At 45.9% G+C, this 144,179-nt stretch overlaps 1 protein-coding gene across 4 annotated transcripts; it reads right to left on the bottom strand.

Annotated features, from left to right (window-relative positions):
* Positions 1–37,397: 37,397 nt before the first annotated feature.
* On the bottom strand, positions 37,398–134,609 carry TP53INP2 (tumor protein p53 inducible nuclear protein 2). Of its 4 annotated transcripts, none has more exons than XM_085619101.1 (4): positions 134,376–134,609; positions 80,532–80,862; positions 59,622–59,769; positions 37,398–48,899 (listed from the first exon to the last, which is right to left on the bottom strand). In XM_085619101.1, exons 2-4 carry the CDS (start codon positions 80,650–80,652, stop codon positions 48,650–48,652), a joined length of 519 nt encoding a protein of 172 aa, XP_085475227.1. In that variant the 5' UTR covers positions 80,653–80,862; positions 134,376–134,609; the 3' UTR covers positions 37,398–48,649. The 4 variants fall into 4 exon arrangements, with proteins under 4 accessions (XP_085475227.1, XP_085475225.1, XP_085475228.1 ...); XM_085619099.1 differs by having other exon boundaries at positions 59,622–59,979; positions 134,376–134,600; XM_085619102.1 differs by having other exon boundaries at positions 59,622–59,766; positions 134,376–134,600.
* Between the last annotated feature and the right edge of the window lie 9,570 nt (positions 134,610–144,179).

The following is a 144,179-nucleotide window of genomic DNA, read 5'->3' as shown; positions in this document are numbered from 1 at the left end:
GTCTTTAATTTCTCGGTGAAAACCCGCTGGATCTTTGTCATGACTGGGTACCACTTTCTTCATTTCTAACAATTCTATTTTTGATATGGGCGTACATACAAATACGCGCTTAAACTCGTTGTCCTCGCCCTTTATTGGGTGCACCTCTCGCAAGGGATTCTGTCTATCCATGTAATACGTGGTTCTTTCCTTGATGGGCAATGAGACACGGTCTGAACATACAAAAAGAATATACTGCTTTCTTGATTCTAGAATTTCTTTAATTAATTTAGTACCTGAACCTCTCCATCTATTCATGAGTAATTCAGTCAATATATCAGGTAAGGGACCAGGGTCCGAATGCTGACTCTGATATAGTGTAATGAGTTGTTGAATCATATAAATCCCAGCTAACCGCTGTTCATCCGGGGTGAGATTCAAAAATGCGCGTGCTACTGTATCATCACTATATTTTCCGGGACTGTCAACCCAATGGACAGCTGACCTGGCTAATTCTTGTTCATCCATAGAATCGAGGAAATGATAACCCCTTCGTTCTCGGAGTAATTTGTCAGCTGTTTGGAACGAATGCTCGTTAGACCTTATATGGACTATGGCTGTTTGAAATTTTCTGTTATTTTCTAGACACATCGGACGTATCGGGTCAGTAAGACATCTAGTACTATTACAAGATCTTCTTCTACCTACATAGGCTATAGTTTCTGACTGTCCTGTGGGCAGTCCTGATCCTTCTTCCTCGCTTTGATCGAACTGGTCTACCGCTAATCTTTCTTCGTGTAGGCGTTCTATTTCTTTTCGGATCTTTTGGCACATGGCTATTATACAATTCTGCTTATCATGTCTTCCTTCTGATATATTCTGACTCCATCTGGTAAGAATTTGCATTGCTTCCGGGTCTACCCCTGGTCGGTCTTGATTTCTGATCACACAATTTATGAGGAAACGTAACAGTTCCCCCTGTATTTCCACTTTCTGGTATTCCATAGCTCTGTTAATACATTCAGAATCTCGTCCGGTTTGGACAAAATGATATATATTATCTAGATGTGCAGTCATTCCTGGTAATTTCCCTAAATACACTGCGGCTCGTCTGATACGTAATGATGCTAGGGTCATTTCGTCCTCTTTGCCGGGCACAGGGTCATATCTACAATCTATAAGGAGTTCCTTAAGCGTACGGGCATTTATGAGTTTGGGGGTACGTGAGTGTGCTGACTCTTGAAAGGTAAGTTTATTTATTCTGGGTGGCGTAGAGAAAATGTTACTAGCACCTCCCGTAGCCCCATCTGGGGTGTCGGGTGTGAAAGGATTCGTTGAACGTGACACAGCAACTATAGGTGTGGACACAGCTATAGAAGCAGCTGTAGGAACAGATGTAGAAACAGATGTGCTTGTCGGAACTTGTGACACGATCTGTTGCTGTAGGGATACGGGTACTGGGTCTTGGTGTTGAACCTCCCTGATAGGCGGTCTATGTGGGGCGGAATTAGCATACTCGGGAGCGGCGTCATCTAAATATGAGGAAAGAAAAACATCTTCTGCGGTTCTAGGATGCCCCTTAGGATGTACCTTTATTGGAAATAATGGGGTTGGCAAGTCTTTTGGTATTTCTGGAGTAGCCTTAGGTAATCCTTCAGCCAGAAGGGGATACATACCATTCATAAGGGCATTTCTTTGTCTGTCTACTTGTTCTGATTTCACTCGTGCACCTTCTTCAATTAATAGATTTTCTCGGACTTCATTTGTTTTTTCTTTACTCTTCTCTTCCTGTCTACGTGCTTTTTCTGTTCGTCTATGTGATTCTTTACGCCATAATTCAATGGCGTCTTTCTGTGATTGTCTAGCTTTCTTTTTCCATAATTCTTCCTCTACTTTCACGATGCACTCTGCATCCCAGGTCCCCGCTGCGGGCCACCTCTGACTTTCTGGTAATTCCTTGGTGTAGTCTACCCATAGATCAAGAAATAATATGGCGTCTAGGCCATGTTTGTGATACATGAAGTACCCTGGAGTGTCCCTAGGAGGAATGGGAACAGCTTCTTCGAGTACCCCTTTTCTAGTTGTGATCTGTCTTAGTTTCGAAAAGAGTGGCATATTGAAAACTGATCTGATACTTGATTTTGAACAAACTTAATACCATAAACACAATAATGAACAGTCATTCATACCACAATATGCAGAACGTACTTAAAACATTTAACATTTAACATTTACCTGAACAATGAACAATGATGACGATCTAAGGAGAACTTAAATCACTAAACATAATACTCGACATTAACTGAATTATATACTTGATATACTGCTAAACAGTACAGATACACTGCTGAAACAGTGCAGACCGGATTTGTGTACCCAAACCCGTCTTGACCGGCACAAACTATGTGCACGTCAGAAAGCCTCCCCAGTAATGGTACTCACCGGGTAGCTCGGAAACGGAAGGCCTCGGAAACTCGACTGAACTTGAACCGGACTGGACTCGACTCGAACACTTCGGACACTGGACTCGACTTGGGACTTCGGAAACTGGTGGGCCTCTGTATACCTCGGATCTTGTTCTCTCAGCTAGGCTCTGGTCGGGATACTTCGCACTTCTCACCGCCTCGTCTGGGTGTTGATCGCAGCCTCAGTCGCCCCCGCTTGACCGGAGGGAGATACAGGAAATCCTGCTGGTACGCGTTATTGTCCGTCCAGCTGTGGTAGGAGACCGGGCCTGCAACTCACCGCCGGCGCGTGAGATGAGAAAGTGTCCCTGTTCGGGCGCCATTCTTGTGGTAAATAAATTTCATTACCTGGACTTAATTTGATACGGAAACATAATAAAACAGCTCAGTAAAATGAGAGGCAGAATCCGTGGTATCAGAGGTTCGGAATGGGCTTTATTCCAATGAACGATTATAATCGGTTGCTCCAAGTTCCATCACCACGGAGGTTCAGGAAGTGAAGTACATACTTTATTGACAGGAAATGACTTTTATAGTACATACATTACAATGAAGCGAATGCAGTAGGCGTAACAATTGATAAGGAAAATGACGATTCATATGCGTAACCGAAAATGGGTGTAATAAGGAGTAAAAAGGAACATAATTGGTTATGATGTCATATATAGGTGGATCTATAAGATAATACTTGGCATAGATGCGCGCGCAGCAACATGACGTGTGATTGACGTGCAACTAGGGGGTGAAGGGGACTTGACATTTAGCTCTACATGTGGCGACAGAAGTCTGGAGGGTCAAGTCAACCTAATCCCAAATCATATCTAACATCCTATGTTTAAAGAACTATGTTATCCACAAAAGAAGGACTCTCGGACAGAATCTATTCTATACTGACTGTGCGTGCGTGTACAAGCGTCTAAGTGTCTATACTAAATGCGAGGGGGTAGGAATATTCCATGGTAACAGGACTATGAATTACTTGCATAAAGACAGAGAAGCCGGGCCTTTTGCTCGGTAGCTGGAAGAATGTTTACTTGAACTACTAGACAGGAATGCATCGGCTAAGGGGTGAAGCAGATAACTCGAAGGTGAAATACAGTTCTTGGCAGAGAATAGGCTGATGTCAGGCTTCGTGAGCCGCGCAGAGAATGAGACAAAGTTCATGGTCACAGATGCAGGCTCAGACTGGAGTTTTCAGAGGCAAAAGGCAAGAAGAGTTCGATGACAGAATCAGGGCCTACTTGCCTGGACTGTAAAATAGCATAAGTGAACCATATAAAGGCGGTGGCCTTTCGTACTTAGGAAGGGAATATCCGGCCTATTCATGGCGGATCTGACAGAGGACATGTTGACGGTGGACGCACATGTGTTTGCGTCTTCATAACTGGAACTGGAGGGAACATACATGTACTTGTAACATGCACATAGAACCGTTGGGGTCCAAGATAGGGGACATAACTGACCATAAAAATCCATATTTCCACAGTTCCCTGTGCGTCTCAATTGCTTGCCCCATGCAGTGGTCCAGTACTACCACCTTGAACGCTTCCCACTCCACTTCAACAGAGGAAGTTGCGTGGGCATTGATGGGGAAGTACGTTTCAGTAAGCGTGTGCAGCGAAGCTCTAAAAGGAGCATCCTCCAGTGCCCACGGGTTTAGTTTCAATGAAGAAATCAGGGGGTTGCCTCCCTGGGAGTTGATGTGTCATTAGCAGCGGGCTATGGTCTGACATTGTACGCCCAATGTATTCAGTTGCGTGATAGAGCTGTTAAAGGCCGGTGTGCACAGGAAGGTGTCGAGTCTAGTGTGTACCTGGTGGACAGGCGAGAAGAAGGAGTACTCCCTGTCACAATTATGTTGCAACCTCCAGGTGTCCTCGAGTCCAAAGAGGGATATCCAGTTATGAAACCCCGCTGCCATGTGATGCGGTTGCGCTCCCGACAGCGGAGGGTGTGAGCGGTCATTCGCGATATCCGCGACATAGTTAAAATCTCCCCGTAGGATTATATGACCATTTAGGTAGGTAGCCATTGTGGCAGATAGATATTACCCACTGTCACTTCCTGTCCCACCAATCTCCCTGTGATCAGGGCATACTGACCCTCTGTATCGAATAACGTATGTACAGGAACAAAGGGGACCCCAGGTTTGATCCTAATCAACACCCCCATAGCAAAGGACGAGGAGGTGGTCGTAAATACCTCCCCCCTCCACCATCAACTCAGTCTTTCTCCAAGAGACTCACTTGAACAAGGAGGAAGCAGGGAAACTATGTGTATATCTCTACACCTCAGGTATGAGTAAACGTTGTGACGCTTAGCCATGAAACCCATTCCTCGTATGTTCCACATTAGGAACAGTAGGGTGTTGTGTGTCTATGAAATTTCTGTAGAGCATCACCAAGCAGCCACACTGAAGGACCCCGCTTCCCCATTCCCTCATTAATGTACAACCACCCTCTTCTGCAAAATTTAAAACATAATCCAACAAATGGACCCCCATGTTGGTCAACTCCCCAACCCCAGGGCTGTCCGACAACAGTCGGCTGCCCAAACACTATGAATGAATGAATGAATATAAGTTTTGTAGAGCGCGAACTTAGCCCAGGGGCATCAAGGCGCTGCAGAAAGAGACCAGAGTAAGAGATGTCTATAGAGTTCAGAGCTTCAAGGTTAGGACAGGGAAAAGATTAGGACAAGTGAAAAGCCAGGTCTTCAAGGACTTACGAAATGAGGAATGGGTTTCTAGAGTGGAAATTGGGGAAGGAAGGGAATTCCACAGATTAGCCCCTATCAATGAGAAAGCCCTCCCCCCACCTGGCTTTCCTAACCCTGGGAACTATTACCCGGTTCTTGCTTGCAGATCTCAAGTCCTTGCCGGGAAGATATCTTTGAAACATTTTGTTGATGCCTTCTGACCCCCTATTGTGGACGGCCTTGTGAACCAGACATAAGGCGTTGAACACAATTCTCCTCCCCAACGGGAGCCAGTGCAGCCTTCTGACGTTAGCTGAAACTGAGTGGAATTTAGGGAGACCCATCACCAGCCTAGCGGAGGCATTCTGCACCAATTGAAGTCGATGAAGAAGTCCTTGTTTATCCCTAAGTAAAGGGCATTGCAGTAGTCTAATCTAGACACCACAAGGGCCACCACTGCCTGTTTCTGTGATGGAAGGGAGAGAAAACGGAAGATCTTCCTGAGAGTCCGTATCATCCCAAAGCAGGTAGAGACAGTTCTATTTATTTGTGAGCCCAGGGAAAGAGAGGAGTCCACAATAATGCCTAAATTCTTGGCACTAAGACAGGGGCTGGGGCAAGTTCCAAGAGAGTCAGGCCACCAAGCCTCTGACCAGATATCTATCTTGTCTCCGAAAATTAGGACCTCCATTTTATCCCCATTGAGTCTTAAGTAGTTCTCAACCATCCATGCAGTCACCACCCGAATGCAGTTTTTAAAATTTCCTGCTGAGGCTGAGACACTCTTAGTGATGGAAATCAAAATCTGAGTGTCATCAGCATAGGAAAGCACTTCTAGGCCAAAAGACCTTACCACGGTGGCGAGCGGGGCTACATAGATATTAAAGAGGGTAGGACTCAATGAGGATCCCTGGGGGACTCCACAAAACAATTGTTTAGGGGCAGTAAGAAATTGGCCCATCTTAACTCTTTGTGAGCGATTCAAGAGGAACGATGAAAGCAGATTGAGTGCAGAGTCCTCTATCCCAATTTCCCGAAGCCTGCCAGCCAGTCTACAAGGAGAGATTGTATCGAAGGCTGCCGTCAGGTCCAGGAGGATCAGTAGGGTGGTATGGCCAGCATCAACCTGTTGTCGGATGTTTTTAGGGACAACGGTTAATGCCGTCTCCGTACTGTGTTCTCTCCTGAAACCATGCTGCGAGCCATCGAGCAGTTGGTGTTTTTCCAAGTAAGAACTGAGATGGCAGTTAAGATGTTTTTCCAAGATCTTAGCCGGAACGGGCAGTAGGGAAATAGGCCAATAGTTTTTTAATTCTGTCGGGTCAAGAGAGGCCTTCTTTATCAGAGGTTTTACCACCGCCGTTTTCCATGTGGTGGGAAATTGGCTTGAGGAAATAACGGTATTGAGGATAGTGGTCAAAGGAGGTGCAATGGCCTCGCTTCCCCACTATGTGGAACATTACGTACTAGATGAGGCCCAAACCTAGCAAGGCTCTCAGCGGGGTGTGGCATGATAATGGCGTAGTTCAGTGCGCACAAACCGTACTGGGTGCTCCGGCCCCATGCTACGTAGGCCAACTCAGGACCTGCATCATCCGCTAGTAGTTCCTCATCACTTCTGAGTCCCGCAATCACTGCAGAACTCCCTCTATTTCAGATGATCTCGTCGGGCGTCTTCGGGATCACCACCTGCAATTTTACACTGTCACTGCGAGAAGTGTCCGAGTCATTCTCCTCAGTTTCCCTCGATGAGCGGGCTTCAGTCTATGGGGGGGATCTCTTGCCCAGCATTAGTGCCGCCACAGCCTGTAGCACCTCTGCTCTCTCCTTTTCTGTTTGCGATGAGGTCGGCTTCTTTGTGATTCCCCATCTGGATCGCCTTTTAGAGCGTTTCCCAAGGTCCAACTTTTTTCTTGTTTCAGTCTTCGATTGCGTTGGCTGTGGAGCCCCGGCCTTGTAGGCTTCTATCCACTATAATCATAAACACAAAACCTGCTCTAAACCGGGACAAACATCATGAGCATACCCCAAACCACATTTTGGTTCTAATCCTTAAGTACCAGCTATTCAATGCTGTACGCACTGGGTGCTCCTATCCCTAATTTAAAAAGATTTCTCAAGTGTGTCTGCCCCCGTACATAGATGGACTTTATACGTTTCTCACACTCAGAGATTTTGCACACCATATGCAACAAAAAATATATGAAGGTAGTGGAGGCACCTCACGGAAACATGGGAGCTACTGATAGGTTCTCATCAATGTGCTCCGATTATCATCATTGGCAGCCTCCACAACCAAAAATGAAAATGTGAAAAAATGTGCACGAATGAATTGAAGTGTGAAAAAGGTAAAACACGCACCACAAATGATATTCGTGTGCCAACCAATCCTGACCCCCTACTGTCAAAGCAAAAAAACATTTTTTTTTGCTTTCACAAACTAAAAACGAGCTAAACAATCACTGGCACAACCATCAATTTTAATCACTGCTGTGTGTTTGCTCAATTTAAAAACAAGACCTACTGTCGCACTCCATCAGTTTTCATGGCAAGCCAACATGTTTAATTGTCTTTTTAACGAATTTCCGGCAATTTCGTCAGGGCTAGGCGTCAGTCCTCACCACACTGTAAGTTCAATAATGTACCTGGGAATAATAGACACAAACAACACATAACACAAAGTTAGGCACAGCGCACCATTAAAATCACTCCATGCAACGCGTGTGTTTGTTTGACTCATTGCTCACATGTACGAAATATTGACCTGGTGGTTGCCCACACCTTGCATACCAGCAGCCACCTTTCCTGGGGATGTGTACGTGTCCACAACACCCACATGTAATTATTACGGTTGCTCTCTGTCAACCTGAAGGAAGATATAGACCTTAGTCACTGGTGAAAAACCCACGGGTGTTTTATATACAATGTAGTCCATGATTCACTCCGCCAGACATAATTAGGATAGGTATCTACATACATGTGCCTACTATGATGCGGACCTCATGTAAAACACCCACTTTCCTGAGACAATTGCTGGCATTAACGTCCCAGCTCCCTTGAACCCACCTCGCTCGTACTCAAACCGCAAGTCTGCTCCTCCCCGCTTACCGGTCTCTGGTTAGAGCCTGGCTTCTAAACACCGCACTCGCTAGTTCTGTTCACTCGGGGTCCGGATAAGCGCTTCATAACGGACGCACGTCAACACCCGCCCTCTTTCGGTTTCAAGCGGTCACATGGTCACTTGTATGGGCGCCATCTTTGATTGGTGCACACGTACTTAAATGTGATTATAAAAGAAAAGTGATTTCAAAAGAAAAAATATTATAACAAGGGGAGAGTACAGGGATGAGATTTAAAAAAGCTGGATTTGTATATATACAATAGTAGAAAGGACCACTAGTATTCTCCTGGCACCGCCGGCTCTGGTCCATCATTGGCATATTGGACTTACTAGTATGCCGATTCTACTCGCATACTACAATGGCATTCCAAGTTGACTCTACCATTGTGCCCCCTCGAGAATAGTGCTCCAGTGTGCATTAATCACTCTCACTCATATTGTACAAAAAAACTACTGGTAGCCACTGACTTGATGCACCTAAGTGTAAGTCCCCACTTTGTTCCATTCAATTACATCATTCAGGCCCTGTTGGTCCACCCGCTCCTGTAAATCCAACAGGCCTCTTTGGTGGCAAGTCTATTCTCAATGTTGTATGTGTCTCACAACACTCTCTCTAGTACAACCCACTTAATATCTTTGTAGTGGTGTTTCTGTTCTTGGAAGTGACCCACCAGGCGTGTAGTCAGTTTGCACGCCTTAAGGGTACTTAGATGTTCTTGGATTCAGATCTTAAACTTCTCTGATGTCAATCCGATGTAGTGCAACCCACATGGGCATGTCAATCTGTAAATAACATTTGATGTGTTACAATTGGTAAATTTGTTCAAATACCACGTTCTACCATTTACCAGTTGAACACTTTTAATTGCTCCTGTGAGTTCACATACAGAACACCCACCACATGGGTAATGTCCCGATGGGAGCCCCGAGGTTTTTAGCTCCTGGGTTGGGCGGGTATGCACCAACTGGTCACGCAGGTTTCTTGACCTTTTAAAAGCAAACCTTGGAGGTGGCATTGCAAAACCATTTGTGCTCAACAAAGGCCAATGTTTCCTAATGATCTGCCGTATTTTGGTAGATAGGGGATCGAATGTGGTAACTACCGATAGGCAGTCCTTTTTCTCCTTGACATTCCTCTCCAATAGGGCCGCTCTAGGTGTATTGAGTGCCCTCTTGCTAGCTCTGTTGACTATTTTCTTTGGCTATGCCCGATTTTCAAGTTTAACCGCCAATTCAGCTGCCTGTTCAGTAGAACTGCAGTTCCTGCGATAACGCAGGAACTGCCCCACGGGTAAATTATCCTGGAGAGCTCAGGGATGAAACTATCTATAGTGCAAGAGAGAGTTTTAATCTGTGGGTTTCTGATGCACATTGGTGCAAAGTTGATTTTCTACTGCACAGATATCCAAATCAAGGTAAGTAGCTGTATTTCTACTGATGTTCCATGTGAACTTAAGGCATTCATCAAGCCCCGTGAGCCAATCCATAAACTCCATGAGGCTCGACTCGGTACCTGAACAAATGCACAACACATCATCTATAAATCTTTTCCAGAGACAGATGTTATTCTGGAAGGGATTAGATGAGTGATTGATGTAGTTTCAAACTGGCCCACATAAATGCAGGCCAGACTGGGGGCAAAAGTTGTCCCCATCGAAGAACCGGACACTTGGAGGTACAGTTGTTCTTTATACGTAAAATAAATTCTCGTCAGGGCTATCTCAATGCATTGAAGTACAAAGGATTGAGGAGTGTCGTAAAACCACTCGCATGCCCCCAGTTCCCGCGCTGCTGCCACCAGCTTGGCCTCCTGGGGTATGCTTGTGTACAACGACTCAATGTCATTTGTGATCAGGAATTGTTTATCAGGGTCATATTTGATTGTCTCCAAGATATTCAAAACATCCGTAGTATCTTGAAGATACGACGGTTGGGTAACAACACATTCCCTCAGAAAGAAATCTGAGAATTGCGACAGCGGCTCCAACACGGACCGAATTCCTGAAACAATTGTGCGTCCCGGCGGGGGCTCCTGCGCTTTGTGTATCTTCGGCAGTAGATAAAATGCCGGTATCCTGGGTCTCAGATTTATTAAAAAATCTGCTTCTCTAAAGTAATCCATTTCTTTTCTTTGGCCTCTGTCACCAATTTGATTATTAGTTCCTGGAGTTCCCCCGTGGGGTCACGTGCAAGAGGTCTGTAATTTTGACATACTCCAAGTAACCTTAGTATTTCTGCCTCATAGTCGCTGGTCTTCATCACAACCACCGCCCCGCCTTTATCAGCCAGTTTGATGGTCAGTGACGCATTGTTTTTTAAGGACTTCACTGCTCTCCATTCAGCCCTACTCATATTATTGAACACTTGTTGATTCTCAGCATGTTCTAAATTACCGATATCCTGCAATACTTTCTGTTCAAAAACATGAACTTCAGGACCCATTGAGCTATTAGAAGGACAAAATTGGGAAGAACGGCGAAAATTAGTGGAAAACAACGAAGGGGGGTCGCGTTCCTTATCTGCAAAATACATTCTCAATTTGATCTTTCTCATAAGCTCAAAAAATTCACTCCTGCATTTAAAACTATCATGCATGGTTGTGGGTACAAACCCTAGTGCCTTATTGAGGACTCGCAGCTCATCATTCGCTAATACATAGTCAGATAAATGTACCACTATGTCATTTTCTTGGACATTTATTTCTAAATTTACAGGGGTGTCCTGCCTCGGCTGCGTGTAATTCTCGGGGAGTAGGTCTGCCATGTTTGATTCAGATTCTGGCGGGCCCTGCCCCGCCCCCTCGGGCCTCCCCCTCCTCCTCTCTGGCCTGCCTGGTGCTGTCCTAAAAAAGACCAAACAGTGCACCCAGATCCTCGTTTGATCTCTCCTGGGGGATAAACCTCACTCGGCCCTGGTTAGAAGTGGAGGGTTGGGCACTAATCTCGTCCTCTTAGCTACTGGTATTGTCAAACGTCCAGTTCTGGGGTGTCCTCCTCCCCTGACGAAGGCCACCCCTCTGGCCTTGAGGTTGGTCTACCTGTTCTGTGTTGGACTGGTAATATTTGTCCTCAGTGTAAGGGAATGCCCACTTGTGCGTATATCGTTCCAAATTTCGTTTTCGGGACATTACCCATGTGGTGGGTGTTCTGTATGTGAACTCACAGGGGCGATTAAAAGTGTTCAACTGGTAAATGGTAGAACGTGGTATTTGAACAAATTTACCAATTGTAACACATCAAATGTTATTTACAGATTGACATGCCCATGTGGGTTGCACTACATCGGATTGACATCAGAGAAAATTAAGATCAGAATCCAAGAACATCTAAGTACCCGTAAGGTGGGCAAACTGACTACACGCCTGGTGGGTCACTTACAAGAACAGAAACAACACTACAAAGTTATTAAGTGGGTTGTACTAGATAGAGTGTTGGGAGACACATACAACATTGAGAATAGACTTGCCACCAAAGAGGCCCATTGGATTTACCAGGAGCGGGTGGACCAACAGGGCCTGAACAATGTAATTGAATGGAACAAGGTGGGGACTTACACTTAGGTGCATCACGTCAGTGGCTATCAGTAGTTTTTATGTACAATAAGAGTGTGAGGGATTAATGCACACTGGAGCACTATTCTTGAGGGGGCACAATGGTAGAGTCAACCTTGAAATGCCACTGTAGTATGCGAGTAGAATCGGCATACTAGTAAGTCCAATAAACCGCCAATGAAGGACCAGAGCCGGCGGTGCCAGGAGAATAATAGTGGTCCTTTCTACAATTGTATATATACAAATCCAGCTTTTTTTAATCTCATCCCTGTACTCTCCCCTTGTTATAATATTTTTTCTTTTGAAATCCCTTTTCTTTTATAATCACATTTAAGTATGTGTGTACCGTTCAAAGATGGCGCCCATACAAGTGGCCATGTGACCGCTTCAAACCGGAAGAGGGCGGGCGTTGACGTGCGTCTGTTATGAAGCGTTTATACAGACCCCGAGTGAACAGAACTAGCGAGCGCGGAGTTTAGAAGCCAGACACTAACCAAAGACCGGTAAGCGGGGAGGAGCACACTTGCGGTGTGAGTACGAGCGAGGTGGGTCCAAGGGAGCTGGGACTTTAATGCCGCAATTGTCTCAGGAAAGTGGGTGTTTTACATGAGGTCCGCATCTTAGTAGGGACATGTATGTAGATACCTATCCTAATTTTGTCTGGCGTATAAGGGGGGTTTTTCACCAGTGACTAAGGTCTATATCTTCCTTCAGGTTGACAGAGGGCAACTGTAATAATTACGTGTGGGTGTTGTGGACGCGTACACATCCCCAGGAAAGGTGGCTGCTGGTATGCAAGGTGTGGGTAACCACCGGGTAAATATTTCGTACATGTGAGCAATGAGTCAAACAAACACACGCGTTGCATGGAGTGATTTTAATGGTGCGCTGTGCCTAACTTTGTGTTATGTGTTGTTTGTGTCTATTATTCCCAGGTACATTATTGAACTTACAGTGTGGTGAGGACTGACGCCTAGCCCTGACGAAATTGCCGGAAATTCGTTAAAAAGACAATTAAACATGTTGGCTTGCCATGAAAACTGATGGAGTGCGACAGTAGATCTTGTTTTTAAATTGAGCAAACACACAGCAGTGATTAAAATTGATGGTTGTGCCAGTGATTGTTTAGCTCGTTTTTGTTTGTGAAAGCAAAAATAAAAACTTTTTTGCTTTGACAGTAGGGGGCCGGGATTGGTTGGCACACAAATATCATTTGTGGTGCCTGTTTTACCTTTTTCACACTTCATTTGTGCACATTTTTCACATTTTCATTTTTAGTTGTGGAGGATGTCAATGATGATAATCGGAGCACACCGATGAGAACCTATCAGTAGCTCCCATGGTGGTGTTTCCGTGAGGTGCCTCCACTACCTTCACACATTTTTTGTTGGATATGGTGTGCAAAATCTCTGAGTGTGAGAAACGTATCAAGTCCATCTATGTATGGGGGGCAGACACACTTGAGAAATCTATTTAAATTAGGGATGCGTATTAGGGATGCGTATAGCATTGAATAGCTGGTAGTTAAGGATTAGAACCAAAATGTGGTTTGGGGTATGCTCATGATGTTTTCTCGGTTTAGAGCAGGTTCTGTGTTGATGATTATAGAGTCTGAGTGGAGGGCGACCTGCGTTATATCCCTCTGTAGCTCCTTTTGTGAAGGCTTCCATCCACTCCCAAGCTTCTTTTGGGTTGTCGTAGTAGTGTGTGTTTCCATCAAGGATAATACGCAAAAGGGGGGGAAACATCAGAGAGTACTGGAGGCCCTCATTTCTCAATGCCCTCTTGACTTCCAAAAACGAGTCCCGTTTGGTCTGTACCTCCAGCGTGTAGTCAGGGAAGATGGAGATTTTGCTGTTCTACATAGTGTAAGGGCTGCCAGCACGTGCTTTTTACAATAGAACATCCCTGTCGCAGAAGTGAAGAAGCCGGGTCAACCCGACTGCGGAGGCCTTCCAGGGACCAGCGGTCTGGCCGGCACTCAGTGAGCTCTCTCGAGGGTATAGAAAGTTGACAGGCCCTCAGCCACCACCACAGTTCTAAACCACTGTTCCAAGAAGGACACCATGTCATTGCCCTCCGCCCCTTCTGGCAGGCCCAAGACTCTGATGTTATTCCTCCTATTGCGCCCTTCTGGATCTTCAGCTCTCCGCTCCAGCACACACACTCTGTCTGCTAGGGCCCCCATGTGCGATTCCAGGGACTTCTGTGCTGGTACAATTTCTGTGATATTGGTCTCAGTTTCTTTCACCCTGTCAGTTTCTTGTGCTCCTCCCGTAGTAGGCCCAGCCCCACCGCTACGGTGCTGATGTCTTGATGCAGGGTGGCTTTTGTGTCAGCAGTGGTCTCTAGTATCTTAATTAAGCTGCTGCTGCACCAGGTCCTCAGGGGCCAGCTGCGACTGTTCCTGTGCACTATTGTCCTGGTCATGTAGGCCCCCGCCTGTCGTCCTCTGGGTCTGCCCATTATGCCGCGGAGTCCGCAGGTCCGATGAAGCACCCAGGGGTGGTTCCTCCGCTGTGGTGCCGCTCCCCAGCACTGCAAAGTGCCCCAGGTTCCGCACCCAATCCAGGGACACCAGGACCCAGCCGCGATCCCCCAAGCTCCAGCGAGCGGCCCTCACGTCAGGTATGGGATCGCCTTTCCCTACTCAGGTGTTCGGCCCAAGCACCCGGTCTGCGATTGAATCAACCGACTAGCGCCCCAACCACTTCATACTTTAGGCCTGTTCTGGTTCTAGGCCTCCCTTGTGGCCACCGCTGGAGTAGTCGTGCAAGCCTCCTGCACTACTCTCCACAAGGGGCTGCCCTTGATCTTTCTCACCCCTAGGGACTACGGAGCTTCACCTATTGCCTTTGTTGTCACTCCACTTGGGTTGTAAACAAGCACTAGGCATCCACCTATACCAATCCCCTGCCAGGCCCAACGTAGTGTCTCGGCAGTATCAATTTCTGAATGGCATCACTTATAGGGTTGATAGACTGCCGTATTCAATGGGAGGGGTGCGACCCTGTCAATTTCTATTGCTACATGAGGTTGATATGGGGTTGGGTGTTGCCAAAAGTGCAAAAACTGCGCCTGCGCGGAGTATGCATATAGCTCAAAATCTGGAGCACCTAAACCCCCCTGCAGGAATGGTAATGTTAATAATTTCCATGAACCCCTAGGTTGCTTTCCAGCCCAAACTAAATCCAATATGTAGGTGCGAAGTCTCTTGAAAAACTGGGCAGTAAGTGGCAATGGAATGTTTACAAACAAGTAGAGCAATTTAGGTAAGATAACCATTTTTGTTATTGCTATATGGCCGATCAGGGACAGCGGTAGGGTTTTCCACCTCCGTATCTTGCTTTCTAACTAATCAACTACTCTCCTGTCGTTATCTTGCAACAATTCCTGCATGTCCCTGCTAATACATATCCCCAGATACCTCATTCCGCCCCCGACCCATTGTATGGGAAATTCTGTTTCGAATCTTTCTGTGTTATCCGTTAGTGATAACACTATAGATTTGGCCCAATTGATCTGGATGCCTGTTAGACCCCCATATCGGATTATTTCTCGCATCACTATGGCAAAATTGTCTTTGGGATTCACTAAGTAGATTGTCATGTCGTCTGCGTACATTGATATTAATAAACCCCTACAGGTGAACCCTATACTTCTTTGTGTATGGTGTTGGCACAGCCTGGTGGCCAGTGGTTCAGTGGCAATCGCAAATAATAATGGCGAAAGGGGGCAGCCTTGTCTCGTTCCCCCCGTAATCGCGAATGGTTCTGAGATTTGGCCATTTACTCTAACTCTCGCTGTCGGGTTTGTGTATAATAGTTGGATTTGTTTTATAAAAATAAGACTCAGCCCCATACGCGCCAGTAAGGTAAAGAGAAATTTCCATTCTAACGAATCAAATGCTTTTGTGGCATCCAATAGGGCGCCCACTGCTTGCACATGTGGGGCCAGGTAATGTAATACACCAAAGATCATTCTCAGGTTATGTGCCGTCGATCGACCCGGTATAAAACCAGACTGGTCCGGAAGGGCTATCATCGGGAGCATCGGTTGGAGCCTATTCGCAATCAATTTAGCATAGATCTTAGCGTCAAGGTTTATCAAGGACAGTGGGCGATACGATTCCGGTTGCGCCGGGTCTTTATCTGCTTTCAGTAGAGCTATTATAGTGGCCTCACGCAGTGTCGGACGGAGACTACCCGTTTCCTGAGCCTCCAGATAGCCTGTAGGAGCCGGGGGGCTAGTATATCTGCATATTCTTTGTAAAACGCTGCTGTTAAGCCGTCAGCTCCCGGGGCCTTATCTGCCGGCATGCTATTTATTACTTGCCTGATGTCATCTGCTGTGAATGGCAGCTCCATATACTCCTGGGCCCTCCTATTGAACCATGCTAACGCCAGAGTATCTAGATACTCAGTAATGTTGGTCTGAGTCGGGTTTGTCTGTGTGGTGTATAGTCGTCGATAAAATTGTGTAATTGTGTGTAGTATGTCCGCGGGCGTCCTGGCAGTCTCTCCTTCTCCCGTTTGGAGTTCTGTAATGTATGCCGACCCCCTTGGTGTTCGGAGCAACCCCGCCAGCGTTTTCCCTGGACGTTCCCCTTACCCATATCATCTCGCCTGTGTATATTTATGCATATAGCGTTTTTCCCTTTCCACTTCCTCCTGAAATGCCGTAATTTTGGTTCTAATTAGAGCTGTTGTTTCGGGGGATGGGTTAGTGAAATGTAATTGTTCTAGACCCCCGCCTTAAGTGCAATGCAATTGCCCCTTGTGACCACTTTAAATGCGTCTCAGAGTGTTCCCGGGGAGTCTACCATGCCCTCATTAAAGGTAAAGTATTACTCGATTTTCACCCGCAATTCTTCACAGAATGCCTGGCCCAGTAATGCATTTGTGGGGAATCTCCATGTAAATGGCTGGATGTACGGTTTGGGGATGCTTATTTTCAATAGTACAGGTGCGTGATTCGAGAGGGTACTTGGGTGGTGTGTCGCTTCAGTTACCCAGTCATGTAAGTCCCTGGAGGTTAACCAATAATCTAATCTCGACCACGCATTCCGGTGGTGTGTTACACAGGTTCCCTCCCCGACATTGGGGTGCAGCACTCGCCAGGAGTCTACTAATTGGAGATCCTCTATTATGTCAGTCAATAGCGCTGCTGCTTTCTGGTGATGTACCCGGGGCGCTCCCTGTCTATCTTCCAAAGAATAAAGTACCATGTTAAAGTCCCCGCCCCATAGAATTGCCATGGTGCTCATAGTTTGTGCCATTTGCCATATTTGTTGAAAAAATGTTGGGCAATCTGAGTTTGGGCAGTAGGTGTTTATTATTACTAGCGGAGTGTTGTAAAGTTCTCCCTGAACCAAAATATATCTTCCTTCCTTGTCCCTGATCGTGTGATGTGTCTTCCAGTGAAGGCCCTTGGGGATCAATATCACCACTCCTCTAGAGTAACTTGAGTAGCCAGATTCAAACAACTCCCACCATCTAATGGTCTTGAGTGCTCCTGTCGAGGCATGTGTCAGATGCGTTTCTTGTATCAGATATATGTCTACCGCATGTCTGGAGAGGTAAGAATGTATGAGTCTTGTCTTTCTATGATCATTAAGTCCCCTGACGTTCCAGGTAAGGCAGTTAAGTGTGTTTATGGCTTTACTTTGTGACATTATCGGTTACATTGAGTGATCCACTACGGCTTTGTTGTATGGAATATATACTCAACAAGGTGGTGACATTTTGAATAATACGAGAACCATCGGTGGTCGTGTATATGTGTACAGCAGTATACATGTCATTTCCTCTAGGGTGCGATGCAGGTGTGTATGTGATGGTGGCGGTCTCAAACAAAACATTCCCCCGTTCCCCCCCCCTCCCACACCAACCCCCCAATCAGGTTGTGTTTTTTTTAATTTTATGTTTTTATTTGAAAACATACTTTATTGATTGTCATGCATAACATCCTGACATGTCGAAAAATATGCAGTTTTAGGGTGCATGCCATTGATCCAGGCTGGAATAACCAACTACGATATCTTGTATATACAGCAGTTGCATTAGGTGTAACAGCAATGTAGACCGTGGTTACAGGTATAGGTATCACAATAACAGTACTTACAGAATGGTTATATTTACAGTCTGCGTGACAAAAATAACATTCCCACCCCTACTCCGTAGTCCTTCCAGCTCTACTCCCCCCCGCCTCAATTCACTTGGAGTTTTGTTTAATTTTGCATCGAGCTTTGGGAATAAACATATAGGAGTCATGTTAGAAATATAGAGATGAATGTGTCTACCTATTTTTACCTATTGAGCTGCTGTTTCTTCTTTTTTTAAAGTAAATTTCTGTATTTCTTAGGTTTTCTCCAACTCGGCAGCTCACCTCCAAACCAACAAATGTACATTTCGTCCACCTCAGCCGAGGTGAGGAACCTCACAGTAAGAATACCTGTTAACGACAATGTCTGAGTTCGCAACCGTGGAAAGTCCATTAACTTCAACATTATCTTCTGGTTTGTCGTTTTATATGCATAATCAAACCCAACTGTAGGAAACTCCCCCCCCCGCCTCCCATCCCCTCCCCCCATCCCAACATCCCCCCTTCGTACCCTCCCCCCCTCTGCCGGGTCTATGTAACTCGAGGTCCATGTATCGAAGTAATCATGCGGGGCCACCCTCTGTCTCCCTCCCCTGTCCTGGGGCCCCCCCCTCTACGAAGGACGTCTCAACTGCGCTGGCTATGGTGACTTGGGAGGCCTGTCCTGCTATCTCCTGCATCATCACTCCCCATGCCATTAACACCTCGGGCAGTTTGGCATCCCTCCTGGTGCTTAGTATGTGCCCCTCCTCTGCTAGGGTCCACTCCCGTAAATCTGTCCTCCATTTTGCCAATAGCGGTCCTTGCTGAGTTAACCAGTGGATCGCAATACGCCTTTTGGCTATAACTAGCCCCAGGATCAGGAACCGCCTGCTTATCTTGCGTTTTGGGTCCCGAGGAATCAAGCCCAGTAGACACGCACGGGGATCCAATGCTATAGTCCATCCCGTTATCCGGGTCAGATCTCCAAGAACCGCCCCCCAGTATGTCTGGATCGTTGGGCACGTCCGAACCATATGCAGAAAATCTGTCTGATCATAGCGACATCTGGGGCAGTGGGGGTCTCTGGAGCCATCAATGGCGTGCAGCCTCCTAGGTGAGAGGTACGTCATATGTATTATGTTGTACTGGATTTGCTTAAATCGATTGCTCACTGACACCTTCCGCACACTCTCGTGTATCTTTTCCCAATCTCGCGACGTAACCTCCTGTGGACACACCTGCTGCCATTTGTCTTCTATTTTTAGGGGGCTGTTCTTTTTATTGTCCCTCAACGCCCTATAGAGGTGAGTAACACACTTTCGCCCTCCTGCCATGGCAATCATAGTGACCAGGGTTTGGGTGAGCCCCGGGGCCTCCGGAAATGTAGGCCATAATTGCCATGCCGTTGCCGCTATTTTTGCATATTGCAAAAACTTCCATGCCCCTAACTCAAAGGCAGTCACTGCCTCCTGATAAATGATAAATTTACCGTCCGGGTAGAGGCAACATCAGGCAGCCCCCCACCTTCCATGCCTCTGTTGACATCACCTGCTCAATCTGAGCAAAGGGCAGCAGCTGCCAGAGGTCCGCCTCCGGGGCGAAAGGTCTGTCCTGAATGATTCTACGGACCACTCGATTCCGAATTGCAGCCCCAAGCCGCACCAAAGGTGGACCATGCACCGTGAGCCCCCCGGGCCCACCACAACAATGCCCCGAGCTGTCGGTCCCCGTACATACCTGCCAGCAGGGACCTCTCCCAGGAGGGATCTGCATCCAACCAGGCTATGGCATGTTGCAATTGCGATGCAAAGTAATAAAGTTCCAAGTCTGGGATCTCCAAATCCTCTTTACCCCAACTACGTTTCATGACTTCTAAACTAACCCAACATCGCTTTCCATTCCATAATAGTTGGACCAGCAGTGTATCGAGTTCTCGGAATACCCGGTGCGGAATTTCACAGAAGGAGCCTTGCATGATATAGAGACATCGGGGCAGGACTACCATCTTTATTAGTGCAATCTTTCTCATCAGGGAGAGCTTAAGAGTGTTCCAAAAGGTAATACTACCCTGCAGTCCCCGGATTATCCTCCCCATGTTGCGCTGATAAAACACTGCCTCTAACCTATCGACCCATATCCCTAGGTATCGGACCGTGTCCTCTGCCCATGGAAGTTCCAGCACCGGTCGTTGGTCCTCCCCCCAATCGATCTCCGTGCCAATCGTGTAAAGCTGTGACTTTGTTCTGTTAATGTAAAGCCTGGAGGCATCAGCAAATTGGGCCAGCGCTGTGATCAATGTCGGCAGTGACTGGGTCAGTCGGCTCAGGTATATTAACGTGTCGTCTGCGTACATTGACACCACATGCTCCGAATTCCCCACACGTATGCCCTGTCCTACAAGTATCTTGCGCAGATGACACGCCAATGGCTCCATTGCCAGGGCAAATAGCAATGGGGAAAGCGTGCAGCCCTGCCGCGTCCCCCTTGCTATAGAAAATACGTCTGACACGTAGCGGCCTGTACGGACCCTTGCCACCGGCCGAGCATATAGTAACTTAATCCAGTTAACAAACCCCTTCCCCAAGCCCATTTTAAGCAGAACCTGCCATAGGTAATCCCATCTGATCGAATTGAACGCCTGTTCGATATCAAGGAACACCAAGGTGTTCTGTTTGGCCCGTCCTTCCACAGATTGCATAATGTTCGCTATGCGGCGGATATTCCGCAACGTATTTCTGCCCGGTATAAAGCCGGAGTGGTCATCACGAACCAGCCGCCGAAGATAGGGGAGAAGCCTAGACGCCAACATCTGGCTGATAATTTTAAGATCAACATTCAGCATAGAGATTGGCCTATAGGAGCCGGGGAGGAGGGGGTCCTTCCCAGGTTTGGGGATCATCACGATCAGTGCTTCCCGCATGGAGTCTGGGAGCGCACCGCGTTCCTCGGCCTCCACTGTGATCTCTGGTAGTTTGGGGACCAGCACTCCGCCGCATTCTTTATAGAGCTCAGCGGCTATACCATCCATTCCCGGGGACTTCGCTGTCTTTAGGTGGGCGATAGCCGCCCTTAGGTCTTCCCCTACTAAAGGGACCCCCCAGGGCTTCCTGACTGTCCGTGTCTATACAGGGCAATTCCACCCCTGCCAGATAGGCCTCCACAGCCTCAAGGGCCGTGGGAGACTGTGTCTTGGAGTATATTTCACGTAAGTGGGCCACAAATACGTTATTTATTTCATGTTGAGCATACATCATCTGTCCAAGGTCGTTTTTAAGTGCCAGGATTGGGTGAGGCTGAGTCTCCGCCCTAATCAGGTGCGCCAGCTGCCGCCCTGACTTATCCCCTTCCGTTTACCAACGACGCCTACTTGTAGTTCTAGCAAATTTGCCTAGCGAGTCCCAAATGTCCCCTGTCTGCCACCTCACGTCGTCCCCTTCAGCTGACCTCCCTCCATTCGTGGGGAGTTCCTTTTCCAATAACGCTAATCGTTCCTCCTGCCGCCGCAGATCACGCTCCAACACTTTTTTAACCCCCACCTCCATGGACATACATATTCCCCGAACCACCACTTTCATTGCATCCCACTCGGTCACCCTAGTGCTAGCGGAGCCCCAGTTGATCTCCATATAATCATTCAGCCCATTCGATATGGGGTCTTTATAAATCGGGTCGCCTAAGGCTTCAATATTGAGCCTCCAGAGCTGTACCTTAGATCTCGGTCGGGCCAGCGAGTAAGCAATTAGGAGCGGGGAATGATGTGACAGATAGCGGGCTAGGTATTGCATCTCTGCTACCCAATAGATCGCCGTCTTTTGAATGAAGAAGTAGTCCAATCTACTAAAGGTATTTGCAGCAGGTGTGTGACATAAGTACACTCTACGACTAGGGTTACGGTGGCGCCACACGTCCAGTAAGCCATAATTATGAAGCATTTGGCCCATCGCTTCTCTGACACGAGGATTGACATCATTACACCATCCATCAGGATCCTGTGTAACATGCAGAGCCTTAAAGGGGACTCCGGGTGCCACCCATATAAGCGCCCCCCGAGCAAACCCCGAGTAGGATGTAGCAAAAAACTGACCCCTCCACCTGCATTGGACGAATTTAAGACAGTCTCCCCATAGGTGGGTTTCCTGGAGTAGAGCTATACTGACCCCATAGCGCCTAAGGTATGATGCAACCTGGATCCATTTCACCCTGTTATTGAGCCCCCGAACGTTCCAAGTAATCAGTTTGTAATTCTGGTTATCTCCTGTCATGAGTGAACAGTTGCCGGGATCACAGTCCCCCGCCTGTGGTGTGGAGACCCCCCAGCAGTGTCATAGCTTGCCCCCGCATGCGGAGTAAGTCTTCGATCCCCTGTGTGCCAACATAGACCAGACCCGGCAGCAACCCCAACAAACCCCCAACTGGAAACCCCAACTCCCCCCACCCACAGGCGGTAGCCCTTCATTCTCACAACCAGTCCTGGTTTGAGGACTCTGAACCCTGCCCCAAAGCTCCACCCACCCCCTAGAATACCCCTCTCAACTTAAAAGAACAATTACAGCCATGCTTACCCACCCAGGTCCGTTTAAACTTCCCTTCCTCCTTAGACTCTGTGAATCAGCCTACTGACTGGCACCGCACAGCCCTGCCCAACCGAGGTCTAGCCAGGTTGCCTCGGCACTCCACAGCCGGCGAACCTAACCAGCATATAGGCGAAATAGTGTACCCTCCTTCAACATTTATCAAACCCGCCCACCCCTCAAATCCATTGGGCTCAATGCCCGTTCACATGAGTCTCACAGTAAAGTCAAGTGCCCGGTGGGCCAAACCCGGTACTCACAGTGTCTATGGCTGATCATCTCTCAATCTCAACGTCAGGTCCCTCGCTCACTTGTTTCCAGAGCCCTCTACATCCAGGCCAGTGGCGCCATCCAGGTCCGAGTGTTTCCTGCACCAGACAGAGTGGAGAGAACTGGTTCTGCATTGGGATCGCCTCTCGCTCCGTAAGGAGAGTGCCATCTGGTCCCACCACGATGCGTCCCCCGTCTGCCCGATATCGTTCCCGCCACTGTCGTCCTTCTTCACGACGTTGCTGGTTCCTCTGTCGATTGCTCCGGCGTCTCTGCTCCTGCCATCCCTGGTTTTGGTCGGGCCGGCCAGGCCCAGCGAATCCATCCAATCAGTAGCCTCCGACGGGGTACCAAAGAAGTGGACTTTGTCTGCGTACTGCACTCGGAGCCTAGCCGGGAACATCAGGCTATATTTAATATTGTGGCTACGCATCCGGCGCTTAACACTCAGGAAGTCGTTCCGCAGGTCTTGCACTTTTTTAGTATAGTCGGGGTATATGTGAATGTCCTGGTCTTCAAATCTAGGCGGGCCTTTGGCACGGATGTGCTGTAAGATCATGTCCCGCTCCCTGAAATTGAACATCCGGGCAATCAAGGCTCTAGGCGGGGATCCTGGTTTCGGTGGCGGCCCCAGCAATCTATGTGCCCTTTCCACCGCAAACATTTTGGATAGCCTAAGGTGGGGGAACGCTCTGCCAATCCAGTCCTCCAAAAATAGGTCTGCTGCCGGCCCCTCCGCCTTTTCAGGAAATCCCAAAAAGTGGAGATTGTTCCGCCTAGAGCGTCCTTCCGTGTCTTCTGCCCTGTCCTCCAGTCGGGCCGTATGGTCCTGGAGTGCCGTCACCGCCTCCCGCAGCTGTCTGACCTCCGTCTGCAGAGCATTCAGGTCTCCTTCCGTAATGGTTACCCTATCTGCCACCTTCCTGAGATCCAGGCGCAGGTGTTTAATGTCAATGGCCATATCATCCATTTTTGTTTCTAATGCCACCCTGGAGTATCGAATCGCTGCCAATATGTCTGCTTTATCCCGAGCGGCCGCATCCTGGTGGGCCCCCTGCTCCATGTCCACACAAAGGCGGTCCGTCGCCGTCGGCCCCGGGGCCGTGTATTGCACGATTTTATTCATTTGGGCACCTCTCAAGGGCCGGTCCTTCCCCATTATCCGCGAGGCCGTCCTAGGGAATGTCGCAGTGGCCCCTCCGTCCAGAGACTAGTATTATCGCAAACGATCCAGGGAAGGGGTTCCCTCCAACAGTTCACCTCCCCACCAGGGCTTCAACGTTGTCTACGCCAAGCAGGCCTCCCGTCTGATACTCGGAGCAGTTACCTTGCCTTCCGTCACTGTTCTCCAGCCACGCCGGACTGGTCTGGTGAGGTACCCTCGTGAGCCCGAATCTCGTAAACGAACTCCTCCGGCCCACTGCCATACTCCAGGGGGAACGCTAATCGAAAGGGGGACCCCTCACCTCACCACCTGGGGTACAACCCCCGGTCTCCGGCACTGTGCACCACTGTCTAGCCCCCAAAGAGTCGCCAAGTCTCGCTTCTGACTCCCCAGTTGAGGTGCAAGTAGGCCTCACCTCGCCCCTTCCACCTCTGTTAAGGCCTATCTTCGGCCTCCCGCTTCGGTAGTGCCATGCTACATGGGGGGGCAAATCCTTCACTGGGCGCGTGGGGCAGCGCACCACCGCAACCGGGCTCTAGATGCAGCCCTCAGGCACCCTAGGCCCGCGACCAGGCCCCTAGGCGGTCTCTGCGTGGTCTTCAAGCACGGCCCGCCAAATGACATGCAGGACGCACCGCCGCGGCCTCGCGTAGATCTCTTCGCCGGCCCGCGAGGTCCCGTCAACCGCCTCCTCCCTCTCGTGGACTATTCTCCCTCTCCGGGGGCCGTACTGTTGGCGCAGTCGCGCAGCCAGACTCACCGAGGGCACGGGGGCTCCTCCGCTATCCTCCGATGCCCGCCTCCCAGCGTCACAAGGCAGTCTCCAACACAGGGCTCAGGAGTCTGTCAAGGCTGTTGCGGCCCTCGGCACGGAGGTAGGCCTCAGCGCAGCGGCCTCTCATAACCCTTTCCCCCAGTCCGTGGAGACCCGCCTGCCAGTCTGACTTCGGTCGTCATCTTCCCGCGGGTTGTCCCCTTTCCTGCTGGGATCTGAGCTCAGTGTCCGCCTCGCGTCGGGACTCCCTGGGGTCGTGGGCCTTCACCACTGCTCTCCGATTTCCCCCGGTCAGAGTCCGATGACGGCCGCCATTACAGGGATCAGGATTCCCCCGAGTTCGCAGCGGCCCGTATCACCGGTCCCCTACTGCAGGCTGCTGCCACCGGGAACCACTGAGTCAGGGGAGGTTTCCGCTGCTAGCATGCGTTATGAGGGTCACCATAACGCCACGATTCTGTAGGGTAAACGCTATTCAGGGCAGGAGCACCACTGAGACACGTCTAGCCCGCCATGTTACCAGGCCACCCAATCAGGTTGTGTTACACCCTCCCTTGAACCCCTTAATAACAACAAAGTTCCCTTTTTTACAGAACTTGAGGGAATCATCTCCTGGGGGTACGTGGGGTCACTGGCATACACCCCTGCGTTTGTAGCAGGGTGGCCGAGCACACACCAAACTTCCCCAGACCCCAGAACCAATCAGTTCGCTGTCACCACTGTCTTGAGCATAATAACTGCTAGTGTCCGCATGCACAGCGCTCTTTTTATCAAACTGGATGCAATGTTCTGTGCATCTTTATATACCCTCCCTGAGTATTACACTGCTACAGCAGATACTTATCTGCGAGTCCAGCGTGATGGTTTTCCCCCATTCAGTCGTTGTCGCTTAGGGTCTTCTCAGCCTGTTCGACTGTTGTCAACTTGCGTTGTTTATGTTCTTTTGCCATTTGTTTCGCATATGACAGTGCTGCTTTTGCATCTGTGAAGAACGTGGGCTTCCCGTGACCTTGAACTTTAAGCTTGGCAGGATAGATGAGTGTATCTGGTTCCTAGTTGTTGAAATATTTTTTGGGCCGGTAGGAATTCCCTGTGGGCAGCTGGTACTTGCGTTGTAAAGTCTGGGTAAAGTGCAATGGTGTTTCCCTGGTAGTTTAATGTTCCCTTCTCCCTAGCCAGTCTGAGAATGGTGTCTCGGTCTCTATAATTCAGTTCTCTAGCCAAGATTGGTCTCAATGGTGTGCCTGGTTGCAGCCTAGGGCCTAAGGAACGATGTGCCCTTACGATGAGAAACATTTTTGAGAGGTCAGGACCAAACAGTTCGTTCATCATGGTTTCAACATACCTCTCCATATTTTGAATGTCTGTCGATTCCGTAATTCCCGTAATTCTTACGTTGTTTCTCCGCGATCTGGCTTCCAAATCCTCATTCTTCTGTTGTATGACTTTCAATATCCCATCCATTTCGCGCATTGTCTTGCCCAGGTCCGACTGGCTATCCTCCGTCTCTGATACCCTCATTTCCAGAGTGTCTAAGCGGCCATCTTGTTTCTCCACCCGATGTGTTAACCTGTCCATGCGGTCTACAAGCGTGTTCATCTTCGTGTCTATCCCTTGAAGACTCGTTTTCAATTCTTTAAACATAGCCCGAATGTCGTCCTCCGGTATTTGGCTTGTTGCGGCCTCATCTACGTGCTCCTGCTGACCCGTTTCCCCCTCTGCGGCCTTAGTAGCCTTTTGTCAAAGTTTAACTGGGGCTGTCTCGAATCCAGCTTCCCCATGGTCGCTGCAGGTGCCCGGACGCTGATCGTTCTCCCCCGAGTGTATTTACACCGTTCTGACTGCGGGGCTATGTGCAAACGCAACTACGGGGTTCACAGTGTCCTGTACCTAAGGCCAACACTTGCGCGTTGTACCTCTGTCTTCCGCGCCAGCCTTTACCAACTTATGCCTTCCTACGTTGCTGACCTCCACTACGTGTCTGTGACCAGTTTTGTATCACTAGTGGAGCACTGAGCGCCGCAAGTGTGCATATGAATTTTACTTCTCTGCACCTGTGCAACCAACAATGTGCCCTTCTTGTGGATGGTGGGGTAGTCGCGTAGTATACACTTGGTGTTGCACCCCTCCAGGCCCGCTCTGCCGATGTACGAGGCCGCGCTATTCCCATTTACAAAATGGCGGCTCCGCAACTAGTCTTCTCCACCCCTACTTATCGATATTGGGCCACAGCTCCGCTTTCTGCAGCTTGCTGCTCTGTGTATACACGCGGCCTCACCTCTTCTCGTGCTCCAGTTTGATTTGGCGGCACCCCGCGAGCGGTCCCAAGCTCCGATGGCGCTATCTTCTTCCCGCTGGTGTCTCGGGTGTCGCTGGTCCACGGTTGTCCACAATGTCAGGCGCCGTGTCCAGGCGATGAAAGAATGTGGTAACGTAGAAGCGTGCCTGCGCGGTCTGCGCCGATTGTCCTGGTAAGCGCCGCTCCGCTCGGGTGACACCGATGGTACCTCCCGGCCGCCCTCAATCCCAGTGCCGGGTGGGCTCTCCAGCAAGGTCCCGGCTTTGCGGACGTAGCTTCGTGACTAGGCCCACACGAGCGCGGAATCTCCAACAGTCAGGTGGACCGTCTCCATTTCAATCTGCGCCTTCGTGCTTCAGCGGCAGTGACTCAGCCATAAGTGCCATTGATTCCTCCGTAAGTAGACCCTGGGTCTGAATTTAATGTGCGGATTTTGTCAGATTTTACATGCCCAGCCGGCGGAGCCGCTTTAGTGCGTGGCCATCTCTCTGCTCGGCGAAGCCACGCCGTTATTTATCATTAGTTGATGCAGATTTAAAATACATTGGAAATGGATTCTATTTGTATTTTCTGCGTTGGGGCCATATTTATTTTTCAAATCCTGCAGCGCAGCAAGCCACCTTGCTGTGTTGCGTGATTGTGAAAGGAAAGGAATGCGCCGTATTTACCATTATGCAGCGCTTTCCTGTCATTGCTTAGCGCTGGCACACAATGTGCTGCCTAGTGCCAATGCAGGCACCCGTGCACCTTGGTGCAAGGGTGCCTGCGTTGTACGCAGGATGGGCTTTGTGGAGGAAGGGACACCTTTCTGAACAAAAACAATCCTGAGAGGCTTTTTCCTCTTTCTGTGTGCTACAGAATGCAGCACACATGGAAAGAGGAAAAGATTATGAGAAATAAAGATATTTCTAATTGTTACGCCCCCCCTGGAGATGGGTAGCATTTTGACGCATTTCCAGGTCTACAAGTAATGGTATGGTAAATCTGGGAATGCGCCAAAATCCATGGGTGGATGCATGGGAACACCCAAGCTCCACCCATCGAATGCCTCCCTGGGGTGGAGTCACGCAATCTGGCATTTTGCCTTGCTTTACTCTAGATTTATCAAGTCACGCACGGCCATGTAAGGTGTCCTTGTGTGGCTTGATAATTCTAATTTAAGAGTTGTGTCGCTCTTGCACCCCGTTGAGTGGCACAAGGGCTACAGAACTGTTTAATAAATAAATGTATATTGAAAACTAGGAAAAATACCAGCCATGCAGCAACCCTTGCAGAGGGGGGAAGGAGAACAAATATGAATATTTTAGGCAGAAATCAGATTATATCTACAGCAGGCAAAAGGATTGTGGCTACTTGGCAAGGAACCACATCAGGAGGAGCAGGTGAATTCAAAGGGGAGTGGGGCTACTTCACCATAGCCGAGGAGCCATGGCTGAAGTAATTTCCCTCAGTGCTATATACCACATTCACTACACAGCGGGTCATCATACCGTTTTGTTTTTTGCTTGGAAGGAGGGGTGGTACACCTCGCAGGTTTCACTGCTGCCAAACAAGCTACTAAGGAAGAGTGCCCTAAGTGCTGTATAGCACATGCACCACACCCGCACCATGGGACCCCTGACTGTTCTCTTTTAGCTTGGGACAAACTACAGCTCGCAGGATTCATTGCTACAGAGAAAGGGGCAGGGTCGGAATGCCTTCAGTGCCATTGAGCACAATTACAACAATCGCAGCACGGGATGCGTGAGGGCTTTCCCTGGTTGAAGAGTTGCTATTTATGCATCTTTCATGTTGCTACACTTGCAACATGACTGCCGATCCTTTAATGTATTAGGCCCTAAGCAGTAAAATGCCCTGGTTCCCAAATTTTATTTATTTTATTTATTACACTTATAGAGCGCACTATCACCTTGCAGGCATCCTGGCGCTAAACAACACAAGGCACATAATGTGGGCAAGACCGTCAAAAGCAGCCAACATCTAAGAACTGGGAAATAGCCAGGTTTTTAGTCTCTTCCTAAACAGGAAGAGATCCCTGACTTGTCTTAGATCCAGCGGGAGCGCATTCCAGAGTCTAGCAGCTAGCACACTGAAGGCTCTACCGCCCGATCTGACTTTATTAATTCTAGGTACTCTCACCATTCTGGCAGATGCAGAACGCAGGCATCTCCCTGGAGTGTACCATACAAACTTTCTCTGCATGGAGACAGGCCCGATCTTGTGCAGGGCCTTGAACACCAAGCAGAGAGATTTGAACTGGATTCTAAGTCTAATACTCCGACAACGCCAGTGAGGATGATGCATCTCTAGGCCAGCCTAATACTAGCTTGGCCGCTGTAGACTGAATCCGCTGCAGTCTATCTAAAAGATAGTTCGGAGACCCAAGTAGCAGCGCGTTACAATAATGCAATCTGCTCAGTATAATGCCTTGTACCACTAGTGCTCGTGCCTGAGAAAGCATTAACGGGAGGATCTTTCGCAAAGTTCGTATCATAGCGAAACAGCTTCCTACTAATTGAATAACATGAGCTTCCAGCGTTAACTTGTTATTAAGCATAACACCCAGGTTCCCGAACCTTCTCCACTGGTCGTAGAACATTGGGAAGGTCTAAAGGCCAAAAGTTCACAGGCAGCACCGAAGGGACCTTCCCGACTGAAAAATAAAGGACCTCGGTTTTTCCAGCATTAAATTGCAAGGAGTTTCCTCTCAACCAGTGAGCTATAGCCCGCAAGCAGCTATGAAACGCCTCCAGAGAGGTCGACTAATCTCCCTCTAAAGAGAAAATCAGTTGCGTGTCGTCAGCATAATTTACGGTCTTAATATTATGCGCCCTAATGACAGCAATCAACGGGAGCATGTAAATATTAAAAAGGGTCGGGCTAATTGCAGAGCCCTGGGGCACCCAATGCGTAATCTTGGTAAAGGGAGATTGATACGGAGGCAGGGCAACTGCTTGGCTTCTCCCTGAAAGAAAGGATTGAAACCAGCTCAGAGCAAGGCTAGTCACCCCCACCTCCCCCAGCCTCCTCAACAGGATCGCATGGTTGACCGTATCGAATGCGGCAAACAGGTCAAGCAGAATAAGAGCTACTGCCTGACCTTTGTCTGCCAGCATCCGAAGCTCGTCCATCACGGTCACCAAAGCCGTTTCAGTGCCATGCGCAGGCTGAAAGCCAAATTGTACCTCCTCTAAGATTTTATTATTCTCAAGATGTTTTGAGAGATGGTTCCCAACCACTCTTTCTACAATTTTGGCCGGAAAAGGCAAGAGAGAGATAGGTCTATAATTATTAGGGCTAGCAGGGTCCAAAGTGGACTTCTTCAACAGAGGAGTCACCAGTGCCTGTTTCCACTGAGGCGGAACCACACCCCTAAGAAGGGACTGGTTACAAATCAGCCGAAGTGTGGGAAACAGCTCAAATTCCTTCCAAAATCTCTGTGGCAGAGGGTCCAAGGGTGAGCCCGACACAATCCCTAACGCCACCTTGCCGAATTCTTCTACTGAGAGGGTCACAAACTCAGTTAACTTAACAAAGGGCTGGCTCTCAGGGCCTGTAGGTGTGATTACACCCCCCCCCCACAGAGCAGCAGCCAGCACTGTTATCCTCTAGACTCACTACCTCCGGATGCCGAGAATCCTCACCCAGATCCGCAATAATCGTTTTAATTTTATAATAAAAGAAACTTGCCAAGCTATCGCATAGCTCTTGAGAGGGGGGTATCTGATTCTTACTACAGTCGGGACTAGTTAAGGTATTCAATATTTTTAAAATGCACCTCGGCCTATTATGAGCCTTCAATATAGTGCTAGAATAATAGTCTTTTTTAGCCAAATTTCTTTCTTTCTTGTAGCACCCAATCAAACGTTTTCAACTAATTTTCTCCTTATCATCATAACCCCTTCTCCACTTTCTCTCCGCCTGTTAACACTCAAGTTTCAGTTTTTTTAATTTGTCATTAAACCAGGGGGCCGAAAGTCTTCCTACTCTCTTATGATCTCTAAATGAGGCAAATCGGAGCTGAACCAAACAACCTCAGATACAGTAAACTTGTTAAGACTGAGTTCCCCAAGAAATCATTTGCCCGAGTCATGTTTGGGTTTGAATGTGGGTCGATGGTCTTGATCTTATCCCACTGTAACATTGGCCTGCTTATCATACATCGGAATCTGTACAATAGCTTTCAAATGGTATTGTAAGATGGCAAAAAAGGTGCTACAACATTAATACAGAAAGCTTGTGTGGTATCTTGCTTGTGATGGAGCAGGTAAAACAAATTTGTATACCTCCTCTATTTTGCATGAAATTAATTACTTAATCATTCTAAAAATTAACTCGTACTAATTAGTTTGAAGTGAGACATTACTAACCAACATTTACACCTTGATAAACACAAGATACACGTGGGACTAAATGCAAATTGCATGGCAGAACACTAAAGTAAATAACTATGGTACACAAACTAACTTTAGATTGTGGTGAAATAGAAAATTGCATGATTTATGTTGCTTTTGTGCTGGTTTGTGCTTTCAGTACTGCAGAATGGTGAGTATTATTGCTTAAATGTTGCTACAGGTTAGGAAAATACTAATATACATTGGGATTAGAGTGGGATTAAACATTAGAATCTTCATTTCTATATTTTAATTACTGTTATGTCTGTTTTTGCTTAAGTTGGCATTCGGGCCTACTAGGCCGCTGTACTTAAAATGGAGGTCCTATGAAGCCGCCGTCATGTGAGCGCAATGACTTCTGCGCAGAATCGGATGGCTCTGGAAATCTCCAAGTGAGCCCAGATCTGCGACATCATGTTCCCTGTCAAGGATAGGAGCATGGAGGGTTGCCAAGTGATGGACTGTGTGAACCACCAAGGAGACAATGGAGAACCTGTACAAGGATGCTTGCTTGTTATTCAAACGTTACTTTCGGAACTTTCGCCTGTGAACCAAATGGATAATATACATTTTGCGCTTTGCTATGCCAATTCTCATGGAAAACCAGTTGGTCCTAGGAAACTTTGAGAAATTACAAGTTGACCCCGGATTGTCCAATCAGAACATTTCCCTAGCCCAAAATTGTTGCATGTTGAGCCGAAGTAAGAGGGAAAAGGGTATAAAATACCCTCATCCGCCAAAGGGGGTTGGTTCATTTGGGCTGATCTTCCATGTTGTTGGGTCTACGTTGAGCTGATGAAGATTTCCATGGTCTACCTTGGGTTTCTTTGATTTTCGGGAAGTTATTTCAGGGGTCGAACAGTTTATCCCGGAGATTATAGCAGAGAATTAGGATAATTCTTTGTGTGATCGGAGGGTCGCCAACGTTTGACTATTGAATGCATTTTCTAAATCCATGCTTATTTACCAAAGGTTTGATATTCCTTGAAAGAAACCGAATTTATGTTATGATATGTAGTGCCTAAATGCTAATGTAGAGGGAATTATTATTAGATAAACAAATTTGGATTAATAAGAAAGGAGTTTCTGATTCTTTAATTGAGTACAGAAATGTTTCCTAAGCTTTAATTGTGTTTTAGCTGGTTCTATTTCACCAGCAACCAGTCCAACTAATTGGTCCGTCGACCAAGTGGTGGAGTGCCTTGATGTTAAGGTCAGGATTCTATAGGTGCAAATGTATATAATGTAAAGAAATGTAATCCTGATAGGTAATAAGGTACCCACATGTCCAGCGCTTTTCACCTGTGTCCAGGATTCGAATGAGACGAGTGCGTGTTGGTGTTATGGGCCCCACCAATGAATGATTGTATGGATGAGTTGTTGTGATAACGAGTCTGTGACATAGGGAGAATATGTGAATTTGCCCTTTACGCTGGAGCACTTGTATTGCTATGGATTTCCTCCTTTGTATTCTTTGCCTTTCTGCTCAGCCAGAGTGTGTGTGATGTCATAGAATGTTTATGTGTGCCTGGTTGAGTGAATGTCAGAGTGTGAGCGCTGAGCAGCTGGGATGCTGCTCCTGGTGGGGCTGCTACCATATAACTTACAATTCCTGTAACCTATGACTTTGAGGAATAAACCTTCATTTTTTTTCATCTACGCTGGCTACCCTCATTCTTACACTGGCGAAGAGGATGGGATATGTCCATTTGTATGCATCCCAAACAAATATTTATTTGTACTTGTGATGGGGCAAGTACCCTATTTTCCAAACCTTATTTGCTAGGTGTGCTTATGGTGTTAGGACATGTTTTTGAGCTCAAACCATTTTGAGGGGCATGTTGCTGCCCCAAACTTTACCTGCATTTTCTGGTGATGGGCATGTTGTTACGCCCAAACCATTTTACATTTACATTATAGGTGAGGTTGCATATTAGTTGCGACTTTTACTGGTAATGGGCATTTGTCTTAGGCTCAAACATTTACATTTACATGTAATGGGGAATATTAGTTTTGACTCCACACAGTACTCACGTTTTACTGGTGATGGGCATCTGCATTAAGCTCAGACCTTTCTAGCATTTAAAGTTTACTTCTGCATTACATGTGATGAGTTATATTGGAAATAACCTCAAGTACTAATGGGTGTACTCGCTCTGATCCAACTAGGGCAGACACATTCAAAAGAGGGGTATGTACCAGCACTATTGACTATGTTTTGGTTAATGGCCACTAATGTATGATATGAAAGTGGTGGCGCGCTTGGATTGTGATCATAATCCCCTTGAAGTAACTTTGATTGGTGACTCCTGAAATCAAGACATACATGTTCCTGCCCCTGTGGTAACTAACAATCGCCGCTTTGTCTCATGGTCGAATGTTATGTCTATCAGAATTTGTTTTTAAAAATTTACAGACTTAATGTCACGTTTTTTTAAGCATATGTAGGACTGAGTGAGGATGCAATTCCTATTTTAGACATACATGTTGGCCTGTTTAATGCCCTATGGGATATCTTCTACCTAAATTGTACTATTAAGACTTCTAATTCCTTGAAGGTGGAGAAATGGTTTAATGCGGTTTGTAAGTTAGCTAAGTAAGCTCTGAGGAAGGCTATAATAGTGGGGAACAGTATCAATGTCAAAGCAGCAAGATTTCATTATAAATCTACTTTGACTAAAGCCAAGAGGAATTGGGAAAATAATTTATGGCAGGATATTTTGGAACATGGCAAAAATAACAACATTAGACTGTTCTGGCACCTTGTTACCCAAACTAGGTCAGAAAACCCGAATCTATATCACTATAATATTTCCCTGGACAGATGGGTGTCACATGTTTCTACTCTGTATGCTTCTGGTGAATCTCAGGCCCCTAACAGCACTAGCACTTTAAACGTACGGCCTATGCTAGATTCCACTCCTCCCATCATCTTTAGCGTAGACAAAACTACTAGAGCAATTGATTCGCAGAAATCTGCCAAAGCCCCTGGCCCAGATAAAATACCTAGGGATTTATATAAATCTGAGCCTTTGATATGGTCCTCCTATCTTAATATGTTATCCAATGCTATTGCAGCTGGGGGAAGCTACCAGACTCTTGGCTTGGGGCTGAAATGATAGCTATACACAAAAAAGGTGACCTAGGGGAGCCGTCTAATAATAGGCCTATCAGCCTTATCGATAATGCTCAAAAAATCATTCAAAACAAATTCTGATGAGACTTCTTGACTAGGTGGATACCCAAGGGATTTTATCTCCCCTCCAGGCAGGTTTTAGATCAAGAATTAGTACAACAGATCGGATTTTTAGATTCGTCGTTTTATATTGGAAATATGTTTTAATTCAGAAACAACTTTACGTGGCATGTATTGACCTCAGAGCGGCGTTTGACCTTATACCACAACCCGCCCTCTGGCAAGTCCTGATAAGCATGGGGGCCCCAACTAACTTAGTGCATCCAATAAACAGACTACATGTGAATAACTTTGCACAAGTTTGCTGGGGCCCAAATGGCGAACTGACGGATTGTATTCCCATAGAGAGAGGAGTTCGCCAGGGCTGCGTGTTAGCGCCTACCCTATTTTCATTGTATATTAATGATGTTGTGGACACCTTAGAACATTGTAGAAATGACTCTTCAATTTTGAACAACAAAAAGGTACCTATTGTACTTTTTGCTGATGATTCACTTCTCATATCTAAATCTCCAATGGGCCTCCAAATTTTAATTGACACGTTTGAAACTTTTTTTAACTCAAGAGGCCTAGAACTAAATATAAACACAACTAAGTTTATGGCCTTTGGAATGAGGAAAACGGGAAGTGGCAGTATTCATGCAGGGGGTGAAGCCCTTGGTAGAGTACATAGGTTTGACTATTTGGAGGTCAGACTCAAGGACAATCTAAGGTGGACAAACCAATTAGAGAAATCCAAATTAATTATTGAACATAGATCCAATGCTATTTTAAGGTTTTATAATCAAACCAAGTCGCGAGCAATTTCCCCAGCTGTGGAAGTTTACCGAGCAACAGCCCAGGGAGCTGCTCTTTATGGGGCGGAGATATGGGATTATGGTAATTTACACTGTTAACTATTGTTGAGAACAGTTTTTTAGAAGGTTATTAGGTTTACCATCCAGTTCTCCAATAATTCCCATGTACCTCGATGTCGGGATAAAAAGTTGCTAACCTGGCTATCCTAAAAACTTTAGTCTATTGGATCTACCTTTGGTCTACACCTGAACTTGTAGTTTTTAAAAACTCACTGGTAGAGGTAGTGAATCTTCAAGGAGCCAGGGAAATGCCTTGGGTTAAATTCGTCTCTGGATGGTTTTCTAAACTCGGAATGCAGAACCTGTGGGATGAGCCCAACACTATTTCAAAATCTGATAATAAATTGCTAAAGATCCGGTATTGGGCTTATACAACTGACCAATATGCTATGAATACCCACAATGGCTCTGTAACGATTACGTTTCTGGCCCATAAGCATACTCCATTATTTGAAGAATTCCTAAATTTAATTTTTCCATCCCCAACTAGGAACCTGTGCATAATATTTTGTTATGGAATTCTACCACTGAGGACCGTTACAAGTAATAGTCCGCAAATCAAGAAAGTAAAATCTGCCCCTTTTGTGATCTGGCTATTGAAGATGAGAAGCATGTATTGTTTTTCTGTAAGGAGTATTATTATATACGTCGCAAATAGCTAGTTCCTATCTCTCGTAGCATGGCCACAAGCAGTCTCCTAGAAGCCTTTAGGATCCCAAAAAGTGATACATCACGAAAAATAGTATTTGCTGTAAGTAGATTTCTAGAAGCAATGTGGCACAAGAGATTCGAAGTGTTAAAGGCTTTGCAATGATGTGCCTCACTGGTTGACTTTTCCAATTATGTACTGTAGTTTAATTTTATATTGCATTATGCACTATGCACGGACACTTTCTTGCACTTTTTGCACAGCCCTCACATTATAGGTGAGGACAGAATCTGCTTATGTATAGGAAGCAAATTGCTATTGTTTTTTTTATAAATAATCAAAAAAGTGAACCTTGAGGCCCTAGTTATTTGATATCTGAAGCAATACATATTTGAGCTTGTTTTGTATTCTTTTTATGAGATGCTTTAACTGTGTTTTTCTGTGTATTTTAACTGCCTGGAGGGAGATGATGGAATTATGAATATTTATTGATATTATGAATGTTTTAATGAATTGACTGAAACATTTTATGGCAATTGTGATGATGCTGTATTGGGTATATACAGGTCCCCAGTCTCTTTTTCTCTCCTGTGAATTGATTGTTGTGCTTTTGCTTTTATTTGTTGTGTGTACTTTGATGGTTATTCAACTAAATAAAGTTATAATACTACTACCTCAAGTACTACTTACATTTACTTGTCTTGGGTATTTGTGCCCAAACCGTGATACAGTTACATTTTACGGGGTGCATGTCTTGCACCCTCATTCTCCCTATACGATTCCTGGTGATGGGGCATTTACTTTGCACCACCCATTCATCAGGCATATTTGTTGCACCCGTTGGGACACATGTATTCTGCCTGCTTGTTGAAGGGTAGAGTGTGTGTGATTTCTCTCTGTATTTCCTCTTTCTTTATATGTCTGTTCTTATGATGAATGTCTCCATCTTATTTGAAGTGTTTGTCATTGTCTCCTTAAAGCTGGGAGGTGTGTGGTATTCTGCTCTTATTGCTATGTATTTCCTCCTTTGTATTCTTTGCCCTGCTGCTCAGCCAGAGTGTGTGTTTGATGTCATAGAATGTTTATCTGTGCATGGTTGAGTGAATGTGAGAGTGTGTTCGCTGAGCAGCAGGGATGCTGCTCCAGGTGGGGCTGCTACCTTATAACTTACAGTTCCTGTAACCTATGATTCCTACTTGAAACTGAGGAATAAACCTTCATTTTGTTTCATCATCTATGCTGGCTACCCTCATTCTTACAATTCTACAGCTTGCTTGTGAAAAGAAGGTAGGAGTTCTTGAAAATCAATATACAACACAAATGTATGCTTTAAATATATTTTTTTATTTCTTGTGTTTTTCCATTATATTATATACTTTTTTTTTCAGTCAAGGACAACATTACAGTCTAACAATCGAAAAGAATCTCATGTTACATACACACAGGCACACTACATAACATTTTTTCGAGGCATTTTGTGTCTGTCACTCCAATCTATCAATTGCAAATTTAACTGTGTCTCACTAGTAGTGTTTCTCCCATTCCAGCAGACATTGCTTTAACACTCTACAACACTCAAGAACATTTTAGACATCTCTTTGTTTTAAGTCAAGGTAAAAAAAACATAACACCACTGAGCAGATTTTCAGTTCTACAGTGTTTAAGTGAAGTCGAAATTATTTCTGTCGGCTTCCGAACCCTTAGCATTCCTGTTACAAGATGTATGGCCACCGAAGGCCTAGTTTCAAAGGCCCCAAAGTCACCACTCAGTGAAGATAATAAATAAATACTGAACTTGGTTTTGCTTTATTGTTCTGAATATTTTACACCATACTTCAAATAGTGATATCGTACACGCTCACACACTTACAAGTAGCATATTTCCTTTCTCTCCTAAGCAGTTGGTAGCACTCACTCAAATAGGATGGGGACATTTGATGACATTGTAAGCAAAAGGAATCTAGTAAGGGATAGGCGCTGGCCTCAGAGACAGCCTCGATGGAGAACAGTAGAGTACCTCTGAAAGACCTGTAGCACTAGGGCACAGACTGACTTTGCCCCATTCTTATCAGCCTGTCAGAGTAAAATAGCCAGATTCTCCAGCTGAGCTCTTTGTGAGGTATGAAGCTGCAGTTCCATACAAAAAGGTATCCATGTCCAAAGTGTGCCATTTGCACTGTCTGTGCAGAGGCTTTTGTCCTGTATTAGTTAAGGTTTGGAATTAATCTTCCCTATGTTTATGAAACCTTTTTCCATGTATCAAGGTGAGGGTATTTAATAAGGAAAAGGGCCAATTAGGTTAATTATTGCCCAGCCGGATCTGGGTGATACCGCTATTAGCACCCATCTATGCTAATGTCACATCATGCAAGAGAACACACACACTGACTTTCCCAGTTTGCTCCAGACTTGCACTGGTTCTTTCCTAGTATCTGGTTGGAAACTCTTCAGCCTTGAAAGCCATTGACAAGAGGGTGTACTACAATATGGAAACCATGATCCCTACATGTCCAGAAATGGTTTTCTCCTCAGACTGAAACTATAGAAATCAGATGGACACTGCCTTTTGTTTTTTCCTCCCTAAGCCCCTACTTAAATGAGCACACTGCTTTCACGTCTCTAGCACGAACAGGACGACTAAGTCTAGCAAATATGCTCATTCATCAAGGTGCCAATTTGCTTTATTTATGGGTATGGGCAACACAACGGAACACATCTGCCAAATAAACCAGTTTTGTTTCTATACCATCATGGTGAAATGAAGTCATATGGTTGATTAGTCTTGTGTGACCATACATAAGAATGCATTGTGATTGGTTTCCCTTTTTGTTGTTAAAATTACTTTTATTTTATAAGTCAATTTGTACGTGTTGAAATACCCTCTAGGATGTGCGGTACAGTATTTTGCTGACCAACTCAGGTACTTCAGGTCTTGGGGCACATCTCAGATCCTTTACCATGCTCCCTGGCATACACCAATGCTTAAAAGCCAGCAAGAGATGAATTGCCTCATCCCAACACCCGATTTCTACCTCGGTCAACTAAATGAAAATTGTGGTGAAAACCCAAAGTAGGCATAGCAAATGTGGGCTAAAGGGAAGTTGCTGAGAGTAAAAGCACCATACCAGAGTTCAACCGCATGTGACTAATCTGACAAATAATTCCTCCCTTCCTCACATTATCTGGAAACACACAAAGTGACTAATAACATAATATTGCTTCATTATTACCTGGGGTAACCTCCAAATAAAAAATGTGTATTTAAATTTCTGATGAACAGCAGAATGCCACCAAGAAATGGAATCCACCCTTTAGGGAACTGCAGCTTCAGAGTCTAACTCACAAGTGGGGGCAAAGGTTTGTGCCCCATTTCCATGCATGCCTTGCACAGACAGATGTCTTAACGCAGGTTTTGGCAAAGTGCTGGTGTTATTCCAGTGGTCTTCATTCATAAACTGGCAGTAGTTCATGTTGCAGATTTTCAAATGGAACAGAAATTTACCCCATTCCATCCCTTCCCTAAAACGCTCAGTCAGATTTTGCATAGGACTTCCCCAAGTGTTTCTTAACATATTCAAGTTCCTCAGATGTTACAAGATTCACAAAGCAAGCAGTGAAAGGCACATACACAGTGAATAAAGTATGAAAAGGTATATTGTATGTAGCTGGGACTAGCTAGCAAGAAGTTTAGATTAGGGTTGGGACAGTCGACCCACAGAATAGGAATAGTAGCCGAGTTTTCCGGATATTTGCAATGAATATGTATAATATGTTGTTAATGGCATCCCTATAGGGCACTTCTTCCATTTATGTAGTACTTTAGGAGTCTGTGTCTTTCATGGAATCTGGGGTTACCTCCTCATATCGCTTCCTCATTGTAATGCATACCAAATGAGGCCCTGCCTCCACCCACTCTTAAACTTGACACAGAAAATGTACTTGATCGCCCCACGAGTTGAGTCTACTTTACTGATGATGCCACGCATAGGACCGTCTCCCTTGCTATGCATGTCCTGCAACACACCAGCTTTATCTTGGGGGCAAACTTGCAAAGGAATGGAGGGCAAAGGCATGAGACCAGGAATCTCAGATTTTGAGTAATGAAGATTAACAGAAAGTAATCCTACCATCCCTGTTGACGACAGTCAAAATTATCTGTTATTGATGAGTTTGTATCGCAAGGTATACTTTTGTATATAATACATTTCACTGGCCATTCTTAAAACTGGCTCAATTTTTCTATGCTTCTGGGTCGACGTGCCCAGCCCTAGCTTTGATTTCAATCCTTCTTAGTTTCTAAAGAAATAAATTGCTTTCACTCTAATGCTACAACCTTGCGCTGAGGCATCAGTTAGGGTTTGGTTGTGATGGTGCGAGGCATTAGAAATTTGAACCCAAAGGAAGCAAAACCTCAAATTGAAAGAAATAACTCAATTTCTGTGTTTTGACTACTCAGGTATGGATAAAGGCAGCACTGCAGTGCTCCATTTGAAAAGAATGCCAGCAAGTACAGCTCCCTCAGGCATCAATCTAAAACAGGATTTACTCTCGCTCTTCAAGAATACTAACTGTTGGTTTTGCAAGGAAGGCCTAAGACAATGGAGCTCTTGAAGTGGAGTACTGTTCAAAGTAGCAGGACGGTAGTAGACACTCTCTGCAGGGTGCCATGCTGCGTCAACTGTGTGTACATCTGATCATTGCCCCTTTTCAGTTAGTTTCAGATAATGTTTTTAGCTAAAAAATGTTCTTTACATTCGGTCACGCAGTTCCCTTGTGCCAATGCAGGTATCTGTCAGATCTCCTACCTAGGGGTTGTCCAACATTGACTACTAAGCGTCGAGGCCAGCATGGTAAGCAACTGCTGATTTGTCTTGACTGTGTCCTACATGACTCAATGGCTGGAGACAAATCTCATAGACTGAGGTGATTACAATAGTAGTTGCTAGGAAGGAGTGGGATTTCCGCTCTCCCCGTCCTCAGTAAACATGCCACAGGGGTGCAGGGAGTTGGAGAAGACATCAGTCGTCCCTATTGGCAGACAAAAACCTTCTGGCAAGTGGAGTGTAGGCCTATCACAGAGTTCCAGAAACTCTGTGAAAGAACTGCATCTTTGATCTGGTATTTGATGGATACAGGTCCTGTACAATATTTAGTAGGACGAAGAGTCAACAGAATAACTCTACGGTCAAGGTCAAGCATTCGGCCAAAACTGAGAGAAGCTTGAAAGACTGGGCGCCAAGGGATTTGGGCAAGTGGAGTAAGAACCCCCTTTGAGATGTGCATCTTCTCAACTAAGATGTGTCTGTGGCCTTTTACACAGACCTAAAAATGATTGAATATCATTTTAAATATCACGCTCTGCACATGCACAAACTGTGGTCACCGGGAAAGAATTCAACAAAAATGCCAGAAGTATACTAATATGTGACATGAATAATCCTGTCACTTCCCAGACAGTACAGAGAGCCTCCCCCAGTTCAGAGCAACTCATAGAACCTAACCAAGCTCAGTCTCAAACCGAGTAACGCACTGATACCCAGTGCTGACCACACTGGTGTTGCGGGACAACCTAGATATCTTACATTTTGGACATGCAATCTGTTTTTCACTGTTTCTGAAGCTTCAATATACCGAGGCACCCCGAATAATTGCTATTCGAAACATAACAGTCTTTTCTCAAGAGCCAACTTCTCACCCGTTTCAGTGTACTCTGAGGACCGGATGTAGTGAACACAAGATGAGACAATCCTAGCGCTATTAACGATTTCACAGGAAAACTATGACTTCTCTGAAAGCAGGAGTGGACTGGAATTAAAATATTATCATTCAAGCTGCACACCTTCATCACCCATTTAACAATACCATAATATCATCTGACATGACTTCATGTCTGTTTCATCACGTCCCATATCACATGCTAAGAACATTTTGACATGACTTCCTGTGTTTCCCATTTTCTCTTGTGGAGCAAGGAAGTCTCACAGTTATGTTTCCTTGAAAGGCAGTAGTAACATGTAAACAGTGGCAAGCTATTTCTGGTCATGCTATAAAAAATATTGAGCACACAAAATGTTTACAAGGTCACACTTGTAATTTAGGATATGCACTCTAGTATCCTAAGCGTCATACAGAGTCTCAGAATCCAAGGCAATCCTGATATGTGCACCCTATCCTACAATACAGAAACACTCTACGTCCCTGAGTCCATGCGGTTGTTCCTCCTATCAGGTGGGGTCGTGAGATAATCCCAAACTAATAACTATAGCATAAGATGCCATCAAAATATTCCTAAAGACTTTGTCTTTCAGTTTTTTGACACTGTTCGTCGCAAATACATCACACACCAAATTACATGTTTAAAAAACATAATGCAAACTTACATCCACTCTTAAAATATTTACACATTTTTGTTGTTTGAGCACCTTTGCTTGGGTGTGATTTTTTGAGTTCTTAGGGTCAGGTGCAACTCGGGTTGTGGTTGTACTGTTCTGGCGACAATTGTGCTAGGACGTCTGCTGCTGTTATCTGCTCTTTTATGTCTGACAGGATGCGCTGTCTCTCCTTAGCAGCATACTGTTTGATTTTAATTTTTCTTGAACTTAGGGTTGTTAACATTAATCAGAGCCCAGGACAATATAGGGTACTCGGAGAGCAGTAGAAAATTCGTCTATTCCCCATATTTTGAACACTAACAAAAAGTATACAGCGTAAATGTATCAGTTGAACTAACCAATAACAACTTTTAACTACAAGCGCCAGCTTACACTCTTTCTATTTCAGTCTGTTTCTGGGTCGGATACAGAGAAATCTATTCATATCCAATTTCCTGTTGAAAGTACCTCTGACCAACCAGTCCTTCGCCCCCCACTGCCCTCCCAAAATGGTTGCAGAGAGATGCATCCAAAGGTTGCTGTCTCAGTCAGTACAGCAAACAATCTAGCTTCTGGTTGGCTCATCGTCGGAGACCGGTGCAACCTAAAGCACCTTTAGATTGCACCACAGGGGGCAGAAAAATGCTTCAGATCGTCTCATAACTTCCACATGCAAAACGGGTTTAGTTAAGGCGGTCGAGTAACCATACTCCACAGGTTTTCACCAGGAGTACTGCGACACAGAATTTCAATGTAATGCAAACTATAATCAAGGCTGAGACAATTGATGGTAACTCATGCTAAAGTCTCTGAAACCCATTAGTTGCCTTGTCCTGCATGGACCTAATGGCAAGGAAAGGACTCCTAAGCTGGTAACACCCAGTAAAATCACATTTTTGTATTTTTGAATCGTGCCTAAGGTTCATAATGGCAAACATTTCTTTTGCTGCAATTTGTTGGGCCCTGCAATTCTTAGGACGTTTAAGAATCCCCTTTGTCAATTCTTCTGGGCACCTGGTCATTACTTGACCATAAAATGCCCTAACCCGCTAGGCATTATTGCTAAAAACATTACGCATCTCAGGACAAATACCAACCACACATGAAGAGGGCCGGCTGGAACAATGAGATTTCCGAAGAAAGTCCTACCTCCTCATTCATGTGTGTAGTGTTGCAAAGGCCTGTGTCATCAGGACACCTCTAGCCAACAAGAAATCATGTTGTTGGGTTAAAGTTTGTCAAACAGTACAGTAATCTGATCAGCTTCGCGCTATAGTTGTGAAAGCAAAATTAAAAAGAGGACACTCAGACAAGTACTGGATCTTCAGGTCTTTGGTGGAGCCTCACCTCAGTTTGAAGGGAGGAAACTATCCTTTTGGGGGGCACAGAGATGGGTGATTACCCATATAATAACCACTCTTAACATACACACCCATTTCTAGCTTCACTTTCTGCAGTGACAGCAGTGCTTGGTGCCAGGCTCCAAGGTTGCTATCTCTACCTCAACAGGACAGACAGAGGTGGTGCTACGCTTGGTATCTACAGAACTATTACCGGAAACAGGCCTGGCTATCTTTGAAATTTACAGAAATGTGTGATAACAGTTAATGGCCTACTAACCCTCAATACCGAATCCCTGCCACCAAGGGCAACACAATCAGAATACCACAAGTGGATGTACATATTTTGCCCAGTTACATGGGCGGGTGGGGCGTTAATGAAAGTCAATGACAATCAGGGCTGATCCACCCAGAGTACTACAAAATGACAAACCAATTTTTTACAGCCATATTTTGGAACTTAGTAATGTGTACTCATAAGCATGGCTGTGTTTGGGAAACATTCCGCTTTACCCATGTATACAAATTCAGAAGAGGCTGGTTGTTTTTTGATAAATCCATGATACCCAGTAACCAAAAGACAACCTTTAAAGATGGCAGAACTGTCTCACCTATCACAATAAGGCACCCTAAAGAACAACCAAATCATTTGAAAGTTTATTGAGTTTGCAATTTTTTGCCTTGAGAAAAAGACATATAGGAATTCTGTCTCAGAGGGACTATCGGCTGAGGGAGCCATGATCGTCCGCTGTGTTCATAATTTGATGGTTCTTGATGGTCGCTAGGCTCATTGCGACAGAAACCCGTCCTTTCTGTAACTCCTCAAACCCTGCATGGCCTCCCCTTACTTCTCAAAAGGTATTGCTTGCATGCCTCTGCTTTTCAGGTTTGGTCTAAATTCCATGTGATGCTCCGTGGCCATACCTCTGAGTGCTGCAAGTCCAACAAGAGCATTGTCCACTCCGAAAATATCAAAGACCGTTTAGTCATCCACAAAACACACAAAATATGGGACCTGTCATGGGTTGTTAGCTCTATATGAAAGATCCCTAACTATGTTTTTGAATATTTTGTTTCAAGAAGGATGTCTTTGGAGATGGGCAATAGGCTACAAAGAGTGTGAACAATTACCGCTTGCTTCTAATGCAGGCCAGAGCTTCTCAGCTTAAGTGCAAGTGCCGCGCAATTTCCTGTCTGTAACACCACCTTGTGCACATTGTGTTTTGAATTCTCTTCCTTTTCAGCCATCTCTGGTTCCCACCTTTCCTCCAACATCGTTCCACCTTATACACGTTCGTCACCCACCATCTACTACATACATATGCCTTCTGCTGTATCAGCACTTCTCCTTCAAAGCACGTTGGGACGTTTAAATGGTCCCCTAACACTGCACTTAATTCAAAAGCTGAGGAAAATCACTTCCCGGGACAATTAAAGCTCAGGAATATCAAGCTAAAAATACTGCCCAATTAAACAACACAGATGGATTGGGTTGCAACAGTGAAAACTATGGCGTTGATGAGGAGACGGAGTTCAGTCTTCAAGTGGGTTGGATGCAGCAGAAGAAATGGAGGAAAGAAACAAAGACTGCCATGAAGAGTCTGAAGAGACACCATCCTCAGCCTGAAGGACCCCGTGAGAACCGAGTGTGAAAAACGACCCCAGAGCAGCTATAGCTACCCATTCCCAATGATTGTAATTGAATGGTGTCCGTCTGGGGCCGTAGGTCAAGATAATGATATCATATCTGGCAAAGGGCCAACACGTAACTCGAGCCTACGGGCCACCGGTAGGATAGGACAGGTAATTTAATTTAGACCAACTAGGCACCGTGTGCTCTTTCAGTCAATTACGGCAACGCCAGACTGATGATACACACTCCCAGCATGCACTCTGCAGGTAGTCACCCCCGCTACTGAATGAGCGCATTGGTCAGTATTACTGAATATTGATTTTGGGTAGCTTTGAAATGCTAGGCAAGAGCTTGTTACTTCTCGGTCAGCCAGCCTCCACTCACAACCCTTTGTCTCACACTACTGCTTTTCGACAATTAACCCGTACGTCACGTAAATTATTTTTGGCAATAAATAAACTTTATTACATATAAATAAATAAAAACAGCTGAGGTTGATTAATCTCTAGTAAATAAATTAAATGAACCAAGCTGATAATGTTGGTGTGGAAGGTCACAACAAAGGCAAGAGTGGGTATGTGCACCTGTGCGGGGTGGCGGTGGTAGGGTTTTAGCTTGACTGTCAAGCGACAGGTGCTCTTTGTTACTTAGCGGAGACGACCTCCCTGGGATTTCTTCAACTCGGAAATTAACGTGGTACTCTCACTGTACGAGTGGATAGTGAATGTGCGGGTTTATGCCCTCTGTAGGACTTCTGAAAAGAATTACGTCATTGGCCTGTTCTTGCTGCAGCAGTACTACCCACATCTGAAAGGAGCACCCCTCCCAACCAAATGTGAAACTGGCACCCCATTGATTTTTCTATAGGTACTTCTTTAACTCTAGATGTGAAGCAAGTATGCATCTAAAAGCCCCTACTTAGACTGCCCACTGACTGCTGGATACTACGCAGGGCTTAGCTTTCTCCTTTCGTAGGAAGGGTGACAGCTATTTGTAGACTCCTAAGGGCTGGCCTTGTCAGAGGACATAACTAGTCAGGTGTATGACTGAAGACTGCTTGCAGTTATTACTTGAACCACATCAAACAAGCATTTGCAATGCAATAGGTCTCGCATTTGTGAGAGTTTGAGCTATTGGCATTGTAAATGACAATGCCTTTTATTTATGTATTGTTTTTAAAACAGATAAATAAAAGGCATCGTCATTTACAATGCCAATAGCTTAAACTCTCTCAAATGCAAGACCTATTGCATTGCAAATGCGTGCTATAAAAATAAAAAAAGTGTTATGCGAGAGCGTGTCCTCCCTACAACAATAGGCAGGACAAAGCAACTTGAGAAAATAGTGCTCGGAGGCTGTAATTAAAGCCCACCAAGCAGCAACACACGGAACAGGGGGTGTCGCTATGAGAGGTTACAAAATTAGACAAGGCGGTACTAAGGAGGGACTACTAAGCCTTTTGACCAATGAACAGCCACAGTTTACAGTGGACAATGACACAAGCCAATGTAAAATGTGGGCGGAGCTTCAAGTCCCTACCTCAATACAGAATGCCTCACAGAGCAGCGCATGTGCTGCCCAGGCTCGACCTCAAAAGGAACAACTGATTCAGGCTCTGAAGCCAAGAAAGCCAGGGGGGATGGGGGATACCAGACACTAAAAATAGGAAACGTCGGTTAGAGGTATCACGGGGTGCTACATCTGGTGTAAACAGTTCATCTAGTCCTGGATTCTGGTAATTGTAGTTCAGCATTTATAGTGTGGGTAAGAAATATTCTAACTATAAAAATACAAAATAACATCTGGATGGACAGCTCATACTGGGAATCACTGTGCCCTTTCAACAGTTCCAGGGAGTACTGCTGCTTCCCTGGAAGCTTCCCTATCTGCAGCCAGATGTTTCCAACTTCCAACTGTGTATGGATGGATATCTACTGCTCATACTATATACACCAAGCTAAACCTCCCACCACTACGTAACTGATGATTTATATAAAGCAAGTGATCTGGCTATGCTAGAAGTCACTCTCAAATTCTGTCAAAACACCAGTTTAGGGCATAAACTGGGCAACATGAACTAGCCACCTCATTCTACAATTCTTTCAACAGGACCGGCGGTGGCTATCCATATGCTTGAAAGAAACTATGCATAAGCAAAGACCCACACCTTGTTTGTCTGACTGTAGAATGGCCAGACGGAACATCCTATTTTGAATTCAGTGTTGGACAGTACTTATGGTTCTACCAGTTGGATAGCTTAATGGGTTAATGGACCTGTTAGAAAACTCTGTGTGTGACCTATTGACCAAAGGTCAGAATCTCATTAGGCCTGACTCAATATTTCATCCTTCTGAGGTTGATAAAATGAGAACTGGTAGTGAATAATAATTTGGTTATAAACTTTGTATATCAATCAGACATCTTGGAAGGGATTGTTCATAATAAGATTCACCACTATTTTTAGTATTTAGAGTCACTCCGGTAGGATCTCTGATCTAAATAAGTGTTTCTTCACCAGAGACTGAACCTCTCAGCAGTGTTACTGTGCATCACAGATGTACTTCTCATGATGTTCCATAATGCAGTTCTGAGTAGCAAACTGCTCTAACTTTCGATGTTAGCTTATAAGGAAGATGACCAATGAGGTGTTGTTTTACGAACAGAGCTTGCCATAGAGTCCGCCCTCTCTCCATACTGCCCAGCATGCCACACTACAGGCCACGTCTGGTGATCAAATCCACCCCGAATGTATCATGGGGCTTGAAATTAGAACAACAATTAACAGAATGGACGGGAAGGTGGATTTTAAGAACCAGTAGTGGACTGAGATGGTGAATACACTACATTCAGCACTGCAGCTGGGGCATAACCTGTTCTGGAGTTCCGAACAAAGCACATCATACAGCAGGTTGCGGGTTCAGTTTCTACATTTACCAATGAACTCCGACTGCAAACCTGAGCAAGGGTGTTACAAACAAGAGTGAAAAGTTAGAAAGAGTTAAAACAGGGAGGCATAGTGTTGATGGGCCGCCATCTGAGACCAGAAAAGCACCATTTTCTGCGGCCCAGCACAGCTGTTTTTACAAATATATCAGAACAAAAAAGGGGTGTTTTCAGAAAGGGAAATGACTAGTGGGAGGGGGAAAGACTAAAGAACCACTACCCCAAAGAGGGGCGGGCAGTGGTGCTCCAAATGCGGTTAATGCCCCTTTTGTAAACTCCCTGAAGCAGGGCTAGTAGTTGTAGACGCGCTGGCTGGGTTGGTAGACAAAGTTGCTGAAGTGCTTGGCCCGCCGCGGATGCACTTCCCTGGTGAGATTCTGTCGCTGCATGGCCTTGCGCGACAGCTTGTGTCGTTCCACTCGTTCCTTTGCCCTCTGGATCCGACAGACCTGGCTCACCTTCTCGAGGATGGCAGCTTTGGTGGCAATAGATGTGGGGTGGTGGGTAGCACGGCGCTCCACCCTGCTCCTGGAGGCAGGCCTGGAAAAATCACAAAGCAAAACAAGTTAGTTAGGGCTAGAATATAAGGAGGCTAAGAGAATAAGACTTGGACTGTGACTTCAGGGAGAATGGAGGGGAAACATGTCCTATGAGTGCAGAGTGGTCAGGCTGTGCAGCGGTAAGCAGATGAGGAGGGCAATACTTCAATTGTGCAGGTGGGCACTACTGGCACTTATTTCAGGGGATAGGGATTAGAATATTGTGGTCCCTCCAAGAGCAGGCAGCCTTATTTAAAATTCTGAAGACTGCCTGTCTCTCTGAGCCTAGGCATTCATGACACTCATCACTCCTTCGTGCTGCTCCAACTAGATCCGTAGGCCAGCCGACTGTGCTATCTGCTGCACTCATAGCAGTGTCAAACTTTTTGTTGTGGGGTTAACTATCTGCCAACGAGGCACCAGGGAGTCTTCATGCAAACAAGCATTGGCAAAGCCAATAGGTCTCGCCTGTGTGATCTATTGGCGTTGTCATAGGTTTTTTTTTAGCCACGATGCCCAGTATCCGCAATGCTGTGTAGCCATTAAAGTTTACAAGAAAAAGGAAAAACACACACAAAAAACCTTTGCTGCTGCACCTGTGTTATTTTGTAGGCGTGCACACCACACATGCATGTGCCTGCACAATGACACGTGTGTTCCCCCTCCCCCTTTTAGTTGCCGATCCAAGTTGGATTGGTATTAAAAAAGAAAATAAACTGTGGAAACGTGTTTTTTTGTAAAAGACAGCTTGGAGAGGGGAAACAACACAGGGGTGATGGGGGACTCAGCAAAGCAACATGGAGGAGGGTGAAAGTGAACAGCAAAGCAACACGGGGAGGACAGGGGGAGTGGAATAAACACTGGAAGGGTGGGAGCCCAACAGCAAAACAACTGGTAGGGGGGCTGGAAGGGACGTGAAAGCAACAAGGGAATTTGGGGAAAAAACACTGAAGGCATGAGTGGCAGGTAGCACTGGGGAGAAGCACATGGGTGAGTGCAAGATGGAAGACCGCAGGGAGAAGTAGTCTGGCAAGTGAGAGCAACATGGAATGCAGGGAGAGAGATGTGCACAAGGGAGATGGCACAAAAACACATGCGCTGTAGTGGGGTGCTTCACACACAAAAAATAGTGCTTGCTAAAGTAAGTAGTGGAAGCAGCGATGAAAGTCAATCTCAGAGACTGTAAAGAGGAGATGTACCATAGGAAGGACAAACACAAGATTGACAAGCTGGGACATGAATAAGAAGTAGGCAAGTAAGAGTTACAAGGCAATCCAACCAATGGTAAGCAATGGGTGGGCTCCAAGCCCCGCTATGTTCTTGGTAAGACACAATAAGCCTTGCAACAGACAGTGCAGGTGCATGTCTAGCAGGCTCGACCTAAAAAGGTCTCTTCACCACCTTCCTTTGAATACCTGCTTGACGTGGACTATGGCTGCCTGCCCCCAAATGCGGCGCATCTCTGTATTATATCAGTTTATTTAAAATACAGCACAAAAACATCCAGTCACCCTCAGATCAGTGGTAGCCAGGAAGAGAAGCGCCAAAGAAGACGAAGTGGCCTCTACCGTTGTAGGGGGAGGCTGTGACAAGGCATGCTGTGTACAGTGTACAGACAGGCCCCCCAGTCTGCCTGGTCCAGCTGCATCTGTTAACGTGCAGTCTGGAGTCAGGGAATAGCGACCCCCGGCTGCGGCATCCCTTCCTATGCTTTGTTTTCAATGCTCATCCGACTTCATGAAATCGCTCTGGGCTGGTACAAAGTGTTAGCCAGAGGTGCTACGAGGCAGCTATTTTACTGTACTGTTGAGAGAGTAATATAACAGCAGTCTGAGACCGAAATCGGTGTCAGACCAGAGGAATATTTTAATTATGTTCCTTCCCCTCTTCAAATTCCAGTTACTTTTGCACCTCTCACAGAGCCCGGCTTCATTCCCTTGCCCTCCTGTTCTGCTATCACTCCTAGTTCTTCCCATCTCAAGGTTTTGCGGTTATCTTACTTTGTCATTCTCACATGAGCTCCATGAAATACTTATTAGATACATAATTGAAATAAGCACTGTATTAAACTGGTGCACACTATTTTACGTCACGCAGACAGTTGAAAAAGAAACACCTAGCGGTAGAGACCAAAAACAGCTGTAATAATGAGGGAGAAAGGATAGGCAAGCTCAGAACAGGCAGAGAGGGATAGGCCAGGTTAAGCTGGAGGACAAGTGGGTCAAAAAATAGGGCACTGCAAAGTAGTGTGCGCGTGATCAAGGCTTAATTGGGCCGGGTCCCACCGGTGCTGAGCACTGGCAGTTTTTAAAAGGGGGCCTCGAAACGGGTATCTATCGGGCTCTGTTTTGTTCCCTGGCACAGGCATTCCATTTTTTCCCGGACTGCAGTGACAGCAGGCACATCATGTGCGTGTGCTCACACTGCTCACTTCTCACTAGTTAAGGTTACGTCATGACGTCATGCCAGTGGAGCGTTGTAGGGGAACGGAAATGCTTTAAAGTGAGTCATTTCTTTTTCTCTGGATTTCCCTTCTCTTTTTGAAACTCAGGAGCAGCAACATTGTCACGGTGTCACCAGGGCTTAAGTGGAAGCATTTTCAATATTATAAACAAGCCATAGTTGCTGCTTATTTATCTTAAGCAACTAACAACCATTGACAAAGCAAATAGTCCTAACTTGTTGTATGTATGATGTTACTTGTTCTATCATAAATCTGGATGCAATGACAGAAACAGCAAAATACAAGTCGGGTGGCACACTATCCCAAGCACAGATTTTCTAGCTGACGTGTTTTAACCCTTTCGATGCTTGTGACGGAGCGGTTCCGTCATGCGTGTCGGTCGCGCTGTGCGCATGACGGAACCGCTCCGTCACGGCCCCGCCCGCGCAATAACCCTTCAGCACAGCGTGGTAATCCGCGCCGCGCTGAAGGGGTTAAAGACACACCCTTAATGGCAATGGCCACGCCCCTTTGAGAGCCCCCACAGTTTTTTCATCCCACTTAAAGCCCTGCGGGTGACAACTGGTATTTGGACAAAAGGAGAGAATATGAGAAACTGGCAAAATGTGTACTTCACACTACTCTGTGTGCATTGCCCAATACACGCTGCTCCACGATCATCTTGCAGTTCACACTGCTTGGTGTGCCTCGTGCCCAGCTCAGTGTTCAGTACAATTCACTTGCATACTGCTGATTGTTCAGTGCAAGCTGCTCGCTGGTCAGCGTGCCCTTTGCATGACTCGCTGCATTCGACACAATGCAGAACACTCGATACTCTGTAGAGGTGGGTCAGCCACTGAAGGCTCGATCTACAGGCCTGGCTCTGGCTCAGCTCAAGGTCCTCTCGGAACCTCGAGTCCTAAACGAGCCGAACTTTCGTGCGGCTTCTGCCTGCCAACACACTTCCACCTTATGCTCAAAGAAAAAAAAACATAAAACATAAACCATTGATGTTAAAAAGGGGAGCAAACGATAGCCATCTAGTGGCTGAATTGCATAACATGAAACCAGAAAACCTGTATCCTAGAACCAAAAAACATGTAAGCCTGGCTTCTCCACTTGATTAAATTGTATGGTCACAGGCAGATGCTTTATTTCACTGAGCCGCCTTTTTATTTGTTATCACACGGCAAGCAGCTTCAAAAAAAGGAGCTGATGATGTGCAATGTACAAAAACCACATGGTTGGCTTAATAAAATATAATGCTACTCCATGTGTACAGATGACAACTGACTTACCTCCTAGTTCACTAATGGCATTGCAATATGGACGGTGGTCGGGGGCTAGATTGGGTCCACGTTCATGTTTAAAAAATAATCACTTTTAATAATAACCTCTCAGTGCAATGATATAATCTGATGTACTAAAGCCTCTGCATGTTAAACAAATATGTTTTTTTTTCCATTTTCAAGAGATTTTTTTCAAATTAGTTAGTTGCATGAATTCCATGGCAACTATTTTCAGGGTTTGGCTCATGCACTGGCTCTTCGAGACCCTTGGCTCACCTCTGGCTCTCCCGGTGCATTTGTTGGGTTGCCCACTTGGAAGCTCTGAAGTCTGCTCAGTAGTCACTGCAAATTGCTCACGCGCCCAGTACACACTGCTTATTAGCCATTGTGCAACAGAATCTGCTTGGTGAGCCCCATGCATCACTCACTGATCAGTGTACATTACTTTGAGAGCACCTACTGGAGCAGCATGCTCAATGTACATTAAAACTCACTGATCACCTTGCACTGTTTACTGCATATTAATAACTTCTCACTTTGTACCCTAACCACTTTCTGAGTATTGTTCATTGGGGACTGTAAGGTGCTTATTGTACACCACTAATAACTGCACAACAATACAGAAGAACAGAACCAATTGCCACACCCCAAAGCACGTGAAAAGGGTTACTCTGCCAAGTGCTATATGTTAAGTGCTACTTATTTTATATTTATTTATTGTTATAGTTTTATAGAGCACGAACTAGACCAGTCAGGGTATCAGAGCACTTTACAGGATTAAGGGTGGTATACAAAGCGTTAGGAAGGGAGGGACCACTTGGGTAAAATAGGTGGATACATTATACAGGAAAAAAGCACGCAATCTAAGGTCCCGGCTACATAAAAACAGGTAGAAACATTATAAAAGAAGGCACGCAGTCTCAACTCTTGGGTGGGATGCCCAGGAGTGCAGGAATAGGTATCATCCGTAGAAGCCGTGGATAATGCCGAGGTGGAGGGTGGAACATGTCGCTGAGGTAATTGTAATGTAATCGTTAGACGAGGTATTTGCCCATTAAGAAGCTTTTGGTCTCCTTTTTAAAGTGTGCCAAGGACAAAGTCTTCTGATGGCGGGTGGGAGAGAGTTTCAAATTCTTGGAGCGGCCCCAGAGAAGGCCCGATTGTAGGTTTTTTTCTTCCGGAAGCGTGCTGGTTGCAGCAACAGGTCTATGGCAGATCGGGAGTTTCTGGCTTGTCCGAATATCACGAGTTTTTGGGCGAGAAATGCAGGGGAATTGGAGTAAAGAGCTTTGTGAGTAATGCAGGCCAGTTTAAGTTGGATTCTGGCCTCTAAGGGAAGCCAGTTCAGAGCTTTGAGGTGAGGAGAGATGTGGTTGAATTTCTTCGAGCCAGTTAGGCTGCGGCATTGAGGCAGGCTTTCAATGGGGCCAGAGAGTTCTTGGGTAGCCCTGCGAGAGTAGAGCATCCATATTCTAGCCTGGAAATGACTAGAGCCTGGATTGCCATTTTAAAAGGTCGGAAACATCGAGGAAGGGTTTTAGGTTTCTTAGGTAACTCAGGTGGAATCTGGCTATTTTGGCCATCGAGTTAATATGGCCATGCATGTTCAGGCTGCCGTCAAGGGTTATTCCAAGGGATTTCAAGGGAGTCAACAATGGTAGGAGGGCAGTTTAGTGCTGTGATGGTCTTGATCCATTCCTGGATGTCTGGATTGGTTTTGGGTGGGGAGATTAGAAGAAATTCAGTTTTATTTGCGTTACGTTTAAGCTGGTTGGCGGTGAGCCAATGGACTGTCAGCTTCATGGCCCCATTTAGGGAGAAAATGTCCTCAGGGGAAGAGATTTTGTGTAGATCTGTGTATCGTCGACGTACATAAGGTAGGAGATATTGGCGGCACGTAGCACCTCAGTGAGTGGTTCAAGGTAAAGATTGAAGAGGGGAGGGGAGAGGGTTGATCCTTGGGGGACTCCAACCGTAACTGGAGAGGGAGCGGATAGATTACCGTTGATGAGGACTCTCTGTGAGCGATTTTGGAGGCAGGATCTAAACTATTCAAGGACGGTACCATCCAAACCCATCCTGAGTTTGAGGCGTTCAAGGAGAATTTCGTGGTTAACTGTATCAAAGGCAGAAGATAGGTCTAAGAGGATTAGGAGACAGGTTTTGCCTTGGTCGAGGGCTTGGAGGGCGTCATCCACGATGTGGAGGAGGGTGGTTTCTGTGCTGTGTCCAGGTCTGAACCCGGATTGGAAGTCATCTAGAAGGTGGAAGTTGCTGATGTGTAGGCTCAGCTGCTGTTGCATACATTTTTCCAGCACTTTGGCTAGGAGTGGGATGTTGGATATGGGTCTATAGTTGTCAGCGGAAGCAGGGTCCAGCGTAGGTTTTTTTAGGATGGGGACAACTTGGCCAGCCTTGACAGAATCAGGAATTGAGCCTTGTAGGCGGCAGGCGTTGATTATTGAGGTCCAGGAAGGGATGATAGCCTGAGAGCCGGCAGTTAAAAGGGAGAGAATCATTGAAGTAATTGTTCGGGTTTAAGGAGGCAAGAATTCACTTATAAGGTCTGAGGGGGGCACAACCCTCAGAAATCTGCATCAGGTCTTTTGTACCCTCTGCAGGTCTCTAGGTACTAAGCGTACATTCTATCTTCTGCAGGAATAACCAGTTGCGCCATCACAGCAGCTGCCTACAAATCCCTGTACTCTTTGGCACTCTGGTAACCCTGAGCCACCGGGGGCACTACGCCTGCCTAGCAGACCATGCTGCATCTGCAAATACTGCTGTGTCGGTATGCCCCTATTGCCTGCACCAGCTGCTTTCCTGCACCTGAACCTCCGACCCAGCCATGGAAGTATTAATGTTGTCAGCAAAGAGTGTCTAGCCCAGGCGTGGCCTAGATCACACACTGTAGCTCTGCTCTACCCATACAAGGCATCTCTGTTCTGCCCACCTGACGTGTCTCTGCTCTGTCCCCAACCGATCTCTGTCCTATCTGTGTTCTACGTCTCAGACCGCACTGGCGTGACTCCCACTTTCTGCATTAACTGTCTTGTCCCCGCATCTGCCAATGTGAGTTGTTTGTTTGAGGGCGAGACACCATCTATCCTCTAGAGTCAGACTACCACTGCCGGCCCCAAAGGAGGAACATCATGAGGCGAAAGGGAAATCCTGGAGCTTACCGGGGCTGGCTTATTATACATGGTCAATCAATGTGCTCCCTTCTTTAACCACCTTCTGTCACAGAAGAGCGCAGTAAGTGCTGTCACAGCAGTGCAGAGTGAGTGACACCCCAGCAAAGTGGCTGCTGACACAACCTAGTTGTCAGAGTAAAAACGGTAGCTGCATATGATGATACACCACTTTTTTGTTAGTTTAAAATAAAACAAACAAGTGCTGGCTACCACAGTGTTGAAAGTAAGCCTCACCAGTGGTGACAGCAGGCGTCAACCTCCTAAAAAAAGTTTTGGGTACTGGCATTCTTTATTTATTTGCTTGTACTTGTTAAGCCCTGGTACAGGGACATTAGGGTTGTTGTGAATGAGCTTCTTTCCTTTAACATGAGTTCTGCTGCTTCGGAGCATCCATAGATTCATATGCTTGCATGTCCTGCCACCAAGTGGTCAGAAACTGAATTGTTACTATAAAGAAAATAGATAATATCCTGTGTATCTTATTCTGTGTACCATTCGCCCCTGATTGATAGACACAAACCCCGAAAACCCCTTTAGCTATCGCCGTTTAGTTACTACGATTCAGGAAATATTGTGGTACTTATGTAACAAAATGAAGGCTAGGTACATTGAAAACGTGTGATTTTCTATGAAACAAGTAGAGATCAAATGATACAATAACATCGTTTTTCTTGGTTTCAACTACCGTTTCTGTCCGACATTTTAAGATCTTCGGGTTTCCATGCACTGTTTTTGATATTTCCGAGTCTATTTTTCTTACGGTTTGTATGGGTGTAAGTTAACCTTCATAATATTGACCCATTTATATCGATTACCACTATATTATTCAGGTAAGTTTTTCTACCATTATATTATCCTTCATATCATCCATTTCTCTTAAATGGAGGTAGCTTTTATAACATAATCTTTCATCTTGTTTATTATATTTTTTATATTGCACCCTTAGCCTTATTTTTTTAGGTATCCCATTTTTATATATTTATAAAACGTATCCCTATAAGTATATATGCCCTCTACTTTTAATTATAGGAGATTTGTAATTATATATTTTACTTTCCAATTTGTTAAATACCTTTGCTCTCCTATTTCTGTATGAATATATTTTTTTGGCCCAGTTCCAGTACCATAAATACATATTAACCTACATTTAACTGACCCTCTCGTGCTAAGGCTACATAGAGGTACCCTATGTAGTGGGGAAGTTGACATAGTGCTGGCAATATTACTGCATATCGTATTAGTTATGCAATATAAGTCGGAAATACCCCTATGACTTCCAGAGTGCAATGTCCGTTATGGGCAGGGCGAGTGAGCAGCAAGTAGCATGTGGACATTGCTGCGGGCACTCCCCTGCTGCCCCGCTCACACAACCATTAGAATCAGCCACCGCCTCTACAGACTGCCTTATACAGGCTACAGGTGATTTTATAAAGGCCTCTAGAAGATTAATATGGCTTGCGATTTGAATACCTTCTAGTCGGTCTGATTTTCATAAAATCTTTAGACAGGTTGGCGCGGTTTATATTTAACCCTCATCCCTTGAAAATATCCTTCGTGATTTTTCCCAAAAATAGCAGGAATGTAGTCTCAGCTGTACAAAATCCTATTTCGGGATACTGGCACTCAAAGCTGCAAACGCCCCATCCTCAGGGAACCTTCGAGGAGAGGAAGTAAACATTGTTAAGTTTACGATACACAAGCTCCCGCCAAATCACACTTGAAAGTATTGGTAAAACAGGCTGCTTGATGTCCACTGTGTGCACACTGTCACTCGCATGAAGAGAGGAGGGTTGACACACTTCAAAAACTAACAAAGGTCAGGCAATAAATCATCAACAGTGATAAACATAGCTCAAACCCGATGGGAGGAAAGAAGTATTTAATCCACGGGAAGGCAAGAACACAGAGCAGTGGGCTGTATTACGAGTGTCGTGAATAGTATATTTTATTGTAGCATTTACATACTTCCTCATTTCATGCTTATTTCCTTGTGCTATGTATGCTACAAAAACCTCTCCTGTTGATAAAGCATGCACCTCTCTTCTATGCCCAAAAAATATAACACGGTATGCATGCTTTTGGCTCAAAACAAAGTGAAACACCAATAGGAGACGTCTGCTGGACAAAGCAACTTTGTTTTAATGCCCATGGTATTTAATGAAGTTGTGCTGGCTAGGTTTACAGACAAAGAATGGACTCTGTTCACTTCCCCACCGAGAAGGGAGCTGTCAGACCACATATTGATCAACTACATATGATGGGAAACCCCACATTAAAGACACTAAGAGCCATATCTATTATTATTACACGCAATGCAGCAAGACACCTTGCTTTGCTGCGTGAAAGGGAGAGGGCATGAATGAGCCATATTAATCAATACATGGCGCATTCCTGCTCTCTGCCTGCGCTGACGCACAAACTTCTGCCTAACGCCAACCCAGACACCCTTGCACCATGGTGCAAGAGTGCCTGTGTTGCAGACAGGATTTTCTTTGTGCAGGAAGGGACACTTTCCTTCACAAAAACAATTATGAGTTTTTTTGCTTTTTCTATGTGTGCTGCAGAAACTCAGCACACGTGCAGAAAGCACATATACAAAGAAAAAAAAAACGAGGAGAAATAATGATACGTCTCCTCGTTACGCCTCCCTAGGAAAGGTGCAGCATTTTGATGCGTTCCAAGGTTTACCAGTCTTGGTAAATCTGTGAACTCACTAACATTCATGGGTGGATGCGTGAGAATACCCACACTTCACCCATGGAACACCTCCTTGGGGCAAAGTAATGCAAGGCAGCGACACAGGCCCATGCAAAGTGGCCTTGCGCAGCTTGGTAAATATCATTCTAGGTTTTGCGTCGCCTTTGTGCTACCTTGCGCAGGGCAAAGGAGGCAAAACTTTGATAAATATGCCCCTAAATATATGAAGTTTACATTTTTATAGGATAATTACAGGTGTCCTTCATAGCAGAAGTATGGGTACTTCCTCACCCTGAAATGGATCACGATACCAAGAAACACAGGGCAGATTTACAAGAACTGGAGCAAGGATAGACAGATGCTTGACGCATCTTTTGGGGTACAGGCAGAGCATTGCTGGAGTCGTGTCGCAAGCACGACGCAACTCCAGCAATGGTTAGGAATGCCTATTTCGAACATGCTGCGTTACTCCATACGCCTGCTTCAAGCAGGCGTAAGGTTTTGACGAAGTGGCGTCGTGAAAGTGACTCCGTGAGATCTTGTAGATTTCACTGCGTCACTTTTACGAGGCTTTCTCACGTCGGAATGCCCACCCTGCATACATTATACCTGACGCAGGTATAATGTTACGCAGGGCTTTACAACGTGACGCATCTCCCTAGATGCGTCACGTTGTAAATATGTCGCAACGTGGCGCATTGATTACGACGCTGCTGCGTCACAGAACTGTTGCAACGGCGGCGTAAAGTTGTCGCAAGGGGCTTGTAAATCTGCCCCACAGAACATAGTATCTGGTGGAAGACACAGACTGCCGGGCTGTCCCCAATCTGCCCAGTCTCCATCAACTGTGGCGCTAGTACTGATCCGCGATTTCTGTCCAGGCCTTTTTTTTTTTTAAATCTCGATCAATTACATGGTGGTGGTGTGATGTGGAGTGTGCTCATTGCTAGTCGCCTTCTTGGGCTGACACCAAAGGCTGCTAAGCTCCACCCCTTCTGGTTTGTTACATCTGTACGTGGAAAGGCTAAGCTCTCTTCTTTTATAATGAATGCCAACACTGTGTTGAGAATTGCAAGCATGCGCACTAGAGAGCATCTTACCTCTCGTTGTCATGCTCCTCCGGGCTCTCGGGCTCCACTGCGCTTTCCACCACGAGGCTGTTGCTGGTGACGTAGACAGACATACTGGGGTGCTCGATCAGAAGGTCCTCCAGTGGGCTGCTCTCCACGTTCACTGGGCCGGGGCCTTCTGCAGTAAAACAGGGGGGAGGGGTAACAAACCAACTCTCGTCCATCGAGCAGGGGTCGGGCTGAGAGGGCATGGATTTAGCACCACAGTCACAGGGCGAGTGGGGCAAAGAAGCGGGAGGTGGAGGGGACTCGTGCGGAGGAAGTGACGTGCATGCGGACGCCCTCCTGCCCACCCTCTGTTCTTCCACTAACGTTGAAGCATAACTAACTGGAAGGGAATGTCATCATTCACAAGGTAAGAGAATCTCCACGAAAAACAACAGGTTTAAGCCATGCGGGGAGTGGAGAACAAACATTAGGCAGAGGAAAACACACACCCGCATACATACAGTAAACAATGTGGCAGGTACAGGATAGAGGGAAGGGGGGTAGATGGAGCAGGAAAAATAGGAAGAGGGAGGGGAAAAGGGGCATTATTAGTATAAGGACACCCCAAGTGGTATATTTTTAGCTTACTGAAGTCAAACAACAATAGCATGCAGAACTTCAGCAAGGTAACATTAAATAAATACCAGCAGGAACAATAGTACACCCAAGTATGACTAAAACCCAGGGCAAGCTTCACTAGGGTACCTGGAGCAAGCTTCAGTGAGATACTCTGGTATAACTGAAAAACCTGAGTTATGTTTGGTAAGATAGGAAAGTAACGCAGAAAGTCCAAGCAATGCTGAGTAGCTCACACAAATACTACTGAAACCCTCACCTATCCTTCAAAGTAATACAGAACTCTTTAAAGGAATATTAGGCTACTGAGAACCACAGGACCCTGAACAAAGTTTGAAGGGCTAGCTAAGTACCATACAAATCTTAAGTAACATGTATAAGGTTTAGGAAGTAACCCAGCACTTACAACTTTATTCTAGTGCATTGGGGTTGCTGCTACGATTTGTCCCAGTCTGCCTAGAGTGGTGTCCTTACAGAGTTGTTTCTCTCCCTCCTCCTGCACGGCTTATGAGGTTTATTGGGGGAAATCTTCATGCAACAGTTGGGATCCGCCGCATGCTACCTCAGGACAGAGTATGTTCATCTAGCTCCTGGTGGGACCAAGTCGTATGTACTTTAATCTGTGTGTTTTCTTACTTAATATGTCATTTAGTCAACCCGCCTGCCTCCTGCCACTTCCTCACATGACAATTACAGGGCTTTTTAACGAAAACATCGCAAATAGGGACTCACTCATACAGGAAGACATAGAAACTGGAGCATGGCGACCCAAACGCAAGGGAAAATAGACACTTTAGACAAGGGAACTGACAGACACTGTCATGGTGACCTCAGGCATTTAAGACAAACAACTCTACATTGCGGCACAAGGAGACACAGGCACTGTGGCAAAGGGCACTGGGTCAGAGAGACACAGGAATAGGGTGCTCCATCCCAGGGCTTTAAGTGGGACGGGTCTTGCTGGTGCTCAGCACCGACAGTTATACAAAGCAGGTGCTGAGACAGGTCCCTATCGGGAACTCCATTTTTGCCCTAAGCTCAGGGTGGGGAAAAAAACATCTTAACTCTGCAGCAGTACCACCCTTCACTGCCTTTGAGTTAACTGCAAAGAGACTCGGTATAGTTCTTTCACAGTCTCCTCATTTCAGAACTGAAGCATTTTCAATATTCTGTCCAACAGAGCCATAGTTGTTGCTTATTTATCTTATGCCACTAACAACCATTGGAAAAGACAACAGCCCAGACTTGCTGTAGGTGTAATGTTACTTGTATTATATATCTATATGCAATGACAGAAGCAGCAAAATACCAGTCGGGCAGCGCACTATGCTGAGCACAGATTTTTAGCTTGCGTATTTTTAAGCCACGCTTTTAATTACATCAGCCACGCCCCTTTGAGAGACTCTCTAGTTTTTTTATTCCACTTAAAGCCCGGCTCCCTCCTCATAAGTGGGTAGTAGTTTACTGCAAAACCTCCACTGTCTCTAACTTCCTAAATGCTCCCTAACTAGTTCTTTGCAGGAAGAAAACAACTGTAGAGGGCGACCAGACATAAGGCCAGGAAGATCCAGGCACTGGAATGGGGCGGTGAGAGGCATACATGGAAAACACGAAAGGGAAAAGCAAATATGGAAACTAGGCTATGGACAGACCTCTTTTGGTACTGGGATAAAGAGACATAGGCAGAAAGAGATGCAGGCACACGGATGTGTAGATTTATTAATTCTATCAAAGAACTTTATTTGCATTAGGCCCTGGACTGCGTCATCAATGCAAGGGCTTGGATCTGCTACAGCACTGTACATGCCTGCAGGACAAACATTTGTCACTGCGCCAAGCAACAGAGCTGTTTATAGCACTCCTGCGTCATGCGCGGAGTGAACTTGACATATCCATCAAAGATATTCCACTGAAAGCCACGACCAGTGTGTACTATCCAACATACTTTGAACTGGATAGAAGTCTTCCAACAAGTGGAAACAATTAGTGATGTGACACTGGCTGCTCGTCAGTGCGCCAGCTTGGACTCAAACACAAAGCAAATTTTCACAACCCAACGTCGTGCGTTTATTAGAGATTGGGCTCTAAATCTAAGGTAGTGAATTGTGCCTACCGCACGCAGCAAGTGGAATGTCTGCCCCTAGAGGACGGGGCTTCAAGGCAGCAAGCTCTAGGGAGTAGCATAAAACAAGGCAACACTTTATTTCATATATCAGTATAATTGCGTACATCTGTACTGGCTACTGGTAAGCACTGGAAAGGGTACAACTCATCGGGTGCCCCCAAACTTTCATGTTACAGTAGATCATCTTACATTATGCTCCGGAGAACCACTTGCTGAAGTGAATGTCCTAATTTCTCCAGGACTTTGCAGATTTTGCTGCTTCTAAGCAGCTCTAAATGCAGGGTGGCACTCCTGAAATAAATGTTGAAAATATAAAAGACATTTATTGTATGAAAACGCCTCACAATGCGTTTTGAGTACTTCAGAAAGCCATCATAAAATACTGGCATGCAGGGACGGTTCCTCTACTAGGGCGTTGGGGTGTTGACCCACTTACATTTTGGCTCCGTTGGCCCCCTAGGTTCATATTTTTTTGGGGGAGGATTGATCTCGTCTGTAGCCATCCTGGTTAATGTATTGAGGGCTGAGGCGAGACCTGAGGAGGGAGTGGAGCTTCACAGACTGACTGACACTGTCATTAGAGATAGCCAGCAGCGCAGCTGGTGCCCAAGTGCCCATGTCGGTTTGAACGGCTTCAGTGCTCTGGCCAACCCGACATGCACACTGGAGGCCTCTTAGACCCTCTCCAGCAGCTGATACTGGAGCCGGGGCTGACTATAGGCCGCAGCCCCCGGGCTCAGTATGGAGCGGTGCGGTCCCATGCCCCAGCCAATCCAGGCACTCCTGTAAAGGCAGGAGCAATGTCTGGATTGGCAGAGAGACGCAGTTGCCTCTGGCAGCATGTCACGTGACAACACAGCGCAGGGTTTGGAGAAGGCTACGTGTACCGAGGAGCAGGATTTCAACGTGGAGCCTGGAGGTAAGGACACTATGCTGTGCTCTTTACTCAGATCTGATTTTATATTGTTGCTTTCATGGTGGTGGTTGGGGCGAACGTTCGTGTACGGGCCCAGCTGCAGTGATATTGGTGTTTCACCTTTCGGAGGAAGCTCTGGTGTGAGTAGAGGGGTGGAGACTGAGAGCCCGTTATTTGGGAAGCAGGTCGGAGCATGGTGCAACTCGAGTGATGAGAGTCACGCCAGCAGATGCCTGAGCCTCTCCCTCATGCAGGGAGGTTACCGTAACCTGGCGAACAAAAAACACGTGCTCATCAGCAACCCGGAGGACCCCTCGAGCTTCAGCGTCCTCCGCGCTGCTGCTTGGAATGGCACATTAACTCATGGCTTGAACAGTGGGGGTTTTAATTTTCCTTGTTTCATAAAAAAACAAGCATTGGCATAGCCAATAGATCTCGCCTTTGGGACCTTATAAGTGTTTAGTCATGCAACAGTTGCATAACTAAATACTTATAAGGTCCCAAAAGCGAGACCTATTGGCTATGCCAAGCGTCCGTGCGGCCGTGAAAGTGATCGCGATCGCGATCAAGCATCAAAGCGGCCGTGTGGCGGCGAAAGTGAAAGTAATCTCGGTAAAGTCTGGTGCGCGCGCCCGCGCACATGCACTGTAGCTCTAGGCTGGCCTGGTAGCACTTTTTGGAGCCCCCTCAATAAGTCTCGCTAGACCAGCGCATGCGCTGGGTCAGGCGAGACCTAATGAAAAGCATTTCCAAACTGTACAGCCCCATTTGATAAAACAGCTTTTTATTCCTGTCGCAGCCCTTATCTCCTGAGCACCGATAAAAGCGTTTACATTGGGAAGGCGGGATAATCACATGCATTACTGGTCCTGGGGCACCAGCACCATTAAAGTATTTCAGGGGTCGGCACAACCTGTGTTCAACATTGAAAATCGTTTACAAGAGTTTTTTGTTTAAAATATGTGATGTTGGGCCTGCTCCAAAAATATTCGACTGACAGTACCGGACTGAGACTCCTGTTATCACTTTCTACATCTATTCTTCGCTGTCAGGTTAAACCAGGCCCTTCTCAGGATTCTAATAACTTGTGCGTATTATTTCACACTGCATAGCTTGTGTCCTGAAGTTACTGAACATGGAAATACGCCTGCAGTGTTCACTGCTGGCCTCTTGAACGCTGCTGATTACTGGTGCACTGGCACCAGTAAAACAAATATTGTTTGGACTTGTCAACGCAAACCACATATGGTTAAGTGTGTCATTTATTGCTGGGTCATGCTCTGTAACACTGCAAAGTGCAAACACAAGGCAGCAAAGGGCAAGACTGATATGTGAGCTTATTTCTCCCTAAAATGTGTCCTATTGCCCCAAAAATGCAAAATAGGGTATCATCTGTCTACATAACGCCACACCTGATTAACAGAGTTCTCGATTTTTCTACTGGCAGAAAGTGGTATGGGTGAAACAGACTGGTCCCATAGGGCCGGCCCTAAGGACAGGAGAGAGAAGTCGGTGTGATTGGCTGTGTGTGGTTTCTCGCTGAAGTCATAGTCAGGAGCCTTCCTGCAGAGTCCCAGGGGGATTGCACTTCAAAACCTCTGGGTGCCTATTCTTCAAAGCGTGACCGACGAGAATCATTCAAGCAGTCAGCTGTGGACAGTATTGTGTGATGCGTGTTGTGACATGTATTCTCCCAACAACCAACCGGGCGGAGGATGCTGTTTTTCTGTGTGATCTCCTGTGTATTACTGTTTTGAACTTTTACACCCTCACCACTTTCAAATCTCACCAGCCGTCACTGCTGGCACGCTGTGCTGTTCCTCCTGTCCTGCCATCTACATCTGCCTCCAGCCCCTGTCCGCATACTACTCATCTCTTGACACTTTTTTCCCGTGTGTGCCCCCTTTCTCATCCTCCTCTCGCTCGCTTTTTCTTCCTCTTTAAGCTTCTCCCGGCCTCTAAGGCCTTTTGGGCTCAGATTCCGGGTCGAGTACGGCAAGCACAAAGCAGAGGAATGGAAGCATAGGATAGGGGTAAAAAGGATTAAACTCCCTTATGCCATTCTTTAGTCGACACAAATGAAGGGGGTAACTGTGCAATAAGAGACAATTATTCCCCACCAAGTCAGAAGGCACATACTACTTCTTAGAATGCTCTGCGCCTCCCCCAAACCCTTTTTTTTAGTTCCATAATTTTACATCTGATCTCTGCCTGTATATTTCTTTCCGACGGTCTCTCGAATACCTTCATTGGCACTGGTGGAGCTGTGGGGTAGCGGTGAAATGGAAGAGTCTCCGTCTCCTTCATCCATTTTCTTATATGTCACTCTGTTCTTAAAGGCCAACCCTACCTGCAACCTTGTTTTGGAAGGAAAGCAAATTGTAAGCCACCACCGCAAGTTTATTTCATTACATCAACAGTCACTTCCCTTCGGCCTGCTGCTCTAGCTAATAATATTCAGATACCTACAGACGCCCATAGCAATGCCGCTCGGATGCTGCTATGTTTAGCACACGGTCTGGAACTGTTTGTGCCCTTGGAAATGTCGAGGGCGCCTGCATGTCAAAGCCAACATATGATTATCTGTTGTATGTTTAAAGAAATGCCCCATCCGATGAGGTGGGAGCAGAGGCACGAATTAACAGTATCACTTCCCAACTTTCAGGCCCTGGGCCTGTGACTTCCGGGCTTCGAGACATCTGTTTTGGCGCTGGTGCTCTCATTATGTTCCTTCTTAATATCCTAAACTTCCTCTAAAAACAAGCTTGGAGCACAGAGTCCTTCAAACAAGGTGGAAGTGAGCCATCGAGTCTCTTGTTCGGCTTGGGTCAGTTCCACAGCTGCTCATGTTGGCTGCTTAGCTGTCATGAGGGTGACTTTCAGCCGGTCAAGATTTTTCAGCCAATAAAGAGCCAGTCATGATTTTTCAGACAATAGAAGAGAGAATCAAAAGCAATATGTCTAAGGTACTGCTCTGTGGCCAACCAGCCAATCACCCAATACAGTCTGAGGTACCGGTGTTCACTCTGTTGAAGTTTCACGTCTCTCAGTGCCCTACAGAGCGCGGGTGCCATACAAAGCATTTCAGGCATGCGCAGGAACATGCAACTATTTTCCATGTCGCTGTTTCTCCAGAGAATTGCAAGGCTCCCGAAAATATACTTTCTCCAAATATTCGAAGACTGGAGTTTTTTTTGTTGTTTTTTTTTACTTTTCAAAAACCTTTCTTAACATAAAGGAACAATACAGGTACTATCGCCCTCCGGGCTCGCTTCAATGCGAGGGCACAGCTCCTCATGCGGGCAGTTGAGGTCACACGTACACGGCCATTTAGCCGACATCCCGAAGGACCGGCGGCGTTGCAACAAACAGTTACTTAGAGAAACCCAAGCATAATCGCGACCTCAGCTAGAGACTGTGCTTGCCCCCATTCCCTATGATAGCGTACTAGTGTAAAGTAGGAGTACCTCCGCGCCCGCTATAGCCTGCATCGAACACTGGAGTTAGAGTCGTAAATCCTCCTCTCCTGGAATATTTAAGGATATTTCTATGCCTCGCGTCTATTTTTATGGGAAGAATACAAGTACCAAAACTTACAGGCAGTACAGACAGATGGAGGAGCTTCAACAGTTGGAATTCTGGACCTGGGCTGCAGAAAGCAGCTCCGCCCTCCTGCGAGAGACAGGCTTCCTGCTGCAAGTCTTCAGAGGTCCCAGGCTTGTCTATAGGGTCCAGAACCAGCGCTTCACACCGCAGTCACTATGTGGCAAAGAAGGTGAGCTACTTCCGCTCTCCTGCATTGGAGATGCAACACATTAAAACACGAGGTCAACCAACGGCAGGCAGCGGTAGTACTAGTAAACTGCCATCAGGTGTAAACTAAGGGTAAGATCACCAAGAATTTATAACACCATGGTTAGGGCAGTGGAGTTTTGCTGCCATCTGAGGCAAAGAGAGCGACAGCAGACACACCTGCCAACAACAGTTCTCACATGGCAGAGATGTACGCAGAGACATCATTTTTATCAACTATCAGGGCAAGCTTTCGGTGGCCGAAAAGAGCTCATAAAGCAAGACTTCCGCAAGCAGGTAAGTGCCTGACCTAATGCAGCGCCGATCTTGTAGACTGAAACACTTCCCTCAATGTTACTGAAAGCCCCTACCTAGTGTCACACCCTTGTGACAAATCCATCCATTGCTCAACCCCTCTTAGCTAACCTATCGCTGTTGTCACTGGAGACCCTTAGTGACGCGCTCCTTTAGACAAACCTTGAAAGTGCAGCATCATCACAAACACAGGGTTCACAGATTCAAAACATAGCACTGTTCTCCCAGTCACTGTATCGATCACAGTTGAGTGGGAACAGCCTACTCGAAAATCTACCTCTGGTGAATGCTATCACGAACATACATTTCCCCCCCAATGACGAAGGGACGTGACCCCTGCACATTGGGCCTGAAAGTTTTCAACCTCAATGAAAGTGGTCTGTCGGTCCCAATAGCACCTATGGTTGCTATGTTCGATTGACTAACGCTTACAATGGCCCCTCTGCAGTTGCCGTCGTTCAACAAGCAGGACTGTGCCGGAGACTAAGCTTCCAGAAGACTGAGGCAGCAGTCACTGAAAGCGACAGGGGTATGGATGGAAGAAGACACTCCTGGCAGTGGACATGTGACCAGTACTTAAGGTGGCCATGGAGCTTCGTGACCCCAAAATATATATATATTCACTCCTTGGCTTTCCAATTACAAACCACTGCATTGTGTCACTTTTATTTTGTATGCAGCTTAATATAGCACGTACTCGGCCCGAAGGGTGCTTCACATGGGCACCAGTTAGGCTACACAAGGTCACATCCATTTTTGTAGACATGGGGAGATTAAGTTATGTTTCCAGAATGCAGAGCCGCCGCCACCGGGTTCCTTAAGTTCCAAAGTTGGCTGCTTTGGCCCTAACGCCATGTCCTCTCCCTTTAGCCTTAATCAATTAATAAGGCGTCAAACACTGAACCCCCCCCCCCCAGGAAAGGAAACATGACGTACCTTTCATATGGAGTCCTTTGGCCTCCCCATACGTATATTTGATGGCAGGTTGGTTACTCATAAAAATCGGTTAAAGGTGCAATACAGTGGGATGACCAATATGCAAAACGTCAATGGCTGCCAAGTAGCCCCAAGCCATACCCAACACCTTTGACGTCACCTTTCATGAAACAGAGTCCCTCGCCACACGCAATAACAATAATAAATACATTCGACAGCACCACAAAAGTGCTGTTGCTAAAAAGCCATGACTGGCTGAGGGGGTGTTACAAAGGAAGTCTCTTTGCAGCTATCTCCCCCCTCCCCAGACATCTACCTCTTCAAACAATAGATAAGTTGTGGTCTAGTAGCAAAACTGCCAAATGTAATGTGACTTGGTATTAATTAGTTGAAGCACAACAGCCGTTATTAGAGCCGTGTCGAGCTAACAACCGCTGACTGGAGAGTACGTTTTGTCTGGGTGTGGTGCAAGGAGGCCCAAATCCTTTTCATGGCCTCGCTGTCAAATCACTCGTATGCCCCGCCCCCTCTGTCTCCTTATCTGCCCAAATTGTGGGCACTCAAAATGGACGAAACGCCAGCATTGAGCGTTATTCAAATCTAAGCTGGACTGACTGATTAGAACGCGGCTTACCCCGGTGGAAGGAGGTCGTGGTTTTTATCGCAGCACCTGTCAGTTCATGAAACCCAATGGTATGAAGGAACGGAGGGGTCCACGGCGTGACTGGGTCCCCTTTCCCCGATGACTGCTGCTTGCTGCAGCCCGCCACCCCCGCCCCCCGTCAGACACTTGCTTTGTGACACACGGGCCTGCTCTGCCGGAAAACATCTTCGTGGCCCGCAGCTGCAAACGCAGGTAATGAGAAAGGTTTCCCTCATTTGCGGATCTAATGAGGAGATGCTTTCCTGGTCCCTGGGGAGGCTGCCAGCGCCATGTGTTTGTGGGGCGATCGGTTCCCATTCACAGCACAGGCCTCCCTCGCCTTTGTGTTTTTCTGGTGCTGATTTATCCCCCTCTCTCCCTTCCCCCAACCCTCAGCGGTTTCCAGATGGCCTCTGCTCCCGCCTGTCCAAGGCTTTCACTTCCCCGCTAGAGACGGGCTTTGGTCCCACTGGGAGCCGCGCTGCCTTATGGGTAAGTCTCTGTCTGCTCCACAATTCTCTCTGTGCATTTTCAGAAAGGATGTACTTGGTCAACCAGGAAAAGAATGGTTGAGAACTAGGGCCAGACATACACAAGCAATGCTAAGAATGATAATACCAATATAAACAATGATGTCAATAGTAACTCGTGTTCTGCAGTCAGAGCGCGAGCAAAACCGTTCGCTTTGTTGGTGCGGTTATCAAAATGCGGAGTTCGCACTGGGGGCAGGAACATCTCCCATCCTGACAGAAATAGGACTGAAGGTACAGCATGGCGGCAACCTATGTGCAAGACAATCTCCCATTTCTGCGAGCGGCTCTGAGGATTGAGCTTTATTTAGATCGGTTTTTCCATGGTTATAAAAAGCCCCCGCTTTAAATGCTGTCTGGAAACTGAGTGCACATCGGCCAGGGTCATTACCCCGGATTAAGGAGCTCCGATATTTAGCTTCACTCCCCGGATAAACCAGCAGGACACATGACGTTGCCTCACTGTAAACAGCACGCTTGGAGCAGGTCTCTTGTTTTATCTCATTATCTGGCACAAAGTATGTGGTTTGAGGGTCCAAGTTTGGGTCAAATCTATTTTCCTCTTATATCCGACAAAAAATTTCTGCACAACATCATGCAGCTGGCCGCAGAACCCTTATTGGCTGGTTCAGCACGCTCACATATACTGTGACTTGCAGGCCATGAGTTCCACTCATCCTTGCGAGATCGGTAAGTTGGGCTCCATTGAATTGACTAAGAGCATTTATTGACCTGTTATGTAATGCACTTAGAGACTGCAGAAGCGCTCAAATTGTTATTATATAGGCTCAAGCCTCGGCACTTGGCTGGGCAAGTGATAGTCTCAAGGCACTGTTGTGTAAAATGAAGACTGGAGCGGAAGGAGGAAAAAGAAGCTCTACTGAAATGCTTTGGAGAATTCACCACGACACATCGGAGCACATGTCTACAGGTCCACCTGCTTCGTGAAGCAATCATAGGAGATCATCTGCTCCTACTAGGCCTTTAATTCATCTGGCCTTACCCCCTTATTCATCAATGGGATCCACCATAACAAAATAGAAGACACTGATGTAACACTTTGGATCATGGGTCTAACCTTTGTGAATTTGTGTACATTTCTGGGCGTGAGGTCCTCGCATCTTCGCCTTCTATTGAGCAGGAACATATCAGCAGTGGCTCTGCCTCCGCATGTTCATTAGAGGACTCTGCAATCCCTCAGATGATCTCCAGGCTCACAAAAGGGGGGTGGTGGGTGAGGGCGATGCATCACCTACCTCTTAAGATTTTTGTATAGAGCTATCTAGGTTACACTGCTGCCCATTAGCCACGTAATTCTGTGCTCCCAGGGGCCATAGTAGGATTTATGATGCCTAGGATTTGTGCATTGTAGGATATTTCGTCGGGAAAAGACATAGGCTGGAGACTGGGGAAACGCAAATATATTTTCTGTGATTGAGTCGAGGAGGAGAGGGCCCAATTAGCTCTACTCCTTTTTAGGTCACGCCTAACCCAGCGCATGCGCCTGTCTGGCGAGACTTATTAGGTCTCGCCTGACCCAGCGCATGCGCTGGTCTGGCGAGACTTATTGAGAGGGCTCCAAAAAGTGCTACCAGGCCAGCCTAGAGCTACAGTGCATGTGCGCGGGCGCGCGCGCCGCGCTTTACCGTGATTACTTTCACTTTCGCGCCGCACGGCCGCTTTGATGTTTGATCGCGAATGCGATCACTTTCACTTTCACGGCCGCTTGGCATAGCCAATAGGTCTCGCTTTTGGGACCTTATAAGTATTTAGTTATGCAACTGTTGCATGGCTAAACACTTATAAGGTCCCAAAGGCGAGACCTATTGGCTATGCCAATACTTGTTCAGTATGCTCGCTGCTACTAAATGACAATAAGGCTCTTTTTTCATTTTGCTACGGAGACTGCCGCTGGCAGGATTGTGTCTATACAAATCTACCACTGCCGGCAGGATTGCGCCTGTACACTGGGCTTTAAGTGGGATAAAAAAATTGTGGGGTCTATCAAAGGGATGTGGCCAATGTAATTAGGGCGTGGCTTAAAACACGTACGTAAAAAATCTGTGTTTACCATAGTGTGCCACCCGACTAGTTCAATTGCTGCTTCTTTCATTGCATCCATATATAATACAACAAGTAACATTACACCTACAACAAGCCAGGAACATAGGCTTTGCCAGTGGTTGTTAGTTCCATAAAATAAATAAGCAACGACTATAGCTTCGTTGTACAGAATATTGAAAATGCTTCAGTTCTGAAATGATGAGATTGTGAAAGAACTTATGAGTCTCTTTGAAGTTACATCAAATGCAGCGAAGGGTTGTACTGCTGCCGAGTTAAGATCTTTTTTCATCCTGAGGGCAAAAATGAGGAGCCCACTAACGACCCGTCTCAGCACCTGCTTTTTAGAACTGCCAGTGCTGAGCACCGGCAGGACCCGGCCCACTTAAAGCCCGCCCTGTACAAATCTATCATGCAGTGAGACTTCCTGTCAAAGGTTTTGTACCTGGAAGAAGCAAGAGCCTCTGCTGTGGCTCACCTAAGACTTCCTCTTGCTCCTTTTACACCTTCTAGCCTTCTTTAATACTAAGGTCAAGGCCCATGCCCATTAACTGAGTGGCCAACTGACCGTCCTCGGGCTGCACAGTCTCTCCCACTTAATATTCAATGTTAAGCCTGTTCCTACAAATTCAGAATCTTGGCAGGTAAAGAAAGTAAGGCACATAAGATAGATTGATTTACCAAGTATCACACATCCTAAGCTACGCTACGAGAAGGGGCTCCCAAAGGAGTTCTCCGTCTTCCTTGAGGGAGTAACTTCTCTCCATCCCGCTGTGAGGGGTTGCATGGTTGGAGGAGGTGCTTTGTGGTTTCTTGGGCTAGTCCTTGTGGTTTCTCGAGGTAGTCCTTATGCCCCTCGTGGGATTACTCGGTTGACCCCCGCACATAAAATCCAGAGCACACCAGTTAAATGGAATCTCTTTCCTTAATCTACAGTGTACAGGTGGTTGGGGAAATAACTGTGCCCTTTAGAATAGCCGGCTATAACTTTAGCACCACGTCCTACAGAATCCTGTCTTGTAGGCTGCTCATGCTTGGCTGGGGTATGGAAAGCCACTTAGCTTCCCCCCCAGCCAACCTGGTCACAGATGTGTAGGGCAAGACACAAAACACGGCAGAGGGAGGAACTCATAATTTCATGTTGTTTAGTTTATATCTGTCTTGGAACTCAAATGCATGTCATGATTTTGCCCATATCAGTTCTTCCGTCACCGTCCAACCAAAGGAAAAACCGCGCAAATCAGCGCTCTCGTATGACAAGCTGATGGCCCAGATGAAAAAAAAAAACTTTCATGACTGGAGTTGGACCTCTGTCCATCTCTCTGTCTGCCTAACAAAAGTACAGGCACCTCAGACAGAAAAAGCAGACTTCCATGGGATCCGCACAACCCACCAAGATAGTATCGCTCTTCCGATGACCACCTTTGCGACTCATGGAGGAGATCTACAGAATCAATGTGCACATGAACAAGATCGAAGAGTGACCCTGGTGCCTTTAGATTCCGACCGCGACAAAGGGGCCATAAGAACCATTTGTGACTTTGTTTTATCCGAGTGCAGAGTATGATTCGTTCTTGGGGGAATAGATGCCCCCTAAGGCTCATCAGCATTATGCTCCTCAAAACCCCATTTAAAACTGTGGAGCATCATCTACATATCCTAAGTTACTGTCTCATGAGATTTAGGAACCACCTATCGTAACAGAGGATAGAACGGCCAAAAAGCAGGCAAGCAGTTTCAAAACGTTACAGCCATTTTCATCCTAGAGTCACTCTGACCCTCAAGGAGGGCTCCTTGCATCTCAGGCATGGGGATTTTTTACAGCGGACAGTAGCTCAGGAAAGACTGGTACCACAGAAATGGTGGTGTTCTCTGGCCACAAGTGCGGGGTTTAAATCTTTAATTTATTTTAACAAATGAAATGCAGAGAACAGATGCCTAAAACCTGCTTGGACCATAAAAACCCCCTAACTGTGTAATTTGAATACATCTCCCTGTGGCAGTAAGCTGCCGTTCCCCCGGAGTAACTCTGTACACTCGCATGTAAAACTCTTTAGCACCAATAACAGTTCTAAAGCTAATCCCGGTTCCTTATTGTATCTGACGTAACCTTCATACTGCCTGCCATGAGATAGGTCTTGCAGGCTTGACCGAGTTACCCAGGAGGCTTTGGAGTTCCAACTTTCTGCCTCAGACTAAGTGCCCAGCACACTCCTGAACAGGGAGCATGAGCAATTTCATCTTTAACACTGCAAGGCAATCACCACAACTTTGGGATTTGACACAAAGTCTGTTACACAACCCCCAAAATAAGCAGTCTTAAAAGGAGACCTGTTCCCTCCTTCAAAATCACAACTGATCAGCAACCCATCTTCAGACTAAAGGTTATAGTCAGCTGTATCTTCTTATTGGTAGGGCTCGTCAGTGTCGCTTGTGCCCTTCATAGCTGAAGTTGGCCCAATTGTGTATGTCTGAGGACTAGGTTTGGTGGTGGTGTCTTTCACAGGGAACGAACATGGCAGTCGCAACAGTGGCGAAGTCCAGCCAGAAGCTTCCAACAGTGCCCTTACGTTAGAGCTTGACAGTTGCAGTCGATGACTTAAGATGGGGGTCTGGGTAAACCCAATGCAAATGACCCTGTTTATTAGGATGAGCTTTCTAGTGATCTCAGAATGAAGTTCCTCGGTATCATCTCTAGCTGGGCTTGCAGGGCCAAAGGAGGGAGGCGGAGTCCTGGATAAGAAAGATTTACCCAGGCAGAGAATTTTGCTGCAGTGCTCACACTGCCTTGCCCATGATTTAACGTACACCCTCTATCTGGGAAGGTTACATTGGTGGCATTTTATTAATATTAGGGCGGATACAAAAAAATTGTAATGGTGAGCAAACTTTTTTTTTTATCATAAAATGAAAACAGGAAGTAGACGTATAAATCACTGACAGGCAATTTATAACAGTCTAAACTACTCTTATAGCTAGACCTATGCAATTTGATGTAATACTTCCATGGCAAACATGAATAAGGAGAATTTGCACTACATTTTAAGTACATGGGCGTTACAGTATCTCAAAGCATGGCCAAAATGGCTGGTGCCTTTCTATATACATATGCCACTCTACTTTTCTCCCTTTGTGTGCATTTATTTCTCAGCATACCTACGAATTCTGCAACATACAAAAAGCTAAATTAGAAAACAACCCGAGGGAAAGTTTCCATACCAATATTTACCAATGTTCTGACTAGGTGTATCACATTTTTACTAAACACCCATAATCGGGCTAAGGCACAAAATTTGCCATTAGAGTTTTTGATTCGGCCCAGGTATCTTGTTGGCTGATGCAAGAAGCTTCTCTGAACATCCAGCCATGAGCGTGGAACCCAGTGACAGCTGTCCAATCAGCTTTGTGATTCTCCTCTGCTACTGGATATCCCACTTTGGGACTTCTGGCATCAAGGAACAGGATGAACTATCCAGGAATAGGTTAAGCTCCTGGCTACACAGTGGGGTGCATTCACAGTTGAGGGGCAGTGGAATATTTACATGACCCTTATGAAGCAACTACTTTGGGTGGTTATAGTTTGCCATGTTTACATTTCACACAAGCAATGATATCTTACAAAAATATTTGAAGTTGTTAAGTACAACAAACTGGTTTTGGCAAAAACGTCATAAAAATAACAGGTAATCATAGGCTTCTTAGTCTCTGGTAATCAGTGGCCTTTGAAGCTGGTTTTTAGGTCTCGCCTGACCCAGCGCATGCGCTGGTCTGGCGAGACTTATTGAGAGGGCTCCAAAAAGTGCTACCAGGCCAGCCTAGGGCTACAGTGCATGTGCGCGGGCGCGCGCGCCGCGCTTTACCGCTATTACTTTCACTTTCGAGGCCGCACGGCCGCTTTGATGTTTGATCGTGATCGCGATCACTTACACTTTTGCGGCCGCATGGCATAGCCAATAGGTCTCGCTTTTGGGAACTTATAAGTATTTAGTTATGCAACTATTGCATGGCTAAACACTTATAAGGTCCCAAAGGCGAGACCTATTGGCTATGCCAATGCTTGTTCTGTATGGTGCTGATCCACCAATGGAAAACACAAGGGTGTTTACAAGAGGTGAGAGGACAATTTCATTTGCCTCATTAGTGACAAACGCAAAGGCATTTTGCTGCTTTCTGCATCGTCTCTGGATCCCAAAGACAACAGGGAGGCAATGGCACGCCTGGAGAGGTTCTCGTGGATCACTTGGGGTTGGAAGGTTGGCACAAGATACGTTGTGATGCCTGACAATAATTTCTGTTTGGAATTGGATGTAGCAACTCCAGACTCAAATTATGACAGTAAATAGGAGATAGGTTATTCAGAACGGGAGGGGGGAAATCGAGAAATGATCAGAGGGGATCTGTGGTGGCGTGGCAGTAAGTGTTGTGGTGATGGAAGATATTGTATTGTTGTATATTGTTTTCTTTTCTTAATCCAGGACTGCCTGCAATACTTTAATGGACAAGTCATTGAGGGCCGGTGAGGGTGACCTGGCACAGGAGGACCCAAACACACCCCAACCATATGCCAGTTTGGAACTTCTGGGCACGTCCGGTTCTCCGCAGGACCTTTACCCGTCCAACACAACGGCTAGCCTAGTGGTATGCCTGAGTCCCATGGTTACAGATGTATTCAATCTTTCGCTGACTACTGGTAAAGTGCCAGGGGAATTGGAAGGGTGCTTCTGTGTCTCCGCGGATAAAAAAGTCAACTGCTGATCCAACCATGGACCTATTTCGCTTTGACTTGTACTTGCGAAAACCTTAGAAAGGTTTCTTAATAAATAACTTTATGCCTTTTTTTCAGCTAACTGCATCCTGGATATCTTGCAATCGGATTTTAGGGAGCTTCACAGCACTGAGACCTCGCTATTGGCTGTGTCAGATAATATCAGGCTCTTCCTCGACGTGGGAACTCAGGTCAGGTTGGTACTGTTGGATTTTTCAGCAGCCTTTGGTCCGGCCTCCCACTCTATTCTTGCGTGCAGGCTCCATGAGGCAGGGCTCTATGGCAGGGCGCTACATTGGCTCATGAACTTCCTTGCCGATTGAACACAACAAGTCCACTTGGATTCTTTCAAGTCGCAACGGATGCATATGGACAAGGGGGTTCCCCAGCGATCGTGCCTGAGCCCCACTTTGTTTAACATCTATATGGCGCCATTGGCTTGAATCTTTAGAGCCTGTGGTGTAGAAATCATGTCATAGGTAGATGACACGCAACTACTGTTTTCCTTTGGTCCTGATTCTGACAAGGTGAAGAGTAAATTCACAAACTGCATGATGGAAGTTGCTGCATGATGAGTAACAACTGACTCCATTTAAAGAGAGACAAGAGAGAGATTATGCTTTTTAGTAAGGCCACTGAGATATGGTCAGCCTACGCATACACCTAGGCAGGTAGTAAAAAATCTTGGCATGAGGTTGGATCAATCACTCTCCCTGAAAGATCAAGTCAGCTTCACCTGCTGCACATGTTTTGCTACCTTGAGGCTTTTAAAAAAAAGCCCTGCCATGGCTCCCTGATACCGCTAGGAAAACGTATCACCAGTCACCTGGGCTATGGGAACGCCTTGCTGACCTCCGTAAAGGATACCCTGCTGTTAAAACTGCAGGTGGTCCAGAATACTGCTGCGCGACTAATCTGTAAACTTCTTTCATGCTCGCCTTCTTCTCTGATCCTTAGAGAGCTTCATTGGTTGCCTATAAGAAGCGTGTCATCTTTAAACTTTGCTGTTTGAAACACAAAGCTCTCTTTAAATCGCAGCCAGCTTATATGTCGGTCCTGCTAAATCCTTATCTTCCTTCTAGATGCATGAGATTGTCGGCAAGGCTTTTTTGGTGATTCCTCACATCCGCACCTCAAGATATGGGGGCAAATAGTTTTTTTACATGGCCAACCTACCATTAGAACAAACTTCCTTTTGGACTTCGCTCTTGCCTGGACTTCCCTTCTTTCAAGAAAGGGCTTAAGACTTAGCTATTTTATATTTTCTCCTTCTCTCGTGCAGCGCAGTGCCGAGATACTGCTTCGGGAGAGATTTGCGTGCGATACCATGTGACTAAATAAAATAAATAAATAAAATCTTATGGATAGGTAGAGCTTTCAAAGCTCTGGATATTCGCCTCCCAGTTCCACCCAAACAGATAGAAATCCATGAGTCTCACATTCTATATGTCACACTCAGAGCCACTCAATGCATTATAGCTCCGTTAAAGAAGTTTAGCTTGCTCCAATGCTATGCTGTTTCTAAATGTGGGAGTACAAGTACATTTTCATTATCTGCTGAGAGGTCATTGCCACACCTGTGTGTCTGCTCCCTCCCCAGCAGAGCTGCAAAAAAACGTACCTCCATTCTAGCTAGGGTCAACACATGGTTTGGGTCTTGGAGCCCTCTTCATGGCCATAGAGAATAGTTTTTCAGTTTAAAAAGGAGGTAGCAGTTCCTGCAAGTCTAGATTGGTAGAAGGCCATCAATGGGCAACTCAGCACGTTTTTTCAGAGTACCAACGTGCTTGATCCCACTCAGTATGGCTTTCGTGCAGGACACAGCACGGAGCTAGCTCTTATCAAAGCCACTGAGGAGGTTAGAGAAGCGGTCGATCAGGGAGGTGTGGTGATCCTGATTCTGCTGGACCGGTCAGCGACCTTCGATACGGTCCATCACAATGTTTTGATGGACCGATTATCGTTGGCAGGGGTTCAGGGTAGGGCCTGGAGCCTCCTGAAATCTTTTCTGGCCGACAGAACACAAACAGTGGATTTGGGGCGGGATAGATCTAAGCCTTTCTCCCTCCTGTGCGGGGTGCCTCAGGGGTCCTCCCTTAGTCCCACGCTTTTCAATATATATGTTAGTCCGCTGGCAGCATTGATAAGATCCTTCGGGCTTCAACAAACATCTTATGCGGATGACACACAAATTGTGTTGTCCGTGCAACGAGGGAAAGAAGCGGAATTGCCTCAAGATGTCATGACTGCCTGAAAGACATCTCTGGCTGGATGGCCTCCAATTGCCTGAAACTTAATGCAGGCAAAACCGAGGTCATCATATTTGGGAACAATCCCAATCTCTGGACACCGGACCTGTGGCCCGAAGAAATGGGCAAGCCTCCAGCCCCCACGGTTAAAGCTAAGAACCTGGGAGTGATCATGGATAACAAACTCGACTTTGGAGATCAGGTCAGCGGAGTTGTCTCGACGAGCTTTTCCTCCTTAGAATCCTGAGGAAAATAAACATTTTCCTACCAGAGGATAGCTTTAGGACAGCAGACTCATTTTGTCACGGCTGGATTATTGCAACAGTCTGTACCTGAATATTTAATAAAAACATCTGTACAGACTCCAGCTAGTGCAAAATGCGGCGGCTAGGCTGCTAACGGGCATACCAAGGTTTGTCTCAGTCAGAGATGGACTTTGGCAATTGCACTGGCTCCCAGTAACAAAACGAGCACAATTCAAAGCATTGTGTACTGTTTTTAAGTCGTTGATGGGTAGTGGCCCTGAATTTCTGAGCAGACACTTCAAATGGTATGTCCCTGGTAGAGCGCTGCGCTCCTTGAAAGGAAAACTAGTAATTGTCCCCCGAGTAGAAAAAGCCAACTGGGACGGCAGCAGCTTTTCCTTTTGTGCCGCGAAAGCCTGGAACAGCCTGACAGTGCATCTTAGGAATGCCACTGAGCTCCTTCCTTTTAGGAAGGGGCTGAAGACATGGCTATTCTCTGTATGAGACATTTTACCTAAGGAATCAGTGGGACAGTGCTCAGCGCCAGGACACCTTTGGGTATAAGTGCGCTTTAAAAGCTCCGATAACATAACATAACAGTTGGATGACCAACCCAGAGCCCTTTATGTGAAGCCTAATTGAGTCTATCTCGGTTTTATTGCCTATGCATGAGAAATTTGTAATTTTGTGTCGCTAGACTGTAGGGTACATGGTTCAAAATCAGGAGAGGGGGGCTCTCCCAGCATAGCCTTTTTGAACAGTACGTGGTCAATCAATTTATTTTATCTCCTTGTTAGCAAGTGAGAACACACAATATTAAACGTCACTCACTTTTATACAACAGCCCTCACTCCTTAATAGAAATGTCATATAGAAAAGCCGAAATGGACAGCAAATCAGAACCGCAAACGTTAAGCCTACCATTTTTCTGTATACGCCTTATGATACAAGGACTTTTCGGGTTTGCATTGTTGCACTTGTCTCCTCCCATCAAAGCCCTCATTTGATTGATCCAGGTTTTCTTAAGAAGCTGTCCCACATTCTCGTTATCTTTTCCATAGGTGAACATTTCTAACATGACTCATGAGGTTTGTCCACCTCTCTTCAGTTTGACAGATTAAGATCTAGGTGTAGGAGAACCCTTCCCCTGAAAAATAAACTCTCTCAGAGGGTATGTCTCCATCATAAATTACATACCATTTAAACCGGTCACCATTTCAGAGTTCGGCGTCTGGGCTCTTCTAACCTGGCTTTGTCATTCTAGAGACGAAGAATGCAGAACTCTACGCAATATTCCAAGTGTGGCCTTTAGATGTGGGTGCAATACCCCAAATGTAGCCTTCACAACTAGAGACAATAAAAACTATTTTTCAGGACTACAGATGTTGTGGCTTCCAGAACTGGACAGTACCACTGATGTGGCTTTGGGAATATGAGACAATATTCCAGACCTCGACTTCAGAAGTAAAGGTAATGTTCCAGAGGATGCCTCATCAGTAATACATTCAGTGGGAAGTCTAACCCTCCCCAGTTTACTACTGGTTCTAACTCTCCCTGAGCAGTAGGACATTTCACTCTTCTCCATCACCCACCCGCCTTCAAGCATTTAGAATCCAAACATGGCTCTTCGACCCAGGACGAGAGAACTCAGCGCCTGGCGATTGCCCGGGGTGATTTGTTGCGCTCTACAAGAACCTCATAATTGATTGATTGAATTACACTGGAACATGTCAGCTCACCTGGAAGGTCGATGATCAGCCAGCCGTCATCCTCCTCCTCTTGTACGAAGGCCTTGGGCTCCTCCTCCAGTCCATCGGAGGAGCTCTCGCTGAAGAAGAGGCTAGTTATTGCCTGAAACATGGCAGGAGTGGTCTCAAGCGAACCTGGTACAAAAACACAGGAAATGGACTGAGGCCGGCCTCAGGACTGCACAGACGTGGTTCGTATGAGCAGGACTTTATCCACCCTGTCCAATGCAGTTCAGAATGGTCTCAGCAAAGACAGTGTCCGTTTAGTGCAATCATGAAGGTGGTTCTCCCGGGTTTCTCTTGCTGGCTTCAGTGCAAAGGCCTACAAATTGAAAAATAAACCCAGTCAGCACTGTAAAGGATTATATTTATTCGGATGTTTCTGCATAATGCAACAGTCTATTTATTGTGCTTTAATGGTTTCTATATGAAATTAAAATAAATTTCGATTTGAAAAAGTAGTTTAAAAATTAAAAAGAACTGTTGGGAATAAAAAAAAAAGCTAGAAATATATCTAATATAATTCAATTTCCATAGTTTTGGATTAAACAATCTCAAAAAAAATCTTCAAGATAAAAACGTAATCAGACTAATTTCAAATAAATGAAAGCTAGCCCATCAATTCCAGTAGCAATAGGCAAATATGTTGCCAAAAGACTTTAAAGAGCTCTTTTTTGATTATAAATCAAGTAAATCAGTAAGTGCATATTGTCCACCAATGGTGGAGTGATGCTCTGAAATCTTTCGACATGCAGAGCAATAGACCTCAAGCCTACATGTTCAGTAGTCCGACAGTGATTTACACACTGTCGACCCCGCGTTGTTCTGCAGGGAGTTGATACACATGAAACAGCAATACAAACTTATCAATTTAAGACCCCTTGCTTATTTGCAGTATGAAAGTAATGCTGCTTAGCTGTCAAAGGTTATCAGATGATGCCTCAGGGAGCGGGTACAGCACATCTTCATCGCATGATATATACCATTTGTCAGAGCTTACTTAGATGCGTCTCAGTCCCTGACGAGTTAATTTTTGGCTAATCTTTGCCAAACGTGGAAAGGAGACTGCTTGTGTTGTGCATACAGATTCCAGGTATAGATGAATCACTGCCTGCAGAACTCGTGCATTTGCTGGGATTAGTGCAAACTCTAATCTAAGCTCTTGTATCCGATTGGCTATTCTGATACCAATGAACTCCTTTTAAGCTATGACCTTCTGTTGCATCTATCCAATTGAATATGTTCTGAGCCCAGACTGCTGCCCTCTGAGATACAAAATGGATTATTTAAGCATTCTATGCCAGAACCATAGATTGTAAAGCCAAATTTCCAATCTTGGCATTAAATTTCATTACCCCTCGCCTTCTCCGCATCACTCATTATACTAAGGACATTCTAGCCATTTAGAAGGGTTTCAAGTGAATCAATCATCGATGATTTATTTTAGAAAACTGTATTTAGTAGTGCAGCATAAAACCGTATTCACCACTCGTAGGGATCACTCGGAGTCCCCAGTTTAGGGGTGACTGGAGAAGCCCGCAGAACTCACCGTGCAGGTCTGGCCTGTCGGAATATGTTACTCCCAGGCAAGTCTTCCTGACAGCAGGGGGCAGTCTCAATCACAAAGGCTGCTGTCTCTGAAAGGTGGTCAGGATGGGCGCTTGAAGAGGTACCCTGCCCAGCCCTACTGCCAATTCAGAAACACCACCCTACCAAGAAGCCTCTGTATTTCTGCACACATTTTCCACCTGCCCGTAGCAGTCGGGCTTCCGGGTTTGTACGTGGGAAATCAGCGACTGGAGTTCTGTTTTCTTCATTTGGTCAGAGTTGGACAAAATACACGTGCAAATGGCATGTTGCACGAAATGAAAGGCTTAAGAACTTCATGAGGGAAGCTCAAATAATCCTGCGAAACTGATCTCCTGTGTCGTCAGGCTTTCTGACAAACAAACACGTTGCCAGGGTGCTCCCGACATCAGCCGACACATGATGTAACGCCCACGAAACAGACAGCATTAGGGCCAAGGACACAAACGCAATCTTGCTGCAAAAAAGAACGTGCCAAAATCAAACCCACGAGATGTGTACTTAGTGCAAATAAACAAACAATCCAATCCCAACTGTTCAGAGGCAGCCCTGCAGCAACAGCACATGGATACAAAAGACGCCTCCCACCCAATACCATCAGATGCCAGACATCTTTTGCCACACATCATCAGGTGATGTCACAGACGTATCCCTGGCCACACGCCATTGAACAACGAAAAAGAGTACCCATGGACTTACCATGGAGTGATGCCACAGAGACATCCCATCCCCGGCACACACTGGGACATGATGTAAGAGATCATTGTGTGACATGCCAGGGCCGGATATCACGGGCACACTCCTGGCACAAACTGTGGAAGATACCACTGAGCCCCCTCTGGCACACATCACAACGCAAAGTCAGAGGTCACTGTATTACATGCCAGGAACGGTTGTCAAAAAGATCCCTGGCACACTTTATCAAGTGAAGTTACAGAACCCCCCCTGACTTCCCTCGCACACATCAGAACACTATGTCAGAGATTTCCCTATGGCACACCATGTCCTAATGCCACAGTCCCAGAGTAGCTACAGGGTCTCAAGGGATTTGTGCAGCGGAGACCATTAAATAAAGCAATGGTTTGTCACAGGATAAGAGAGCTGGCATTCAGGCAACTGCTCACGAAGGCCTACACCAGCAAGCACCATGGTAACCAAATGTCTCGCAGACCGGTGGCATTAGCACTCTTCTCATCCCTCGTGTTTACATCTGCACTGTTCCGATCTACCTCGACCATACAGCTATACTTCATAATGTCATACAAGGTCCAGATTCCATGAAGTCAGAAAAGGTTCCCCTTCTCTGTAACTTTTACATGTACTCCCTAATCTTCATTCAAATCACATGGAGTCATGACCGCTCCGTGAATTGTGCAGGGAATGTGCCACTGGCTCAAGCTTCAAGGTCAAATACACATAAAAGGTCGAGCCTCACCAATAAATATGATCCCATCATACCTCAATCCCTTAGCAGCTACTGACCAGCCAAGACTAGGTTTGTTCTGATTGTGTCACACAAAAGGGCAAACAAGCATTTGCAATCCAATAGGTCTCAAATTTGGGAGTGTTTAAGTAATTGGCATTGTAAATTACAATGCCTTTTATTTATCTGTTTTGAAAACTAACACATAAATAAAAGGCATTGTCATTTACAATGCCAATAGCTCAAACTCTTGCATTTCAAAGAAGCGGCCGCCATTTTCCTGTGCTGCTTGGAAAGTGAAAGAGCGCATGGCACGCTGAATGTAGCAGGAAAGCATGTCGTGCCTGCAGTAGGAGAAACTCATTAAAGAAAATAGCGCTTACAGACTAAATAAGATGTACCGTGTAACAACGAAGTAAAAGAGTCAGTCCTCGTGGGAGGTTACAAATGAAGACAAGGCGGTACCAAGGAGGGACTAACAAGTCTATCAATGAATCAGAAGCTAGCATTTACAAAGGACAATGACTCAAGCAGAGAGTGGGCGGGGCTTCAAGTCCATACTCGAATACAGCATCCCATGCTTAGCAACGCATGCGCAGCCCAGGCTCGGCCTAAAAATAAGGAGTACCCAACTGTTGGAAGAAAAGGGGGGTGGGGTCAATGACACAGAATAAATGGATCTGATGCAACGGCCCAGACATTCATCACTCTGCATGAGTTATTCACTGAAATCATTAAATTATAACATAGATTGACCGGAAGTTGAAGTCCTTCACAGCTATACACATTGCATGTCTCAATCCTCTATGGGCAGATAACACAGAGGTTCCGGTTTCGGACTAATTCAGTCATTAGCAAATCAAGAAATCCCCCCTCTACCTCAGTGGGCTGTTCTAAGCAGCAGGGATGAGCTGGGTGTGTGTAGCAGATAGAGAGGTGTAGGCGGGGCTACCTACTGCAGCAGGGGAGAGGAGAATGTACTTGTCTCCCATGGCCCCATAAACCTATTTTTTAGGCAGCATGGTTAACGAGAACTACAAACCGTTTATTCAAAAAACATTAGTCGCGTAAACAGTTTGACTGACTCTCGCAGCAGGCTAAAACTCCTGTTTAATGTGTGCAGTGCAGGGCCCCAAGATACACAGGCCATCCTGTACAAAGGTATGCAGATTCCTTGGCGAGGCTTCCACTGAAATATTCCTGCCAATGTATACAAGTTTAGTTGATAATGAATGAAAATGTCATCAAAATGCATCAAGGGTGCAAGCCCTACCAAAAAACAAAAAAAAACTAAAACTAAAGGGTTCAGATCTCAGTACCTCTAAATGACATCACGATGGGCCTTTGTTTGGTGTAACACTCAGGCAACAGACAGCCTTAAGGCCAAGGACACAAACGCAATCTTGCTGCAAAAGAGAACGTGCCAAAATCAATACATGGGGAAAGTTACAAAACCCGCTGTCGTTATTTATAAAACTTAATCTCCCACTGCCCTATAGAATATATATTTAGTACCATCAGGGATAATTTGTGGTATTTTTGGTTAATTAACTTGAAAAAAAAATGTTTCCTTCCTAGAAGGTTCTTAATAAGCTGTAAAAATAGATGCATCCTGTGACACGTGGACACCATTTTTTAAAATCATTTATTCCCCTTGTAGATCCCATAATTATAGGCATCAGGGATTTGCCTCTCTTTTAATGAAAAGGGGCCCATCTCCCTGGAGAAGTGTGGAGCATCCACTGATGTAGAGAGTTTGGGGCGTGCAGGCCAGGCTGGCAGCAGTCAGATTATATATATATATATATATATTACCTACTGGCGGTCGCCAGTAGGTAGTTATAGTTAGGACCCCTTTTCCATAGGAAATCCGCAACATTCTATTTTGAATAACTTTTGCGCCGGTCGACGAATCCTCGCGAATTACTCAAAATAGGTGGGGCACTACGCTCCGCTCCTACCCTGAAAGTCTCGGGGGGATTCGTCAAGCGGGGGCTGAGATAAAAGGGGGGTCCCAAAACGCGTTTTTCCCATGCATTTTTCCATAGGACCTTTAGACAGGGCTACAGCCCGAACGGCTGAACAGAATTACTAGAAATTTGGCAGAGAGGTAGTCCCTAGGTCAAGGAAGTGCCTTTTGTAGGTTTGGTGTAAATCTGTTCAGTAGATTCTGAGAAAATAGCCTTTAAATCAATATATATATCTGAGCCAGCTTACGGTACGCTTACCGTAAGCTTACCGTACGCGTACGGTGGCGTGCGCGAGCGCGATTCTGATTGGCTGTTACATCTAAGTAAACATTCGAATCGGTCGAATCCAGGAAGCGGCGGCCGCCATTTTCTCTCTTGCACTCTGAGGGGGGGGCTGTAAACAAAGGCAAAAAAACATATAAAGGGGCTGTTTAGACAGCGCCCATGCACATAGCCATGTTAGTTGAGTCCTCAAAGATCCCCCAAGGCCAAAAACGGTAAATTTTTTTTTTTTGAAAATTTCGCCGATTACGCTTACCGTACGCGTACGGTGCGCTTACGCTAAAAATTTTAATAAAAAAAAAAAAACTCTCTGTGCATGGCATATTATTGTCATCACTTACAAATTAAATTTAACAGATTACCTATCACAAGGAAGCGCATAATATGTCCTCCATGTGCGCACGGTGCGTAACGTGGGCACGCGGTGCGCGTAGCGCACTGCGTGCCCACCTTGCGTGTACGGCACTAACTGCGTAAAGTGGGCGCGCGGTGCGCGAAGCGCACCGCGTGCTCACTGTGCGCGCACGGTGCGCAAAGCGCACCGTGCGCGCACGGAATGAACTGCGTTAAGTGGGCGTGCACGCCACGAATGGCGTAAAGTAACTTAGCATTTAAAAAACCGTACAAATTCACTGAAAAAACCATAGGTTTCACACACGTTATAGTTAGGAATTAGCATTTAAAAAACCTTGCAAATTCACTGAAAAAACCATAGGTTTCAGACATGTTATAGTTAGCGGAAATTTTACTGATAAAAAACCAATGAAATTCCCCCGTTATAGTTAGTGCAGGCAACTATAACTCACGCGACCGCAATCTTCTGCTGATGACATATGTGTCTTTATGAAAAAAAAATATTTGTAATATATGTATAGCTAAAAATTTATGGAAGAAGACATGGGCAAATAAGTGTCTAAATACAGTATTAGCATCAGCAGAGGATTGCGGTCGCGTGAGTTATAGTTGCCTGCACTAACTATAACAGGGGAATTTCATTGGTTTTTTATCAGTAAAATTTCCGCTAACTATAACATGTCTGAAACCTATGGTTTTTTCAGTGAATATATATATATATATATATATATATATATATATATTACCTACTGGCGGTCGCCAGTAGGTAGTTATAGTTAGGACCCCTTTTCCATAGGAAATCCGCAACATTCTATTTTGAATAACTTTGGCGCCGGTCGATGAATCCTCGCGAATTTCTCAAAATAGGTGGGGCGCTACGCTCCGCTCCTACCCTGAAAGTCTCGGGGGGATTCGTCAAGCGGGGGCTGAGATAAAAGGGGGGTCCCAAAACGCGTTTTTCCCATGCATTTTTCCATAGGACCTTTAGACAGGGCTACAGCCCGAACGGCTGAACAGAATTACTAGAAATTTGGTAGAGAGGTAGTCCCTAGGTCAAGGAAGTGCCTTTTGTAGGTTTGGTGTAAATCTGTTCAGTAGATTCTGAGAAAATAGCCTTTAAATCAATATATATATCTGAGCCAGCTTACGGTACGCGTACCGTAAGCTTACCGTACGCGTACGGTGGCGTGCGCGAGCGCGATTCTGATTGGCTGTTAGATCTTAGTAAACATTCGAATCGGCCGAAACCAGGAAGCGGCGGCCGCCATTTCGTGTGTTTCACTCAGAAAAAAAAAGAGTAAAACAAGAAAAGGGGGCAAGGAGGAGAGTTACAGACCCCCTTACATTTGTGGTGAGGGGGTCAAAGAAGGACTGTAAAGTTCAAAGAAAACATTTATTGATTTTTAAAAAAATCACGGGGTACGCGTACGGTAAGCTTACGGTAAGCGTACGGAAGAAAAAATAAATTAAAAAAGAAATGAAATGCAGATTTAAGAGTTTAGATATTAGGGAGCTCTAAAAAGAGCCGTTGTGTTTATGAAGTCATTTTTTTAGTGGTACCTACAAGTAAGTACCGATGCAGAGTCTAAGGTTCAAGAGGAAGACTCTGTTCCCTTCATCATTGAAGTGCACAGCATCTCCTCTATAAATGTCTTGCATGTCATAACGCAAGTTGTTGTGGTAAATGGCACCCATACCATAGTCACGGAGGAAAGCAGAAACAGATTTGTTGACGTGCTTTCTTGCTTTGTCAATCTGCGGACAGAAATGATTGGACCAGTTCCATTTTTGCCTTTGGCATATGTTGGAAAACACAAAGGCAGTTTTAGGGAAAAGTGAAAACAGTTGTGCAAAGGTGTCCTTCATAAGCATTTCCAGACCTACCCCAGTCAAAGTGCCTAGGTCATTGCCACCACAGTGCACTATTATGAGGTCAGGGTGTTGGATTTGCATGAAGGATTTCACCAATGGCATCAATTGGTGCCACTTTAACCCTCTCTGACCAATCCATTTAATGTCTACATTTGGCAAAGCAAGGTCTCTCACCATACCTGTTTTCTCTGCAAACTTTTCACTCCAGAAGACATAGCTGTGCCCTACAATCCACACTGTGAACATCTTCAAAGGAGAACTGGATGCACTCAGGAGGTGTCTTTCAGTAGAATGACAATATGAAAAGAAAGACAGTTTGGAAATGGAGGCATACATATTTTTTTCAAAACAAAAAGAACTGATTGGCTGTTTCATACCATTCTAGAATAAAAACTAGGCTGTATGTGTAAATTAATAGAAGCATGTTTTGTATTGGTACAAAAAAATGTGTTACCAAAGAACAGTACTATGGATTTGCTGTTAGGTTTGAAAAGTCAAGCACTCTTGCTCTGTGGAATTGAAACATTGTGTGGCGAACTTCTGACCTAACTCCACACAGCAGTGTTCCATGAGCTGTTGCTATGGTAGCAGGCAGAAGTCAAGTTGGGGGAAGGGTACTAGGCAGAAGTCAAGTTGGGGGCAGGGTACTTTTGGAAAAGGGTTGGTTTTCAACCAATAGAAATGTGTGATTACATTTGAAAAAAAGGGGGAAGCACTGAGATTTGAAACTTACATGTATATGTGTGGAAAAATAGAGGGAAAGTTTGCCATTATCTGGTTCTGCTGAGAGGAGAGAGGTGTACAGCTCTGAGATCCTGGCTCTGCTAATCTGCTGTTTGAGTGCCACATTTCTTTCACAACTAACTAATTTTAAAGGTGAGGTTAGAGTTTGAGAGGAGATGTATATGGTAAATTAAGAAATGAATAATAGAAATGGAAATCCTTTTGTTGAAGTTGTGTTTATCATTTTCTGTTTTGGGAGAAATTTAAATGTGAGGAACATGTAAAATAATATGGACTATGTTTTCACGATAAATTAAGGTGTACTGGAAAAAAAAAGAATAGTTTAAGGGTTTGAGGTTGGACTCAGTAATGCAAATACATTCAGCATCACTAAGGCTGGTTGCCCTTGCTGGAATGTAGGCAGCCACCCAGGTTACACATGGTGGTGGTCTGAAAAAGCAGTTTGGACATGTGCATTTAAAAAAATCAAAAAAGTGGATTCATAATGTGTCAGTCTGTAAAAGTGATTTTCACTTGCCAAAAAAAAAGAGCATTAAGTGTGCTTTCAAATTGGCAAAGAAATTTCGTTTTGGGACTAATGTGAAAACATGACTCTGTGTGGAAATAGGAATTACAGGCAGAGATTTATTGCGTTTTTCTCTGGTGATTTCACAGTTGCATTAGTAGGAAAAAGGGGGAGCGATTTTTTGGGGGAAGAAGCAGACTCTTAGCACATATTCTGAAAACAGCAAAAATAAGACAAAAATATTTTTTGTAAAATATATAAATATGTGTACTGTATTATAAAATGTTTTAAAAATATTAATACTTTTTTCTTTTTTTTCAGATTGATATAGAAAAATTTCGAAAACTAGAACCATTTTTCAAGCAATTTTTTTTTTAAACAAATGAATAAATATTTTTTTGAGTGGGTATGGTAAGTCAATAATAATAATTGTAGTCTCTCAAGGACCTTGTAATGTGATAATTGATTTTTAGTGTTTTTAAAAAAAAATAAAAAAAAATTACGCGTACCGTACGCGTACGGTAAAAAAAAAAAAAAAAAAAGTTTTTAAAAAACATATGTAAAAAAAAGATGAAAGATAAGGTTGACTCTTAAAAGAGCCGTTGTGTTCATGCAGGGACAGAGGAAAGAAAGACTGGGAAAATTAGTCAAAGCGACAAGTGTGCTGATCTATTTTGAGGTTCACTAGGGAAACACTGGTCTCCCTATGACAAATTAGATCATGACAAGAGGCGCATCGAATATCAACCCTCGCAAACCGAGGGTTAATTTCCAGAGGGCCAGCAAAAGGAGATGCTCCCCCCACAGATGAAGGGCTCACCTGACCTGCAGAAGAAGGAGTCAGCCCTGCAGATGATGGTCCAGGCTGAGCTGCTGTGGATGTGCTTGGTTGACTTTCTGAAGAGTTACCTCCAAAAAGTCGAGCATGTGTCCTTCTGTGTACATCCTTGAGGTGTCTCTTCATGGTATGATTCCCAAAGGAATACTTCTTGTCAGGATTACCTCTTGAAAGTACACGCTTACACAGCTTACAAGTTACTAAAGGTGCATTTACCTTTTGCTGGCCTTCAGGAAAAGTAAAATAATCCCATACATAAGAGGGCTTTTGTTTCCTCGCTCTCTGCCTCAAGGTAGTGCTGCTAGTGCTAGCCTCACTCTCAGAAGAGCTCTGCTGTTCTGCCATCGTATCACAAAGACAACCCAGCTCCTTCTCCTAAGGGATCACAAGCAGAAATGAGAGGAATGGGTGTGGTGTAGGAGAGTTCTAGAACTGAAAGTAGTTTCAACCAATCAAAAGTTGTGTTTCATGATCACATGACCTACCGTACGCTTACGGTACGCTTACGGTACGCTTACGGCAAAAGTGCGCATGCGCGTAAAAAAGACACGCGCTTGCGCGCATGCGCATAACAGTCACTACCCGACACTTCCGCGTAACGTGCGCGTGTAGCGTACGCGCGCACGCGTCCCACGCGGAGTACGCGCGGCTACGCAAATTGTGTAACTATACGCAAGCAGCGTAGAAAAATTACGGGCGTTGCGTAAACCGTACGCTTACCGTAAGCTTACGGTACGCGTACTAAAAAAAATAATAAAAAAAATACAAAAAATGTACTGCAAATAAATTTTACATGTTTATTTTAAAAAATATATTTAAAAAAAACATATTAAAGAATTTTAAAAATTTAACCATAGTCTTTATAAAAGGTAAGAAAATTAAAAAAAAAATATGTTTAAAAAAAATAGAAGAAAAAAAAAATTCGCATTTAAAAAACCTTGCAAATTCACTGAAAAAACCATGGGTTTCACACACGTTATAGTTAGGAATTAGCATTTAAAAAACCTTAGAAATTCAGTGAAAAAACCATAGGTTTCACACACGTTATAGTTAGGAATTAGCGGGGAACAACCTTTACAACGCAACTTTTACAACGCACTACCATTACAACGCATTTTTTACAACGCATAATCCATTACAACGCATGACATTACAACGCATGACACTACAACGCATTTTTAAAAACTACCTTTACAACGCATTCCATTACAACGCATACTACCATTACAACGCATACCATTACAACGCATAATATTACACTATACTATCCAACACTTACCCTACTGATGCACCCCCTGGAGTTAGAATAGTAATTTTTACCCCTATACTATCCAACACTTACCCTACTGATGCACCCCCTGGAGTTAGAATAGTAATTTTTACCCCTATACTATCCAACACTTACCCTACTGATGCACCCCCTGGAGTTAGAATAGTAATTTTTACCCCTATACTATCCAACACTTACCCTACTGATGCACCCCCTGGAGTTAGAATAGTAATTTTTACCCCTATACTATCCAACACTTACCCTACTGATGCACCCCCTGGAGTTAGAATAGTAATTTTTACCCCTATACTATCCAACACTTACCCTACTGTTGCACCCCCTGGAGTTAGAATAGTAATTTTTACCCCTATACTATCCAACACTTACCCTACTGATGCACCCCCTGGAGTTAGAATAGTAATTTTTACCCCTATACTATCCAACACTTACCCTACTGTTGCACCCCCTGGAGTTAGAATAGTAATTTTTACCCCTATACTATCCAACACTTACCCTACTGTTGCACCCCCTGGAGTTAGAATAGTAATTTTTACCCCTATACTATCCAACACTTACCCTACTGTTGCACCCCCTGGAGTTAGAATAGTAATTTTTACCCCTATACTATCCAACACTTACCCTACTGATGCACCCCCTGGAGTTAGAATAGTAATTTTTACCCCTATACTATCCAACACTTACCCTACTGTTGCACCCCCTGGAGTTAGAATAGTAATTTTTACCCCTATACTATCCAACACTTACCCTACTGTTGCACCCCCTGGAGTTAGAATAGTAATTTTTACCCCTATACTATCCAACACTTACCCTACTGATGCACCCCCTGGAGTTAGAATAGTAATTTTTACCCCTATACTATCCAACACTTACCCTACTGTTGCACCCCCTGGAGTTAGAATAGTAATTTTTACCCCTACACTATCCAACACTTACCCTACTGTTGCACCCCCTGGAGTTAGAATAGTAATTTTTACCCCTATACTATCTAATACTTACCTTAAATGTAATTTAATATTATGCGTTGTAATGGTATGCGTTGTAAAGGTAGTATGCGTTGTAATGGTAATGCGTTGTAAAGGTATTTTTTAAAAATGCGTTGTAGTGTCATGCGTTGTAATGTCATGCGTTGTAATGGATTATGCGTTGTAAAAAATGCGTTGTAAGTGCATGCGTTGTAAAAGTGTGCGTTGTAACGTCATACATCCGGAATTAGCATTTAAAAAACCTTAGAAATTCAGTGAAAAAACCATAGGTTTCACACATGTTATAGTTAGCTGGACATTTTACTCGTAAAAGACCAATGAAATTCCCCCGTTATAGTTAGTTCAGCTAACTATAACTCGCGCGCCCGCAATGCACTGCTGATGACGTCACATATTACATCACTCATGACATGGTCAGTGACATCACTCATGACATCACTGATGACATCTCAAATGACATCACTGATGACATCACTGATGACATCATCCTTGTGATAGAGTGGCAGACCTCCTCTTCCCCTAATATAACCTTTGATACACACATTCAAAAATAGAGACTAAAATTTTCAAAACAATGGACATACCAATAACAGTTACAACAACCTCTTCAGTAATTCTAAGATCCACATACACATCCACTCATTCACCAACAGCCCTCTACAGTCACTCATACATGTACTCACTTATCATATGTACTCATACACCTATACATCCTGTTACACAATGCCACTCATCCATAGAGCTACTCACACACATAGTCACTCATGCTAATAAAGAATCAAACATACATTTACTTGCATATACAGTTATACACACACCACCACACTTACTTCTACGGAAACTTACACATACTTAGTCTTTTAAACAATCACTTATAGAAATACATACTTATTCATACAGGAACTCTTTCAATCTCTCACTCTCACATGTACTCACTTATATACACCAATAGTCACATATACTAGTTTAAAACATATGTAGTTACTCATAAAGACATTATTGAGACAGTCATTCACTCACTAACACACCCATACACACACTCATCCACCCATGCAGTCCTGCACACATGCTCTGTTCAACACATACAAACAGTGAGTCACTCATTCATGCACCTATGCACTACGTCATACCCCCCACCGAACCATGCAGACACTCAGACTAATACTCAAAAAACCAACTAATAACCTATATAGACACCCATGTAGCTACTCACCAACCCATGCAGCCACTTATACACAAAGTGAAAAAATGATACAGATATTTACATATTTAAACATTACTCACTAAGCCATGTATTCACTATGATACACTTAATCAGTCAGTTACACAATCAATTTTTCAAAAAGAAATCATCCATTTAGACAGTAATATACCCATTTATTCTTCCATCGACCTTGAGATATACATATATAAAACATATTTATTTTTCATAAAAACACACATTCACTGGATGATGTCATCAGTGATGTCATCAGTGATGTCATTTGAGATGTCATCAGTGAAGTCATGAGTGATGTCACTGACCATGTCATGAGTGATGTAATATGTGACGTCATCAGCAGTGCATTGCGGGCGCGCGAGTTATAGTTAGCTGAACTAACTATAACGGGGGAATTTCATTGGTTTTTTACGAGTAAAATGTCCAGCTAACTATAACATGTGTGAAACCTATGGTTTTTTCACTGAATATATATATATATATATATATATATATATATTTTAACTCTGTTTTATTGATTATCAAATTAAAAGCATCTGGTACAATCGTTATTGTTCACTGCAAAGCATAGACATTTTTGTCATGAAAGTAGCACATTGATATACATGAAGGAATTGGACAGTACTCGATCTCAAAATAATGGATAATAAAACATACTTGTGTGTAATAAGTAGTCGGCTAAGCATATTTCCAAAGGACCCCTCCAGGTCTAGCGATGAGACAGTCTGTGACTGTAGAGCTGGTTGTGTCCTCATCCCAAAATCATAATTGTGAGTAAGAGGTGTGAGAGCGCCGGTATTGAACCCTGTAGTGCGGGATGTCGCCTGAGATGGCATGTCAGTGTGTGAGTCTGATTACCTATCCTACACCTGTGGGTACCCTACCCGAGTACTTCTGAAAAGTGGTGGAGTTGCGAAGGGCGTCGATGTATACTTTGTATGGGCCCAAAATATCCTTGCTGCGTGCGGTGCTGGAGTAGATCTCACTGTTAGTGTTGCAGTAGGCTAAACTGTTCAACCAGCCTTGTGATGAGGGAGAAACTTTGCTGCTCAATTGTAATGTGATCTCTCGTTTTGCTTACAGTAGACTAAGGGATGCAAGTTTCCGGACTGACTTAGGGCAGTTCACCGTGTAACACAGAAGCGCCACTTCCAGAGTAGGAACAAGGGTGAGTCCAATAATGTCTCCTAATGTTGGAATGCACTAGTTCCCAGTAGGAGCGTGTGTAGGGGCAGGTCCAAGTAAGGTGGTCAAAATTGGCGTGCTGGGCACCGCATTTCCGGCATGCATGTGGTCTACTGGGGTCAATTTTATGTATCTTAGCCGGAGTCATGTAAATTCTACGCAGAAACTTGTAGTGTAATAATTTATGGCGGCTGTTCAATGAGATGCCTTTTGTTGCTTTACAGCAAATGGTCCATTGGTCGTCCGTGATGGGGTGACCCAAATGAACAAGTTACTTACCTTCGGTAACGATGTATCTGTAAGAAACATTAGTTAGTTAGATTCCTCACCTTAGAATATCCCCAGGCGTCAGGCTGGATCCGGAAAGATTTTTTGTCAGCAATACCTCTTGCGCGTCGCTAGGCGTCGTCTGCGGCTCCGCGTCCGTCGCCGGCGTCGTGCGCCGGAATGACGTCGTCGGAGTACTTAGACGCCGCCCTTGTGCGCTGACGTCAGATCTTGTACATAGCTTTCCGCGCCAGGAATGCAGAGCCATGCAAGAGACCGACACTGGTGCCAAAACATCTAGGTCCCTAGAAAGGATAGCCTTAACCCTAGATGTCGGCTCGCAGAACGGGGAGGATGGGTGGGTCGGTGAGGAATCTAACTAACTAATGTTTCTTACTGATACATCGTTACCGAAGGTAAGTAACTTGTTCATCTGAAAGAAACACGTTAGTTAGATTCCTCACCTTAGAATAGATACCCCAGCAATACCAACCCCGGTGGTGGGTCTGCGATCCATGATCACACCAGAAAGTCCTGGAGAACAGAACGGCCAAAGAAGCCATCTCTCCAGACTTGGCTGTCCAGGCAATAATGCTTGGCAAACGTGTGCAGCGAGGCCCACGTTGCTGCCTGACAGATGTCCTGCAAAGGGACTTCCCGTCCCAGGGCAGTAGTAGCCGCTGTGGCCCGGGTGGAATGGGCTCTCAGCCCTACAGGACAGTGGCGGACGGTGACATTTGAAAGTGGTGGGGCGTAAAATGTTTGTCATACTTGAGCATAGCGAGCGAGCATAGTCAGCGAGCCAGAACAACCTAGAGGGGGTTCGGGGGGAAAATTTTGAAAAAAGAGTGGAAAAATGGTGCATTTTCAAGCAAATTTGAGAAAGCAGAAAGGTTAATAAAGCAATGAAGAAAGTGCAGTTATTACAGTAATAAAGAGATCATGTCATATAACAAAGGTAGCTGCTTATTCAGTATAACCACAGAGCTTCATAACAGACTTTGAGATATATTGCATTTCTGAGTACCTCACAGGTGCTTTTTATTTAACAAACAACTAAACAGGTGTGTGGTGTGCGCTGCAGCCTGCAGCGCTGCGTTATCTTATCAAATAAATAAGGTGGTCCACTGGGAAGAACTTCACTGAAGCAGTGTTTTAGCATACAATACTTCAGAAGAAAAAAATTACAACAGGTTCCCGCTTAAACATGCTAAAAATGCTGACCATAGGCTTGAAATAAAATTGTTGAGAAATTCCCTCCTTTCCATCGTATTTCCATTTTCTTGTCTCCCCTCCTTCTCTATTTATTTTATTCCTTGCCCCTTTCCTTCCTCGCTCGTTCACACTTCCTCTCATCTCTGCATTTACATCTATAACAACATTTCCCTCTCTTCGCATTTCTTCTCTCTTCCTCTCGCATGGTCCTCATTCTACTCCCTCGTAATTGCTTTCTTCCTTCCTCCTCCTCTTCATCTTATTGACCTTGTCCTACCCCATCTCACCCCTCTCTGTCTTGTAGTCTCTCACCTTTGCACTTCATACGCTCTTTTCTCTCCCCTGTCTCTTCTTTTGCCCCCCTTCACCATTCCTTTCTGCATCCTGACAACAAACATTAAACAGTAAAGAATTGATTCTCAAAGCCCTGGTAAGCAAGACTTACACCTCTAAATTAAGGAGTAGATCACACTGAAGCCAATACTAAGTATGGGACACTGGAATTATGACGCAAATGAGAAACACATTGTGTGGAAGGGCAAATACATTATGCAGCAACGGCACAATTTCACAATTATGGCACTTCTTATAGCCATATTACCTAGCTATTTCAATTTTAGCACAACGCCCCCCGGGTTCCATTTTAAAGCAGGTAGGTAGGAGCTGATGCGCGTGAGGAGAGGCCAGGGGTTCTTATGTTACAACTATAAGGGTCAGGGACTGACTGGGCCTCAGTCGAAGGAGGGCTCGGTAACGACGTGACGGTGTACTGTACACATTACAAAAAAAATACAAACGCTTAAGCCTCCACAATCCACAGGCATTGCCCCTGCCAGCGCTGCCAGTGACTGTGCCAACACACAATCGCACTATTCAAGTGATACAATTCAGGCAATTTTTCCGTAGTTTGACGTATTAACACTTCTGCTCATTTTAAACTTAATAAAAAGACCGCGCCACAACTGGTGGATTGCCACTAAAGCCGGGCTGACAATTAAGTGCCGTGCCGAGGACCGGAAACCAACAGCTCAAGTTACGCCCTCTCCCCCTTAACGTTGTAAAGATGAGGGGTCTGTAGCAGATCACCCACGTGTCCAGTCGCCTTGGGGCTTGTTTGACTAGTTGGCACTCTGTTCTTGCTCTGCCACCGCTATAATAGATCTCTACGTTTTCCAATCCCTCGAGGAATGCGTTTGAGCGTCACCAGGAACTTTGACCCTCTCGCTAGGTCCCCGTATTCTTGCAAGAGTGCATTTTTTATCAAATCGCCTGAATTTTCCACCGATTTACATTTCAGTGGTGAGGAAAACAGGCACCTCACTGGTGTTCTCTGTAATTCTCAATGACAGGGATTCGAAGACACTGCAAATTCGTGCACAGTTGCTGGCGGTTAGTGGCCGTGGGCTAGAGGGCTGGGTAGCAAGTGAGCTCTGTGAGAGTCGGGGACGTGTCATGCTTTATTTCCCCCATTGCCTCCACCTGCATAAATCCCATTAGCAAACACAGTCTGGCCAATAGCGCAAACACAGTCTGGCCAATAGCAGGCGACATTTCTATAAATATTTCCTTTTTGTTTCATACTAAAGCTACTGCATTCAGTTTTAAAACGCCCAAAAATTCCCCTGCCTCCACGCGCGTGGCTCCTATAAGTGTGGCGGGGAGAGTCCGTCTAGTCCGCCAACAAGCTGTCGATGACCCTTTGTAATGACAAATGGGAATGGTTGTAAAGCGCCCTGAAAGAGCCCTTTAAAGCGGCGATGTCCAGCAGGGCCGCCATAAGAGTCGAAGCATTCCTCCAGGATGGGGGCGGGGGCGTTAGCCTCGTAAAAAGTGATCTTTCTTCGCCACTGCCAGAACTTTCTCGCACAGTTGCTTTTTCATAACTGGACGCTTTTATTTCCATTTCCTTTTTGAGGTGTGTTCCAAGTTCGTCCTTCAGTCTTCACCCGTCAGTTTTACGAGCGTATTTGGTGATGAATTATCATTGAATCACGTCTAAGTGTTAGATTCTTTGCAGACTAGTCTTCTCGTTAGAAAATGTTAAATCATTGAATTCACTAACCAAGAGAGGTGGGCTGAAGAATGAATTAACTTAAATGTTAGAAGTAATAGGGGCTGATGATAATACTATTGTGAGTGCGAGACGATGGGCTCGAACACTTAAACATAAAGATGAATGGGTTACATGTGCTTCGAGGCTTGGCTTCTAATCTGGCACCCAGTCAGTGTGATTCTGGGCAAATCGCGTCAGTTTTATTTTATTACAGTATTGTTTGTGTCGCTTTATCCCTTTGCTCAGAATCGGAACGGTTTAATATTCTGTCGTAAATTCACTCCCTGTTTTATGCACTCTGGTTTCAGCGGCCCTTCATACTGGCCTGCATCACCGCTTGTCCGAGACCTTCTGTTGCTGCCATACAAAGTTCTCTGTAAGGCGCACTGATGTTCACTGACGCCTCGCTCATTATACATTATCGACATATAAGAAATACCAAATCGGCACATACATACTAGAGTCAAAACTGACTGACTCGCTGCTGGCTGCTGCCGTCTGCTCGTCGTCGTGCTCGCTCCGACTCGTGACTCAGATCGTGACTCCTCGCACCTCGTGGTCGTGTCGTCTCGTGTGTGTCGACTCGTGTGGCAGGCAGCAGGCACTGGCGCGCGGTGACGTGGTGCGCCGAACAGCGTAGAGACTGAAATGGCCAATCACTACTGCATGCCATGGCTTCACATTGCCGCAGTGTGATTGGCCATACCATACGCGGTGAATAGACTCAGCCAATCCTGGCGCTGCATTACCAGCGTCACTGTGCCAGCAGCGCCAGGATTGGCTTAAGAGCAGGGTTAGTCCCTGCCCATAATGAGACCCGGGGGCCTGCGTTAGGAGAAGCACCCTCGGGTCCCAGTCACCACTGTACTACTCAAAATTTCAAAGTGCCACACACACACGTCTGCGCATGTTCGGGCCAGGATTGCAGAATAGAGCCCAAAACATGACATGCGCACCATTGCCCACTGCTGTCTGCTGCCTCTGGACTGCTGCGCGCCGCTATCCACGTCAGCGGCAGCCCCGCCCCCACACACACGTCACACCCACAGACTGCAATCTCGGCTGCGAAATACTCAAATACAACAACAGAAGCTGCCGTGGCGGTGCGTCCATTGGAGGCGTTGGGGCTGTCCAGCTTAATGGGGCAACGCCCCAACGCCCCCAATGGACGCACCGCCACTGCTACAGGAGTGTCCTTTTTAGCGAAGGAGTAACAAGCCTTTATACACAATACGACCCACCGTGAGATGGTCCGCTTGTGTACTGCCCTTCCCTTCTTAGCACCCACATATCCAACAAAAAGCTGGTCGTCCACCCAGAACTGTTTGGTGCGGTCCAAATAAAAGGACAGCGCCCGTTTTGGGTCCAGATAGTGGAGCCTCTCTTCCTCTTTCGAAGGATGCGGAGGCGGAAAGAAGATGGGCAAGGTGACAGATTGCCCGATGTGAAAGGGAGTTACCACTTTTGGAAGAAAGGAAGGACGAGTCCGGAGGACAACCTTGTCCGGATGAACAGAAAGAAAAGGAGGCTTAGACGAGAACGCCTGGAGCTCACTCACCCGTCTAGCCGAGGTGATAGCAACCAGGAAAGCAGTCTTAAGAGTCAGAAGACGAATGGGACAATTGTGAAGATGCTCAAAGGGAGCCCACATCAGAAAGGTCAAAACTAAATTGAAATCCCACTGAGGCATTACGAAGGGGACAGGAGGAAACATGTGAGTAATGCCCTTAAGGAAAGGAGAAACAACAGGGGATTTGAAAAGAGAAGGCTGATCAGGAAGTCGTAAGAAAGCAGATAGCTGATAGATAACCTTTCAAGGTGCCCAGAGCAGAGCCCTGCTGGGCTAGAGAGAGAAGAAAGAGGAGAACCTCAGAAAGAGGGGCGGAAAGGGGATCCACAGGCTTTGCTGTGCACCATGCCACAAATTTGTTCCACCTGCAGGCGTATATCGTTTTAGTGGAGGGACGCCTGGCTGCCAGAATAACGTCACAGACTTCAGTAGGCAACACAAATGGCAGCAACTGTCGCCGCTCAATCTCCACGCATGGAGGTGGAGACTGGACAGGTTCGGGTGGAGAACCGTCCCCTGCTGCTGCGACAGAAGGTCCTCCCAAAGAGGCAGTCGTGTCGGAGGATCGATTGACATACTGAGTAGCTCGGGATACCAGTACCTTCGTGCCCAATCCGGAGCCACTAAGATGACTTGGGCCCGGTCGCGCCTGATCTTCTTCAGCACTCTGGGCAGAAGTGTAGGCGGAAAGGCATACAACAGACCGCAACTCCACTCGTGACGAAAGGCGTCCCCGAGCGAGTGCCGCCTTGGAAACTCCAACGCGCAGAACTGCGGACATTGCGCGTTCTCTTCGGTGGCGAATAGATCTAACCAAGGCTCTCCCCACTGCTGAAAGAGGCCTTGCGCCACGTCCGAGTTTAGACGCCATTCGTGATCCATCATGCACCGGCGGCTGAGTTTGTCTGCTCTGGCGTTCAGAGAGCCCGCCAGATGTTGAACCACCAGGGTGATGCCCTGGTGTTTCAGCCATGTCCAGAGGCGCAAAGCCTCCTGACAAAGGGTCCACGACCCCACCCCGCCCTGTTTGTTGCAATACCACATGGCGGTGGTGTTGTCCGTGAACACCTGCACCACACTTCCCCGGACAACGGGAAGGAATGCCTTCAGTGCAAGTCGGATCGCTCTCAGCTCCAAAAGGTTGATATGGAGCCGAGTCTCCGCCGGAGACCAGAGTCCTCTGATCTCCGCCTCCCCCATGTGGCCCCCTCATCCCAGGAGGGACGCATCCATCACTACTACGTGCTCCGGTTGGGGTAGGCAGAGGGATCTGCCGCTGACCCAATTGCGGTTCGTGAGCCACCACTGCAACTGCTTCGCAGTGCCCTCCGAGATCAAGACATGGTCGGACAGATTGCCAAGATGCTGGGCCCACTGAAACTTCAGGTCCCACTGCAGAGCCCGCATTCGCCACCTGGCGTAATGCACCAACAGGATGAAGGAGGCCATCAGCCCCAAAAGCCACAGCACCAACCTGACCGAAACCCAGGATAGAGGCCGAAAGATGGGAATCAGAGCCTGAATATCCCGGACCCGGTGCTCCGGAGGATAGGCCCGGAACTGCGCCGAATCTAGAACCGCTCCGATGAAGAGGCGCTTCTGGGAGGGTCTCAGGTGTGACTTTGGCACATTGATGGAGAACCCCAGCAAATGTAGGAGGTTGGCCGTAGTCTGGAGGTGGGAGACGACTGCCTGGGGCGAGCACGCCTTCAACAGCCAGTCGTCGAGATAGGGGAAGACAGGAACCCCTGATCTGCGCAGATGAGCTGCGACCACCGCCATCACTTTCGTGAACACCCGAGGGGCACTGGTGAGGCCGAAGGGGAGCACAGTGAATTGAAAATGCTCCTGACCCACCGTGAACCGCAGGTAACGCCGGGGGGCCGGCAGGACGGGGATGTGAAAATAAGCGTCCTGCAAGTCCAACGCTACCATCCAGTCTCCTGGGTCTAGGGCAGCCAGAACCTGAGCTAAGGTGAGCATCTTGAACCGCTCCTTCCAGAGGAAGGCATTTACACTCCTGAGGTCCAAGATAGGGCGTAGGCCCCCTTTGCCCTTCTTGGGAACCAGAAAGTAGTGGGAATAGCAACCACGACCTACTTCTGGACCAGGAACGCGCTTGACGGCCTCTTTGGCCAAGTTCATCAATATTAATTGACAAGCTTGTAGCAGTTCATCAACAGAAGTTCCTAATAAATTCAGCCAACGCGTTTCATCCCACGTAGGACGTCATCAGGGCTATAGTTCAGTGTTCTTTCTGTGTAACTTCTACCTATCACGCAAAAGGTTCTGATTTTTATTTTTCTTCTAAAATAATGGTTTCCAAAATGTCATGAGCACCGTATTTCTTTAGGTCATCTGTGCCTACTAAATTTCCAATCAGCAGTTCTTACATATATCCGCATCCAAATTCAACAGCGATTTCCCTGTAAACAGCTATTACAGTGGTCTTGTAAAAGCATCTTACTTATTTGCAGTCCAATCCCTTCAATTAAAGCCCCATTCAGCTAAGACGACCTCATTCCTTGCAGCCGGCCAGATAAATTCCGTATTAAACTACAGCCCCCTGTGCAGGTGTCGTTCTTGAAAGTGTCGTATTAATGAATCCATGGGGAGAATGAACAAAAGGGGCGACAGAGGGCACCCTTGGCATGTGCCGCGTGATAGTGAGAATGAGCTAGAGAGTGTGCCGTTTATGCAAAGTCTTGCCGTAGGTCGTCTATATAGTACGGCTGTGGTGGCTATAAAGCCAGCCGGCATGCCCATGCGATGACAGTCAGATTATACTTCGTCCCTTTTACTGGTGTTTAACCTGTGCGTATAAATATTGTCTTTTTTTATCATCATGTCAGTCACGCCTATACATGTTTTAATGTTTTGGTGCAACTACAGAATTAATATTTGTAGAAGGCATGTCTGTATTAGTGACGGGTTTAGGCAGGGGGGGCAGTACATCGATTTGAACGGGGACACTATGTTGACCCAGCCTGTATATTTCACTTTTTGTATGACATGTTTTCAACCCAGGGCGTCGCTCTGCCGTACAGTTTGAGGTGGACGCACACTCAACATGTAAAAGAGAATCTTTTTTCCATGGCGCAGGTTGTAAATGGAAACCCATATAGATGCACGGACATAAGAGCACCTGGTAAGGTGGGTTTCACCCACGTTTGCTTTGAATACCTTATGCACACACTTCCAAAGGCGGTGCCCCTTTCACATAACACCTGCCTAATCCTGCTCCGTCACCTTCTGTGGAGAGGTTCTGCTCTTCTCTTTGCAATGGTGATTAGGATAGGACAAAGTATGACGCAAGGCATACTGTGCCCTGTCTGGTAGTATGGCTCATTAAGTTGAATGTTTGCCCCCTGAAATCTCACAGGTTCGAATCCCAGAAGGCTGACTCATCCCTCCGAGGTAACACCAGATATATAGAGAGCTTAGAAACAGAAAATGGATGGTATAAAGTTCTATATAAAAAGAAGTTACTATGGTTAATATCATCATCATTCTCTGGGGCTACAGTACTTTCTCACTGGATAAATGTCCTGTTACCAGGTTGTGGTGGGAAATGGCAGGAAGGGCACCAGACATTGGCAGCTTGCTGTAAGCACCGTCTAATATACTAAAATTAAGTCGGTGGAGGTCTCAGCTCCCACCAAGCTCCCCCCAACGCTTAGCTCTCTCCACTGTGTTCCCAACACACTTACCACATGGCTCACAAGTCTAGTCAGACTGGAGCAGATTGAGTTCCGTCATCACACCACCTCAGTATCCTACAGTTAGGCCTAAACTCCAGCAACTTAGGGTGGGTCTGCCCTGGGATATTCGTGTGCACTGAACTGTCTTTTAGCCCCTTGGGAGGGTGTCTACTTCGACCTCCACCCGCCTTGAATCCCATGGAAGTGAGGGAGTGTGGATCCAGCAGCTTCATAGATTATATTTAGGTCGAAGCCTACCAGGCAGAGCAGCTGTCTGGTTTACAAAGACTTTTTGGGGACATTCAGGAAGCTTCCCTGGAAATGCATTCTACCCATTGCTTACCATTGACTTTGTGTTTTGTAGCTTACTGTTGCTTGCTTTCTATTTGCTGGCTTTCTTTGTTTTAGGTTGTCCACTAGGTCTTTGTTCCTCCTGTGGAGCGATGCCTGTTTATTGTATTCTTCCACTAGTGCTCACTTTCTATAAACAGGCCTTTCAAGAAGAAAAAGATCAAATGTTAGGCTCTGTCTTCCAAGGGAGCTTGGTATTGACTTTTTTTGGGGGGGGACTTGAAAATTAGAGGATTTTTTGTGACAATCATGCTGTGTTCTTGGGGTGTGCTGGAGTAAGGCTGTACAATATTATTTTTTTTCTAGCATACAACAAAATTGAAATGTTTGTAAATGAACTGAGCAAATATTTCAGATTATATCGAAAGTATAAAAGCACTAATGAAGCACTTTTTGTAATTCTGAAATGTGGTGGAAACAAATATTTTAATACGATCAAAACAAATCAATACACTAGGTGAGGTGATACCATTTCCACACATTATTGTTTGTGCTCTGTATAGTTTTATCAGTGAAACTGTATGTCTGTGCAAACGTAGTGGCCATGTCAATTGCAAATGTATTGTCTGTAGTGGCAGTGTACTACAACACCATGCACACTCCACTCTACGCAACTCCACTCCACAACACTCTACTCCCCTCTACACTACACCACTACGCTTTACACCACTCTTCTGTATGCCACTCCTCTCGATGACACTCAACTCCACTCTATGCCACTCCGCTGTACTCCACTCTAGGCCACTCCACTCCACTCCACAATACCCCTTCTATGACACTCTACTCCACTCTATGACACTTTACTCCACTCTATGCCAATCTATGCCACTTCACTCTAGGCCACTATACTATACACTACGCCATACCAAAACACACTACCCCACTCCACTCTACTCTATGCCATTTTACTCTACGACAATCCCCTAACCTCGCTCAATCTTTGACTCAAAGGCAGGGCCACTAGGATTATGCAAGCAGGAGAGGGCCACATTATGTGGCAGGATTTATTAAACCGTGCGGCAGGAAAAGAGCAAATTATGTGATAATTTGGTAAATTTTGTGATACTTCAATATTTAGTTTTTGTTTTACATGCTATCATTATCTAGGCGATGTGAAAGGGAGTTACCACTTTTGGAAGAAAGGAAGGACGAGTCCGGAGGACAACCTTGTCCGGATGAACAGAAAGAAAAGGAGGCTTAGACGAGAACGCCTGGAGCTCACTCACCCGTCTAGCCGAGGTGATAGCAACCAGGAAAGCAGTCTTAAGAGTCAGAAGACGAATGGGACAATTGTGAAGATGCTCAAAGGGAGCCCACATCAGAAAGGTCAAAACTAAATTGAAATCCCACTGAGGCATTACGAAGGGGACAGGAGGAAACATGTGAGTAATGCCCTTAAGGAAAGGAGAAACAACAGGGGATTTGAAAAGAGAAGGCTGATCAGGAAGTCGTAAGAAAGCAGATAGCTGATAGATAACCTTTCAAGGTGCCCAGAGCAGAGCCCTGCTGGGCTAGAGAGAGAAGAAAGAGGAGAACCTCAGAAAGAGGGGCGGAAAGGGGATCCACAGGCTTTGCTGTGCACCATGCCACAAATTTGTTCCACCTGCAGGCGTATATCGTTTTAGTGGAGGGACGCCTGGCTGCCAGAATAACGTCACAGACTTCAGTAGGCAACACAAATGGCATCAACTGTCGCCGCTCAATCTCCACGCATGGAGGTGGAGACTGGACAGGTTCGGGTGGAGAACCGTCCCCTGCTGCTGCGACAGAAGGTCCTCCCAAAGAGGCAGTCGTGTCGGAGGATCGATTGACATACTGAGTAGCTCGGGATACCAGTACCTTCGTGCCCAATCCGGAGCCACTAAGATGACTTGGGCCCGGTCGCGCCTGATCTTCTTCAGCACTCTGGGCAGAAGTGTAGGCGGAAAGGCATACAACAGACCGCAACTCCACTCGTGACGAAAGGCGTCCCCGAGCGAGTGCCGCCTTGGAAACTCCAACGCGCAGAACTGCGGACATTGCGCGTTCTCTTCGGTGGCGAATAGATCTAACCAAGGCTCTCCCCACTGCTGAAAGAGGCCTTGCGCCACGTCCGAGTTTAGACGCCATTCGTGATCCATCATGCACCGGCGGCTGAGTTTGTCTGCTCTGGCGTTCAGAGAGCCCGCCAGATGTTGAACCACCAGGGTGATGCCCTGGTGTTTCAGCCATGTCCAGAGGCGCAGAGCCTCCTGACAAAGGGTCCACGACCCCACCCCGCCCTGTTTGTTGCAATACCACATGGCGGTGGTGTTGTCCGTGAACACCTGCACCACACTTCCCCGGACAACGGGAAGGAATGCCTTCAGTGCAAGTCGGATCGCTCTCAGCTCCAAAAGGTTGATATGGAGCCGAGTCTCCGCCGGAGACCAGAGTCCTCTGATCTCCGCCTCCCCCATGTGGCCCCCTCATCCCAGGAGGGACGCATCCATCACTACTACGTGCTCCGGTTGGGGTAGGCAGAGGGATCTGCCGCTGACCCAATTGCGGTTCGTGAGCCACCACTGCAACTGCTTCGCAGTGCCCTCCGAGATCAAGACATGGTCGGACAGATTGCCAAGATGCTGGGCCCACTGAAACTTCAGGTCCCACTGCAGAGCCCGCATTCGCCACCTGGCGTAATGCACCAACAGGATGAAGGAGGCCATCAGCCCCAAAAGCCACAGCACCAACCTGACCGAAACCCAGGATAGAGGCCGAAAGATGGGAATCAGAGCCTGAATATCCCGGACCCGGTGCTCCGGAGGATAGGCCCGGAACTGCGCCGAATCTAGAACCGCTCCGATGAAGAGGCGCTTCTGGGAGGGTCTCAGGTGTGACTTTGGCACATTGATGGAGAACCCCAGCAAATGTAGGAGGTTGGCCGTAGTCTGGAGGTGGGAGACGACTGCCTGGGGCGAGCCCGCCTTCAACAGCCAGTCGTCGAGATAGGGGAAGACAGGAACCCCTGATCTGCGCAGATGAGCTGCGACCACCGCCATCACTTTCGTGAACACCCGAGGGGCACTGGTGAGGCCGAAGGGGAGCACAGTGAATTGAAAATGCTCCTGACCCACCGTGAACCGCAGGTAACGCCAGGGGGCCGGCAGGACGGGGATGTGAAAATAAGCGTCCTGCAAGTCCAACGCTACCATCCAGTCTCCTGGGTCTAGGGCAGCCAGAACCTGAGCTAAGGTGAGCATCTTGAACCGCTCCTTCCAGAGGAAGGCATTTACACTCCTGAGGTCCAAGATAGGGCGTAGGCCCCCTTTGCCCTTCTTGGGAACCAGAAAGTAGTGGGAATAGCAACCACGACCTACTTCTGGACCAGGAACGCGCTTGACGGCCTCTTTGGCCAAGTTCATCAATATTAATTGACAAGCTTGTAGCAGTTCATCAACAGAAGTTCCTAATAAATTCAGCCAACGCGTTTCATCCCACGTAGGACGTCATCAGGGCTATAGTTCAGTGTTCTTTCTGTGTAACTTCTACCTATCACGCAAAAGGTTCTGATTTTTATTTTTCTTCTAAAATAATGGTTTCCAAAATGTCATGAGCACCGTATTTCTTTAGGTCATCTGTGCCTACTAAATTTCCAATCAGCAGTTCTTACATATATCCGCATCCAAATTCAACAGCGATTTCCCTGTAAACAGCTATTACAGTGGTCTTGTAAAAGCATCTTACTTATTTGCAGTCCAATCCCTTCAATTAAAGCCCCATTCAGCTAAGACGACCTCATTCCTTGCAGCCGGCCAGATAAATTCCGTATTAAACTACAGCCCCCTGTGCAGGTGTCGTTCTTGAAAGTGTCGTATTAATGAATCCATGGGGAGAATGAACAAAAGGGGCGACAGAGGGCACCCTTGGCATGTGCCGCGTGATAGTGAGAATGAGCTAGAGAGTGTGCCGTTTATGCAAAGTCTTGCCGTAGGTCGTCTATATAGTACGGCTGTGGTGGCTATAAAGCCAGCCGGCATGCCCATGCGATGACAGTCAGATTATACTTCGTCCCTTTTACTGGTGTTTAACCTGTGCGTATAAATATTGTCTTTTTTTATCATCATGTCAGTCACGCCTATACATGTTTTAATGTTTTGGTGCAACTACAGAATTAATATTTGTAGAAGGCATGTCTGTATTAGTGACGGGTTTAGGCAGGGGGGGCAGTACATCGATTTGAACGGGGACACTATGTTGACCCAGCCTGTATATTTCACTTTTTGTATGACATGTTTTCAACCCAGGGCGTCGCTCTGCCGTACAGTTTGAGGTGGACGCACACTCAACATGTAAAAGAGAATCTTTTTTCCATGGCGCAGGTTGTAAATGGAAACCCATATAGATGCACGGACATAAGAGCACCTGGTAAGGTGGGTTTCACCCACGTTTGCTTTGAATACCTTATGCACACACTTCCAAGGGCGGTGCCCCTTTCACATAACACCTGCCTAATCCTGCTCCGTCACCTTCTGTGGAGAGGTTCTGCTCTTCTCTTTGCAATGGTGATTAGGATAGGACAAAGTATGACGCAAGGCATACTGTGCCCTGTCTGGTAGTATGGCTCATTAAGTTGAATGTTTGCCCCCTGAAATCTCACAGGTTCGAATCCCAGAAGGCTGACTCATCCCTCCGAGGTAACACCAGATATATAGAGAGCTTAGAAACAGAAAATGGATGGTATAAAGTTCTATATAAAAAGAAGTTACTATGGTTAATATCATCATCATTCTCTGGGGCTACAGTACTTTCTCACTGGATAAATGTCCTGTTACCAGGTTGTGGTGGGAAATGGCAGGAAGGGCACCAGACATTGGCAGCTTGCTGTAAGCACCGTCTAATATACTAAAATTAAGTCGGTGGAGGTCTCAGCTCCCACCAAGCTCCCCCCAACGCTTAGCTCTCTCCACTGTGTTCCCAACACACTTACCACATGGCTCACAAGTCTAGTCAGACTGGAGCAGATTGAGTTCCGTCATCACACCACCTCAGTATCCTACAGTTAGGCCTAAACTCCAGCAACTTAGGGTGGGTCTGCCCTGGGATATTCGTGTGCACTGAACTGTCTTTTAGCCCCTTGGGAGGGTGTCTACTTCGACCTCCACCCGCCTTGAATCCCATGGAAGTGAGGGAGTGTGGATCCAGCAGCTTCATAGATTATATTTAGGTCGAAGCCTACCAGGCAGAGCAGCTGTCTGGTTTACAAAGACTTTTTGGGGACATTCAGGAAGCTTCCCTGGAAATGCATTCTACCCATTGCTTACCATTGACTTTGTGTTTTGTAGCTTACTGTTGCTTGCTTTCTATTTGCTGGCTTTATTTGTTTTAGGTTGTCCACTAGGTCTTTGTTCCTCCTGTGGAGCGATGCCTGTTTATTGTATTCTTCCACTAGTGCTCACTTTCTATAAACAGGCCTTTCAAGAAGAAAAAGATCAAATGTTAGGCTCTGTCTTCCAAGGGAGCTTGGTATTGACTTTTTTGGGGGGGGGACTTGAAAATTAGAGGATTTTTTGTGACAATCATGCTGTGTTCTTGGGGTGTGCTGGAGTAAGGCTGTACAATATTATTTTTTTTCTAGCATACAACAAAATTGAAATGTTTGTAAATGAACTGAGCAAATATTTCAGATTATATCGAAAGTATAAAAGCACTAATGAAGCACTTTTTGTAATTCTGAAATGTGGTGGAAACAAATATTTTAATACGATCAAAACAAATCAATACACTAGGTGAGGTGATACCATTTCCACACATTATTGTTTGTGCTCTGTATAGTTTTATCAGTGAAACTGTATGTCTGTGCAAACGTAGTGGCCATGTCAATTGCAAATGTATTGTCTGTAGTGGCAGTGTACTACAACACCATGCACACTCCACTCTACGCAACTCCACTCCACAACACTCTACTCCCCTCTACACTACACCACTACGCTTTACACCACTCTTCTGTATGCCACTCCTCTCGATGACACTCAACTCCACTCTATGCCACTCCGCTGTACTCCACTCTAGGCCACTCCACTCCACTCCACAATACCCCTTCTATGACACTCTACTCCACTCTATGACACTTTACTCCACTCTATGCCAATCTATGCCACTTCACTCTAGGCCACTATACTATACACTACGCCATACCAAAACACACTACCCCACTCCACTCTACTCTATGCCATTTTACTCTACGACAATCCACTCCACACCTTTCCACTATAAGCCCCGTCACGCTATGGCACTCTACTCCACTCTATGCTACTCCACTGTATGTAACAACACTAACTCTGTGTCCCTCCACTCTGCGGCTCTCCACAATACTCTACCCTACCCCACTCCACGCCACTCCACTGTACTCCATGCCATTCTCCTCTACGCCACTAACTTTTAGCCATGCTGAACGGAAGCAACGCTGGTGTACAACACGGCTAAAACACATTTGCTTTCTCTTGCATAGGCGAGACCTATTGGCTTTGCCAATACTTGTTTTCCTGTGCTGTGTGTAAATGCCTCCATTAGGGATGCAGGCCAAGGAGAGCTTATCCCTGCAGCTTTAAGGAAAGATGGGCCCACACCAGCACTAGGACAGAGAATACTTTAGGACCATGGACACAGGGTGAGGGAATCTCTGGCTCAGTGCAACACCAGGTAGAGAAATCACAAAGAACACAATAGAAAGCTAACAAGCATTGGCATAGCCAATAGGTCTCGCCTTTGGGACCTTATAAGTGTTTAGCCATGCAACAGTTGCTAACTAAATACTTATAAGGTCCCAAAAGCGAGACCTATTGGCTATGCCAAGCGGCCGCGAAAGTGATCGCGATCAAACATCAAAGCGGCCGTGCGGCCACGAAAGTGAAAGTAATCGCGGTCAAGCGCGGCGCGCGCGCCTGCGCACATGCACTGTAGCTCTGGGCTGGCCTGGTAGCCCTTTTTGGAGCCCTCACAAAATGTCTCGCCAAGACCAGCGCATGCGCTGGGTCAGGCGAGACCTAAAAAGGAAGTGAAACATGGCAAGAACTGGACACATCAGACCTGACTGTAAGTAAACAGGGAACGAGTAAGTAGGGAAACATTGACTCTCTGAGTGGCAATATCACCCCCCCCCCCCACCACACACACAAAAACACACACAGAGAAAGAATCAGTCCAGTCATGAAAACACTGCAACTGCTCCCAGCACCCGAGACTACCGCTTCAGAGTTCAGACAGATTAGACTGAAAAGCTGCAAGATCCCACCCCAGCAATCTCTTCCGGAGCACCAAAGTATAGGAGCGTGCCTACCTCCACAACCCCCTTCACTCACAGTAGCATGGGTCAGTGAAGGATGAAAGGTCATTCGACTCCGCCTCTCCCCTGGACACCGAAAGACACAGTGTGAATAAATGTAACAGAGCACCGACGGCACACTATTACAAAGCTAATGAGTACCACTGGAACTTGTTTACATGGAATGGGTGGTGAAAATATAAACAGCCTCCCAGAAGGAGTGGCAGGGAAAAAAGGAGCTAAGTAAAGTACTTCAAAAAGTGTTAAACATTAAACAAGGGACCAACAGTAGAGAAAGGCAGAGGTGGAGCTTGGCACCATGAGCGGCCTGTGTGGCGTACAATTGTCGGGTTGGCCCTTTTTGTACCGTACCGTACCTAGACTCACTTCTGCGGTATCAGTACATGGTTAACACGTTTCCCTGTGAATCGTGAACATGCAGGAAATGCCCAGACCACACGGTATTAGTGACATTTTAATTAATTTAAAGTACTTCATGTAATGTCTGTTTGAAAACCCTCATTTAATTTAACAACACTACTGTGAAAATGCGAAGATACTGGCGCACCTGCGTGAGAACGTGAAAACCTTGGTGCACACAATATATGCACGCGCACAACAGCAGCCCTCAGATGCGCGCGCATACAGAGCGATACGGTCACTGGAGTCGCGGGGATCAGCACAGTGTAGAGATTTCCATAGTGATAACTCACAACCGTAAATTAGTTGTACAGGAAGGTCAAGCAGAGCAACAGCGCTTAATAGGGATTAGGATTGGAACAGAGATGCGGCTTTAGGCCGAGGGTCGCGCCATTTTATCCCATGTCGAAGCACCCGGGCTTCTGGGGCAGCTCTTCACCAGGCTTCGAATATTCAGCTGGAGCCAACGAACCGACAGAAACGGTGGACATTCTGTTATATTAAGACTGAATCACATAACAAAATATGACACCACTTCCTGCTTCGAAGGGGAGGGGTTTAAGGAGCAGAACCATTCTAGTGGTACGACCAGGGCTTTAAGTGAGCATCTGCAGTTTTTCAAAGGAGGCCTCGAAACGGGTCTCTATCGGGCTCTGTTTTGTGCCCTGGCACAGGCAGTCCGTTTTTTTCCTGCTCACTTCTCACTAGCGGAGAAGTTACGACATGACGACGACGTCATGCCAAGTGAGCGTTGTAGGTGACTGGAAATCCTTTAAAGAGTCGTTTTCTCTCCGGGTTCCTTCTCTTTTTGAAACTCAGGAGCAGCAACACTGTCCCGGTGTTACCAGGGCTTTAAAAAGAAAGAAGCCTTTTCAATATTATATACAAGCCATAGTTGCTGCTTATTATATCTATGCAGCTAACAACCATTGACAAAGCCATTAGCCCTGACTTGTTGTAGGTATGATGTTACCTGTTGTATCAAATATCTGGATGCGATGACTGAAACAGCAAAATACAAGTGGGGCGGCACACTATGCTAAGCGCAGATTTTTAGCTTACCTGTTTTTAAGTCACGCCCTTGAATATACATTGGCCACTTAAAGCCCTGGGTGCGACCGTGCACACATGGAGGGCTTACTGCCATGTACTTTTAATACTTTTGTCCGATTTGTGCACGCCTGGTTAAAATTTCATGGGCCGAGGACAACGCGTGACTTATTGGATTAAGGTCCTTTTGTGTATCTTGAAGACCGTGAGATACTTTTGAGGAGAGCCAAACAAGGGGTGTAAGAGAACACTGTCGAAAAAAGAAAGTGAGAGATCCCCATATACGATATTACAGAAGAGGGATCTGACTCCACGTGGTCATAAAGAAGGAAAGCTCAGTGGAACATATACATAGAGTGAGGAGCCCTGAAGAAGTCCTTGAAAAGGACGAAACGCGTTGGCTACTGCAGAGTGTAAACAAGAAAATAAAGATTGAAGAAACACAGATTAGTGTGAACTATCATTGAATGAACGGACTGCCCTGTTTTTTGTGTGTGCAGACCACATATATTTATATAATTGTCTGTTGTGAAAGATTCTTTCACAACAAAAAGAATCAAAAGGGTCTCGCTCTCTGTTGGTCGATGCACTATATGTAAATACAATTCCCAGTAGTCAGATAAGTGCGGTATCGTTTCCTAGATCCTTTTATGTGAACCCTTAGGATACATAGTTCTACTTGGGACAATGCTCAGCAGCGTCTGTGGATGTTGGAAGACCACTTCCCCTCCCTTTCAAATGTCGCCTCTGTATAACTTGTATGTGTATTTATATGTGTGCGTAAACTTGGTAAACCTGGAGAACGTGTTAAAACATAAAACTCCAGCACTTTCAGATTCTGATCTGACCTGACCTGGGATTTGGGCACGGATGTCTTGTTGGAATATACTTTTTATTTACGTTTTATTTGCCAACTGTGTATTTTTTCCCTGCGAAAACCCCCCTCCATTAAATACTAATTTATTAAAGACTTGTGAAATGTCCCTGATATTTCCCCTAACCTCGCTCAATCTTTGACTCAAAGGCAGGGCCACTAGGATTATGCAAGCAGGAGAGGGCCACATTATGTGGCAGGATTTATTAAACTGTGCGGCAGGAAAAGAGCAAATTATGTGATAATTTGGTAAATTTTGTGATACTTCAATATTTAGTTTTTGTTTTACATGCTATCATTATCTAGGCAGAGGGTTCACCTCATGAGTTCCAGTCTGACACCCAAAGCCAGCAAGAAACAACAGAGTGATGACAGTCAACCTTTCCAAAGGGCCTTCCATTGAGCGGCAACACATGTTGCTGCGTTTTTAGGAACGTTTGATCTGTTTCAACTAGAAACCTTTTTATTAACATCTGTAGGAAATGAAGCAGATGATGGATTAGGTGGCAGCTACGGTAAATTCATAATTATACAGGAAAAAGTGTGGCTGCAAAATCGTATAATTTCAGTGGGCCTGCTCAAAGACTGCAAACATGGAGCATATCCTAATGACTGTTTAATGTATCATTCTGCCTCATATGGAATGCTTACACTGCATTGTATTATGGACTATTTTACATCCAAAAAGTAATTTGAAGCATCACTTATTAAGTTCTTTCTCTCGTAGACTCATTGTATACAGTGATTCATTTTTGTTTTGTTCTTACAGTGCAGCAATCTTTTTTTAATGAGTACTCGGGACTCACTGAGACAGGCCTTTAGGCTTGGCCAGTGCTTGTTGTATATAGCACACACCCTGAACTAAACTGTCTCTCGGCGCTTTGGTGAAATGAGTGCTCATGGAAGGTTTTGGACTGAAAGCACCATCACAGAAACGGGCCGCCCATAGCACACTGTACTTTCTCAGTGAGGGGGGCTGCAAGTAGTTCTGGCTCCAAGCTCGTTCAATTCTTGGCCTCTTCGCTACAAGTGGTCCCAAATGTGCTTTTGTGAGGAGATTCTGACGGACAAATAAGTGAAAACCATCTTCTTGATTCGGATTGTTTAGCAAAGAAATCGCATGGTAGATCTGGAAAGTTCTAAAGGTGAAAAGTTCTAGAACTTTGTGCCCAACCATAAAGTTGTACAGATCTCTTACCCTCCCCCCGGAAATTGAATCATAGTGAAGCCTTCCTCTATGCTTCCAAGTTACTGACCAGTCAACCTTTATTGACAGATCCTATTTGATTCTCTTTTAAGGTGGGTCTTCAAAATGCAGGGAAGTTGTGAGCTAGTACACCACGGGGGACAACACTGGGTGCTGGTCTTCTTTGGGGCTTTGGTACCACCATCAGGAAGCTTGCACGGGTCACCCTGCAGCAATCATGCTTATTCCTCCATCTCTTAGGATCCTAAAGATTCACAATTTCACTTTTAATCGCCTGGGAAATGTTTAAATCATAGGTGTCCTCACACTTCTAGAAGTTCAGATAACACAATGACCTCCGCTAGTGTCAAAGAGGGTTAATTAAATGATATTACATGACCAGCAGGCTCTTCCTGCCTGTCATATATAAGCAAAAACACCAAGATCCGAACAGCAGCCTAGTGTGTCAAAAAGTACCCGTGAATTCTATGCCACACTCCTAGTGCATTTAGGACAGGGCAACCCAAAATAAGGAATCCTACCGCCAATGACTCTGTGTGTAACACACCCAAAGGAATGCAGACACCCCATATAGAGTACGGGGTGAGGGCCACACTATGCACGATTCCATTAGACTCATTAGGGACTAATTGGCACTATGGTATATACATAAAGGAGCTCAAGGGGGTAAAGGACTATGGTAGCTACTACCAACAATTCTATGCCAGACTCCTGAGTTAGGCTGGCTCACCCTGCTCGAAGTTGGTAACACTGACAAATTTCCTTGGTCATACTTCTTAAGACCGCCGGCACACACAGACCACAGGTGGTGAAGTGACAATGCCAGAAAGGAATGAATATTCAGCACCCTCACTGCTGTGATGCCCAGAATGTGTTTACATCACAGACATACGCGGTGAGCGCCTGCAGAAATATGCACATCACCCACAGGGCTATCTGCTGCCATAATGCATTGTTTTTCTATTTACAGATGTAAGGAATTCATCCGCCTACAGAAAGCAAACAATATCATGGAGCACTCGGGGTGAATAGAATATAATACTGATGCGTTTGACAGGAATGTGGCAGAACAGACATAACTAGCCTGGCAGATGAGTAGCAACACAAATATGAGGCCCGAGCAGACGCCTTGAACCGGCACACCCACCAACTCGCGCGTCACTGGGGACAGACGCTTCCCGCTATGGACGCAGCCTCCGATTTCCAATCAGATGTTTTTGTCTTTCCTGGTCTTGTAATACTGTCTTGAAATACTTCAATGTGTTTGTCTTCACCAAATTTGAGGGTTTTTTTTAACATACAAATCTCAGCCACCAAAAGGCACTTTCACTCAACCTACAGTGAGAACACTAGTTTGCACTACCCGATGAAACTCGAAGTAAAATCACAGCAACTGGGAAATATGCAAATGGCTACATTCAAATAGCAAAAGATGCAAACGCATTGCCGCAGACTGAATTGTAGGGAAATTCCACAATGTCCCGACACATCGTTGCTACTTTAAAGGCCGATCGACAGAAGACCAGATAATCACAGTGTAGGAAAAGCTTTGAGAAGCACAGACTGCTTCTGAACTTTCCCCTGGTTCTATAATCCAACCTGCCTCGGCAGGGACTGTCGCATAGCAGTGCATAGCAGTACAACCTGCATTTTCATTGGACTAGACGTTGATTTTGATTGGTACTAGCCATTTTCTTCCAGAAACTGGGAATAAAGTAGTGACAGTGGCGTCCTGGAGGTGACCAGGGTGGAGGGCGAGAGGCTGTGCTCCTTTCTGTCAGTAGCCGTAAGGCCACATACAACGCAGCAGGAAGATGACAGCACTGTAACAAACTATTTTGTGTCAGAGTCTTAAGCCACGCAGGCCCGTCTGGCCTGACCTTGCCAACATGGCCACCAAATATTCAGTGGCACACAACTTAAAGCCGTAGACCCCTGCAGACTGGAGCCATAAACCTTCGGACATTTGATCATATCAAGACCCATCAATTCCCCTTGTTGATTCCGGAATGGCACAGACCACAAAATAAAAAAACCAAAAACCAACTGTATGCTGGTTAGTGTCTCAGAAACACTCAAACTATTAATCTGGAAAGCCTTTGATAAAACAGCACACCAGACCTGGCTCATATACACGCGGCTTTAGAGACTTCTTTCAGTCCCCCACTAAACTCAAGCATAACTCTTAACTTTGTGTCTGTTTGGACGGTAATGCCTTCCTTAAAATTTATCACCAAAAAACTGTGACTTTATGCTCCCTGGCGACTTCACGGATTAAGAAGACACTCAAGCCTCTCAACTCGGGCTACACGTGCTTTATTTATACAACAAGACCTCTCCAACTCCATTTAGGATCTCATTTTACTTAATACAAAATGCTTTGAAGTCCACACAAAGAACGGCATGGAACTACATAAATAAATGAGGAAGGGACACTCCACCCACATTGTGAACATGTGGCTCCTGTCCACACTCCTTTGGACCATGGGTCAGGGAGAAAGATGCATTTAATCTCGGCTCATTAAAAACACAGACTTTATGCCCAAAATGAATTGGGGTCCCCACCCATGCCCTTGTCTTCCGTGTTGTCTCCCACCTTCCCTTACGTCGTGCTCCCTCAGGGAAGCAATAATAAAAATAAAAAAAAGCGGTATGATGTCAGCATGTTCTCCAAACACTTTTTTAGCTAATGCTGTATAGCATTGGCAAATCACTGGCAAAGCTAATGGGTCAATAAGGCGACTTAGATCTATTGAATTTGCCAATGCTTGTTAATGCGTGGTAATACTAGTTAACTAACAAACTCAGCATTCCAATTCTGTTGAGGTGTGCCGAAAGGAAGGTGTCTTGCGATTTGCTGTTAATAAGCATATCTACAGAGGTCCTCGTTCACTTCTGTGCGGCGGTGGACATGGCTTACTGCCCCATTGTCTTCGACTCCATTGGTGTATGCGGGGTGGGTGGAGGTGCCAATGTTTTATTCTTAAAATAATAGCGTGCTTCTTTAGTGGCCAGTTTTGAATGAATGCTTTTCTTGTTGCTGTGCACGTGACCCTATTTGCCTTTGGTTTATTCTCGGCCATTACTATATGCTCACATGGAAGAACACTAATTCAATCAACACTATTATTCTGTGAATTGCTACCAGGAACCTGAGTCACCTTTACAGGACAAACAGGACTGTACTCGCCTGTGCTGACAGACCTGTGGCTCAAAGGTTAATGTCCTCTCTAGTAAGCAGCGGGGAGACAAAACAAGAAAGAAAAAGCCAGAGAGCGAGAAGCTGCGCCACATAATATGGTGGGTGTGTGTGTGTGACTGTGTGTTAAAAAAAAAAGGCAAGAGCCACACACACCTATCCCACTCCCACGAGGAGGATTAACAGCCACAGAGGAGTTGAGCAAAGTCACGAGGAAAGTTAGTTGCTTTTCCAAGTACAATCACAACAAAGTCAGAGACCCCCCCAAGCTCAGACTGTACCAGCTGATATACCGTTACAGGTTGGGGTCAGTTTACCTTTCCCTGCTGTCTAGAACCCTCACCGTACTGAGGCTGGAGAGGCACACACACTCCACAGCAATGACTACCAGAGATGAGTGGTGCCATGCACATTTTGCCAGGATCAGATTTCTTCGAGTATTCTGAAGGTCGCTGGTGCGAATCTTGGTAGCCCTTTGCTCCATGTGAGGTCAGTAATACAAGGACAGTTGAGCTGGTGTGCTCCCATCCTTTGCTATCAATGCCCTCAGATACAGGCAAGATTCCTTATACAGGGGCACATGAAGGCACATCAGGGACGCCTAATGCCATCCTCACACTATGCTTTGGCGCCTGGGTACAACACGTTGCTTAAAATTTCTTAATCTCTAGACCTCACCATTGTATCTGCCGCAGGAAAAATGTTTCAACATCTCAGGCTAAGACAGGAAACGCCTGTTTTTTCATCAACCGAATCTTGAAAAAGGTCTTTCCTTTTAGTCCTGTCGAGCTTAGGGTTGCAGTGGCCATCCCCTTGATTACCTCTCGTTGGACTACTGCAACTCACTGTATTTAAATATCAATTAATCTAGTTATACCAGATTTTAGTTTGCTCAAAATGCAGCTGTGCGCTTGATTCTGAACGACCCTAAACGTTCGTGGGTTAGGGAGGGCATTCGGTCCCTTCATTGGCTGCCGATAAGGAAGCGTGTGACATTTAAAGCTTTGTGTCTGGTTCACACTGCCCTGCACTTGCAGGGCCCGCTTGCCTTAAGATAATGTTTCCAATGGTATATTCTGAACAGTCTGTTGAGATTGTCTTCTCTTAGGAAGTTGAATACTCCAAGGTTCCAGAAAGCCAGATGGGGAGGATGTACCTTTTTGGTGGCTGCAGTGAGGTTGTGGCATGCGCGACGTCCCAACATTGGTGGTATCACCTCCCACACAGTATTCCGTAAGAAACTCAAAACGTGTCTCTTTTCCTTTCAATGATGAATGGTGGAGGCCTCCTGCATGTTTTTTGCTTCTTTGATTACGGCTAGCGCTTTGACACCCTCGGGTATAAAGTGCTCTACGAATTCCAGATACAAACACAACATCTCCAGTAGCTTCATGACGATCAATACACCCTGGAAAGTCACTGGCAAGTCTCCAAGGTAATGAATCTGGCTGCGCTTTGCTAATCCACAGTACAGTATGAACTCAGACGCGCCACGTCACTAGACAGTGTGATCCTGCTCAAATGACAACAGCTGGCGAGGAGGGCTCGTTCACTCTTGCAGTGTGCAGTAGTGCCTATGCGCAAGAAGGAACCGCTGTGTGTTCCTCCCCATCTTCACGCTTCTCTGCACCATCCCTAGCTGGCATCCTGCCATTTCAGCCAGAGGAGGAAGCATTGCTCCTGTTGGAGCCCTGCTGTAGTCTATGGCCTGAACGCCTAAATTACTCTACCGCCATGAAGAAATAAGGTGCTGAAGCGAGTAAATCTCTATTGAGGCACTATGCTGCTAAAAGGATACACTACATTTCTGAATCATTCTCAAAGAAGGGGTATGCAAGCAGTGCCTCTGAAGCGCAAGGTTGCATTGAGACAGTCGTTGGCACTGGTCCAGGTGTGACTGACTCCTTACCAGTCTTTTAGAAAAATCCTTTTTTTACAAAAAGTAGACTTTTATATAGAAACCCTGGCAATCTCACCCTCGATATATGTGCCTGGACGGACCTCAGTGTGCCTAGACTGGAGTCCACCTATCCCTACAGACCTCACCAGAGTGCGCCTAGACTGGGGTCCACCTATCACTACAGACCTCACCAGACTGCGCCTAGACTGGAGTCCACCTGTCCCTACAGACCTCACCTGAGTGTGCCTGCACTGGGGTCCACCTATCCCTACAGACCTCACCTGACTGCGCCTAGACTGGGGTCCACCTATCACTACAGACCTCACTTGAGTGCACCTAGCCCGGGGTCCACCTGTCCCTACACACCTCACCTGAGTGTGCCTGCACTAGGGTCCGCCTGCACTGGGGTCCACCTATCCCTACAGACCTTACCTGAGTGCGCCTAGACTGGGGTCCACCTATCACTACAAACCTCACCTGAGTGTGCCTTGCCCGGGGTCCACCTGTCCCTACAGACCTCACCTGAGTGTACCTGCACTGGGGTCCACCTATCCCTACAGACCTCACCTGAGTGTGCCTCCACTGGGGTCCACCTATCCCTACAGACCTCACCTGCGTGTGCCTCCACTGGGGTCCACCTATCCCTACAGACCTCACCTGCGTGTGCCTAGCCCAGGGTCCACCTGTCCCTACAGACCTCACCAGAGTGCGCCTAGACTGGAGTCCACCTGTCCCTACAGACCTCACCTGAGTGTGCCTAGAATGGGGTCCACCTGTCCTTACAGACCTCACCAGAGTGCGCCTAGACTCGGGCCACCTATCACCTGAGTGTGCCTAGAATGGGGTCCACCTGTCCTTACAGACCTCACCAGAGTGCGCCTAGACTCGGGCCACCTATCCCTACAGACCTCACCTGAGTGTGCCTAGACTGGGGTCCACCTATCCCTACAGACCTCACTTGAGTGTGCCTAGACTGCGTTCCACATATTCCTACAGACCTCACCCGAATGTGCCTAGACTGGGGCCACCTGTCCCTACAGACCTCACCTGAGTGTGCCTAGACTGGGGTCCACCTATCCCTACAGACCTCACTTGAGTGTGCCTAGCCCGGGGTCCACCTGTCCCTACAGACCTCACCAGAGTGCGCCTAGACTGGGGTCCCCCGTCCCTACAAGAAACTTTTACTGTGCCGCTGTCTTCACTTGTGGGCTCTGAGAACATGAAGATAGTTCTCCGAAAGCATAAGAAAACACCGGCACTTCATGCCAAGAGTAGAGTATCCATTAAGGATAAAGATGGGAGAAGTGCCCCTGATTCGTCCCCACCTTTAGTCTGTGCCAGCAGCTGTTGAATTAATGAATGAATCTGATGCTCCTCTGGCCACTGACTCGCCATAACCTATGCACTGCAAGACCGGCTCATCCATGCTGAACTCCATGGCAATGATTAGAATAACAAAAGACCTAACACTGTTAATCCGATGAGTACCCGCTTCGACCCGCTCCTTAATCCACTCCGGAAGAAGCAGATGTTCAGGAAGACAGACCTTCCGGGAAGCCTTCTAGATAAAGCCGCCTCTGACAGCGGGCTGCGCATGCACTGCACTGCAGGTGGATGTTTTAAGTCATTTAGCATGACATCGGTTTTTGTGGAACTGCAGCACGAACTATACAATACATCCACTTTGGAGTTAACACGGGAGCTTTTTCCAGGTCTCATACATCAGCCCCACTGAAAAATGTCATGTTATAATGTCACTCAACCTTTCCCTAGTAGTGTTCCACAATCAGTACAAGCAGGACCACCAAGGAGAGCACACAATGCTCGCTAAACTAACCTCACCATCCAGCCCCCAGGGGAGCACTCCTGCTCCAAGAAGATTCCCCTCATTCACCCAATCCCCCCAAAAACGCCCTCAACAACGTCCAAAGAGCACCAGTTATCTACAGAGGGTGTGTGTTAAAGAAAGGCCCTAGCTGAGTCCAGCTATGTAAACACATACTTATCCCCTTGTAGTCCACTCTCAGTATTGCATGAAAGCTGACTGAGGCTACAATACCGCTCTACAACAACCCACTCCTTACTTCAGTAGGGGCCCTCTTTCACGATAATGTCTCAGACCACACGTCTGGAAAAACAAGTACGGGCAAAGCCAATCAATCGGGTGTTGGCTGCCAGTATTTTGAATCTGTCAATGCTTGTTTTGTTTTCTCAGTGTTTTTTTTTTAAATGTAATGTCACCGTTATAATAAAAAATAGAAAAAACTGTATAACAGCAAAAATATGTTACATCTAAAAAAACATACATTGCCATAGTTGCCTCTGGGTTCTAAACTTGTGTGCGGATGTGCTCCTTGTGAAAGAGGAGAACGCTATTGCTCACAGCTAGTCAGCCAGTGGCTGAAGTAGCCTGACCCTCTACCTCATACTCTATGCTGTAGTGGGTAGAAGAAAAATGTGAATGACACAACAACAGACCAATGGATGGAAAGGGTTTCTGGCCGAAAGCCCCTATTTTAATGAGATCTAGATACACCACAAGTAAGGTATTCAAGGCCCATTAATCAGCAAGCCCATGCTTGTGTATGCCTGCAGTGCTTCCTAAAGTGCAGCTTACTTCGCAGCACTTCATGGTCCTGGTTGATGGATGGCTCCCAGAAGTCAAAATACTGTTCCCCTCTGTGGAGGTCATTATGCCACATCAGGTTTCATCTTCTATTCCCTGTGGCCCTGGTTAAGCAGCGGTTTCAGGACCTTTATCCTGTCTCTCTTGAGCCGTCACTTGTGCAAGCCTGTGCTCCCCTGGCAGTGCCAGGCTCTCACCCATAGTCACCATCTGCCCTGTGGTTGCAACACCGGCCTGTGCTATTGCTTTCTTTGGTGCTTCTACATTCCACCGCCGTTAGGCCTCGGGTGGGGGACAGTTAAGTCTCTATCATAACTGCCATCAGAGCAAGATCTAAATAATTACACTGGAGGCATCATGTTCCTGCAGCCTAGCACCTGCACTCCAAAAGGCTCACAGCAACATGGGTGGACCAGAGCGGGCAAAGGACCAGGTGTTCAACAAGGAGCACCATCTTCGGTTCCTACCGGCGTGCCCTGCTCAAGTCTTTTTGCGGTGAATAAAAAAGAAGGTCATGGCATTGATAATATGTTACTAGGGAAATTTTGTTTTGCCAGCCTCCACTCTTGATGAGTTGGCATATTCTTGAATTAAGTTCTTCAAATGTTGCTACTTTACTACTAACACCCAACAGTGGTGATCACCAAATCACAAAAATGCATGTGTGTTATGTATTTGCCAACGTATTACTTTTACGGCAGCTGTCAGGAATCAGCAAATACGCTAAATGTATGATTAATCTTTTTTGTGGTCATATCCCATCCAACGGTAAAAGTACTGTTAGCTGCTATTTGGTGTAGGGGTTCTCTAACATATATTGTTGCCATCTACCATAATGGCATAGATTGTCACCTACATCACACTGCCTGATGAAAAGACCAAAACACACCTGTCATTGTTAGTCGTGTTTGAGAGGTCTAACTCTGCTTGAAATACATCTTTAAGGTGGCACAGGATTTAGAAGCAAGCTCTATTCTGACATTTTAGCTTCACAGAATCTAACCAAATCCTATCTCTACTAAGAGGCTTTAGGAATATTCCAGACTTGATTCTGTGACGACATTCCTGGTTACAGGGCTCTAGTGATGGCTGCATAGTAAGTGGTTCATCGTGGGAAAATTAATTTTGCTACTATACATTATAGGAAAAGTGTTTCTTATGTACGTTGTGGTAACCTGATCAATGAGATTGCATGCAAGTTCCTAACAAAGATCTAACATCTCACTTGGTGCTTCCTCTTAGTGACCTAACTCCCTACAGCTTGAGGAGCTTGAGGCATGACATGACGTACAGGGGGGGTGGGGGGGCGGGCACATACTTATACTCATGATGGAGCCTTTTCAACGTCTTCCCTCAATTACCAACAGAAGATGCTCCTTGTGGTGCTATTGGCTTCTTAACCTTCCACTTGATTAATGCATGCTATCCACCTTCAAGGGCTTTGAACCCCCTCTTTTAGCCATATCCACAGTGCAAGTCAAATAGAAGGAGAAGGAATAATGTTGTGGAGGGACAGGGTGGATTAGGGGATCAGAATGAGAGGATAGGAGGAAACTGTGCACTGAAGGAGACAATGTTTAATTTATTATTTGATTAAATCAAATGCTAAGAAGGTCTGTATGGATAATACCAACTAGCCTCAATGAAATGCAGCGTGAGATCATTTAAGACTTTAATCTGTAATCAGTAGTACAAAGGGATACATTTCCAAAGGTATTACAATCGCCACACAGACACCAACAAACCTGATGAGACTACAGGCTTTTGGGGTGTGTGAGGGTCTGTTAACTGATGGAGATTTCTAATAAGTATCTGCGCTTTAACTCCAGGTCGCTCTTTGTTACACCGGTCCTTACTTATGAGAAGCAACAAAGTAGCATGGCTCGAGACTTACCTGCTCCAGAAAAAGCAAAACAAACAGTCACTAAAGAATGCAAACGCCTCGTGTGAATTTACTGACTACTGATCAAAGTAATTTGCAAATCACTGCACTAAGGACTGAGGCACTCTTCCATCAGGTCTGGATTGCCATCCCTTCCCCGCAAGCTGGGTTCAGAGATCCTGAGCTAAAGACTAACCTTCAGGAATCATGAATTTAATCCATACACTGATGGATTGTGGTAGTGGATGCTTTCTTTCCATGACCTGGTCACGCGAGGTGAATGACTAATGTAATGTTGATATTTACACAATGCAGAAGGAGAGGAAAGCAAGATCGAGAGAATCTGGTATGCCCCTATGCCGTAATTCCGTGTACTTAATCTTCAAACCATAACAGCCAAATTCATATTGGATATTCCCAATGATTGTCCCCTTGCACTGGAGGTGCAAGGGATCTCAATCACTAAAGAGGACTGGCTGCAATCTGAGAAAGAAGAAATGCCATAATGGTTTTGCCAACACTACTATGGCTCTTTTTAGGTCTCGCCTGACCCAGCGCTTGCGCTGGTCTGGCGAGACTTTATGTAAGGGCTTCAAAAAATGCTACCGCCGGCTATAGCTTGCAGTGCATGTGCGCGGGCGCGCACTTGAGCAGAGGCACCATATGGCATTCCTCATGCTTATTAAGCGCATCGCTCGCCGTGCGCTTGATCGCGATCACTTTCGCGCCGCGCGACGGCCGCGTGCGCACCACTCCCTTTATACTCTCTCTTGTTTAATGTCCTCACGAAGCCCGTTCCGTATCCCTCACATTTGCATGCGGGTGACGTGACTGCACAACCGCAGGCTCCTTCTTCTCCGCCCGCCCCTCGGCGCAGTCAGTCTAAGAACACTGACATCTCCCTCTGCTAGCGCCCTCCCGCGATCCTTGGACAGAGAAGGTCTTTAACTTTTTTTAAATTTAATTACTATGGCACCCCTGCGTGATTATTCACTGCTTGTCTCTTTTTTTCATCCTTTTTGAATGTCCTTGCGAAGCCTGCTCCGTCACTTACATTTGCATGCAGGTGAAGTGACTGCAGGCTCGTTCATCTCCGGCCGCACATCGGCACAGTCAGTCTAAGAACAGTGACATCGCCCTCTGCTAGTGCCCACCCGCTCCACCGGTGCTCCTTGGACAGAGAAGGTTGTGGGTGTAAGTGCTGTGGTGTTATTACTTTTAACCACGCTTGTGGTGGTGACGTGGGAGGACTTAGGAGAGCGTGTAGGTAAATCACAGCACTCCTTCGCTTGCACCTGGTTCCTATATGAGGATGACAGCGGTGACCTCTAGCTCACGAGGTCGAATCTTTTACAGCGCCAACTTATCCGCTTATGCTTCAGAGGTCGACAAACTGAATAGCTTTAAATCGGATAATAGTATATTGGCCAGCGCACAGTACTTTCAAATGGGTAAATGTGATATTAAGAAGCTACATAAACTAATTATTGCGTACTGTGACCTTCCTCAACCACGGAGGACGTGCTTATCTAGCGTACCACAGTCAGTCTAACAAGCATTGGCAGAGCCAATAGGTCTCGCCTTCGGGGCCTTATAAGTATTTAGTTATGCAGCACAATATCCTTCGTGCAACAACATCAACTGTTGCATGGCTAAACACTTATAAGGTCCCAAAGGCGAGACCTATTGGCTATGCCAATGCTTGTTTTTATCTTATCTGCCATAACACAGTAGGAATCGGACAGACGGGTGGAAGGCATACAACCCAGCAACAAGCACTGACTAAGCAAGCATCTACACCTTATGTTCGAGAAACCACATCCAGACTTGAGGCAATAGTGCTCTGTGTGGGGATGCAAATAAGTCCTGCAGAAGCATCCCGTATGCACTGGACAGTCCAAAGATTGCTTTCAGACAGGAGGATTGTTCTGCAAATGCTGGAAAGTTTCAGTCTGCCGCCCTCCTGATGTCCTCCGCAGAAAATAAACATAAGTGTTCAGCGTATACTCTGCAAGGTCCTCAGAGAAAACGCCTGTAACCCCAAGTGCTTCAATATTGTTCCTCCTTACCAGAGAACATGGGTACTTGTCTCTCCATGTTGAACATCAAGAACTTGACACTTCCCTTGGGTCGTTGTTTTTTATCTTATAATACAGAGCGTATAAAACATATATTATTTTCCTCAACCAATTGTGCATGGTTTAGCAAAAGGAAGTTACGCACATAAACTACCAATTTTTAAAATAGGAATCAGTAAAACTAGAACAGAAATAAAAAAAGAAACCATTTAAGGGAGGAAATTGATACAGACATTTCAATGTTAAGAGTGGTATAATATTATTTATTGCAACAATACAAGGCTTTCTATTCTGTAGCGATAGTCACATGCTGCAAGAGGGCAAGTTAACATAATACATTTTGTAGTGCAATTATGGTTCATCAAACGTACACCTATGGTGATTAAAAAATAAATTAAAAAAGAGTGAGCAGTGTTGGCCCTAGATCAGTCGCACTGGATTTTGTGTCTAATGAGTGAATTGATCGTGCTCAACCCCTTGTGGTTTCACTGCCCAGACACCACTACACATGTACAAGAAATTTAGAGAAAAGAAGGATCACTTGAAGTATTCGTTCTACAATCTAAATCTCAAATTACAGATTAGTTCACAAAATAATCACACAAATTCTTCTTCATTTATTCCATATAAGAGGAGGGAGCCAAACGATTTCCAGTAATAACTTCTTTATTAGTATTTCATCAATATTCAGTACTTCAGCCCAGCCAACGCGTTTCAGCCTGTAAAGGACTTCATCAGGGTTAGAGTAATTATATATGTTTTCTTTGTAATCTGAAAGAATACAATATTCCACACTGCTATCTGGCCACAGCGTGGACACACACAATGCTACACCTCTTTGCTGATTCCACTTGGAAGATAATACTTGATAAATGTCCTAATTATACTGGTTACAAGGAGCTTTTGAAGTTTATTTCATGTCCGTATATCTTTTTTGGAATAACATTATCCATGGAATATTATTTGTTTGGCTCCCTCCTCTTATATCTTTTGAAAGAAAAAGAATTTGTGTGATTATTTTATGAACTAATCTGTACTTTGAGATTTAGATTGGTTAAAAAAATACTTTAAGTGCTCCCTCATTACCAAAATTACCTATGGTGGTGTCTAGTCCAATTTTGGTACAAGTGCCGCTAAAGTAATAAGCTTTAATCACATGGATACTTCTTTTAGCTCCTTCCCAGTTTAAGGACATTTTGTCGGATCAGGACAAAGCACCTATCTGCCCCACACTGTAGCGTCCCAACCTACTCTACTGGAACCTGTGGGGAGGACCACTTTATGGTGGTGGGTCAAAAGGGTACCCCATTTAATGAACTGTATGGAGTCACCCACAGACATTTCAGGAGTATCTTCGATACTGGGGTCAAGTCCTTGAAGCACACTAGTGATGGAGGCCAGTGACAGTTGGGATAGACGCAGAGGTAAGCTGGACCGTAGGCCCACAAACACTCATGCACACTTGTATCTGGAACCTCGACAATATTGATTCTCTTGCCTCGTATTTTTCCTAATAGATTTTTGTCAGATGCTTTGGGGCCGTACTCACCCAAGAATAGCCACGAAAAATGTAAGATCTTGCAGAAGATCCTGGTGACATTTCTTCCAACTGAAGAGGATCCATGATTCTGGAGAGTTCCATGGTCTCTGCCATTTCTTCCACCTACACCAGCCAAGGGTGTCTGCTTGAAGGAATATTGTCAAATTCTACCAGTGCAAATACGGTACCACTGGAGTCAGGACTTGATGAAAAACTCTTGGTGCAGTTTTCAGCCTGAACATGCAGAACTGAGAACAGGCTGTGCCTTTTGAGAACTGTAAACCTGAAGAATTTGATTGTAGTGCCTGATAGGGATGCATCAGTTCTCTAGTCCCGTAAATGGATGTGTCGCCAGGTGGCTATGCATGGCCATGTAGCCAATGATAAGTCTGAAATCAGTTGTGGCTGCTTCTCCATATGTCCAAGTAGAGCAGAACACTACAAACCCTGCTCAATGGCTTGAATCAGGTCATTAAAGTCTATAAATAAATGTCTGAGAAGCATATGCTGCAAACCTGTTGGTTCATAAGGCCTGACACCATCCAACATAAGATTTACTTTATGTTGAGTTTTCCTTTCTGACCACCATTATGGATAGAGACTTGGGGGTGCAACAGGCATGTACACAAGTTGTTTGCTACCTTCAGCACTTTGGCATAAGAGAAGTGGGGAGAGACATTTGCACGCACCATTTGTAATAAGGATCGCACCAGTGCAAAATATGCACTGGTGCGGATCGTGCCAGCGCAAAATATGCACCTGGGCGATCACGAGGGGGTGTTCCCTCATTTGCATGGGGGAATGGCCCTCCATGCAAATACGAAAACCCTTTGCCATTGTGCGCATGCCATATTTCAACAGCGGCAAAGAAGTTGTCAGGAGGCACATTAATAGTGCACTGCATATGAGGTGGTGCACTCAATGCACATCCTGAAGTGCCCCTTGTAAGGGGGACACAGCAGTCCCAGGGATCCTCAAGTTTCCACCCACCAGCCTGACGGGATACCTCGCACCCTTTTTAGAGCAAGGTTGTGTCTGCCACTTGGAGTAAAATGCAGACTGGCAACTTCAAACAGCCAGCTGATTTACCTTTCACTGATGTCCTGCTCCTAGCACAGACCGAGTTTGCACCTCCACTAAGATCAGTGCATTTTTTGTAATTGGGCACACTGTCCTAGTTTCCACCAAGTTAAGACTGCGCGACCAGATTCAGTGCACCAGATATGTAATTCAGGCCCTGGTCTAGTAATAATAGGTCCCCATAAGACAGTCTGTTAGTGATACTGGCCAACAGAATCTGTCTATAATAAGGCCTCAGTGTGTAACATTCTCTTCTCTGTGGATAAAGCTTAGACTCAGATCCCAGTAGGGAAATCATTTGTCGCCCTTTGCACTCGTGCAAAATCACCAACTTCATTTTCTGCAGAATTTGGAAACCCCAGTATCCGTGGGATTTGGATACTGTTTCATCACAGGTCTGTTGGATGGTCCAGGTTCCTCGTCAGCCTGGTACTTCCTGCTCAGAGGGTATGGTGCGGCACATTCTCTAATGCCTGTCAAGACATATTTTCCTCTGGAGTAGGTTCATAGTCGGAGATGGGTATCTTCATCCTGGTAGACCACTCTTTCTGGCATGATTTTACAAGTCAAGAGCAATCTTGCTGCTTTGGTCTTTGGGAACCCATCCACTTTCCATGGCCTCTTTTATTTATTATCTCTTACCCTCTTTTCTTAGCAGGTCGGAGAGTAATGGCTTCTCTTTTAGTGGATGCCTTTGTTCCCTTTCAAATGGTAAGGAGGCAAATGACACAACTCAGACTTTAAGGACTACTATGTTTCTCCGTTTCTCGTGGTGTGACTGTGATCATGTCTCTCCTTTCCCATAAGGCTGTATACTGCCCTACACGTGTCTTCGAGCATGTTCTCGCAGCTCCGTGCCAACAGGAGTGCAGAAACTCTTAGCATTTCAATTAAAAGTGTCTCACGCAGAATTTGTCAGCCACACCTTCTGCTAACATCCTGGTGAGCCACTAGCCATTTCTCTGACTCAACCCACCAGATGACTTGTACTAGACTCCTGAACCAAGTTCAAAAGATGACAATTTCCCAACTCACTGCCCTTGCCCCACCTGGTTGATGGATCAGAGGTCAGGATGACTTCAAGGCACTAATCCAGCAGGTTTCCCAGCACAGAAGAACACCATCTCAAGAAAACAAGTTAAACCATGTTAGGATATCCGAGATAAGCTAAGCCTTGCTCCCAGAGAGGGCAGGGTGAAGATTTAAAACATATACAGCGTGTGGACATCCTGTCTGAAAGCGAGACTTCCTTCTTAAGTAACGCATAAGTAACTTGAACGTGGAGGTAACTGAGATTTGCTGACATGGCAACTCCTCTAGAAGGCTAGCTGCCTTTGTTAGATGGGTAGGGTCGGACACAATGAGTTCACCATATGCCTTTTTTTCACCCTAACCGCACTGCCAGCAAGTTTCCCAAGGAGCCATTCTGTGTCATTGACACTTCTTTAAAGGTGGGGGCTGGTATTGCTGTGAGTGTGGAGTGGGGGCGATCTCCTATGTTTTGAACTCAAGCACCACTTGCAACTAGGCCTGGGCTAAACTTCCGTTCCACTCGCGGAAATTGCAATAATTTGACATTTTCGCGTTCCGCGGAGAGCGAGAAAATGTCAACATTTCCGCAATCCGCATCTTACCGGAAATTTTTTTCTTGCTCGCGCTGTAAAAAAAGACATTCTTGCGTGCGCGCGATCGCCCTACCTGAATCCCTGCGTTCGCCGACAAGTTTTCCCGATTCGGTAGCGTTCTCCACGAGATGTTGGATTGTTGGTAGCCATTTGCGCTGTCTCGCGACAGTTCGCGCCCGCATTAACGTCATTTGTCACGCGATCACGTCATTAGTCGCGCGATCACGTCTTTCTTCTCGCGATCATGCACCACGAGAGTATGAAATGATTGAGATCTCACGCCCGTGAGCAACCGCATGGGTAAGATGGCGAGCCGCGATCACGCAGAAAATACCGCGAACGGGCGGGAAAAAACTTCCCCGTCTTCGCGATATTTCCGAGTGTTTGGGGAGATTTTTAACATTTTCGTGATAGTTTGCGAAAGTGAATTTCACAAATTCCGCCCACCCCTACTTGCAACCCCCCCAAAAAGAAGTTAAAATTAATTATGTGCAATATGAATTTAAAATACAACATGGGAGGACAGCCAGTATAACAATAAGCACATTAAATCTTCCCCTCACAGGTCAAAAGAGAACTCAAAGGCCTGGTAGAAAAGGGCTGCACACAGTGACACATCAAGGTCATAGTCAAATGAAAGATTCATGTCACAGCCATTCACCCAATCAGACGCAGTCAAAAGAAACTGAGCTCCGGATTTAATCTTAATCGGCTGTGAGGATGGAATAAATTTTCAGGCAGATGATTGTAGAAGCATTTTGGGGCGGGAAGGGCTGTTTTCAGGTAGAAAGGAGGTCTACGTGGAAACGGGGCGACTGCATGGCTAGTCACCAATGCAGCACACAGAAACACGAATCAGGGAGGTTAAATCCACACTAATGGACGCGGAGAAGAAGAAAAGGGGATTAGCCGTTACTTTCACAAACTGGCTTCAGTCCATGTACAACATCGCAGGAGACACTTGGCAGAAAAGTCCCCTTTCAAAGGGAGGGCGGCCTCGGCAAGCCACATCCAGCAGGCAAAGACAGGAATCTGTCCAAATACACATACAATCATGGGTCTGTGGTCATTTATTGCCTTAAACATCCCGTCTCTCCATCCCATTCCCCGCCCTCCCATTTTTTTATCCACAGAAATTAGATACACACACTGACAGCTGTGCAATGGGCCTGAAAGACCTTGTACATGAATACAATAGAAGCTTGTACGATATGCTTCAAGGAGGTCATGTTTTGGACTGTGACAAAAGAGTGCTTGGGCTAGTGATGGGTTGAGACGGGCCTGTGGGTGAAGCGATGACTGGGTTGTGTGGGCAAAACACAGTCAACTACCAACAAGGCGGATTCTGATGAGCTAGCTTTCAAAGCACATATCATATGAGATGAGCAACCGAGGTCACTGGAGGATTCTTTGCCAGGCGGATCGAGAAGGCCCAGCAATAAAAGCACAGACTTCAACATGTGAACAACCACAAGGTTCTTGTTGTTTCAAACTTAGTTATTGTTGTTAAGCCTGGTTTTATCCACATGCGACCAAGTGTCCTTTATGATATGTACACTTCGTATGTAATTTTCCAAATATATATTCCTTTTTGTAAAAAAGATCCAAATAATATAACGTGTATTTGTAAAGCACACATTCACCCAGAAGAGCATCTTGGCACTGAATAACAGGTGTTTACTGTTACCCAACTCATTTGTACTCATTCTATCGACCTCAGAGGGATGAAAGGCTGAATGGCCCCACCAGGATTTGAACCTGTGACCATGAGGACAAACACAGGCCCCTACAGTAGACGCATTACCAACTGTGGAGTCAGTGGCTCTGGGAGGTAGTCTGGGAGAACCTAGTGGGTGAACAACTGTAGGAAGTAAACAGCCACTGAGGGCACAGGTTCAACACCTATAAGGAGGCACTGGTAAACCAATCACAGCGGTCACCTGTTCTTTCGGGAACTTCTAGGCCTCTTCAACTGCTAACAAAGATTCAACCTGAAACGTATGTGCAAAAAAATGGTAAAATTACCCTCTATAAATGGGGAAGGGTACATTTTTGAGGAGTATAATTTAATAAACATGCACATGTGGCTATGTAGAATCTATCTGACACCAACACCGGAAAGGAACAATTCGTATACATGGAAAATCCCAACTAAGAATACAAGGGTAAATGCAGAGACTTACAATGGGCGGCCTTGACCGTCTTCACTTGCAACCAAATCCCCTATTTCAGGCTAATCCGGGTACAGAAGTGGGCTTTCATTGGCTATTTCATAAGAATATATATCCTAGGCCGTTTTATGAAGCGTCCTCTGCCCGTCCTCCATCCTTGCGCGAGACAGGCAGCGCGCAGACGCGCCTCCATAAAATTCTATCCCCAGACCCTCCCTCCCCTCTCCCTTTCCTAAAGATAGGAGGGTCCAGGCATGTCGAGCAGAGGTCAGCAGGGACAGGGGGTCCGAAAACATCACCGGAGCCATCATACAGCAGCGAGTGCCTGCTCTTTGTTACAAATACGGTTCGAATGAGAGCACTAAACTCTGCCTGCTGCTGCCATAGGCGCTACACATCCCCCGGGAGGTCATATTTTTTCTCTGGGGCAGGTCACCAAATAAATATTGAAGAGGAGGCTGCCTTCGAAGACATCCTTTCTTCAATTCGTCACTGTGGATCGCACAGCCTGTCATTGCCACAGGGGAAAATAAAAGGATCGGATCATATTTTCGCCGGGGTGTAGGGTGGGGGGAGGGGGTACGAAACAATATTTGCATTATGGAAATCGCGGGCTCGTGTGGGAGGGCACCTGCAAAGCAGAATGCAAATACAGATGAATATTATCTGCAGCCATTTTACCTCCCCCCTTCCCTTTTGCATTGGCCCACTTTCATGCAACCTCCTTTATTATAATCCAATGGATGTAAGGAATTATTTATTACAGGGTTCTCAGTGCAGGGGATACATCTAATGTACTGCTACCTACCTATATTGTTAACTGGTGCTTTTTCTGTTAAAATAACGACGGGTCCAGTGGCTCCGTTCAATGCTTTTATTGGCCCAGAATAAAAGATACCATGGTGTTAACGATACCACATATCTAGTTTCCAGATTCTTCCTAAAACCGTGAAGAAATATGACGATTTTGCATCAACATTTGCATTATTGTTTCTTATAATACGTAGAAACAAATGAGATTAACTGTAACATCTGGTTATCATTAATCCAGGACATATAAAAGGCCCACTCTCGAAAACAGGCATAATACATTGAACAGGAACATTGGCACCCTGTTTTAAATATATAATCTTAATAAAGTATTACTATGATTGAAATACTAACCTAAAATAACCAGAAATACGCGTGTAAAATAAATAGGTCTGTGAGAAAATCTATACGAGTTTGAACACAACATTTATTAACGTTCGTGAAGAAAGTAGGCAGCAATATGATCTATATATAACATTCCAGTAAAAAAATACAATCCATACTAATAGTAATATGGGTAAAATATAATAATAAAAGCAAACCTAATAAAATAGGCCTACAGAATTCGAATAAAATAAGCAAATAAAAAACTAACCTGACAGAAATCTGACAATACGTATATCCCCAAATATATTAGACATGTATATAAAAGCAAGTAAACAAGTACTGCCCTTTTCTTACCTGCCCCCGGGTAATAAAGTATCTTGTAAACAAAAGGCCCCCCGGTCTTTGCAGCAGAGCTTTAGGCAGGTCTTGGCTGAGGTAGTTGGCAGGTGTTGGGGTGCTTCGCCGGGATGCAGGGGTGCCTGGGTCTTGGCTTCTAGGAGCTGGCTCTGCTGTTCTTTGTTTATTGCGGCTTCACCCCGTTCTGTTCTCGGCTCAGAAATTAGAACCGCTTCAAAAACAGCTGATTGTGACGTGACAGCTATCAGATCCCTCCCTTTGCGGAGTCGCAATAATCACTTACCCAATAGGAAAGGGACACCGTTGCAGATGGCTCCGCCCCTTTCAGCTTTGAACGGCCCCCGGCCTAAGGGGTATAGTATAGTATTATGAGGGACGCACAGGATTAGGCGGAGCGTGCGAGGAATAGCGAGAAACAGTAAAAGGACGATTGAAAAGCAAACTTTCCTTGAAAAATGCTGAAACCTGATATGGCCTTGGTATTTACATACTGTAATATCCGTGCGGCCATGTTGGATTTGAAAACAAATCCTCCCGTTTGAAAAAACATTTGCAAATCCAGTTCTTTTTTACATTCGCGTAAACACAAAATATTGAAGATTGATGACAGACGTATTGAGATTATCGGCATCATGTTTAGGTCCTACGTTTTTCTAGCTCCTGAATTTATGTTTGAACAGGGTCAGCCCACTTTCCACTTTCCTTTGAAAGGCAATCTTTAGGATGTATACGTGTCAACTCTCCTAACGAACGCGTCTGAATTGGCTTTATTTTTAAGTTTCTCCCGTCCAGAAATACCTCCAATTAAATGAGAGTCATAACGTTGCCACTGGGTTAGCTTTATACTGTCATGGGCAGGATATTCATCTAAATCCGGGATTTCCCCCCATATAATTGCATATTTTACACAGTACATATAATAAGAAACCACAAACATATGTTCTAGAGCGACCAAGGACCTCTGCCTGACAACTAAAGTAATCAAAGGCAAAAAATTGGTGATTTTTTTTTGGTTATTATTAAATATTTCGTATTAAATCAATATTAAAACGTAGGCACACAGATGCTATTAACCATGTTTATTCACATTTTCATGACCCTAGCTAATGTAGGGCTGTATTTCAAAATGGCTAAGGTTTCTGTAATATGAGTGCTTATTAGAGCAGGGATGCTCTTAGTGCCAATATCGGCAACTGTAGTCACTTATCATGCAGCACAATACATCAATAAACCACACGACACCTTGTTAGTGGAGAAAATTGCTGCAGGTTCATTTGCATAACAAATATGCCAACATGGTGGGTTATCTTACGGGTGATCCCAGGGCAGGCCAACCCTTATGCCGCTTGCCCGTCTGATGAGCCAAATTACACCGTGGCCGTCGCCAATCGGTGTTTACCAATTCTTGGGAGGGGCCTCCCATCAGTGGACCACCAGTCCACTCCCTTACTCACGCCCCCCCAAAAGGTGGGCGGAGCGTTCCAGGCAGCCCCCGGTTGCTCAGACCCACAATCGCCCGTAGGACTAACGGGGCGCCGTAGTTCTTCCAGGGGACAACGCTAAGACATCCCTGGGTATCCTTGGCTTAGCACCATACTGTGCTGCTGCATGAAGTACCCCTTGGTAATTTGCAGACTCTGGATCGCCCTGTAACTCCTCCTGCAACACAAGACAATAGGTTAGAAATGATACCCCCCCCCCCCCCCAATCCTCTTCATTGTCCGTCCGCAGGGTACGCGGTGGGGCGGGAAAGGCGAGACGGGCAGCGGACAAGAGGCTGCCCAGTGGGCGGGGGACAGTATTTGTACCCCTGTCTCCCCTCTCACTACCGGAAGTGGCCGGCCGGAAGTCCCCCTGGATCCACACCCAGGGAAACTAGGAGGCCGACTCCAGTGCCTTCCTGTGGCACTAAGGCGGCTGCCCTGTTGAGGGGCCACTGCATGGCCCCCCGGGCAGCCTTGACATAGTGCCAATATCGGCAACTGTAGTCACTTATCATGCAGCACAATACATCAATAAACCAGACAACACCTTGTTAGTGGAGAAAATTGCTGCAAGTTTATTTGCATAACATATGCCAACATGGTTGGTTATCTTACGGGCGATCCCAGGGCAGGCCAACACTTATACCGCCTGCCCGTCTGATGAGCCAAATTACACCGTGGCCGTCGCCAATCGGTGTTTACCAATTCTTGGGAGGGGCCACCCCTCCCATCAGTGGACCACCAGTCCACTCCCTTACTCACGCCCCTTCAAAAGGTGGGCGGAGCGTTCCAGGCAGCCCCCGGTTGCTCAGGCCCACAACCGCCCGTAGGAATAACGGGGCGCCGTAGTTCTTCCAGGGGACAACGCTAAGACATCCCTGGGTATCCTTGGCTTAGCAACATACTGTGCTGCTGCATGAAGTACCCCTTGGTAACTTGCAGACTCTGGATCGCCCTGTAGCTCCTCCACAGCTCTGGGGGTGGCTACCGTCACAACCTGGGCCCCCCACCAAGGTAGGCCTCTTTACTTACAACATGCTGATACCGGGCCTCTCCCAGGTCCAGCCAAAACAAGTCTTAGCCCATACAGGACCGGAGGCCAGCATGCCCCTTCTGGACAGGTGCCCCCATCCTTTCTAAACTCCCCGTGGATATTTGACTGATATGACCTAAGACATACCTTTGCAATACCTTTGACAAGCCACTCCTGCCAGGAAGTGCCAATGCGGGTGAAGGTAAGAGTTGACAAGCCCGCCTTACTTCCTCTTTCAGTTATCTGAGTCTAGCACTAGACGGAGTATGTCCATCGCATTCTGTCAGTCCCCACCCTATGTGAAGCCTTGCCCTCCCCAAACTTCTACTAGTATACCAGGGAGCAGACAGGACAGAGTGAACCAGAGGGGAACCAAAGTATATATACCTCTCTTATTTGAATACTGGGAATGCCAAGTGTTCTTCTAATACTTTGTAGCCCAATTGTGTTTAACCCAGGGGTTTCCCCCAATCATATGGACCATATCGCCCTAGTTGACAACTTCCTCAACCTACATAGCTGCCAGCCAAGGCTATAGGGCGGGAGAAATTGCACATGTTCTTGTTACTCGACTCAATGGTACTTGTTTCAATGACCTCAAAAAGCTGAACTGCTGGTGGACCGACCAGGATCTGAACCTGTGACCAGCGGTCGAACCCAAGCCCCTTTCCGTTCTGATGCTCCACCTGCCTGTGAACTTGCATCACAGGGCCGACTTTAGGCACCATAACCCATACCTGGACATGCCGGAGTTAGAGCATTTGATTTTCTGATCCTGATACGCTGCACATCACACATTGCTCAAAATGGCTTATGATGACATTTCAAGCATGACTGAATTAAGAGCGGACACCTTCGCTTTTGCTGATGATGACGTCTCTAAAATTTATGCTCTGATACAGGAAGAAACCTCACCATCCTTAAGCACAAGGAACAAAGAAAGCAACATTAGACAACTTTTATACTTATCAAAGAGAGAGATTAATCAAAGATTACACGCTTGTACTCTAATTAAATATCATCGTGCACAGAGAATTCCCCGAGAATTGCAGATTGCTTTGAAGCCTCTTCTTTGTAGAAACAGCCCTAAATTCGTTGAAAGATGGGACGCGCTTTCTATACCTGGTGCCACTACTTGAATTACGACGCTGCCGTGAGGGAAACGGCGTTCTGGTGTCATTTTGCCCTGAACCTTGTATCCTTGCCGTGAGGGGAACGGCCGTGTCTGGACTCCACTTCCCAGAATTCTTTGCTCCGGGCGCCTGCCGTAGTTGTCATCAGGCAGCGCCCGGGCTCTACATAAGGGCCGCCAACGAACTGCTGCGCGGTACGCGCTTTCTATACCTGGTGCCACTACTTGAATAACGACGCTGCCGTGAGGGAAACGGCGTTCTGGTGTCATTTTGCCCTGAACCTTGTATCCTTGCAGTGAGGGGAACGGCCGTGTCTGGACTCCACTTCCCAGAATTCTTTGCTCTGGGCGCCTGCCGTAGTCGTCATCAGGCAGCGCCCGGGCTCTACATAAGGGCCGCCAACGAACCGCTGCGCGGGACGCACTTTCTATACCTGGTACCACTACTTGAATAACGACGCTGCCGTGAGGGAAACGGCGTTCTGGTGTCATTTTGCCCTGAACCTTGTATCCTTGCCGTGAGGGGACGGCCGTGTCTGGACTCCACTTCCCAGAATTCTTTGCTCCGGGCGCCTGCCGTAGTTGTCATCAGGCAGCGCCCGGGCTCTACATAAGGGCCGCCAACGAACCGCTGCGTGGGAAGCACGCGGGCCGCGCCCGGGCGAAGCCCGGGCCAAGGGCGGGCCCGTCCTAGCCCGTCAGAGCCAGGAAGAGGCAGGGCAGGGCCTGTCCGCTAAGCTGTTGGGTGTGCTGAGCGTTGTGTTTCAGAGAAGGTGGACAATTGTATCATTGATGAACTCATTGATTATTTTTATTGTTGTAAGCGTCTGTTGCGTATCGCCTTAGGTTGTTGTGTTGTGGGCTGTTTTGTGTAGGGTGAACTTTGGTTTTGCTTTAACATGTCTAAAAGGAGGGCTGTTGATAAGGTGGGGGGGACATTAGATGATTATTTAATCAGGGCTGAGTCAGCACTGAATCTTGAGATCCAAGCTGTGGAACGCAGACTCTCTTTAGATCCCGTGTCTGCTTCACTACCATGTGCCCAGATACAGAAAGACCCACTCGCTTCTGGTAAACCCAGTACAGTTGTTGGCACCATTACCCCCCCCAATGCTTATTTCTCCAGACTCGGGATCATTGGATACCTCCCAGGTGTGTGTTAGTACCCAGAGTCCTCCTAGGGTTATAACAAGAGGGAGGTTGGCCCATAAAGGCAAAAAAAAAGAGGTTTCTAGCAAAAATAGGAGAGGTCAAGGGACTGGTAAGCTATCTGCCGTGACGCTCCAACCCGAGCCAAGTGGGACTTCCGTAAAAGGGAAGTGTCCTGATTGTAAGACCAATTCCTTGACTCAGGTTTCGATCCAGCCTCTTCTGGATTCCCTAATTGTTAGTCTTAAAGACCAATTAGCTTGCCTTTTAGAACCCGTCCTCCATAAACTGGATCTTGTGGCCGGAAGGTTGGATACGCTAGAAGCCAGACTTCTTGGTGATAGGATCTCTGTAATAGGGCCTCCCTTACAGTCAAACGGGGTGATGTCTGTCGGTGTGACCAATGAGGTCTGTAATGTTAGACCACCTAAGTCTGTAGGGGTCTTGCCAGTTATTCCTCCTATAGGGGAAGCGAAGGGTTATAATCCTGGTTTGGAAGTGGTTACTGCGCGGGGCAACAACCACTGTGACGAGCAAAGTCACCCCCCCTGGGTAATAGGGCTGGTAATGAGGAGGTGGGAACTGGGGTTCTTATTACTCTTCCCAACTTACATCTCCCTCCGCAAGCCACCCCCTACTCCATAGTCTTGGCTAATGTCCCACCTCTTTTAGAAGGAACCTACGAACATTGGTCTAATCTTAAGAATAAATCCTGCATTACTTGGGTACTAAAATAGGGAATAGTAAGGCCTTGTTCGATGATTTTAAAATGGTTAGGCCCATTAACTGGATTGGCCAGTCTTACAAGTCCCTTCCTGGGGATTGTGTGGTGCTGAGTTTTAGGTCCCCGGCACTGGTCGAATACATATTGGAAGACGCTTCCCACCAACCTCCAGCATTTAACTCGATTAAAATTCTCCCACTAGGCTTTTTTTATAAGCCAGGGTGTATTCAACCTATGGGGGATAATCATGCTTTTTCGAGTTTTCCAGTAAGGTCTAATCAGCCCATTGTGACCTCCAATCGTTTTGATATCCTCTCAACATTGGAGGACAATGATTGACGTAGGGCTAGTTGTGCTTGTCCCCTACTGACTGATCCTGGGGTTTCGAATCTCCCTTGTCATCTGAGCCCGGATACAGCTATGTTACTACCTCCTAGTGTTATTCCGTGCACGTCTAACCTCTCTGTTTCTATACAGCCCTCTTCTGTTAATTTGACTGACCCCCTGGTTGTGCCAGGTCAGATGGTGGAAACCGGCCTTGTTAACCCGCTCCTGAAGTTTGGTTCATGGAACATTGCAAGTTTGGGATCCAGGCTAGACATTCCTGACTGGGCCACTTTTATTGACGACTTCGAGATATGGACATTTCAAGAGACCTGGGCAATGGCCCCCATTTTCGTATAGGTTTCTTGAACTTTTTTAAACCTGCTGTTAAGGGCCACAGGGGTAGACCGATGGGAGGTCTAACCACTTGGGTCCGTCAATGTGAGGGTGTTTCTGTGGCAGAGGTCCCAATTGATAGTCCAGACATTTTGATCATCAGGGTTCAATCTCTCAATGGCCTTAATCTTCTTATCATAAACATTTATGTGAGGGGCCTCCCGGGAGGTAAATGTTCACCCACTTGTCTCCTTTTGGAGAACTATTTAGGGTTCGAATCGAAATCCACCAATAAGATAGTGGCTGGAGACTTTAATGTCTGCTTTGAGCCCTTGGGTGTTGATAGTGGGGATCTTACAGAGGATGAAGACTCTCTCTGGGGTATTCCCCAGTTGGAGCTGGAACCCGTACGAAAATGGACACAAGCGGCCCTGTTCATGAAAGGTTTATGTTTAAATCAGGGAATGAGAGCAGTTAATGGGCGAACAAAATCGGATAGGTTGGGGAGGATGACCTTTGATAATGGTAGAACTGGGAGTCGAATTGACTATATTTTAGTCAATTTGGAGTTGTGGTCGCTTATTAATGATATGGTGGTAGCAAGTAGAGTCGAGAGTGATCATAACCCACTTGTCCTTTGTATTAATGATAATAGCTTTACTGACTCTCTTACGACTCCTGATACCCGTACCTCTACGGGCGTTATTCTTACAAACGATCTAAGAAGGGTGAGATGGCCGAAAATCGCCACTTGTGAGGCTTCTCGGGCGGCTATCAAGATTTTGGTCAGCAATACCATGGCAACTATCAACCAGTTGAAGTCCCAAGATCTGATTAAGGATAACTTACGGGATATTCACAATGTGCTCTTTACCGAACTTAAATCATTCTTTGTTAGAACTTCTTCTTCTATCGGTAAAGGCAAAGAGCTGAGATCTTGCACTTGGTTTAATACGGACTGCAGACTGGCCCAAAGTGCCTTGATACAGGCCATCAAATCTAGTTCTCCTACCACCATCCAAAAATGTAGAACTGCATATAAATCTGCCCAACTTAAGGCCAAGCAAAACTGGGATGAGGACCGCTCGAGGGACCTGTATCAGGCTTGTCATGACCGTAATATGGTCCAATTCTGGCATCTTCTCAAATGGGGTAACTGCCCCTCGGATATTCGTCCCACTACCTATGTTGAGCCACAGCAGTGGGTCGCGTATTTCGGGGAGCAAACAAAAAGCAAAGGTGCACCACACTTTAAGGAGGAGGGGAAGATACTAATATAATTCATTCCCGACATCAAGATTATTCAAAAAGGGTCATTTTTTATTCACAAAATTTACAATAGTTCTCAATTAAAACAATATGCTATAAATACAGTCTGTTCTGGACAACACAGCCGACGCGTTTCGTCCTTGAAGCGGACTTCTTCAGGGCATATATTTTAGGCGCACTAGTTGTTCAATTTTAGTCAGCAATAACAGGAGTAGTGGCAGTCCAAATGTAGCAATGATGGGATTCCCCAGATTCTTGTATATGCCGAAAATATGGGCATAAAAGTCTTATAAAATCGTTTTTTTGATTTTATTATTATAAGGAGAAAGGAGGATGATCATGGTACATCATTCCAAGTTCCTTCAGGTGTACTCTTGTAATATAAGAGAAAGAAAGGTCCTCATAGTCCGAGTACGGACATGACGGACTCCCGGCGGTCTCGCTGGTAACGGCTGACAGGCAACAGGAAAGGTGCCTGTCACCTGAAGGAACTTGGAATGATGTACCATGATCATCCTCCTTTCTCCTTATAATAATAAAATCAAAAAAACGATTTTATAAGACTTTTATGCCCATATTTTCGGCATATACAAGAATCTGGGGAATCCCATCATTGCTACATTTGGACTGCCACTACTCCTGTTATTGCTGACTAAAATTGAACAACTAGTGCGCCTAAAATATATGCCCTGAAGAAGTCCGCTTCAAGGACGAAACGCGTCGGCTGTGTTGTCCAGAACAGACTGTATTTATAGCATATTGTTTTAATTGAGAACTATTGTAAATTTTGTGAATAAAAAATGACCCTTTTTGAATAATCTTGATGTCGGGAATGAATTATATTAGTATCTTCCCCTCCTCCTTAAAGTGTGGTGCACCTTTGCTTTTTGTTTGAAACTGTTAGGTCCTTTTGGACTGGCATTGTGTCAGTGGGTGCAACTCAGTGTGCACACTCACCCTTAGCAACTGTATAGGGAAATGAATATGGAAGGGATAGCAACTTAGGTGCTGGTGTATAGAGGGTTCCACTGATCTGGTATTTCTAATACCTTTCCTTTATGTACATATTTCGGGGAGCAGTTTAAGGTTAGTGATAGGGTGGTTAATAATATTTGTCCATTTGATATTGAAACCCCCTTGGAATTCTCCCCCTGTGAGGTTAAGTCTGTTTTAAAATGTATTAGGAGTGGTAAGGCCCCGGGTCCCGACTGTATCCCTGCTGATTTATTCATCCAGGAGCAAGACGTTTGGATCCCGTACTTGACTGTGCTAGCAAACGGCCTTGCGGGTGGTGCTGCTGTCCCAGACTCGTGGCTCGGGGCAGAGATATTGCCGATCTATAAGAAAGGCGATCGCTCTGCCCCGGCCAATTATCGACCAATCAGTCTTATTGACGCAGTACAAAAAATTATAGCCCGCCTTGTACTGGGTCGTATACAATCCTGGATGACTGACTCTAATGTGCTGTCCCCTCTTCAGGCGGGGTTTCGCTCACATATTGGGACCCTGGACCAAGCTTTTAGGGTTGTACTCCTTTTTTGGAAGGAGGTTTTTCTGGGGGGCGGTAAGCTTTACGCAGCCTTCGTGGACCTACGGTCCGCGTTTGACCTTGTGCCGAGGGTCAAGTTATGGGAAGCACTATTGGAGATGGGCATGCCCAAAGAATTGGTGTCCTTCCTGGTTACTATTCATGAAAATACGTATGCCCGTGTTCGATGGGGCAAACCAGGGGAGGTGACGGACAGATTTAAAGTATCCAAAGGAGTTCGCCAAGGGTGTGTGCTTGCTCCCACTCTGTTCTCACTATTCATTATTAGGGTTATAAACTATTTTTCCAACCACCCAACTGATGCACCCTCTTTGGCTGGAATGAAGATTCCCCTACTCATGTTCGCAGACGATACTCTTCTGATTTCGAAGACGAGACAGGGCTTGCAGTTAGCCCTGTCTCGCTTTGAGGTCTTCTGTCGCGAACATGAGTTGGAAATAAATGTTGGGAAGACCAAGTTCATGGTTTTTCGAGGCCCTGGGCGCATTAATGCGCGGGTATGTTTGGGTGGTGTCAGTTTGGATCAAACGGCTGTGTTTACTTATCTAGGGGTTACCTTTAGCAAGACTTGCAGCTGGTCAAACCAGCTGAATCTTCTCGCTCTTAAACATGCCCAATTAGGTGGAGCTTTGTTGAAAGAGCATAAACATTCTTTAACAAAACCAATAGCTCCCCTAATGAAGATTTATGGCTTCAAGATTCTTCCTGCCATTTTATATGGTGCTGAAATTTGGGGCTTTAGTAATCTGTCCAAATTGATGACTGCCCAGAACAAATTTCTCCGGTCAGCAATAGGGCTTC

The sequence above is a fragment of the Triturus cristatus genome, chromosome 7, assembly GCF_964204655.1.
Source record: "Triturus cristatus chromosome 7, aTriCri1.1, whole genome shotgun sequence".
Taxonomy (NCBI): domain Eukaryota; kingdom Metazoa; phylum Chordata; class Amphibia; order Caudata; family Salamandridae; genus Triturus; species Triturus cristatus.
This window is presented reverse-complemented; position numbering and strand designations above follow the sequence as displayed.

Bases quoted from the DNA above. Each gene is read 5' to 3' on its own strand.
- TP53INP2 (XM_085619099.1), bottom strand. From the start codon at position 80,652: ATGTTTCAGGCAATAACTAGCCTCTTCTTCAGCGAGAGCTCCTCCGAT. The intron at 59,980-80,531 runs GTGAGCTGACAT...ATTCCCTTCCAG, and splicing joins GCTGATCATCGACCTTCCAG to TTAGTTATGCTTCAACGTTA. The intron at 48,900-59,621 runs GTAAGATGCTCT...TGATTTTTCCAG, and splicing joins GAGGAGCATGACAACGAGAG to GCCTGCCTCCAGGAGCAGGG.